The sequence below is a fragment of the Somniosus microcephalus genome, chromosome 16 (assembly GCF_052327205.1).
Source record: "Somniosus microcephalus isolate GS21.2 chromosome 16, FLI_Smic_1.0, whole genome shotgun sequence".
NCBI lineage: Eukaryota > Metazoa > Chordata > Chondrichthyes > Squaliformes > Somniosidae > Somniosus > Somniosus microcephalus.
This window is the reverse complement of record NC_141002.1, coordinates 51,339,430-51,483,608: the sequence shown is the minus strand read 5'-3', so window position 1 is coordinate 51,483,608 and position 144,179 is coordinate 51,339,430. Positions and strand designations below refer to the sequence as shown.

General features: G+C 44.8%; 3 protein-coding genes across 5 annotated transcripts in view; 2 read left to right on the top strand and 1 right to left on the bottom strand.

Annotated features, from left to right (window-relative positions):
• Nucleotides 1-26,555: 26,555 nt before the first annotated feature.
• washc1 (WASH complex subunit 1) lies at nucleotides 26,556-61,902 on the top strand. Of its 3 annotated transcripts, none has more exons than XM_086009020.1 (11): nucleotides 26,556-26,812; nucleotides 27,631-27,790; nucleotides 48,095-48,206; nucleotides 49,180-49,326; nucleotides 51,020-51,156; nucleotides 54,325-54,460; nucleotides 55,415-55,619; nucleotides 56,445-56,612; nucleotides 58,291-58,455; nucleotides 59,221-59,289; nucleotides 59,847-61,902. In XM_086009020.1, the coding sequence occupies exons 2-11, from the start codon at nucleotides 27,651-27,653 to the stop codon at nucleotides 60,011-60,013; spliced, it is 1,446 nt and encodes a 481-aa protein (XP_085865146.1). In that variant the 5' UTR covers nucleotides 26,556-26,812; nucleotides 27,631-27,650; the 3' UTR covers nucleotides 60,014-61,902. The 3 variants fall into 3 exon arrangements, with proteins under 3 accessions (XP_085865146.1, XP_085865147.1, XP_085865145.1); XM_086009021.1 differs by lacking the exon at nucleotides 26,556-26,812 and adding an exon at nucleotides 26,843-26,868; XM_086009019.1 differs by lacking the exon at nucleotides 26,556-26,812 and adding an exon at nucleotides 27,006-27,260.
• Nucleotides 61,903-69,711: 7,809 nt separating this feature from the next.
• On the bottom strand, nucleotides 69,712-103,273 carry rtcb (RNA 2',3'-cyclic phosphate and 5'-OH ligase). Its single transcript, XM_086009018.1, has 12 exons — nucleotides 103,070-103,273; nucleotides 91,860-91,938; nucleotides 83,715-83,782; nucleotides 82,466-82,565; nucleotides 79,876-80,032; nucleotides 79,434-79,590; nucleotides 78,784-78,943; nucleotides 77,386-77,561; nucleotides 76,307-76,495; nucleotides 72,333-72,443; nucleotides 71,316-71,435; nucleotides 69,712-70,122 (listed from the first exon to the last, which is right to left on the bottom strand). The coding sequence occupies exons 1-12, from the start codon at nucleotides 103,160-103,162 to the stop codon at nucleotides 70,015-70,017; spliced, it is 1,518 nt and encodes a 505-aa protein (XP_085865144.1). The 5' UTR covers nucleotides 103,163-103,273; the 3' UTR covers nucleotides 69,712-70,014.
• An 11,262-nt stretch (nucleotides 103,274-114,535) lies between these two features.
• Nucleotides 114,536-144,179, top strand: part of fbxo7 (F-box protein 7) — a 42,079-nt gene continuing 12,435 nt past the window's right edge. Inside the window, exons 1-5 of the mRNA XM_086009017.1 lie at nucleotides 114,536-114,724; nucleotides 126,559-126,742; nucleotides 138,667-139,165; nucleotides 141,813-141,954; nucleotides 144,076-144,159. Coding sequence (XP_085865143.1) covers nucleotides 126,621-126,742; nucleotides 138,667-139,165; nucleotides 141,813-141,954; nucleotides 144,076-144,159 — 847 coding nt within the window. The 5' untranslated portion in view covers nucleotides 114,536-114,724; nucleotides 126,559-126,620. The remainder of the gene's footprint in view (nucleotides 114,725-126,558; nucleotides 126,743-138,666; nucleotides 139,166-141,812; nucleotides 141,955-144,075; nucleotides 144,160-144,179) is intronic.

Below are 144,179 nucleotides of genomic sequence, written 5' to 3'. Positions count from 1 at the left end.
TTAGGAAACAGTACTGCTCTCAAGCAGAAACTTAAAGAGACAGCTAATTTCTCTCAGCCACTAGAACCGACTTTTAAACTGACAAGATATGTCAGTTTGAGAAGTTGTATCAGAAAGATTCATATTCTTCTTTCCTGGGCCATGCATATTCAAATCAGCAGAAAATATTTTTAAAATGTTGATACACACAGAGCAGTGGCCATGGAGTGACAAGATTGTTGCTGCCATGGGAGATACCTGAGGTACATTCTCACACTAGGTGAGGAAGAAGTGGCAAGCCAATCATTCTGGGCAACCTTCATACATCTGAGGGATAAACCACAAAGTAGCACCGATGGAACTCTGAAAGCAAGTGTCTAACCTCAGCACCTTGAAGGAATGAAAACAAATGTATTTCCAAATGAGAAAAATAACTGTACTTCCCTTACCCACAATTGCTATCATTACACATTTGTTTTCTGTGTCACTCCATGTTAGATGGAGGAGGGGGGAAATGAGGTGAACAAAAGGCCTCAGACACTGATATTTTAATGTTATTTCTTGTGCATTTAATTTTCTCCCTTTCCTTCAGTTCTCCACACAGTTTCCTTGATATCAGACTTCTATCAATGTTCATCTTGAGTGAGCCACTCATATGGGTGTGAAACTGACTCAGGTTGGTTCATACTCCAGTTTCCCCTCCTGCCTGTGAGTAGCACCAGACTTCTCTGCTTCCCGCTGCCCAACCCTACTGAGAGCGCGGACAATGTCAGCAACCTGTGCAGAATCACTGCTATCTTCGGAAGTTCTGCTTCTCTCCCCTCAATACAATCCAGCGCACTGTTGTACCATACAAGCATTTGCACTTTAAAAGAACAGGATAAGTTTCCCTAATGGCTTTCCTGGTAAATGCACTGGGAAGTGTGATATTGAACCACACTGACTAGGAAAGTCCCACACTTTGAGTTAGCTGATCTGGGCATGGTCAGCAGTAGAGGTGCTACACTTGTTTTCAGTGTCCCTGGTCGAGGTAGGGGGAAAAAATGATCCGCTAGATTTCCCATTCCTGTGGCTATCCCATGAGCCCTGCTGGGAAATATGTATGTTAGGATTGCATTTGATTGTGATGTGAAATCATTGAATAGTTGCCAAATCTCATTGAAGCATTGAAGCATTGGAGGGCAGCTGGCATCTTCAGGAGAGAAGAGAAAATAAATTCAAAAAGATAAGACGCAGGTGTACGTTTTCCTAACAATGAGACCACCAAGTGATAGAACAAAATGTAAATCAATTCAGAGGATAAACAGGACCATTGACAAATGCATTTACCCACAAATCCTTTCTGCACATTTAAAACTGTTGAAGGTAAAATGGAAAGTAATAATCCAACTTCAGCCCAGCTTCTGGGCCATCCTGAGCTGAGAGGATTTTGATGTTTTATAATAAAATGCAGCAAAGTTTAATTTGTACGGCTAAGGTCTGAGTTGAACCACAATTATCCCTGAAGTAGAAACAAACAGCTGATCCCAGACAGTCACAGCTTTTTACTGTTTCTCTCACATCCTTTCATTCTACATTGAGTCCTTCTACATTGAGCTCCACACACCCTCCCCCAGCTAACAGATCACGTCCCATCTGGTGTTGGATCTTGTTGATCCTTTCCCTTTTAATCAAACGACTGAGTACACTAACAACTCAACTAAATAAAACATTTAATGCAAAAACATATTAAGCTTTATCAGACATGGTAGTCCTGCAATGTGCTACCCCCATGGTACCGTATGGGTTACACCCTCAATTCATTTTCTTGGTCAGATCCTCATATTGGGTTATGCCATTGGGAAGTGGGGGTGAAGGGAGACATAGGGGGAAAAATTCGGTTGCTTTGCGAATTGGGTGCAAAGCAACTAGCACCCGGGCACGCCGATTTTTGCGTCGTTCGCGAAATTGACCAGACATTTTGCGGCGGTGCTATACACTACCGCCACGATCTCCTGCACCCGCAGATCGTGACGTCAATCGAGTGTGCAACGCCCCGGTAGCGCCCCAGACCGGATATTGGCCTAGAAATTCAGTATAGCCACTTTTGGGGCGGTAAAGTCGGGCGGGCGCTAAAGTTTGCGCCCGCCGGAAAGTGGAGGCCACTTCGCCGATATTCAGTAGCTTTGGCCAAGGAGTTTGCTCGAGCGCTAAAACTGGCGTTGCACCCCTATCTTTAGGCGCTAAGCCGGCGGTGCAGACTGATACCGCCGAGGCCGGGCGCAGCGCAGGTGCAGTCATGTTTTGATTGACAGCAGACACCCTGGCGCCGGCCAGCTCTTAAAGGGGGAAGGGTCGATTTGGTCTGCTGCCACGCCCTGGATACTGCAGCCCTCCAGCTAGGCCTAAACACTGCTGCTGGAGAGAAATAGCGCCAGCAACGATGCAGAGGGCCCGTGAGCGAGCGCAGCGCTTCTCTGCCCATGATTTGAAGGTGCTGCTTAGGGGTTTGGAGAAGAGAAGAGATATCTTGTGCCCGGACAGTGGCAAGAAGGCTCCCAAGAGGCTGTACAGGAGAGCCTGGAGGGAAATCGCCCAGAGGGTCACAGCCAACAGCGATGTCCCCAGGACTGGTGACCAATGCCGGAAAAAGTTTAACGACCTCACTCGGTTGGTCAGGGTGAGTACCCTTTCCATTGTCCTCCTCATCCTTGCATGTGCAGCTCACATTATGGGCAAAGGGACCTCAAAGGCCTAATGGCCAGCCCTCCTCCAGCAGCTATGGCACTGGTATGAACATCAATAGCACTTTCTGCACTTTACACACTGGCCAAGCTATTCTACCATGGGAGGCAGTGCACACAACAACAGGGCACCACACTGTAGTTAGAGGCCGTCCTTTCTCTTGCAGGCCAAGCTGGCCCAGAATCTGAAGAGCCGGACTGTCACCGGGGGAGGCCGTGCCCAGTTCCAGGAGCTCAGTGACCTGGAGGAGCGCGTGGGTCGACTCATGGGTGCCCGGGTGATTGGCCCCGTTGCAATTGGAGATGCCGACCCTGTGCTGGGCCCCAATGATAAGGACATGAGCGTTTGGACCTCTCTCGTTCCCCTTGCGCTTCAGATCTACATCCTTTGCCACTGTCCGACCAATGCGCATAATGCCACCACTCATGCCTCCCTCGCTGACGCCCTGTCCTCACTCTAAAGCTACTCTTGTGCCTTCCTGCTTTCAGCTGGTGAGGAGGAGGTCCCTGAGGCTGCGAGTGTCAGTCCCTCGGAAGAGGAGGACGACGAGGAGCAAGAGGAAGGCGGCACATCGGGGGATCCCTCATCCGCGCCAGGGGATGGCAATGGAGGGGACATGTCTTGCCTGGAGGAGAGCCAGGGGGAAGTGTTGCAGGGGGGTGTAGCTCCTGTGCCCAGTGGCGTCCAGCCACGCGGGAAGGGTCGGGCAGCACGGCTGCCTTCTCCCCAGAGGGGGGAAGTGTTGCAGGGGAGTGTAGCTCCTGTGCCCAGTGGCATCCTGCCACGCGGGAAGGGTCGGCCAGCTCGGCGGCCTTCTCCCCAGAGGGGGGAAGTGTTGCAGGGGAGTGCAGTTGCTGGGCCCAGTGGCGTCCAGCCACGCGGGAAGGGTCGGCCAGCTCGGCGGCCTTCTCCCCAGAGGGGGGAAGTGTTGCAGGGGAGTGCAGTTGCTGGGCCCAGTGGCATCCTGCCACGCGGGAAGGGTCGGCCAGCTCGGCGGCCTTCTCCCCAGAGGGGGGAAGTGTTGCAGGGGAGTGCAGTTGCTGGGCCCAGTGGCGTCCAGCCACGCGGGAAGGGTCGGGCAGCTCGGCGGCCTTCTCCCCAGAGGGAGAGTCCGGCCTCCAGTCCGGAGACGGTCCTTGCCCAGGAGGTGCGCCTCCTTGATCAAATGTCCGCGGACTCGGATCGTCGGCACACCGAGTTCATGGGGGTTGTGGGACGGTTGCCTGAGGCCATTGAGTCCCTGGCTCATAGTGTGGCCGATTTCGGGGCCTCACAGGCCAGGGGTTTAGAAGAACTCGCGGCAGCACAGGCCAGGGGTCACGAACAATTCGGGGCAGCACAGGCCAGGGGTCACGAAGAATTCAGGGCATCACAGGACGCGAGTCGGGCCGATTTCAGGGCAGCACAGGCAGCGAGTGCAGAGTTGATGAGTGGTGCTGTGCAGTCACTGGCTGGTCTGATGCGGGCACAGACCAGGGCAGTACGGGCACTCACTGCTGCCACACTCGCTGTGTCACGCACGCATCGCCAGGGCACCCGCCGCGCTGCTGCAGTACAGCGGTCTGGGCTTCACCAGATTGCTGCGCTTGCTGCAGTGCCAGCCCGGCCGACTGCCAGTGTCTCTGGTGACCAGCGAGCGCCTGGCATCAGCCAGCTTGCCCCCATTGCTGCAGCCGCCACTGCCACTCCCCCAGCAAAGCTGCGACGAGCTGCTGGAGAGACTGATGCTGCCCAGCCACAGCTGCAGCAGTCAGCAGCCGGCCCCTCCAGGGCCGGAGCTCGTCTAGGCCGACCCCCAAGGGCATCTGCCGTCACGCATTGTGCCCCTCAGGAGCCTTCCCCCAGCCTTGCAACACCCACAGGGCCCAGGTTGAGGCGGAGCAGCAGGTCGGCCAGGGGCCGGAAAAGCCTGGACAAGGACTCGCCCTCTCGGCACACAAAGTAGAGTGTGTTGCCAAATGTTTTTTTATATGGGGGTGTTTGTGTTCTATATGGGGGGGGTTTATTTTGGTAAGGCCGAAGATGAAGGCAAATGTTTTTTTATATGGGGGTGTTTGTGTTCTATATGGGGGGGTTTATTTTGGTAAGGCCGAAGATGAAGGCAAATGTTTTTTTATATGGGGGTGTTTGTGTTCTATATGGGGGGGGTTTATTTTGGTAAGGCCGAAGATGAAGGCAAATGTTTTTTTATATGGGGGTGTTTGTGTTCTGTATGGGGGGGTTTGTCTTGGTAAGGCCGAGGATGAAGGCCATTTGGATGGACAAGTTTTGTTATTCCTCCCCAGGTTGTGGGAGTGAGATATGTTTTTGACTGTTTTTTGGGGGTCTTGTCTGTTTTTGGGTTTCATGTGGGAAGGGCCCTGAGTTTGTTAAATAAAGCTTTTTATTTATTCAGCTTGTCCATGTGTGATATTTCAAGTGGTTGTTGCGTTAACCGGCTGAGGGCTTGCGGAGCGGCTGCATTCAGGTGCGTTCATTGCCACAAGCCATTCCCTGACAGGGGGCCTAGAAGTGTCGTTCAATAAGCCGCCGACGGACGGCCCTTGGACCTTGTGGCTCCCTCCTGGGCTGGTACTCCTCCTCCTCCTCCTCCTCCTCCTCATGGTCCTCCTGCTCGTCCTCCTGAGGTGGTGGTCCAACGTGAGGTGGCAGTGCCTGAGTCCTGCGGATAGCCAGGTTGTGCAGCATGCAGCAAACGACGACGAACTGGGAGACTCTATCCGGCGAATACTGTAGAGATCCGCCGGAACGATCCAGGCAGCGGAACCGTTGCTTGAGGACGCCAATCATTTGCTCTATGATGTTCCTTGTGGCTTGATGGCTTTCGTTGTATGCCTCCTCAGCAGGGGTCCTGGGCGCGCGGAGCGGGGTCATGAGCCATGTACACAAAGGATAGCCTTTGTCCCCGATAAGCCATCCTCTTGGGGGAGGCTGTGCCTGGAACATGTCAGCCACAGTAGTCTGGCACAGGATAAATGCATCGTGGCTGCTTCCTGGAAAGCGGGCATTGACAGCTAGGATGCGCTGCCTGTGGTCACACACCAGCTGTACATTGAGGGAATGGTAGCCCTTCCGGTTGCGGTAATCCTCGGCATTGTCGATAGGTGCCCGCATAGCCACATGCGTGCAGTCAATGGCGCCCTGCACCATGGGGAAGTCCGCGATCCTGGCAAATCCGACTGCACGCTGCTCCTGCCTCTCCAGGGTCATGGGGAAGGAGATGAATTGGTGTCTCCTTGCGAAAAGGGCATCGGTGACCTGCCGGATGCAGTGATGCACGGCGAACTGGGAGATGTTCGCTATGTCCCCAGCAGCGGCTTGGAAGGAGCCGCTTGCATAAAAGTTCAGAGCCACCGTGACCTTCACTTCCACCGACAGAGACGTCCTGCACATCAGCTGTGGACGCAGATCTCTGTGAAGCAGCTGGCAGATCTCTGCAACCACCTCCCTTCTGAAGCGCAGCCTCTTAACACAATGCGCGGCAGTCATGGTGAGATAGGACACCTGCTGGCGGTATTCCCCGAGTGGGTAAGGCCTACGTTGCCGACGCCTGATGGCCCCTCTGCGTCTAGGCATGGCTGCCCCTCTCACACAGCGTCTGCGAGCCCTTCGCACATAATGCTGGAACTGAGGGTTGGAACCCCATGCAGCCCCCATAATATACTTGCAAACAGTGAAATCACAATGAGACAAATTTGCAAGCTCTGGCCAGAAGCCAAAAATACCTCTCCTATGTTGGCCCAATTCAGTAAGGTCTCTTCCTTGGTCTCTGTCCAGAAATCCGTAGCACTAAAGTCATTGCAGCAAAATGGCTGCCCTTTATAGTTCAGTCTAAGTGCCCTTTAATTAGCGCTCCCCGAGGCCCACAGGGCCTCTGCTGCGTTCCACTTCACAGTTCTTAACAGCGCCACGCCCACATTGGGCGGGCGCCACTGAAGTTCCGGTTTGGGGCGCACAAACGGCGTTGCACGACGAAATGACGTCATAAGCTGCGCGCGCAGCTGAGCGCGCGCAAACACTTTGCGCCAGCGCTAAATGTCAACTGAAGTTGGGCGTAGGCGCAGATCGGCCTGCGCCCGGGCGCTAAGTGCCTAGCGCTCGAAATCTACCCCTCTTATGGCGCTAACGGCTGGCGAACGCAACTGAATTTCTAGGCCATTGAGTGGCGCCCCTTGCCTTTCCGCCTGCTGCTAGCAACGACAGGTTGAGGAGAGCGTTTTGCACTCGGGAAGGGACTGGGGGAGCGCTATTTAAAGGCGACCGCTTCCTGCCTTTATTGTCAGTGATATTTTTGCACCACGCATTCTGAGAGAGAGAGAGAGACTTCTGGAGAGATTCAATGCTGTGTGAAGGAGTTTTGGGTACTGAGCAGCACTTTGCAGGTTCATTTTGATTTGACCTTCCTTGCATCGATTTAGAAGAGACTATGGGGGCTGCACTCTGAGCTCTTTCCCTGGGCCTCTCCATTGTTCTTTCCAGCAGATTTGATATACAGGTCTCTCCAGGCCGAGATTCAAGGCTGCAATGAGCAGGGTGTGGATGGAGAGCAAGATTGACCCTCCCCTTTAAGAACTGGCCGGCGCCAGTGTGTGTTCCATTGTTGACTGACATAACATGAACTTCGCCAGCGCTCTGAGGTAGCGCCTTGCTCCTCGGCGTTAGCACCTTAAGAGAGGTGTGTAGCGCTTGATTTAGCGCTCCAATCACCTCCAGGGGTGATAGAAGCCAAGTTTGCAGTCGGAGGCGATAATTAGCGCCAGGCGCTAAACTTTGCACCTGGCCGATAATTGTGCCCCAAACAGGGCTGTAGTGTATGTACCTTTAAGGGGAGAACTACTTTTTACAGCTCCTGTATACTGTAGTGCCGGCAGTGACCACACCTGTATATAAACCCTGAGTAGGGATCTGTACTGTTAGTTTTAGAGTAACCCTCATCCAGTAAACACCTGTTGATTGTTCCTCTGCAGTCTCTGTCTATTTCTTGAAGGACACCATACATCAAGATTCACGGATTTAACATTGGCAACGAGGCGATTCGAACCTACCTGCAACTCTGCGTCGACCATCCGGCGGAGACTCCAGCGAGGCGGGCTGGCAACAGGTACGGCGCAGACCCTTCCCGCATAGCGGCGGCTAGAGCCGACCGACGGCACAGGAAAAGGCTGAGCAGCATCGACGGGAGCAGAGAGAGGGTAAAGCACACAGGGCGCAGCTGGGGTTCAGGACCGAGCGGCGTCAACGAAAGAGGCGCGCAGGAAAACGCGCAGAGCGCGGCCGGTGTTCAAGGGCTGAGCAGTGTCCGCGGGGGAAGAAAGGAAAGCGCGTGAGACGCCATTTTTAGCCACAGCGGAGAAGAAGGGAGAGCGCGGGAGACGCCATTTTTAGCCAGTCTAACCACACCCAGGGATGCGAAGAGTGGCAGTGTCACAGCGTTCGACAATGAAGTCGAAGATTGGGCGACATATGTAGAACGCATAGAAGTGTACTGCAAGGCGAATGAAGTGCCAGATGCCAGGAAAGCACTGGTATTGTTGAATTCCATGGGTGTAAAAACGTATGGCTTACTGCAAAACCTAGTAACCCCAGAGAAGCCAGTGGAAAAAGATTTTGAGGGCATGGTGGCAACCCTACAGGACCACTTAAACCCCACACCGCTGCTGATAGCAGAAAGGTTTAAGTTTCACAAAAGGAACCAGCATAAAGACGAAAGTAATGCTGAGTATTTAACGGAACACTGCCAGTTTGGAACGGGACTAGCAGATACTTTAAGGGACAAGTTTGTGTGTGGGCTTCAAAGTGAAGGAACCCAGAAACGGCTTCTATCAGAAGAGGATCTTACGCTGGACAAGTCTATCAGCATGGCAGTATCACACGAAGCAGCCGCACGGGGCGCTGCAGAGATACAACGGAGACCGCAAGAATATGGCACAAATGAAATGTCATATGGAGCAGTGAAGTGTTATCACTGCGGCAGAACAACACACGACCATAAGGATTGTTGGTTCAAGGACCAAGTGTGCAGACAGTGTGGAAAAGTAGGACACATAGCAAGAGCCTGCAGGTCGGGAAAGGAAACCACCAGCAAGAAATCTCCACAGGAGAAGTACAAAAAGGTACATAAGGTGACGGAGAGTAGTTCAGACGAACAGAAAAGTGATACAGACTCGGGAAGCAAGGAGCTGGGTTGTCTGAAACTACATAATGTAATCAAAATGGAGGATCACCAAACTATCTGGGTCATGCTCAAGATAGACGGAGTCCAAGTGAAAATGGAATTGGACACAGGATCAGCCCTAACAGTCATAAACCGAAGGGACTACAAGCGGCTATTCTCACATATACCCTTGAGAGATACAGAGATTGTCTTGAAGACGTACACGGGGCAAAAAGTCTACCCCAAAGGGAAAATAAGGGTGAATGTTATATATAACGGCAAGGAAACACCAAAAATGGACCTATATGTATTGCCAGATGGAGGACCACCACTACTAGGACGTGAATGGATCCGGAAGATACAGCTAGATTGGCATTCCATACAAGCACTGACTGTAGATGCCAAAAAGGATGACGACGTCACACCTGGACGACTGTCAAAAATGCTAACTGACGCACAAGAAGTGTTCCAGGAGGGACTCGGAACACTAAAAGGCATAACAGCGACGATCAAAATAGAGGAAAATGCAAGCCCAAAGTTTTTTAAGGCCAGACCGGTGCCTTATGCGATCCGCCCAGCCGTCGAAGCAGAGCTGGAAGGTTTGGAACGTTCTGGAGTACTGTCCAAAGTGGACTGGAGCGAGTGGGCTACACCCATCGTTCCTGTAATGAAGAGGTCATTGAGTAATACACCTGGGGAACCAAAGAAGGTTCGCATCTGTGGGGACTTTAAGGTGACAGTGAACCCAATCCTTCACATGGTACAATATCCGCTTCCGCGGATTGAAGATATTTTCGCCTCGCTATCTGGAGGAAAATGCTTCACTAAGATTGATCTGGCCCAGGCGTACCTACAAATGGAGGTAGAAGAAGCCTCGAAACAGTACCTCACGATCAACACTCATAAAGGTCTCTACCAATACAACCGGCTGGTGTTCGGGGTAGCATCAGCTCCGGCTATTTGGCAAAGGGCAATGGATCAAGTCCTGCAAGGGATTCCAGGGACCCAGTGTTATTTGGACGACATCCTGGTCACGGGCGAAAATGACAGTGATCACCTCGCCAACCTGGAGCAGGTGCTCACTAGATTGAAGGAATGTGGGCTCCGAGCTAATCGCCACAAATGCGAGTTTTTCCAGAAGCAGATCTCGTATTGTGGCCACGTTATTGATGAAGAGGGGTTACATAAGTCCCCTGAAAAGATTGAGGCAGTAGTCAAGGCTCCAGCACCAGAAAATGTGTCACAACTGAGGTCATTCCTCGGGCTGGTGAACTACTACCATAAGTTCTTGCCGAATTTGTCTGCAGTACTACACCCACTGAACACCCTACTGCAAACGGGGGTACCATGGAAGTGGAATGACGAATGTAAACGAGCTTTCCAGAAGTGCAAAGAATTGACCACATCAAAAGAGGTGTTGGCTCATTTCAACCCAGCACTACCAATTCGGTTGGCGTGTGATGCATCACCCTATGGCATTGGAGCGGTGCTGTCGCACAAATTCCTGGACAGCTCGGAGAGGCCAGTAGCCTTTGCGTCTCGGTCACTAACCTCAGCCAAGCGTAACTATGCCCAGATTGACAGGGAGGCCCTCAGCCTAGTGTGGGGAGTGAAAAAGTTCAACCACTATCTGCACGGGCAGAAGTTCACCTTGCTGACTGACCACCAACCACTTGTCTCCATCTTTAATCCAAAGAAGGGCGTTCTGGTGATGACTGCACAACGGCTACAAAGATGGTCCCTTTTTCTAGGGGCGAACCAATATGAAATCGAGTATAAGGGCACGAAACAGCATAGAAACGCTGATGGGCTTTCACGCCTGCCACTGCCTACGGCGGAGGAAGTACCAGCAGTGGACCCTGTTGAAATATTTTATTCGACTATAATTGAATGCTTGCCAGTAACTAACGCGGATATAGAGAAGGAGACCCGAAATGACCCGACACTGTCTCGGGTATATGACTTGACGGTGAAGGGATGGCCAACACATGGCGACTCACTGTTGCCAGCATTCTCATCCAGAAGAGAACAGCTGTCAGTATGCCAGGGGACCTTGATGTGTGGATCCCGAGTGGTAATTCCACCCAAGTTAAGGGAGAGAGTGCTCAATGAGCTTCACGAAGGCCATCTGGGAGGGGTGAAAATGAAAAGCCTTGCTAGGGCTTATGTGTGGTGGCCGGGGATCGATCAGCAAATCGAGGACCTGACAAAGAGCTGCTCAGGATGCCAGAAGGTCCAAAATGCACCACCACATGCCCCTCTACACCCATGGGAGTGGCCCTCCTCTCCATGGCAACGGGTGCATATTGATTTTGCTGGTCCATTCATGGACTCAATGTTTTTAATAGCCGTGGATGCGCACTCAAAATGGCCTGAGGTGATTAAAATGTCCTCCACCACCACGGAGAAAACGATTGCAGTCCTACGGACCATATTTGCCAGTAACGGCTTGCCAGAGCAGATTTGCTCTGATAACGGACCACAGTTTGTGTCCGAAGAGTTTCGGAAATTTATGAAAAGGAATGGGGTAAGGCATTACACATCCGCCCCATATCATCCAGCCACAAATGGATTGGCTGAGAGGTTCGTATAAACCTTTAAAAAGGCAGTAAGGGCCATGTGCGATGACGACATTCCACTGCAGCATAAGGTGGACAATTTCCTGTTAGCCTACAGAAATGCGACACATGCAGTCACCAACCAGACCCCGGCCATGATGTTCTTTAACCGAAGGTTGAGATCTCGTCTGGATTTGCTCAGACCAAATGTACGAAGAGATGTTGAGAATAAGCAATTCCAGCACATCAATGAGAAGCCGACAAGGAGCTTCAATGTAGGGCAACCAGTCTTGGCCCGCGACTACCGAACAAAGAAATGGCAACAAGGAACGATATGCACACGGCAGGGGCCACTAATGTACACAGTGGATGTTGGGGAGAACATTGTGAGACGCCATGTCGACCAGATCCTAGAGTCACAGGAACGAGTCAACCCCATGTCTCACGTACCTGGTGATGAACCCGATATACAGGTAGCATCTACCCCAGAAACAGTAGCATCGGAAGCTGATGAACCAACCGACGACAGGGGGCCAGAATCGCCTCCGCACCAAGAGCAAGACACTCAGGAAAGACGCTATCCAGAAAGGATCAGGAAGCCGCCCCAAAGACTGAATTTATAAATGGCCTATTTTCAGTTAATGATGCATGTTAAAAGTGTTAATTGTTAAATGAATGTTATGGTACTGTTAATCTAAAAGGGGAGGAATTGTAGTGTATGTATCTTTAAGGGGAGAACTACTTTTTACAGCTCCTGTATACTGTAGTACCGGCAGTGACCACACCTGTATATAAACCCTGAGTAGGGATCTGTACTGTTAGTTTTAGAGTAACCCTCATCCAGTAAACACCTGTTGATTGTTCCTCTGCAGTCTCTGTCTATTTCTTGAAGGACACCATACATCAAGATTCACGGATTTAACAAGGGCAATACCAATTTTCTCCCCCCTAGAGTGGGGGCTGATGTTTATAAAGAGAAAGAGGCAAATGGGAGGGCGCGCCATCCTCCAGCACTATGCACACTCAACATGCTCATAGCAGCGAGAGACCTAGGACCAGGTCACAGCCCATCATCTCAGCCAAGGAATGTAGACTCAAATGAGAAGAGAATTTTTTTTTTAAATGAGAGAAATGAGCAGATATGCATATGGAGTGCTTTTGACACATACAAACTCAACCTATGAAACTTTCTAACCTGTTTAGAGACCTTGGCTAATATTTCACAACTAATCTTTGCCACAAATATTTCTGCTCTCCTCTTTCTGAAATAGAATCTCTTTTTCTCATATGCTAAAAGTTGGGCACTACCTTTATGAGGAGCCTTGTGGAACACTGTCCTGTCATCTACAGATCTATGCTGGGAATACTTAACAGGCTTTACTTCTTTGATAATAAGTTAGTAAGAGAGCTGCAATGACGTGATGTATATTAAGTGTATCAGGCAGTCTCTCAGTGAGCGAGGGAGCTGCAACAATGTGTTACAGATATGTGTTATAAGGTTTCTCTGTTAGTGAGTGGACTGTAACAAAGCATATTATTCTCCAGGTATATTGAAAAAGGAGAAATGCCTTGAATTTATCTAGTGCCTTTCACATCCTCACAATGTCCCAAAACATTTCACAGCCAATAAATTACTTCGGAAGCAATTGTTGTTACATGGCAGCCAATTTGCACAAACCAAGGACCCACAATCAGTAAATGATTGGGGGTATTGGCTGAGGGATGAATATTGGTCAGGACATCAGCAGAACTCCCTGCTCTTTGAACAGTGCCATGGAATCGTTTACATCCACCTGAACAGGTAGACAGATCACAATTTAATGCCTGATCCAAAAGACGGCATATCCAACAATGCAGCACTCTCTCATCACTGCACTGAAGTGTCCGTACCAGAATGAATTGTGTATTGTGGATATACTGCAACTGAGGCTAATATTAATCACTCTAGTTAAAACTGGTCACTTGTCTTCCGTTGCAAAAAGCCTTTCTGTTAATTATTGCTTTCAGTTCTATTAGCCTTCAATCATTCCCCACATAAGTCGACTACAGTTGCTGGCAAACCATACAATCATTACTCTAATCTCTGTCTGCTTGCTGATTCAATTAATGTACACAAGATCTTTCAGTAAGCGACATGCAAACCAGTAAGGGCTTCCTGATGTAACTGTGTAATACTGATCTATGTACACATGATGATGATGGATGATATAAAGTTTACTGTAGTCAACCAAGGGGGCAGGATAATGGGGAGAGTTGCTGGCAAGTCTGAAGGTCAGATCATTAGATAATTTAATATACTAATACAGGCATAGAAAGTACAGTTTGTGCAGTTAAAAGGAATTGAGCACTGTGCAACATTTTCTAAGTTTCCTGAGGAGATACCTGGAACAGAAATATGTGGCAAGGTTCTATAGAAACAAATTACAGGTAGATCAATAAAGCAGAGCAATGACTGGATAGCCAGTCAGGAACCACAGTGGGCATTTGCAGAGAAGGAATTAAGACAAAAATGCTCCTTATTATGTGTTTTCTTTAGTTTTGGAAAAAAAAGTCATTTACTTTCTGAATGTAATGAGCTTTAAAAGATTTATTCTGTAAATTAAAAACAACTCTTCTTTTAATGAAGCAACATTTAAGGAATGCAATATGTGATATTACCAGCTGTGTGAACATGTGCTTAATATTCTTGTAGCCTCCTGGTATAAGTTTATAGAATCATAGAATCTTACAGCACAGAAGGAGACCATTTGGCCCATTGTGCCTGTGCTGACTCTGAAATAGCTGCCAATTAGGCTCACTCCACTGCTCTTTCCCCATAGCCCTGAATTGTTTTTCTTTTTAAGTATTTATCCAATTCCTTTTTGAAAGTTACGATTGAATCTGCTTCCACCGCCCTTTCAGGCAGCGCGTTCCAGATCACAGCTCGCTGTGTGAAAAAATGTTCCAGAAGAAGAGTAGAAGATTTCCAGAGGTGTAATGACTGAAAAATATCCCAGGATCACTCTGCCTTCTCTTTCTCCTTCCACATACATTTTCCCACGCAGTTCCACAGCATTGATTCAAATGCAAAATAAAAGACTCTAAGACAAAGACAATGTTTGTCATCTTGGACTCCAATACTATTCTTGTTTTTGGCCAATGGCCTAATTTCCATAACCGCAGCGCAGCAGCACATCATTTCTTTGGTAGGTGAATGATGCAGTCAGGTTGGCTTCTCCATCCCCCATTCTAGTCCAGGTCGCTCTTTGACAGTGGCAAAATCACAAATTGGCATAATGCAGTATTGCCAGCTTAGGTTGGCTTGTGTCAGTGTTCCCAGGTTCATGTTCACCTTCAGGTAGTGACACCATCACTCATGGGTGTGGTGACATCAAAAAATACATTAATTCCCCACCATTAGCTATTTTTGTGTGTGCTTTAGAAATGTTTTTGCATTCTGAAAGAAAGAGCATTTACATAGCACCTTTCACATCCTTAGGATATTCCAGAGCGTTTAACTGCCAATGAAGTACTTTTGAAGTGTAGTCACTGTTGTAATGTACAGGAATATGGCTGCCAACTTGCACACGGCATGGTCCCACAAACAGAAATTAGATAAATGACCAGGTAATCTGTTTTAGTGATGTTGGTTGCAGGATAAATGTAGATCAGTACACCAGGAGAATTCTCTGCTCTTCTTCTAGAAGTACCATGGGATCGTCTCTGAGAGGGCAGTCAAGGCCTAGATTTAAACTCTCATCTGAAAGACGGCACTTCCAATCATGCAGCAATTCCGCAGTACTGCAGTGAACTGTCAGCCTAAACTACATGCTCAAGTCTCTGGAGTGGGATTTGAGCCTACAATCTGCGACTCAGAGATGAGAGTGTTACCACTGAGCCAAAGCTAACAGACAAAAACAACTTACATTTATATAGTGCATTTAACGTAGCAAAACATCCCAAGGTGCTTAACAAGAGTAATATCAATAAAAAAATGTTTTTGACACCGAGCCACAGAAGGAGATATCAGACAGATGACCAAAAGCTTGGTCAAAGAGGTAGGTTTTAAGAAGCATCTTAAAGGAGGAGAGAGAGGTAGCGAGGTTTAGGGAGGGAGTTCCAGAGCTTAGAGCCAAGGCAGCTGAAAGCCTGGCCACCAATGGTGGAGTGATTAAAATTGGGGATGCTCAAGAAGCCAGAATTGGAAGGAGCGCAGAGCTCTGAAAGTCTTGTACGGCTGGAGGAGATTACAGAGATAGGGAGGGGTGAGGCTATGGAGGGATTTGAAAACAAGGTTGAGAATTTTTAAATCGAAGCGTTGTCGGACCGGGAGCCAGTGTAGGTCAGCAAGCACAGGGGTGATGGGTGAAAAAGACTTGGTGCGAGTTAGGTCACGGCAGCAGAGTTTTGGATGAGCACAAGTCTATGTAGGGTGGAAGATGGGAGGCCGGCCAGGAGAGCATTGGAATAGTCAAGTCTAGAGGTAACCAATGCTTGGATGAGGGTTTCAGCAGCGAATGAGCTGAGGCAGGGGTCGGAGTCGGGCGATGTTACAGAGGTGGAAGTAGGCAGTCTTGGTGATGGAGCGGATATGTGGGCGGAAGCTCATCTCGGGTCAAACACAGCAGCAAGGTTGTGAACGGTCTCGCTCAGCTTCAGAAAGTTGCCAGGGATGGAAACAGTGGTCAGGGAACGGAATTTGTGGCGGGGACCAAAGATAATGGCTTCAGAGTTCCCAATATTAGTTGGAGGAAATTTCTGATCATCCAATATTGGATGTCGAGCAAGCAGTGTGACAGATCAGAGACATTGAAGGGATCCAGAGAGGTGGCGGTGAGGTAGAGCTGAGTGTCATCAGTGTACATGTGCAACCTGATGTGGTGTTTTCGGATGCTATTGCCAAGGAGTAGCATGTAAATGGAAAATAGAAGGGGGCCAAGGATAGATCCTTGGGGAACTCCAGAGATAATGGTGTGGGAGTGGTAATTGATTGAGTGATTCAACAAGATTGCTGAGATTGTGGAATTCCCTTGTATTGCAGCTAGACATAAGATCAAGTATTGATTCTGCACTGATTGGGGGGCAGAGCATATGTGTCCTGTAATGTAGGCATTGTGATAAATGACCACTTTTGAATGGGTAACTTAGTGTAGTAAGCACACCTTAGTGGCACTGTGAGCCCTGTGTTTTGGGGGCATCATAATCTCACTCCGCTTACCTGTGCACTATTTTTGATCTAACTTGGTTTCACTATTTTCATGAGCCACAGGAATAGTGCCCTGCCAGCACCTCCTGTAAATATTTGCAAGGCTCTGCCAAACTGGTGATGCCAAACATGAATGAAGTCCCTGTCAGTGCCATCCTTTTCCCTGTTTTCCTTCCTGCTAGTTGGAACCTATTAAAAATGTAGGTATCAATTTAGGTATTTGTTGCAGAGTTAGCATCGCTACCTTTCCTTTCCTGAATATTAAATATTGAAGACCAGTGAACCCATTTGTAGGAGAATCTTTTTATTCTTTTTGTTGAGAGAAGCAACATTGCTCCTCAGGAGGAGGCAAAATGTGGGACTCTAGAGGCTTTGAATCATACAGTCCACTGCCTCTGTACTTAAATATGCCATTAGTTACATTATAAAGTGTGTGTGCTTTATTTTTAAGAGTAACTGCACTATAAAAGCAACTTTTCCAGGCTGGTGCTTATGTTTGCTTGAAACCAATGGGACTGTAAGTCATTACTGTATGCTTCCTGCATTTTATTAAACACCACAGTGCATTTATTACGAGCCATCACTTTACCCAATATCTATGATATACTTAATTTTACATGGTGTGGAGATGCCGGTGTTGGACTGGGGTGGACAAATGTAAGAAGTCACACAACACCAGGTTAATTTTACATGAAATAGTACTTATTGCATTTTTTCCTGCTCTCATAAAAGTGCTGACTCATAATGGGATATGGTTACTGGACACCAGCGGTCATCCTGTGACTAACTCAAAGGTCAGTCTTCACGTCAAGATAGTGGGGTTGGTTTTCGTCTTAACCACTGGGCGGGAAAGGGACAGTAGCGTGATGAAAATCATGGTACATCTCTTATTGTCCTATTCCTGCTGCTGCTCCAGCCATCGCCATTTTGGTGGGAGCATTGAAATGGATGGCCTAGGTACCCACAGGAAACAGGCACGTGCCTCATCATACCCTGAAAATTGTCACTAGGACCCTGATGCAATTTTTAAGTACCAAAGGGTGGATCGTACACCGTGCACACTCTGCTCATTGTATTTGACATGTAATAGCCTAACCTGTGGTCCTTAAAGGGACCACCAGAGGCTGCCCCCTAAAACTTCATGGATAAGTTTTTAAATGATTTTTGTGAGAGCATTAATGCTTCTCCTGGTCCCACAAAGATTGACACCCCCCTCATTCCTACGTGGCACTCCCAGAGATCACCTCCCTCCCGCTTTTATTTACCACAACTGACTTGGCTCCACAGAGGGGCGGTCAGATCTTCAGCCTATCACTGCGCCTTTACCGCTGGCAGCTCACCGATTATATTTCAAATGAAGCCCAACCATGTAAATGGTTCAGGCCTCCAAAAACTTTCATCAGGCAGGTGGCGTCCCGCCCAATGGAAGGGGTCATATATATAGTGCACGTTGGCCAGGTATCCCACCATGTGGCCATAAAAAAGGAAATACTACAAATGCTGGAAATCAGAAATAAAAACAGAAAATGCTGAAAATACATAGCAGGTCAGCCAGCATCTCTAAGGAGAAAGAAAACAGATGACTGTTTCAGGTGCAAAAGCATTCCCTGATTCTGAGCAATTTTGTTTTTTTCCTAACATGTGTGTATCAAAGCCAAGCACAAGCATGTCCCCACAGTGTTAAATTAAACTGGAATGATATGTTCCTGGGACATTGGAACCGGTTCTGGGGGAGGTGGGACCAGTTCAAACCGGACGGTCTGCACCTGGGCAGGGCTGGAACCAATGTCCTGGGGGAATGTTTGCTAGTGCTGTGGGGGAGGGTTTAAACTAAAATGGAAGGGGGTTGGGAACCTGAGCAGGGAGACAGAGGAAAGGGAAACAAGGATAAAAGCAAAAGATAGGAAGGAGAAAAACAAAAGTGGCAGTCAGAGAAATCAAGGGTTTAAATCAAACGTGGCCGCAGTAAATAATAATTCTAATAGGTCTAAGAGCGTTAAAAAAACAAGCCTGAAGGCTTTGTGTCTTAATGTGAGGAGCATTTGTAATAAGGTGGATGAATTGGCTGCGCAAATAGAGGTAAACGAATATGATTTGGTTGGGATTACGGAAACGTGGCTCAAGGATGGCCAAGACTGGGAACTCAACATCCAGAGGTATTCGATATTCAGGAAAGATAGGCAAAAAGGAAAGGGAGGTGGGGTAGCATTACTGGTTAAAGAAGGGATTAACACAATGGTAATGAAGGATATTAGCTCTGATGATGTGGAATCTGTATGGGTAGAATTGAGAAATACTAAGGGGAAAAAAACATTAGTGGGAGTGGTATATAGACCTCCAAACAGTAAGGTGGAGGTTGGGGATGGCATTAAAAGGGAAATTAAAGAAGCGTGCAATAAGGGCACAGCAGTCATCATGGGTGACTTTAATCTACATATAGATTGGGCTAACCAAATTAGTAACAATACTGTGGAGGAGGAATTCCTGGAGTGTTTACAGGATGGTTTCCTGGACCAATATGTCGAGGAACCAACCAGAGATCAGGCCATCTTAGACTGGGTATTATGTAACAAGAAAGGATTAATTAGCAATCTTGTTGTACGAGGCCCCTTGGGTCGGAGCGATCATAATATGGTCAAATTCTTCATTAAGATGGAGAATGAAGTAGTTGACTCAGAAACTAGGGTCCTCAATTTAAATACAGGAAACTATGATGGTCTGAGGAGCGAGTTGGGTAGGATTGATTGGGGAATGGCACTCAAAGGGTTGACGGTGGATAGGCAATGGCAAACATTCAAAGACCGAATGGATGAACTACAGAAGTTGTTCATCCCAGTTTGGCATAAAAATAAAGCAAAAAAGGTGACTCAACCGTGGCTAACAAGGGAAATTAGGGATAGCATAAGATCCAAGGAGAGGACATACAAATTGGCCAGAAAAAGCAATAATCCTGAGGATTGGGAGCAGTTCAGGATTCAACAAAGGAGGACAAAGGGATTAATTAAGAAAGGGAAAATAGAATATGAGAGTAAGCTTTCAGGGAACATAAAAACTGACTGTAAAAGCTTTTATAGGTATGTGAAGAGAAAAAGATTGGTGAAGTCAAGCGTAGGTCCCTTGCAGTCAGAATCGGGGGAATTTATAATGGGGAACAAAGAAATGGCAGACCAACTAAATGCATATTTTGGTTCTGTCTTCACAAAGGAGGACACAAATAACCTCCCAGAAATACCGGGGAACATAGGGTCTGATGAAAGGGTGGAACTGAAAGAAATCAGTATTTGTAGGGAAATGGTGTTAGGAAAATTGATGGGACTGAAGGCCGATAAATCCCCAGGGCCTGATAATCTACATCCTAGGGTACTTAAGGAAGTGGCCCTAGAAATAGTAGATGCATTGCTGGTCATCTTCCAGAACGCGATAGACTCTGGAACAGTACCCATGGATTGGAAGGTAGCTAATGTTACCCCACTATTCAAAAAAGGTGGCAGAGAAAAAGCAGGGAATTATAGACCGGTAAGCCTGACATCGGTAGTGGGGAAAATGCTAGAGTCCATTATAAAAGATGTAATAGCAGAGCACTTGGAAAGCAGTGACACGATCGGACAAAGTCAACATGGATTTACAAAAGGTAAATCATGCTTGACTAATGTACTGGAATTTTTTGAGGATGTAACTGGTAAAATAGATAAGGGAGAACCAGTGGATGTGGTGTATTTGGACTTTCAGAAGGCTTTCGATAAGGTCCCGCATAAGAGATTAGCGTGCAAAATTAAGGCACATGAGATTGGGGGCAAGGCATTGACTTGGATAGAGAACTGGTTGGCGGACAGAAAGCAAAGAGTTGGAATAAACGGTCGTTTTCCGAGTGGCAGGCAGTGACTAGTGGGGTACCGCAAGGATCGGTCCTAGGACCCCAGCTGTTCACAATATATATTAATGATCTGGATGAGGGAATTGGATGTAATATCTCCAAATTTGCAGATGACACAAAGCTGGGTGGGAGGGTATGCTGTGAGGAGGATGTCATGAAACTCCAGTACGATTTGGACAGGTTAGGTGATTGGGCAGAAACATGGGAAATGCACTATAATGTGGATAAATGTGAGGTTATCCACTTTGGTGGCAAAAACAGGAAGGCAGATTATTATTTGAATGGCAATAGATTGGGAGAAGGGGAAGTGCAAAGAGACCTGGGTGTTCTTGTGCACCAGTCGCTGAAGGTAAGCATGCAGGTGCAGCAGGCGGTTAAGAAAGCAAATGGTATGTTGGCCTTCGTAGCAAGAGGGTTCGAGTACAGGAACAAGGATGTCTTGCTACAGTTGTGCAGGGCCTTGGTGAGACCGCACCTTGAGTATTGTGTGCAGTTTTGGTCGCCTTATCTGAGGAAGGACGTTCTTGCCATGGAAGGAGTGCAGCGAAGATTCACCAGGCTGATACCTGGGATGGCAGGAATGACGTATGAGGAGAGATTGCGTCGATTGGGCTTATACTCACTGGAGTTTAGAAGATTGAGAGGGGATCTCATCGAAACCTATAAAATTCTGTCAGGCCTGGACAAACTAGATGCTAGAAGGATGTTCCCGATGGTCGGGGAGTCCAGAACCAGGGGTCATAGTCTAAGGATAAGGGGTAGGACATTTAGGACTGAAATGAGGAGGAATTTCTTCACCCAAAGAGTGGTGAACCTGTGGAATTCTCTGCCACAGAGGGCGGTGGAGGCCAGTTCATTACATATATTCAAGAGTTGGATATATTTCTTAATGCTAAAGAGATCAAGGGATATGGGGAGAAGGCAGGGACAGGGTACTGAATTTGAATGATCAGCCATGATCTCATTGAATGGCGGAGCAGGCTCGAAGGGCCGAATGGCCTACTCCTGCTCCTATCTTCTATGTTTCTATGTAGAAAATCAATTCAGAATTCACTCAGTATGTTCTGGTGACTTCTGGCAGAATTTTAGCGTGGGTGAGTGCGTAGGTTTGGGTGCGGGTGGGGGGGGTCTTAAAACCGGTAAAAATGCAACTGCGTCGGGAAGCTGCCTCCATCCCACCGATTTCTGCGTTTAACTCTTGCGCGAAACCCCTTTGGGAGAGGCGGGTTGCCTTTTAACATATGCTAATCACTCAATTGGAGTGATATTTCAACTGTCGTTTAAATTTAATGGCGCATCCATGGGTTTCCCAGGCTTCCTGAAACTCGCCAGTGAAAGCAAGGCGAGAACACAACGGCAATTGCGGGGGCTGAATCAAACTCATGGAAGTACTGCAATAAATACTCTGTACTCGCAGCTGCTTTCTTACCTGCTCGTGGGAAAGGGTTTGTTCACAGTACTTTTGCTGAGTGTTTACTTTCTACACTTTGGAGATTTTCTGAATCACAGCAGGATGGGTGGCGCTTTGGTTGCCTTAGATTGGATGAGGACCAATATGACCAGTACCAGCAGCAGCAGCAGCCTGCTCTTGAGAGGCCTGGACAGCAGAAAGGGCAGCAGCAGAGAGGGTCCAGCAGAGAGGCTACCAGCAGAGAGGGGACCAGCAGAGAGGGGTCCAACCGAGAGAGGACCAGCAGAGAGGGGTCCAGCAGAGAGGGGACCAGCAGAGAGGGGTCCAGCCGAGAGGGGAGCAGCAGAGAGGGGACCAGCAGGGAGGGGACCAGCAGAGAGGGGACCAGCAGAGAGGGGAGCAGCAGAGAGGGGTCCAGCAGAGAGGGGTCCAGCAGAGAGGGGTCCAGCAAAGAGGGGTCCAGCAGAGAGGGGTCCAGCAGAGAGGGGACCAGCAGAGAGGGGTCCAGCAGAGAGGGGTCCAGCAGAGAGGGGAGCAGCAGAGAGGGGACCAGCAGAGAGGGGAGCAGCAGAGAGGGGAGCAGCAGAGAGGGGTCCAGCAGAGAGGGGTCCAGCAGAGAGGGGTCCAGCAGAGAGGGGAGCAGCAGAGAGGGGAGCAGCAGAGAGGGGGCCAGCAGAGAGGGGACCAGCAGAGAGGTGCAGCTCACAGGAGGCACTACCAGTGAAACAGGGTGTACAGGCAGAGGCTGAGTTTCCTTGACATGTCCGAACAGCAGTGTTTCAGGAGGCTCAGGTTGTCACGTCAGGTGTTGGCAAAGCACCTGCAGCTTCCGAGAAGAAGACCTGCTGCCAGCTGGACCTGGTGGCCACACATTACCAGTAGCTGTCAAAGTGACCACCACTCTCAATATTTTTGCCTCCGGATCATTCCAGGGCTCTGCCGGAAACATTTCCAGGATCTCCCAGTCGGCGGCCCACAATTGCATAAGACAGGTGAATGATGGGTTGTTTGCCGGGTTGGCTATTATGTAAACTTCGCCTGAGATGACGCTGGTCAGAATGAGTGGGCACTCAGGTTTGCATCTCTGGCTGGCTTCTCACAGGTGCAGGGTGTCATTGACAGCACAAACGTGGCAATCCACTCACCCTCAGATCAACCTGGAGTATTCGTGAACCGCAAAGGCTTCCACTCCATCAATGTGCAGCTGATGTGGAACCACAAAAAGATATTTATGCAGGTGTGCACAAGATTCCCAGGAAGCTGCCATGATGCTTTCATCCTGCGGCAGTCCAAGCTCCCTGACATCTTTGGACCTGCAAGCACTCTTAAGGGGTGGCTGCTGCAGACAAGGGGTACCCACTTCAAACTTGGTTGATGACACCCATCAGAAGCCTAACCAATGAAGCCCAACAGTGCTCAATGAATGCCTTATGACCACCAGATATGTGATTGAACAAGCCATCGGCATGCTGAAGATGCGCTTCAGATGCCTAGACAAATCTGGAGGTGCCCTTCAGTATGCATCAGCCAGGGTGTCCAGAATGGTCGTGGCATGCTGCGCTCTGCACAACATTGTGCATCAGCAAGGTTTGGACCTGCAGGAGGAACATGGCGAAGAGCACAGATCCTCATCGGATGATTCCGAGAAGGAAGAGGAGGAGGAGGAGGAAGAAGAAGATGAGGAAGACAAGGAGGAGGAAGGTGATGAGGGCAATGCATCACCAGCTGCTCACATTGCTGCCCAGGATGCCAGGGATGCCCTTATTAATGCAAGGCTCACTAAGGTTGCACCAGTGGACCGATGGCAGAAGCTGATGCAATGGCCACTCTTCCCAACGCCTCCCCCCCGACCCCCCATGTCACTGACACAAAGCAGTCCTGCAAACAACCAACCACCCCATGCACATCCCCCCATTGGTCCCCATAAATTCACGCCTTCCCAATCATCATCAAACAAGTGAAAAGGCAACTTGCCACCCAGCAACCAAGAATGGGCAAGGCGGGAAAGTGGTGCAAAAGAATAAAATTTATGTAGTTTAACTAAACAACAGAAACTTAACAATCTTACATTTTATCATGGCCGTGATTAAGGCAGCATGGTATCATTTGATTGGAGCGTTTGATGTTCTATGGAGCTGGCCATTCTATTCATGGAAAAACACATCATCGCAATGCCCTGCGACATCAACCCACTCATGTTTGGGGCGACTCCTCCATTCTCTCTGCAATCAAGGTCAGTGTGCTTGGAAGGCCTGTCAGTGCATCACACAATCTCTGCTGCTGCTCAATGATTCTCCTTTTCATCGACGGCCCCAAGGGTACAGCATCTGTGTCCAACTGAGCAGAGTTGGAGAGGGCTGCACCCTCTGACGTGGACTCTCCACAGCTGTCCCTGCCACCACCATCTGCTCTTGCTCACTTGTGAAGTGTGAGTCACCAGGTGAAAACCCAACCATCCGTCTAACTGATCCCACCGAAGTGTGAGTATCTGAGCTGTTACGTGGTCTGCATGAGTCGTGTGATGGTGTACCCTCAGAGGGATTGAGCTCCTCTGAGGAATCATCGTCAGCGACCCCAGCGATTCCTGCCGCACGTGTGAAGGCCCTGTCAGAGATAAAGATATGAATTAGTACTGGCAAGGTAAGAATGTTGCAAGTTATCATTTGAAGATGGTCATATTTCACTCGCTGTTGAAATCAAGTCAACATGACTGAATGTTGTATGACACGTGGGTCACTGATATTTAATTATCTCACCAGGTAGCTTGGAAGGCCCCATCTCCAACGGCTGGGGACACGAAACTCCACTGATCTCCAGCGCCTTCTCCTCTGCACCTCTGTTTCTCTCTCTCTCCCTTGTGTTCTGTGCTCTCTTCTCCTGCAATAGGGGAAAGAACAGACCTAGGATTGATTGTAATGGCATGTGCTCACCCGATGGATGCAGTGCATTTGGAGAGGGTGACTATGAAGGAGAGGCATGAAAAATGCATAAGGGTGAGTGGGAGTGGTGGATGGATAGAAAGAGAAGGATGGGAGGGCGTGCAAGTTACATGGGTGTGAAGAATGATGTGATGGAGTAGGCTTGACAAGGCAAAGTGAGGCACTGGGGTGATGCACACAGCAGGATGTAGGTGAATGTGCAACTGTACTCACTTTTCCTGACCGGATTAGGTTATTAAAGCACTTCCTGCACTGAATCCAGGAGCGTGGCGCTATGCTCCTACTGCTCACCTCCTAGGCCACCTCCAGCTAAGTCTTTTTGGTGTTAGCAGCAGGTTTCTTCCTCTCATTGCTGGGGAAGAGTATCTCTCTGCGGCTGCTCACAGCCCCCTGCAGCACATCAAGGGTGATGTCATTGAAGCACAGCGCAATCTTTGCCCATTTGGAATCTATTTTTTAACTTCCTCTTCTGTTATTTCAAACTCCAACTCCTCCAAATTCCATCTTTGGATTGGCCCTTTAAATACCGGAGTTGAGATCGCGTCATGTGGATCCTCATCACGCCCGCTGCCGCGTATTGGATGGCAAACCCGGAAGTAAAATGGTAACGAGCTAGCTGAGTTAAAAAGCTGCTGACAGACGCACTGAACTTTCTTTTGGGTTTCCCACGTGATATCGGATTCCCCCGCCCCCAACACGTCTGAGTTAATATTATATGTGGTTATTTTTTTTCAAACATTATTTCTCTTCCCTTTCCTTTTCATAAGGTATTCCTCCTGATATTCTGCACAATTCATCTTGGCCCTTCATGTAGGTTTCTCAGTTATTTTCTGGGTGAAATCCTGTCTACGACTGGTAAACACAATGACAATAGGAAACAACACACAATGCTGGAAACGCAGCAACTCAATCAGTATCAGAATGGACGTGTAATTGCAAATGAACTCCAATATAGATAAGTGCGAGGTAATATATTTTGGTAGGAAGAATAAGGAGGCCACATACTCCTTGGAAAATAGCTGTCTAAATGGGGTAGGGGAACAAAGGGATCTGGGGGTACAGATACACAAATCACTAAAAGTAACAATGCCAGTTAATAAAGCTATAAGAAAGGCAAACCAAGCATCGGGGTTCGTTTCTAGAGGGATAGAATTGAAAAACAGGGAAGTTAAGTTAAACTTGTGTAGAACCTTGGTTAGATCACACTTGGAGTACTGTGAACAGTTCTGGTCTCCATATTATAAAGAGGCACTGCAGAAAGTACAAACAAAATGTACATGAATGATACCAGGGCTAGGTTATACCTATCAGGAAAGATTGAGCAGGTTGGGGCTCTTTTCTTTAGAAAAGAGAAAACTGAGGGGTGACCTGATAGAGGTCTTCAAGATTATGAAAGGATTTGATAGGGTAGACGTAAAGATGTTTCCACTTGAATAGATATACATACATAGGATATACAGCACAGAAACAGGCCATTCGGCTCTACCAGTCCATGCTGGGAAGATGTTTCCACTTGTGGGTGAGACCAGAACTAGGGGCCACAAATATGATAGTCACTAATAAATCCAATAGGGAATTCATGAGAAACTTTTTTGCCCATAGAGTGGTTAGAATGTGGAACTCGCTACCACAGGGAGTAATTGAGTCGAATAGCACACCTGCATTTAAGGGGAAGCTGGATAAATACCAGGGAGAAAGGCACAGGGTGAGCTGAAGGAGGCGGCGGCGGCTCGTGTGGAGCATAAACACCGGCAGGGACCTGTTAGGTCGAAAAGCAATTTCAGTGCTGCAAATACTTTCTCATACTTTGTGTCATCTGTGGACAGAGCAGTGCTTGCAGCTGGGCAACAGGAACGATTGGTCAACAGCCGTCCCGGGGCGTGGCTTGTTTTGGTGGGCGGGGCTTTCGGAAAGAGGGCCGGAGGCTGAAGAGATACGTACGCGCATAAGCTGTCAGGCGCTGCGCAGGCGCGGATTCATTTCCTGAGGTAAGACTGTGGCGGGCGGAGCTGGAAATAGCGGTTCATGAATGAAATGGCTGGCTGTGAGTGAGATTGGGCACCGGGGGGGGAATGGCGGTGGTACCAGAGTCAGAAGCAGGGGACGCCGCATCCGCCGCGAAGCGTACGGAGTACATCAGGTGCCGGCAGGCTGTGTGTGCGGCCCTGCACATGCGCAGAGCATAGGCAGCCATGTGCGCATGCCCAGCAACAAGCCTGCTGACTCGGAAGAGGCAACAGTTTGTTTCACAAGACTGGGGACAGAGAGAGGTGTGACGGCGCAATACTGGGGACCGGGCTCTGTGGACACTCTCACTCAGCACACCGGCACCGCAGCCTCACTCGTGCCCACACATTGCTGAACCCTGGTGTTAGTGGACGTTCAGACATGATTCTTCTTGACCAACAGACCTAATCCCTACGCTCTGCATCTGAGGTACAGTGTAAGCACTTCACGTTAGCCCACAAGGGTGAGCAGAAAGCGGTGATCAAAGCAGAGTAATTAGTCATGTTGGTCAGTGTGAGAGTTAAACGTGTTCTGTCTGAAAATAACATTGTCTGGAATCTAATTGAAGGATTCAGATGGTGTATATCATTGTGAATTGCAGGCTGTAGCCTAATTGAGGGGTTCAGATGGCCTTTTGAAACAGGAAATCAACACCCATTCAGGAACTCAGCACTTGTGTAAGGGTCACATGAACGTTAAAAATGAATGTTCTAGCAGAAAACTGCAGTTGATTTGAGAAAAGTGAACTTGATTAACCAGCCTTTACCTCTTTTTTGCCTTTGTTTTTTCTTGTTTCTAGTTTTCCAACATTGAATTAAAATGATGCAGAAGTACTTCACTGAAGGACAGGTGTACACTGTTCCAATTATCCAGCCAGACTTGCGGCGTGAGGAAGCTATTCACCAGATCAGTGATTCTCTTCAGTATCTCCAGAAAGTCTCCAATGACGTCTTTGCTAGGTATGGACCATAAAGGACATAGGCAGTGAGAGACTTGTGTAAACATTGGGCTTTGTGTGTTACTGAACAGGAGGATTACTCCACAGATTTATTTCTGTGTATTTTGTCTCTTGAGGTGCCAGATACTATGTTTGCCTCACTTGTGAGAACAAGTTAATAAGCTGCCTTTGAGGGAAGAATTCTACTGGCTTTATTTATTTATTGCTAGTTTGTGTAGGCTTTTTTATTTAATTTCCTAAGGAGTACAGAGAGTACTCTGAACTGGAGGTAGATTAATACTGTGTTCACATTTAATAACTTGCATTTATATCGTGCCTTTCATGCAATAAAATGTCTTGAGGCATGTCTTAGCGCAGGAATTAGTATCAGACAGTGAAAGAGGAAGTGACCAAAAAATGGGTTTGAGGAGGTTTTTTTAGAGACCAAGAAAGAAGAAGCAAGACTGATGGTTTTAGGGAAGGAGCTCTTGAGGATAGGGCTGAGGTGGCTGAGCGCTCTGCCACTGATGGAAAGGAAGGGTGTGATCCTCAAAGCTGGAAGCTGGAGGACTGAAGAATATGGCCTTTAATATAGAAGATGGAAGGTGAAAAGCTAATTTTAGATTTAACTATACAAAGGGTGCCTAATGTGAGAAGTGGACTGCCAAGGTAAGCAGTGCAGCCTGGTTATATTTTTAATTCATTCATGGGATATGGGTGTCGCCGGCAAGGCCAGCATTTATTGCCCATCCCGAATTGCTCTTGAGAAAGTGGTGGTGAGCCACTGCCTTGAATACTGAGTGGCTTGCTGGGCCATTTCCGAGGGCAGTTGAGAGTCAAGCACATTGCTGTGGGTCTGGAGTCACACATCGGCCAGACCGGGTAAGGATGGCAGATTTCCTTCCCTGAAGGACATTAGTGAACCAGATGGGTTTTTATGACAATCCAGTAGTTTCATGGTACCATTACTGATACTAGCTTTTTAAAATTCCAGATTTATTTAATTAACTGAATTTAAATTCCCCAGCTGCCGTGGTGGGATTTGAACTTGTGTCTCTGGATCATTAGTCCAGGCCTATGGATTTTTAGTCCAGTAACATGACCACTACTACTGTACCCCAAAACAAGAGATGGATAAGTAGCTGGAGAAAAAAATTATAGACCGGTGTAATGTATATTGTTGAGAGATATCTCCTAGGTACTGAGACTGCCCTGATGGATTGCAATGATCTTTGCTAATCCTCGACATTCCTACATTTCTAGGTTGCTGAGGTAGGTTGGGGTAAGGCCATGGAGAGATTCATTCATGAGAATGAAGATATTGAATTGGTTGTATTGGGGAACAAGGAACCAACTGAGGTCAGCAAGGAAGGCGTGTGGGCGGCAGAGTTTGGTCGGGTTGTAGGTTATGAAGGATGGAGTTCAGAAGGCCAGCAAGTGGATGTTGAAGAAATTAAATTTGAAGATAATGAAAGCACATGAGGGGTTCAGCGAGAGCAGTGGATCGGTGTGGGGTTGGTTTCCATATCCTTAAAGTACCAGAGTACACTAACGCTGTCCAATGTCTACCTGCACGATAGTGTAACTCGGGAGTGCAACAGTGATATCCCCCTTGGTGATCTGAGCTAGATATTTGTGTCTGTCGCATGTCGCCAAGTGCTTCGCCAATCTTTCTGAAGGGGGGCTGAGCAAACACCTGGTACGATGAGGCCAGACATGAATTGTTTCATTTTATTTCACTGCAAATGAACATACAGAGCAACAGTTACGATCAGATCCATGTCCGTGGGTGTTCAAAACAACTCCTAACAACCCTCCTGTATTCTCCTACTGGCGCTTGATTGATTTTGCAGCCTTTATTGGACTTGATTGCCTGTGTCTCTGGTTTTTATCTGAGTTCACAGCCAGAAGGGAGGCCTGCCAGGAAACCCCTGCCAAGTGTCCAGGACCAGAGTTTTCCCAGCACATTGAGTGTGAGACTTTTATTGATTTACTGAGACAGGCTAAAGAATTGCTTATTGTTTAGCATTTTAACTACCATCCATCCTTGTGTGATTTTTTTTTTTTTAATTGTGAAGAGGACATAAGGAGGCTACAAAGGGATATAGATAGGTTAAGTGAGTGGGCAAAGATCTGGCAAATGGAGTATAATGTGGGAAAATGTGAAGTCCATTTTGGCAGGAAGAATAAAAAAGAAGCATATTATCTAAGTGGTGAGAGATTGTACAGCTCTGAGATGCAGAGGGATCTGGGTGTCCTAGTGCATGAATCGCAAAAGGTTACTATGCAGGTACAGCAAGTAATTAGGAAAGCTAATAGAATGTTATTGTTTATTGCGAGGGGAATTGAATACAAAAGTAGGGAGGTTATGCTTCAGTTATACAGGGCATTGGTGAGACCACATCTGGAGTACTGTGTACAGTATTGGTCTCCTTATTTAAGGAAGATGTAAATGCGTTGGAAGCAGTTCAGAGAAGGTTTACTAGACTAATACCTGGAATGGGCGGGTTGTCTTATGAGGAAAGGTTGGACAGGCTAGGCTTGTATCCGCTGGAGTTTAGAACAGTAAGAGGTGACTTGATTGAAACATATAAGATCCTGAGGGGTCTGGACAGGGTGGATGTGGAGAGGATGTTTCCTCTTGTGGGAGAATCTAGAACTAGGGGTCACTGTTTAAAAATAAGGGGTCGCCCATTTAAGACAGAGATGAGGAGAAATTTTATCTGAGGGTCGTGGGTCTTTTGAACTCTCTTCCTCAGAGGGCGGTGGAAGCAGAGTCTTTGAATATTTTTAAGACAGAGGTAGATAAATTCTTGATAAGCAAGGGGGTGAAAAGTTATCGGGGGTAGGCGGGAATGTGGAGTAATCGAATCAGCCATGATCTTATTGAATGGCGGAGCAGGCTTGAAGGGCCGAGTGGCCTATTCTTACTCCTAATTCATATGTTCTATGAATACACTTTTTGCTTTTGAAAACCCAACATTTAAAAGTAACTGTCTGCAAACCCCTGAATGGGCCAAAAGTCCTGAAACATGATTCTGGGGGAGGAGGAGGCAGATAGTTTTTGATCTTTGTGACACAAGCCCACAAGCTTATTGGAGGTGAAAATGGAGCAAGCAATGAAAGCGGTCAGAGAAGAGGGTTGGTTATTGAGAAAAGGGTTTATGTGCCATTTGCATTCAAGTCTGCTTCCCTTGGGTTTGAGAGACTAGAGGTGAAAACTGCAGTTGGGGCTGAGACCTTGAGTGATTGTGTTGATGACATCATAAGGAGAACCAAGGAAGCTGTTGAGTATGTTGACCAAAGATGGAGGAAGGAAGGAGATGACGGGGGAAGCAGTGGGAGGTGGCAGGCAGCTAGGCAGGTGATATGCCACTTGGATGTTTATTGTATGTAATAATATTTGCACATTTTTGAGAATTAAGGAGACTATATTTTGATGTGTGTGGACTGGGTGCAGGATTGATTGGATAATTCTGGAAAAATGTGAATAGTGATGATGAGGGATCTAATGAGAAGGATAGTGCAGTGGGTTCACAAAATATCTTTTTTATTGAGATTTGAGTTCAAATCCAGCAAGAATGACTGGATGTAAAACTTGTCAATCTGCTGGCTAAAACCGATTTGGTTGACTTGCCTCAACACCATTCATAGTGGGGATTAGTCCATGCAGAAATGGAGACTTACCTGGTAATCATGGTTGGAGGGACCAAAAAATGCTTCTGAAAATAGGGTTAAGACTTGTTGGGGTGAGATAAAGGTAACTTTAATCTGCACCTAATCCGGTCTATGGCTTGGTATTTTTTAAAAATTCTAACCGAAGTATTGTCAATCCTCGCCCAAAATAAACATTCAAACTCAATTGCCCTGAATGTAGCATGTTTCCAGTTTCGAATGCGGCAAGTGGAGACTCTGTGCACGTCATCCCATAGTTTGGAGGGTAGGTAGGTAGGTTAATTAGTCCTAGGCCTTGTTGCTGATGCCACTGGATACAATCAGGTGCACAACAGCAGGCAAATATGGTTCTTTCCATTGCTGTGGGAAATTATCTAGCTTCTGGTTGTCATTCCTACTCGAGACAACACAGTAAAGATTGAAACCCTGCACTGTGATCAGCGGTGTAACAAGTCTGTGTGCCTTTCCATCAGTAGTCGTATTTTGGAGTGGTTATTTGCACGAACAAGTTTGAGTCGTTATGCGCATGCGTACCTGTATGGGGGCAGAGCTGAGCCCTCGGGGCTGAGCCTAAGCACCATCCCACCCCATCACCGGAGCCGCGCATGCACACCTAATCAAATCAACTTTTATTGTCCTTGTTAGTGCACAAGTGCAGTACAACGAAATGTAGGCTTGCGGCTCCCGAGAGTGTACAATTTGGATTAGGACACTTAAACATTTCAACATACATTTGTACATATATATTAGCATAAATATGACCATAATAAAGTGCATCGGCAGATGTGCAGGCTTTAGTGTTTATTTGTGGAGTTCAGTAGGATGACAGCCCTGGGAAAGAAGCTGTTCCTAAATCTGGTCGTATGGGTGCGAATGCATCTGTAGCGTCTTCCAGATGGTAGGAGGGCGAACAGACTGTGGCTGGGGTGGGTAGGGTCTTTGATGATGGACTGTGCCCTCCGTAGGCAGCGTTTCTGATATATATGTTCTATGGTCGGTAGCCGGGTGCCGGTGATGCGTTGGGCAGTTTTGACTACCCGCTGCAGGGCTTTCCGGTCATGGGAGCTACAGCTGCCGTACCATACCGTGATACAGTTTGTCAGGATGCTCTCTATAGTGCAGCGGTAGAAGTTAGAGAGGATCAGGGGTGACAGATTACATCCCTTCAGCCTCCAAGAAATATAGGCGCTGCTGGGCCTTCTTCACCAGAGAGGAGGTGTTGAGGGACCAGGAGAGGTCTTCCGTGATGTGGACTCCGAGGAACTTAAAGCTGTCCACCCTTTCCACCTCCGCCCCATTGATGTGGATGGGGGTGTGACTTCCGCCTTTGGACTTCCTGAAGTCCACGATTATTTCCTTTGTTTTCTAGATGTGGCCGTACGTGCCAAGCCAGAGCCTGTGGCCTGAATTATATTTCTTCCCTGTTGCCAGCCATTTTTTGCCAGGAGTAGGGCAGGGGATCGGAGGGAGGAGTAGGGCAGGAGCTTGGAGAGGGGGAAGAGGACAGGAGATTGGAGGGGGGGAGAAGGGCAGAGAACTTGAATTACTCTACAGGCAGGATCAAATTACACATTCCAGACAAACTGTTTGGTGTGCCTTGTCCTCTAAGGGGACCAATCGGAAATCTGGTCCAACCCACTTGTGTTGTTAATAAACAGAGCCATATTATTTAGCATCAATGTGCTAAGCTCCCTTGCCACCAAGGATGTTTTTTTCCCTTTTACTCTCCTCATCTGAGCGTGTTGAATTCTTGCTGGGGTAAAATTCTATTGGCATAGATTGCCCTCTGGCACTTCATCCTAATGATCATGCGTGTGCCCAGAGTGTGTCAGTGACCTATTTGACTGCACGGGCTGTCCTAGCTGACCCCAGTCTTGTACTAACTAATTAGCCCCTCTCTAACACCATTGTTGTGTCCCTAGTGCCACACTGGCTGAGATCATCTAACTTAGCACAACTGAGGATCAAACCTGGGACCTTCCTGGTATCAGACTTGGCTACTCTCTACCCTTTTAACTAGTTGAACTATTGGGGCAGCCATGTTATTTGCATTTAAGACACCCAATGAGTCCAAAGGGACTCATTTTATCATCAAGCTATGAGGAAGGTCCTTGCTGAAGTCCTAAGATTTGAGTAGAGTAAGTGGCGATGTTTTATGGAAGTAAGACGTATATGGCTGGAACTATTTAGGTTTTATTGCTGTGCTGAGTTACTTGAACTCATGCACGAGAGCAACAGGGCCGTTCACAATTGGTCTAATTGTCCCTGGGGCCGGAACGCCTGCTGCTAATGGCGATCAGGTGACACCCTCCTCCCGTGCTGGAAATGTGCCTGTGGAGATGTTGACATTTATTCCCTTTTGGAGATGTGAACAAAAAAATAGATGCAATAAGATGGGGCGAGAGAGAAACCTGATGAATTTTAAATCGAAAGCATTGTGGTGCTATTGGTCTAACTTTAGAGTCTGCAGGTTGTGACTTGGAGCAGCTGGGAATTTCTGTGGTTGGGGAAGATTGATGAGGTGTATACCACCTCTCTCTAGAATTGCTACTATTTTACCAGTTACTAAAATAAATTATTAACTGGCACGTAAATTAACTTTCGCCCCCCCCCTCCCCTGAAAGAACTAATGACACAATTTACTGTAGGTATTGGGCAGATAGGAGAATTGACAGCCGAATGAATCGCTGTTTTGTAATGATGTGAATATTACATTTTAAATTGCCTAGTTGAATCGCACAGTTACTATGTCTGAATTTCAGAACATGTTTTAAAATTCGATGAAAGCTCCGGTTGAAAGGGGCTCTAGCTTTTGTGATCAAGCCCCCATTTCTGCTTTCCAATGCAAATATTGTAAAAGTAGAAATAAAAAACAAAACCTGTTGAAAATACTCAGCAGGTCAGTCAGCATCTGTAAAGAGAAAAGTTTGGGTATGTAACTTTTCCTTAAAAGAGAATGTTGGTAAGGTTGGAAAAAAATAGCGGAGAAACAACAGATGCTGCAATCCACTCATCGATGGTCTACAAATCGCTTAATAGAAAACTGTTAAACTGATTATCTTTTATATCATCTATTATTTTTGTTTTCTGGCATTTGCAATTTTGTTTTACTATTGTAAAAGTATAAATTCAGTCCATCATTTGAAACCAGTTCCAATTAAATTGAATGGATCCTCAGCCCAGTGACTATTCCCGTCTGCTGGGTGATCACATAACCTATTGTTGACTGTTACCCAGATGTCACGTGAACTGGTTCATGTGGCTCTTCATGCCTGTATCTGCTTAATATAACCCCATCAGGGCTTTTGCCTAGCCACATTGCGTAGCTTTGATCCTCCAACCCTGCTTTCTGATTGGCTTGTGATGTGACTAGATTGTCCCACTCCAACCTCCCTTTCCTCTCAAGTCCTTGAACGTGTTGTCGCCTCCCAAATCTGTGCCTATCTTTCCCGCAATTCCATGTTTGAATCCCTCCAGTCAGGCTTCTGCCCTTGCCACAGTACCGAAAGGGCTCTCATCAAAGTCACAAATGACATCCTTTGTGACTGTGACAAAAGTAAACTATCACTCCTCGTCCTTCTTGACTTGTCTGCAGCCTTTGACACAGTTGACCACTCCATCCTTCTCCAACGCCTCTCCACCGTTGTCCAGCTGGGTGGGACCGCACTTGCCTGGTTCCATTCTTATCTATCTAATCGTAACCAGAGAATCACCTGCAACGGCTTCTCTTTCCACTCCCGCACCATTACCTCTGGTGTCCCCCCAAGGATCTATCCTTGGCCCCCTCCTATTTCTCATCTACATGTTGCCCCTTGGCGACATCATCCGAAAACACAGCATCAGTTTCCACATGTACGCTGATGACACCTAGCTCTACCTCTTCTCTCGATCCCTCCATGGTCTCTAAATTGTCAGACTGCTTGTCTGACACAGTTCTAGATGAGCAAAAATTTTCTCCAATTAAATATTGGGAAGACCGAAACCATTGTTTTCAGTCCCTGCCACAAACTCCGTTCCCTAGCCACTGACTCCATCCCTCTCCTTAACATCTGTCTGAGGTTGAACCAGACTGTTTGCAACCTTGGTGTCATATTTAACCCTGAAATGAGCTTCCGACCACATCTGCAGCATAACAAAGACCACCTACTTCCACCTTGTGGTAAACCACTGTTTGTATTCCTGTTTGTCCTGTTTGTATTCCACTGTGTACATGCCTGGACATGCCTCGGCTGACTCCTCCCACAGGTCCTAGTATAAAGGTGACTGCTCCCCAGCCCTTGGTATCCTGGACCGGTCGACCACTCGAGGCAGACCTCCATTCTGTTGTTAATAAAAGCCTTTAGTTACTCTTCTAACTCTCAGTCTTTTATGAGTAATTGATAGCGCATCAATTTTATTAACAACATTTTTATAATGGAGAAGATCCTCACACCAGCATGCCTGGACTTAGATCATCGGGAGGCGGACTCATCCACCAAGTTTACTCACTGGCTTAAGTGTTTCGAAAAATTCCTGACCGCCTCCGAAGCAATCAAATCGGACGAGGACAAACTGGATGTCCTGACCTCCAAAGTGAACCACCGAGTGTACTCGGTCATCCAAGACGCGACCTCGTACGCGGATGCTATCAAGCTCCTCAAGGACCAGTACACGCGCCCAGTGAACGAAGTGTACGCCAGGCACCTCCTGGGGAGTCGTAAACAACAACCTGGGGAATCGACCGTGGAATACCTTCAGGCACTGTCTGTGCTTGGCCGGGCCTGTGGTTGTAAGGATGTAAAGGCCGCCGTGTACACAGAGGAACTTATCCGGGACGCTTTTGTAGCGGGCCACAGATCCAATTACACACGACAGCGACTGTTGGAGCAGAGTAACCTCGACCTCAACAAGGCCTCTGAACTCGCACTATCGTTGGATGCAGCCTACCAGGGCATGGATGCCTACTCCTCTGCACCGTGGACGCCGCGGGGAATGACAGCCTGGGACACGGTAGGACCGCCTCATAGCGCCGTGCCACACCCCAACAATGGCCCAACTACCGCAGCAGTGTCCCAAGGCCAGACAGCAGTGCCCCAAGGCCAGAAATGCTACTTCTGTGGCCAGGCAAAACACCCCAGAGCGCGCTGCCCGGCGAAAAACGCGATCTGCTCGGGCTGCGGGAAGAAGGGACACTACGCTAGCGTCTGCAGGGCCAATGCCACCCCGAACCCCAGCAGCGCCGCGTGTGGGCCATGCGGGCCGCCATTTTGGACCTCCCCGGCCGTGTGCGAATCACCGGTACAGCAGCCATTTTGGACGCCTCCAGCCACATGGGGATCATGGACGACGCCATCTTGGACGACAGCCGGGACGCAGCAGGCCCCCGACACCGCCTCATCTGATACCCGCAGCGACACACCGACCCCTACGCTGGCATCCGTTACACTGGACCAAGCGAGACCGCACCAACTGGCCAGTTCCACAATGGACATTAAGGTAAATGGTCACGATACAATCTGCCTTTTTGACTCTGGGAGCACGGAGAGCTTCATCCACCCTGACACGGTGCGGCGTTGCTCTCTCCCAGTCCTGCCTGCGCAACAGCGGATTTCTATGGCCTCCGAGTCCCAGTCGGCGGACATCGGCAGCTACTGCGTGGTGACACTCGTAGTAGACGGGACCGTGTACGATCATTTTAAACTTCTGGTCCTGCCTGACCTCTGCGCTGCCGTCCTGCTGGGGTTAGATTTTCAGTGCCACCTTAAAAGTGTTACGATGGCGTACGGTGGACCCCTACCCCCACTCACAGTCCGCAGCCAGCAGCTTCCAAATTGCCCGCCGCGCACCAGGTGCAACCTCTCCACACTCAGAGTCACCCCCCCACCACTGTTTGCTAACCTCACCCCCGACTGTAAGCCCATCGCCACAAAGAGCAGGCGATACAGTGCCGGGGACAGGGTTTTCATTAAAACCGAAGTGGAGCGGCTCCTGAAAGAAGGGATTATTGAGGGCAGCACCAGCCCCTGGCGAGCCCAGGTTGTGGTCGTTAAGACCAGCGAGAAGCAGCGCCTGGTCATCGACTACAGCCAGACAATAAATCGCTACACCCTGCTGGACGCCTACCCACTCCCCCGTATAGCTGATATGGTCAACCAGATCGCGCAGTACCGCGTCTTCTCGACCATTGACCTGAAATCAGCGTACCACCAGCTCCCCATCCGCCCTGAGGACCGCCAGTACACTGCCTTTGAGGCAAACGGCCGCCTCTATCACTTCCTTAGGGTTCCCTTTGGCGCCACCAACGGGGTCTCCATCTTCCAAAGGGAGATGGACCGGATGGTAGATCAAAATGCATTGCAGGCCACTTTCCCATATCTGGACAATGTGACCATCTGCGGCCGTGACTTGCAGGACCATGACGCAAACCTCGAAAAATTCCTCCGCACCGCCCAACTCCTAAACCTGACATATAACAAGGAGAAGTGCATATTCCGCACAAACCGCCTCGCCATCCTTGGCTGTGTTGTGGAACACGGAGTCATCGGCCTCGACCCCGACCGGATGCGTCCCCTTATGGAACTTCCACTGCCTCAAGGCCCTGAAGAGGTGCCTAGGGTTTTTCTCCTATTACGCCCAGTGGGTCCCCTACTATGCGGACAAGGCCCGTCCGCTGATCAAGTCCACCTCTTTTCCCTTGACGGCAGAGGCCCGCTTAGCCTTCCACCGTATCAAGGAGGACATTGCCAAAGCCACCATGCACGCAGTGGACGAATCCATCCCCTTCCAGGTGGAAAGCGACGCGTCCGACTTTGCCCTGGCCGCTACCCTCAATCAGGCGGGGAGACCCGTGGCCTTCTTTTCACGAACCCTCCAAGGCCCGGAGACCAGACACTCCGCTGTTGAGAAGGAGGCCCAGGCGATTGTGGAGGCTGTGCGTCATTGGAGGCACTACCTGGCCGGAAAACGATTTACCCTGCTCACTGACCAGCGTTCAGTTGCTTTTATGTTTAACAACAAGCAGAGGGGCAAAATCAAAAATGACAAGATCTTGAGGTGGAGAATCGAACTTTCCACCTACAACTACGAGATCTTGTACCGGCCCGGGAAGCTAAATGAACCCCCGGATGCGCTATCGCGTGGCACCTGCGCCAGCGCGCAGATCGATAGACTACGGGTCCTCCACAATGACCTCTGCCACCCGGGGGTCACCAGGTTCTTCCACCTCATCAAGGCCCGCAACCTGCCTTACTCTATTGAGGAGGTCAGGACCATGACCAGGAACTGCCAAGTCTGCGCTGAGTGCAAACCACACTTTTATAGACCAGACAGGGCCCACCTGATAAAAGCCACTCGCCCCTTCGAGCGCCTGAGCGTTGATTTTAAAGGGCCTCTCCCCTCCTCCGACCGCAATGTGTACTTCCTCAATATTATTGATGAGTACTCCCGTTTCCCGTTCGCCTTCCCCTGCCCGGACATGACCAGTGCCACGGTCATTAAATGTCTGAACAACCTCTTCACCCTGTTCGGCTTCCCCAGCTATATCCATAGCGACCGGGGCTCATCGTTTATGAGCGACGAACTCCGTCAGTACCTGCTAACTAGGGGTATTGCCACAAGCAGGACCACCAGTTACAACCCCCGGGGGAACGGACAGGTGGAAAGAGAAAATGCGACAGTTTGGAAGGCCGTCCTGCTAGCCTTAAAGTCTAGGGGCCTTCCAACCTCCCGCTGGCAGGATGTGCTCCCCGATGCGCTCCACTCTATTCGGTCTCTGCACTGCCACTAACGCCACCCCTCATGAGAAAATGTTTGTCTTCCCAAGGAAGTCCACATCAGGGACATCGCTACCGCCATGGCTGACGTCCCCAGGGCCGGTCCTACTGAGAAGACACGTGAGGACCCATAAAACGGACCCCCTGGTCGAGAGGGTCGACCTCCTCCATGCCAACCCCCAGTATGCTTACATCGCATACCCGGATGGGCGGGAGGACACAGTCTCCATAAGAGACCTTGCACCCTCGGGGACCACAGTAACCCACTACCCACTACCACCCCCCCCCCCCCCCCCCCCACGATCCGATATCCAGCCCCAGCAGACGGCAGGCCTGGGCCCCGCGACCCGCTCGACATCTACGAGGACGACACGCCTGTGCCACAGCCTACGCTGGACTCGACGCCGGAAGCTTCACTACCCCTGCCGTCGCCACGCCGATCACAGCGGCAGACAAGACCTCCGGAGAGACTCCAATACACTAACTTTTAATACACTTCACCCCGCCGGACTCAATTTTAAACAAGGGGTGAATGTGGTAAACCACTGTTTGTATTCCTGTTTGTATTCCACTGTGTACATGCCTCGGCTGACTCCTCCCACAGGTCCTAGTATAAAGGTGACTGCTCCCCAGCCCTTGGTATCCTGGACCGGTCGACCACTCGAGGCAGACCTCCATTCTGTTGTTAATAAAAGCCTTTAGTTACTCTTCTAACTCTCAGTCTTTTATGAGTAATTGATAGCGCATCACACCTCCATAACATCGCCTGTCTCCGCCCTTGCCTCAGCTCATCCGCTGCTGAAACCCTCATCCATGCCTTTGTTACCTCTAGACTTGACTATTCCAACGCATTCCTGGCTGGCCTCCCACATTCCACCCTACATAAGCTTGAGGTCATCCAAAACTCGGCTGCCTGTGTCCTAACTCGCACCAAGTCCTGTTCGCCCATCTCCCCTGTGCTTGCTGACCTACATTGGATCCTGGTTAAGCAGTGCCTCGATTTCAAAATTCTCATCCTTGTTTTCAAATCCCTCCATGGCCTCGCCCCTCCCTATCTCTGTAATCTCCTTCAGCCCCACAACCCCCCCCCCCCCCCCCCCGAGATATCTGCGCTCGTCAAATTCTGCCCACTTGAGCATCCCTGATTATAATTGCTCAACCATTGGTGGCCGTGCCTTCTGTTGCCTAGGCCCTAAGCTCTGGAATTCCCTGCCTAAACCTCTCCGCCTCGCTACCTCTCTTTCCTCCTTTAAGACGCTCCTTAAAACCTACCTCTGACCAAGCTTTTGGTCACCTGCCCTAATTTATCCTTATGTGGATCGGTGTCAAATTTTTTGTCTTGACATACTCCCGTGCAGCGCCTTGGGACGTTTTACTACGTTAAAGGTGCTATATAAATACAAGTTGTTGTTCATAGTATAAAGAGTGAAGGATATTTGCTGTAATCAGCAGTCCTGGCTGATCTAGAGAATTGCACATGCCAATGGCAAATTCTGCTGAACACCAGAAAATCACAATGAGAGTGCTACTCAAGCACAAGAACAGGATGTGAGAACTGAGATGCTGTCAAAACTTATCAAGACCAGCAAAGAGCAGAAGTTCCTGGGTATAACTTTCTGGAGGATTATTGCTTGGACACAGCACAATAATGATATTGTAGGAATGTCTAGTTCCTATCCAAAAGACTGAGGTCCACTCAGGCGATCAAATAAACGAGGTTTAATGAAAACTAACAGAGTTTAACGGACAACTACAGGAGAACATCGAATATAGGTCGAGTCAGTTCGGAGGCTCCACGAGGACTGCTTGGGCGGTCCCATGGCTGACGTCATGACGTCATCTCGTTTTTCCCACCAGTGGGGGATCACGTGATGAACGGCGTGACGTCATCGCGTTTACCCGCGCTATTAAAGTGATCGCGCTCTGTACATGTAAACAGTGAAAACAAAGATACAGACTCAGGCTGTAGCTAACATTATTAAAGGGAATTATATACAATTGATCGGAGTCCCTTAGCGGCTCCGCCACAATATCACCATTCTCCCTTCTGTGTAATATGTCCCCATGTTGTCTTTTCCCTCTGTGTAGTCTTAACCCTTTCACCACATCTAGATGAGTATACTTGTCCTGGTGTGCTTAGGCTTTCCTGATGAGTTCAAACTAACTATGAAATGACTGCTCTGAGTGTGTCTATAATCCTTGTTGCTAAACTTGAGGTTGATATTTTTATTCTGCATTAACTGCACATTACTTGAGCTTCATTTTTTAAAATTTGTTCATGGGATGGGGATGTGGGTGTCGCTGGCAAGGCCAGCATTTATTGCCCATCCCTAATTGCCTTTGAGGTGGTGAGCCGCCATCTTGAACCGCTGCAGTCTTGAGGTGAAGGTATTCCCATAGTGCTGTTAGGTAGGGAGTTCCATGATTTTGACCCAGTGACAATGAAGGGATGGCGATATACTTCCAAGTCAGGATGGTGTGTGACTTGGAGGGGAACTTGCAGGTGATGGTGTTCCCATGTGCCTGCTGCCCTTGTCCTTCTAGGTGGAAGAGGTCATGGGATTGGGAGGTGCTGCTGAAGAAGCCTTGGCGAGTTGCTGCAGTGCATCTTGTAGATGGTACACACTGCAGCCACAGTATGCTGATGGTGGAGTGAGTGAAAGTTTAAGGTGGTGGATGGGGTGCCAATCAAGCGGGCTGCTTTGTTGAGCTTCTTGAGTGTTGTTGGAGATGCACTCATCCAGGCAAGTGGAGAGTATTCCATCACACTCCTGACTTGTGCCTTGTAGATGGTGGAAAGGCTTTGGGGAGTCAGAAGGTGAGATACTCACCACAGAATACCTTGCCTCTGACCTGCTCTTGTAGCCACAGTATTTAAATGGCTGGTCCAGTTAAGTTTCTGGTCAATGGTGACCCCCAGGATGTTGTTGGTGGGGGATGCAGCGATAGTAATGCCGTTGAATGTTAAGAGTTGGTGGTTAGACTCTCTCGTTGAAGATGGTCATTGCCTGACACTTGTGTGGCGCGAATGTTACTTGCCACTTTTCAGCCCACGCCTGCATGTCATCCAGGTCTTGCTGCATGCGGGTATAGACTGCTTCATTATCTGAGGAGCTGCGAATGGAACTGAACACTGCAATCATCAGCAAACATTCCCACTTCTGACCTTATGAAGGAGAGGTGGTCATTGATGAAGCAGCTGAAGATGGTTGGGCCTAGAACACTGCCCTGAGGAACTCCTGCAGCGATGTCCTGGGGCTGAGATGAATGGCCTCTGACAACCACCACCATCTTCCTTGTGCTGTCATTGTGCTGTGCTGAGAAGATTGCAGTGTGGGGGTGGAATGTGGGACCTTCCTCTTTCTATCTGTTTTAAATGATGATGGAAAAGGGTTTGAAAAGCTTTTGCACTAAATTATACCATGGCTATTGGTGTTCTGGAGATATAGCTCCATTGTATAGTGTATTTTAATACAACTGAACGTGTAATTCAATTAACTCTCTACTTATTGGTGGATTCCATCCTTGCAAAGGGAGAAAAGTTGCTCGGAATGAGACCTCTATTATGGGTCCTTTATAACCTGTTAACTTCTGTGTAATGCACCACAGTGTAACTTTTGTGGTCTTCTAGTGCTGTGCTTGTATCACAGTAGGTCTGTAACGTCAGAGTCCTGTATCTATGGAATTCACTCGACCTGTTAAAGAGCAAAGAAGTGTTATGGAGGTGCTAGCGAAAACCATCAATAGTACAGTTGGGAGCGTAGCGAAGCCTGGTCTCCCATTACAGAACTCAACGCTTTTTTTGCTTAAAGAGTGAACAGGAATGTTTGGTGAAGGGTACTGGGTTAGATACTGGCCTTTCACTTCTGGGACCTGGGTTGGAATCCAACCCAGAATGATCAGATGAAAGTCTGTTTACTCTGACTGCAAGGATTTGATGCTTTAATTCAGTTCCTATGGCACTTCTCATGGGCACGAGAAGGATAGCCTTTGTTTTGAATCCAACACGCTCTCTATATTCTCATTTTTAAGACTCTGGAGATTTGATGCAGTAAATGTAACACTTTGGAGCATGATTTCAAAGTAGATGTACTTAAGCTGTCTGAGTTAGGGATTTCTCGCAGCACTGAAAATGTTATAATGTATTGTTATCACTAATAGCATTTAAAATGAAAGGCATACTCTTGAATATTTAAAATTCTGCCCTCAATGCTCCTCCTGTCACAATCTACCTTCATGGTGAGGACTATGGGACCTTCATGGTGAGGACTATGGGACCTTCATGGTGAGGACTATGGGACCTGCATTATCTGGTTTTAGAACCAATTCTGCATCTGAAGGGTCCAATCTTAATCACAAGACAGTTCAAATATCTTGCCTACATTTAAGATGCTGTATTCTGCTGATCTGTTTTTTTTTGTTCTTGGTGTGTTTTTGGCTGGGTTTTATCTGTGCAAGTTCAATAAGAACTTGTATTTATATAACGTCTTTAAGAACATAAGAAATAAAAGCAGGAGTAGGCCATACGGCCCCTCGAGCCTGCTCCACCATTCAATAAGATCATGGCTGATCTTCGACCTCAACTCCACTTTCCTGCCTGATCTCCATATCCCTTTATTCCTCAAGAGTCCAAAAATCTATGTATCTCAGCCTTGAATATATTCAAAGACTTAGCATTCACAGCCCTCTGGGGCAGAGAATTTCAAAGATTCACAACCCTCAGTGAAGAAATTCCTCCTCATCTCAGTCTTAAATAGCCTACCCCTTATCCTGAGACTATGCCCCCTAGTTTTAGATACTGCAGCCAGGGGAAACAACCTCTCAGCATCTACCCTGTCAATCCCCTTCAGAATCTTATATGTTTCAATGAGATCACCTCTCATTCTTCTAAACTCCAGAGAGTATAGGCCCATTCTACACAATCTCTCCTCATAGGACAGCCCACTCATCCCAGGAATCAACCTAGTGAACCTTCGTTGCACTGCCTCCAAGGCAAGTATATCCTTCCTTTAGATAAGGAGACCAAAACTATGCACAGTACTCCAGGTGTGGTCTCACCAAGGCCCTGTACAATTGTAGCAAGACTTCCTTACTCTTATACTCCAACCCCCTTGCAATAAAGGCCAACATGCCATTTGCCTTCCTTATTGCTTGCTGTACCTGCACGCTAGCTTTCTGTGTTTCTTGCACGAGGACACCCAAATCTCTGACCACCAACATTTGAAAGTTTCTCGCCATTTAAAAAATATTCTGTTTTTCTATTCTTCCTACCAAAGTGACTAACCTCACCTTTCCCTACATTATACTCCATCTGCCACCTTACTGCCCACTCACTTAGTCTGTCTATATCCCTTTGCAGACTCTGTTCTCCTCATAGCTTACTATCCCACCTAGCTTTGTATCCTCAGCAAACTTGGATACATTACACTCGGTCCCTTCATCTAGGTCATTAATATAGATTGTAAATAGCTGAGGCCCCAACATTGATCCTTGCAGCACCCCACTAGTTACAGCCTGCCGACCTGAAAAAGATCCGTTTATCCCTACTCTCTGTTTTCTGTCTGTTAACCAATCCTCAATCCATGCTACTATATTACCCCCAACCCCATGAGCCCTAATCTTGTGTAATAACCTTTTATGTGGCACCTTATCGAATGCCCTTTGGAAATCCAAATATACTACATCCACTGGTTCCCCTTTATCTACCCTGCTAGTTACATCCTCAAAAAACTCTAATAAATTTGTCAAACACGATTTCCCTTTCATAAAACCTTGTTGACTGCCTAATCATGTAATGATTTTCTAAGTGCCCTGATACCACTTCCTTAACAACGGATTCCAGCATTTTCCCGACAACTGATGTCAGGCTAACTGGCCTGTAGTTCCCTGTTTTTTCTCTCCCTCCTTTCTTGAATAGCGGTGTTACATTTGCGACCTTCCAATCTGCTGGGACCGTTCTAGAATCTAGGGAATTTTGGAAGATCAAAACCAATGCATCCACTATCTCTTCAGCCACTTCTTAGAACCCTAGGATGTAGGCCGTCGGGTCCAGGGGATTTTTCGGCTTTTAATCCCATTAGTTTCTCTAGTATTTTTTCTCGACTTATATTAATGACGTTAAGTTCCTCACCCTCATTAGACCCTTGGTTCCCCACCATTTTTGGTATACTTTTTGAGTCTTTTACTGTGAAGACAGATGCAAAATATTTGTTTAACGTTTCTGCCATTTCCTTATTCCCCATAATAATTTCTCCTGTCTCAGCATCTAAGGGACCAATGTTTACTTTTGTTACTCTTTTTTCCTTTTTACATACTTGTAGAAACTCTTACAATCTGCTTTTATATTTCTTGCTAGTTTTCTCTCATTCTATTTTTTTCCCCTTTTTATCAATTTTTTGGTCAACCTTTGCTGGTTTCTGAAACTCTCCCAATCCTCAGGCTTACTGTTATTCTTTGCAACATTATAAGCTTCTTCTTTCAATCTAATGCTATCCTTAACTTCTTTAGTTAGCCATGTTAGTCACTTTTCCCGTGGAGTTTGTTTCTCAGTGGAATGTATTTTTGTTGCGAATAATGAAATATTTCTTTAAATGCTAGCCACTGCTTATCTACCGCCATACCTTTTAATCTATTTTTCCAATCTATCTTACCAACTTGCCCCTCATACCTATGTAATTGGCTTTATTTAAGTTTAAGACTCTAGTTTCGGACTTGGGCAAGTCACACTCAATTAATGTGAAATTCTATCATATGATCACTTTGCCCCAGAGGATCCTTTACTATGAGATTGCGAATTGCTAACCCTGTCTCATTACACAATACAAGATCTAAAATAGCCTGTTCCCTGGTTGGTTCCATGACATATTGTTCTAGGAAACTGTCCCGAATGCATTCCATGAACTCGTCGTCCAGTCGACCTTTGCCACTTTGATTTTTCCAATCTATATGAAGATTAAAGTCCCCCAAGATTATTGCATTACCTTTGTTGCAAGCTCCTACTATTTCTTGATTAATATTCTGTCCAACGGTATAGATACTGTTAGGGGGCCCTATATACTACTCCTACCAGTGTTTTCTGCCCCTTGTTATTCCTTATCTCCACCCATACTGATTCTACTTCCTGATCTTCCGAGCCGAGATCCTTTCTCGCTCCTGTCCTTATGTCATCCTTTATTATCAGGGCTACTCCCCCTGTAGTAAAATGTCCCAAGGCGCTTCACAGGAGTATTAAAAGACAAAAAAAAATTGACACCGAGCCACATAAGGAGAAATTAGGACAGGTGACCAAAAGCTTGGTCAAAGAGTTGGGTTTTAAGGAGCGTCTTAAAGGAGGAAAAAAAGTTAGAGGTTTAGGTAGGGAATTCCAGAGCTTAGGGCCTAGGCAACAGAAGGCATGGCCACCAATGGTTGAGCAATTATAATCAGCGATGCTCAGGAGGGCAGAATTAGAGGAGCGCAGATATCTCGGGGTGGGTTTTTTGAGGAGGCCAGGCAGCATCCTTGTAAATCTGTTGTACCTTCTCTAAAATCTCAATCTACTTCCTATAATGTGGAGCCCAATACTGCACACAGTCCTCTAGTTGCGGTCTTAATGGGCCAGAAATTCAGGTCCCCATGGGTGAGTATGCGCTGGGTACTCGCGCGTAGGCCCAACGAAAGTGCCGGTTTCGTGCATGCACTGCACATGCGCAGGAAACCGGAACTTCCGTTCCCTTAAAGGAAGGGGTTCACAGGTCGAACGCTTGCGCCGGAGAGGCAGCACGTACGCCTGGAACTTCCATTTTTTTTCTAGATTTCTCCAGGAGGGTAAGTCTCCAGGAGCTACGCTTTTTAAAAAGCCGTCGCAAGGCCTGCTTTTAACAAGGTAAGTGGTGAATTAAGTAAAATTAAAACATTTTTTCCACAGGTTTATTATTTTTAAATACTTTAAAGAAAGGTAAGTTTATTTTTAGCCCCGCTAAAAACTGTAATTAATTTTTTCAAAAATTTAAATTGTTTAAAATAGTTATTTTATGTAATTTATAGTTATTTTAAAAATGTGATTTAAAAAAAAATTTATTTGAAGTTTTAGTTATGTTTTGGGGCTGAACTCTAATCATAGATTTGACAGGTTTTCCTGTCAAATCTATGAATAGAGATTCCCTGCTACCATTGGCTCTCCATGGCCCACGTGATCCTAGGGGACGCTTCAAACTAACTGCGCCCCTGGGATACGCAAGCACTGCGCGCCGGCAGTTGGCGCAGGCCCAGGATCGGAATCCCATGCGGGCCCACAGCACAACGGCCGGCGCGCTAGGTAAGTGCAGGTCGGAGGCTTACACCGGCGGGAAGCCTCCGACCCGAATTTCTGGGCCATTAAGGTTTTGTATTGGCTCATCATTACCTCTTCGCTTTTATATTCTATACCTTGAGATAAAACCTAGAATTCCATTAGCTTTAACAGCCTTATCACCAGTGGTGCTGCCTTGTAATGTTCGGTGAACTTGTACCCCAAATCCCTGTGCTCTACCACTGCAACAAGCCTGCCTCCATTCAGAGTATAATTTTTTTTTACCAAAATGCATCAGCCCACATGCAGTGACACTGTATTTCATTTTTTTTTTTTAGCCCATTCTCCCTTTACAACTTCCTTTGGTCTTCTAAAGAATTAACTATACTACCTATTTTGTACCATCTACAGATTCCAACACCGCTCCCTCTAGGCCTATATTCAAATCATTGATCTAGTGTGGCCCCAGAACTGAACCCTGTGGGGAACTGCTATCCACTTCCAACTACTCTGAGAAACTGCTCTTAACCCTTACTGTCTGTTTTTCCCTTCTTGAGTAGTGGCAAATATATTTTCATAATGGTATTTCACCATTTTGAACAACTCTTAACAGCAGGATGTCTTGTTGCAGGGTTTCCCAAAATGTGGAGAGCAACCAAACTCGCTTACAGTCCATCAATGACCGGATCAATTTGGCTCAAGTGAAGATCAAAAAAATCAAAGGCAGCAAGAAAGCCACTAAAGTAAGTGTTAATTTTCCAGTGTTTTCTGGGTGCGTGTGAGAGATTCTGGACTGTGTTTCTACATGGAAATAGGGATTTGTGAATTCAGAAAAGTATTCCTTCAGTGCGTCACTGACCCTCTTTGTTGCATGATTTGAATTTAGATGACCTGACTCTCTCAATGTAAAATGCTAAATAACAGCACTTCAACTCCAGTCTCCTTTTGAGGCATTTTCTGCACTTCCAGTCAGGAAACCATTTGTACACTAAATTTCCTCTACAGTTTGCAGAGCCAGTAACAATATAAATTTAATCTAAATAGATCTCCCAATTAATCATAATTTGAGTCAGTTGTTCAGTTTGACTTCCTTCGTTACTTACGGAGGTGCCATTGTAAACTGTGTTTGAATCTGAAATGATTGTTTGCTGTCACAGCATCTGACATATTAAACAGAGAAGCCACAATTAAATCCTGCATTCTCCAATGGGGTACCACAGAATGGGGATGGGATCAATTGAGTTTGTCCATTTCATACCTTAATGAAGCTTGGATAGTGCTCCCTTCAAATATTACAGAACTATAAGAACCATCAAATCTATTGTAAATTAAACTGTATGCATGTGTACATGAGTTTCTTGTGTAATATATCTTCCTCTGCAACACTTTGTTTTTATTCAGTGGAATAAAGGGATTGCAAAATGGCAGCAGTGTACAGTAAACAATGGTTAGAAGTGAAATCTCAATTCAAGCTTCAGCACACTATACCATGAAGTGATAGGGTGTGGTTTACATTTTGCGTTCCTTCATGTATCTAGTTCCAGGTCACAGTTTTGGTGAGACAGTGAAGCGTGCTTCCTCAAAGGAGGGGGGGGGGGGGCGGGTCTGCAGATTCATCTTGGGCTGTGTGGAGCTGAGGCTGTGTGCTGTCACTTTGCTAATACCAACTTAATATTGGGTTTCATGTGCTTTTTTGTTCTATTGTGTTCTGTGCAGGTCTTTTCCAGTGCAAAGTACCCTGCACCTGACAGGCTTCAGGATTATGTTTCCATTTTCACTGGGGTAGACGACATTGCTTTGCAGAAGCGTCCGCGCTACAAGATTCACAGCAAGCTGAAGCCACTGGATGAAAAGGCAGTGCAGGTATGGGGCAACCATAGTTTCCTCAATTGTGAAAGAAATTCAGGATTAATCATTTATCCATTTTAGGATCCTTGCATGTACTTGTGTCTTCTCTTTCAACCAGGAGTACTTTCGGTATAAAGCTGGCTGTAAAATCGTGTTCTGTTTTGTTTAAATTTGGGCAATCTCTTGCTCTGGGTGCACAATTTTCTCCAGAGTGAAAATTTAATTCTCAAAACCAATCCAGTTTCTACAGTTAGGTGGTGTTTACATGATTACATTGGTTTCAATTTTAAATGGGGAGTGTATTTTATACTAAAAGGTTCTCAAAGTACTTTGTCCACCCTATCCTTGTCAAAATACTAATCTGTAGTTACCCCTCACATGAATGATTTGTGCACCTGAGCCCTGAAGTACCCTGGGTTATTAGGAACTACTGACCACAGCATCTTCCTTGTAAATTATGTGGAGTTTAATTTATTTTTAATTAAAATATAAGCAGCCAATTTACTCCTCCAGTTCTCTGATGTTTGTTTTTTTTTGCCATCCTGATGATCCTTTATGCAAGCTGTATAAATATTAAAAGCTGCGCAAATGGGGCTGAAGTATTTTGCATATTAAAAATTGATGTGAATGAAATAAAATACTCATGTCACTTCAAAATACTGTGCAATGCCTTTCTGGTTAAAACACTACAAATATTAATCTATTTAGGCAGTGTATTATTTATTTACAATGCAAAGTGAATCAGACCAGAAAACGAATAGAACAGTGCATAGTACATTCTTCAATCTTTCTAGCTCCTATGTTTTGTCTTTAGTGCCCTCCAAAGCAGTTTATACACTGGATTTTCAATCCCTTTCCCTAACCAAGTATAGCAGCAATACACAACCTGTATGCCTTGCTTCAACATTACATCTCAAATGCAATCTTGTGGGAAAAACGAGTGTTTTACATACACTTCTTCAACAGAAAAGATAGCAGGTGATCCACACAGTATGCCATCTGGTGTATAAAGGTAGTGTGAACAACATGACGAATGCATTCCACCACTTTCTGCTCCTGTAGGGGCTTTGTATTTTAAATTGGAAATACAATAAATGCATACATAGAATTAGTACACAGGAACTGGTTGCTCAGTTTTTCCTCTACATAAGCAATAGTCCTAATCCCATGTGCCCACCTGTTCCTATATTCCCCTTTCCTTCAACCACCTATCTAACCTATTCTTGCTTGTTGACATGGTCTCTGCATCAATCACTAACTCCAGTAGTATATTATTGAGATGGTTGATTCAATACTATCATACTGCCCTATTATTTCCAACCTATATCTAATCTCTGCTGAGGTGACAGTGAGGCCTTGCTGTGTCTGAGCTAGGGGAGAGAAAAATCAGCTGGAATTCCTGATCCTGATCACTGTCCAGTGGACCCCTCCAGGTTGAAAGGACACGAGATGAATGTCTGGTGCATGGAGCAAGGGCTCTGCTGTGATTGCCCTCCCACAGCCAGTCTGCGGAGATTAACTGCCAGGACTCGCCATGAAGAGTGGGCAAGTTGCTCATGTGATTCTTCCTCTGACATTAGGGATCAGTCTCGTCACTCTAGTAAAGTAAACATCTAAAAGCCAATCTAGTTAGAGCAGGAAATGTTTCCAGTGTAGGCAGAGACTTGCAGACTGAACTAATTGAGATATTTTTCTTCCTTTCCTTCAGGAGAAGGCAAAGCATTATCCGGTGTGTTTGAACACGAGGTCGCGGGAGGAGAATGAGATGGAGGAAGGGTTGGGAAGCCTTCCTCGAAACATCAGCTCCATTAGTTCTTTGCTACTTTTCAACACCACTGAGAACCCGTAGGTGTCACTAACCCTGTTGAGAAAGAGAATAGTTTTGTTTTTATTGGTATGTTTATTCTGTGTGTGAGTTGTACATGCACATACCAACTGTCAGTATAGTCTGTGGTTCATGCCATTGATGCAAGACAACATTCTCGGGAGACGATTAACTATTGGCGTCACGACGACACTTTTGCAGAACAGCAACCTGCAGCTTATTGCAGGTTCTGTGTATGAATTATAAATAATGAATATCACACAGGTCTGAGTGTAATATCACATTTAAACAAACAGAACCATCACATAAATGTGTAATCATAGATGTGTTGTTTGTCCTGGCCAGTTCATGCCACGATCAAAATAGGTAATTAAATTTAATTCAAAAAGAAACTGAAACTTGCTTTATATTGATGCCCAACATCATGGAAAGAATAAAGTAGTTGTACTCTAATTTTGGTCAGTATAAAAGCAGTTGGGGGCTGGGTTTTCATGATGTGTGAACTTTTGAGTTCACTTTTTTGAGGAAAATATTGTAATGCTGTTTTAAAAAATAATTTTTAAGATTTTAGGAGATCCTTCTTTTTCCTGAGTGTCTTCAAAGCATTTTAAGCTATTTTAAGTTCATGCAAGGGAGCTGTGTGTTTCCCAATTTGAATTTCTGTCCATTATTTCTAAAAAATATATAAATATGCATCCTGGAAGAGAATGAAAATAGGGTGAAACATGGTTCAGCCCACAGCTAAAGTAACAACAGAAAACGCTGGAAAAACTCAGCAGGCCAGGCAGCATCCGTGGAGAGAGAAACCGAGTTAACGTTTCAGGTCTGGGACCCTTCATCAGAACTGGAAAAAGCTGGAGATGTAACATATTAAGCAGGTGCAGAGACAGGCAGGGGAGGAAGGAACTGAAGGAATATACTGTGCTTTTGTAAGAGGCAGGAAAGAAATCCTGAGAGAAGTATTGCTGCAATGCCTGGAGGTGCTACCAATTATTTAGAGCTTATTTCAGCCTCAACAGGTTGTCAAAGAAAGTGGATGTTCTGGATATATTTTTAATTGAACATAAACTACCCTTAAGATTCTGCAGTAACTGTAACTAGTTTGTATGTTTCACTGTGAGATGCCCCATGAAATGGTAATGCTGGACTGGTTCCAATGGGCCAGAAATTCGGGTCGGAGGCTTCCCGTGGGTGCAAGCCCCCGACCTGCACTTACCTAGCGCGCCTGCCGTTGTGTTGTGGGCCCGCGTGGGATTCCGATCCTGGACATCCTCCAGCTGCCAGCGCGCAGTGCTTGCGTATCCCAGGGGCGCAGTTAGTTCGAAGCATCCCCTGGGATCACGTGGGCCATGGGGAGCCAATCGTAGCAGGGAATCTCCAGAGATCGGCCCCAAAACCTAACTAAAACTTCAAATAAATTTTTTTTTAAATAACTAAATTACATAAAATAACTATTTTAAACAATAATTTAAATTTTTGAAAAAATTAATTAGTTTTTAAGGAGGCTAAAAATAAACTTACCTTTTAAAGTATTTAAAAATAATAAACCTATGGAAAAAATGTTTTCATTTTACTTAATTCACCACTTACCTTGTTAAAAGCAGGCCTTGCAACTGCTTTTTAAACACACAACTGCTAGAGACTTACCCTCCCGGAGAAACTGGTTTAAAAAAAAAAAGTTCCAGGCGCACGTGTTTGACCTATGAACCCCTTCCTTCAAGGGAACGGAAGTTCCAGTTTCCAGCGCATGTGCAGTGCATGCACAAAACCGGCACTTTCGTTGGGCCTACGTGTGAGTACCCAGCGCGTACTCACCCGTGGGGACCCGAATTTCTGGCCCAATATTATACTTTCAACTTTTACAGTTAATAGCTGAAGTATATGTTTGGGAGTTGCAAAAATTACTTTTATAGTATATTTAGCAAGAATGTAACTACAGTAAACTCTTTCGTATCTGGCACCTACGGGACCAGGATGGTGCCGGTTGATTAAAAATTCCGGCTAACGGAGAGGTATAGCTACCGAGGCAATTTATATATCGGCTGACCTCAGACCAGAAGAAGGGACATGGAGTGACAGTGGGCCAAGGTACGAGAACCCCGATCTCAGCCCCGGGTGCTGGAGCCCCGGTCACGCGGCCCCGGGTGCTGGAGCCCCGGTCACGCGGCCCCGAATATACAGTATATGGAAGCCTCAAAACCTATTCCTGAATTTTGCCGGTTATTAGAGAATTCTGGATAATTAGGTGCCGTTTAAACGAGAGTTTATTGTAGTTTGTATGTTTCACTGTGAGATGCCCCTGGAAATGGAAATGCTGGACTGTTTCCAATATACTTTCAACTTTTCCGGTTAATGGTTGAAGTATATGTTTGGGAGTTGCAAAAATTACTTTTATAGTATACTAGCAGGGGGGGCCCGGCGTTGCCAAGGCAGTTTAGAGGGCCGCGCGGTTGACGGCCAGCCGCTGCCGCTCCCCCGCTCTGTGTCTCGGGCCGAGCGGTTGTGAGGCCCGGCCCGAGTGACCCAACTCACCTCCCGCTCTGGCGGGCCGACGCAGTCTCGGGCCGCGCAGTTGACGGCCGGCCGCTGTCGCTCCCCCGCTTTGTGTGTCGGGCCGCGGGGTTGACGGCCGGCCGCTGCCAGTCCCCCGCTGTGTGTCTCGGGCCGAGCGGTTGTGAGGCCTGGCCCGAGTGACCCCAACTCACCTGCCGCTCCGGTGGGCCGACACAGCTGCCCCGCTCGCTGTGGAGGAAAAGCAGGGGGAAAAATGGCGGCGAAGTTTCGGGAGGCTGCAGGATTAGGTGCCGCCTGTGACGCACCGATTGGTCAACCATCAGGTCACTGAACTGTCGGATTGGTCAACCATCACGTCACTCAACGAGCGGTAGGATTGGTCAACCGCTAATGAGCGGATTTTTGAACGTTTTTTGTATACTGTCGGAACAATTTTTGTCTGACCAAAAAGTAAATACGCCTATAACACTCCCCTGATCATCAGCTTTCTTTTGATATTATAATAGATAGATATAGCAAGAATATCCAGAAGGAAGTATTGTGTGTTAGACATGTAGCTTGGTTTTATAAGTATTCAGTTCTACTCTTTGCTCGCTAGAATGGAGGCCTAAGATACTGAACCAGATCTGCTTGGCCTGTGACGTTTGATGGTGTTCGACTCTTTCTCCCTACAGCTACAAGAAGTATGTTCTATTGGACCCATTAGCCGGAGCTGTGACAAAAACTCACACTGCATTGGAGACCGAGAAAGAAGAGAAACCATTCGATGCTCCACTCTCTATCACCAAGAGGGAGCAACTTGAAAGACGGGTAATTGTGGAGGATCGCATCACTGAGATTGGGGGGAGTCCATGCCCTGTCCACTCTGCTACATAACACGCTGTGCCATGATCATACTTTTTATTATTACTTTTAAATAATGGATATGCAAAATACCAATTTGGCAGTGTGCTGGGCACAGCTTTATATTATGCACAGAATATAGATTGTACATTTACCTGTCACCAGTCATCCTCTGCAGATTGTCCCATTGGGCATGGGAGAAGGAGAGATGTCCATGCTTGTTAATCCATAATTAATGAAAGCTATGTAGTGCTTCATTTGCTGAACAAAAGGGAATGAGAGTAACCTGGTTAATTTCTGCATAGTCTGTGTGATAGGAAATCGTTGGTAACAAAGTTACTTAACAACTGTGCGTTCAGACCATAATTAAGTTTTCACTAGTAGATGTTAATTGCTGCAAGTATGTTTGCATTATCAGTACATCCAGTTTCTTATCTTTGCGCTGAAAGGTTTGCCTTAGCTCTGTCGGCTTGGCATTGGCCGTCTGACTACGGGATTTATTTCCTTGCACTTATAATTTAGATAAAGGTTTAACCATATTCAAGTGGGACCACAGTCACTTCGTGTTAATGGGGAAAACTCTGAACTCTAACCTTTGGTAAATTTTGGAACTTGAGCTAAGCTAGTTAGGCTCCCCTCTCCAATTTCATGAGCCCAACATGGGATTCAGCAGATCTCAAGGGAAATGCAATTGGTGCAGTAATGTCCTGCCCCTAAATGCCCCTCTGGTTTATAAATGTGATCTGATATAAAAATTACTGCGGACCAGGTGGTGCACTTTGTTAGCACACTATAGCTCCAAGCTGGCTGAAACTGAACATGCAGAACATTCTTCCAATATCTACTTCTCAATATTGCTACAAAGGTTTTTTGAGCTGTTTTGCATGAGCTTCTGAACATTGCATTCTTTTGTTATTTCAGACAACTGAGAATTATTTCTACGTACCAGACCTGGGACAGGTCCCAGAGATTGATGTCCCATCCTACCTGCCAGATCTGCCTGGCATTGCAGATGACCTCATGTACAGTGCTGATCTGGGTCCGGGCATTGCACCCTCTGTGCCAGGAAGCAATATGCCTGAACTGCCCAGTTTCAATACAGAACCACTTTACACAAACGGGCCAGGTACTGCAAGATGGTCTGCATTTACTGCTTTGTAGAACTATTGATAATGTAATGTATTCACCCGCTAGAAAGAGCTGAGCGAAGTTACACATATGCACTTGGTGGTGATGGTTATTTTTGTCTTTTTTAGGGCTTTTATGACATTTTAACAACCTCCTAGTAGATGCATGACAAGTACACCAGGGTGATTAGCCCTCCCCATTTATTTCTATTAAGATGCATGGGGACTCATTCATCTCCCCCCCCCCTCCTTTTTTTCTTGTGTGTTCCACACCTCCTTTGGTCAAGAGAGTGAGGCACAAGACTGTTCCTTGGCCACTGCCAATCTCTCTCTTGGCTGGTCACCAGAAGGCACATTAAAACTGCGCCCCAGAGTAAGGAGAGAAAATTGAGAAGAGAAAAAATAAAATGCTTTCAAAATTTATCTCTCAAAATGAAGTCACTATATAAAACATTCAGTATATAGGAGGGAGCACCGCTTTAAAATCTGAGAGATACAACCACTATAAAGCATATGATTTGTGGGGTGAGGGGGAAGAGGAGGAACCGAGAGTGTGCAGTATTGTGTGACATCTTTGTCTGGACACGCACATTTTGCGCAGCCCTGTCAGTTTTAATAGCAAACCAATTGTTACCAAACATTATGAAATAACTTAAAATCATAACATATCTTCCTCATTAGGGCAATAATCTTCAATTTCTAGGAAAATGCAGGAATTATATATTTGTAAAGCAACAATCAGAGCTCAATCTAACATTTTTCATTTCAGAGATTGTGGAGTGGCAGCTATTCAAAGTCTATAATTTTTATGTTCTGCATTTCAGATCAACAGAATACTAGTCTCCCACTGCCACCTGTAGGACTTCCTCCTCCTGAACTGCTGATGCCAGTGAGTGCTCCTCCTCCTCCGCCACCACCTCCTCCGATTCCTCCACCTCCACTTCCAGTTCAGTCATCTCTGCAAACGAATGTTGGCAACAGTCAACCGCCAGGTCTGTTTGTAAATGTGTCTCTTCTCAATCCGGTCTAAATTATGTTTCAATCAAGGCAGGGCAGTTGCATAAAAATATGATTCATGGTTCTCTCCTGTGCCATCAGGATTAGGGATGCTAAAGAATGAATGGACGTTTGTCCCCATTAACCTTCTGCTCATGGTGCCACCTTATAGATCAGCACTGCCATCAGCAGGAATGTAGTGGGACTGCAGGTCATTACTGGCTGGGACATTCACTGCACCAAATACAAGGGGGTTTATGCAACTCTAGCTACATTCTATGCTTCTGTGATTTTTAAATGTCTTCAGTCTCATGAACTTAAAGGAATACCAGGCTTTCTAAAACTCTCTTGCCCTAAAGTACCTGCTTTTTTTTTTAAAGAAATAAAAAATCCAACTAATCCAAGAGATGCTGAACTTGATTCTGACTGCCCTCAAATGTTTCCAGTGCAGGCTTGGTATTGGCAAGAGGATGGCACTTTGAAACAGAAGTTAAAATGAGCATCACAGGTTATTCTGCATAAGGAGCATCTTAACTTTGCCTGATCATCTCCACAAATTACATTTCTAGCAGAAGTCACAAGATAGGAGTCGGTGAACCCCAGCTGTATTTTTTTTTTTAGTTATTCTCTTCCCTAACCCAGGAATTTGGAGGCCAGATGTAATGCCCCTCCGATCACAGACATGGATCAAATTTAGGGACCTTGCCTATCTGTGGTTCAAACTACAGCACGTGGTGTATTATCCACCAGTCATGTATCACCGTTCCTTCATCTTCGCTGGCTTAACATCCTGGAACTCTGTACTTAACAGCATTGTGGAAGCACCTTCATCACATGGACTGCAAGGGTTCAATAAGAAGGCCCACTACCACCTTCTCCAGGGCAACTAGGGGTGGGTAATAAATGCCTTTCTTACCAGCAACACCCCCATCCTGAGAATGGGGGAAAAAAACTATGAAGGGAACTTGAATTCATATTTTTGAGGATGAGGTTGTATGGCATCCTGCAATATTCCTTCAATTAACTTTTTTTTTTTTTTTTACAGATCATGCCTCATGTTTACACCTAGCCCTTGCCTGTGAGACTATCCTTTTGCATTTAGGCACAAATCTATGTGGATAAAATGCAGTTCCTTCAGTATTCCTCCCTGCGCACACCTCCTCCGTGATTGTAAAAGAGTGGCAGCAGTCTCGCCTCGGAGGTTGTGTGTTTAAAGCCCACTCCAGGATTTGAGCACATAATGTGGCTGACACTTCAATGCAGTACTGAGGAATTACTGCAGTGTTGGAGGTGTGGCCTTTCTGTTGAAACATTAAAACAAGATCTTGTTTGCCTGTTAAAGACCCCAATATTCTTGAATTAACTAACGCCACCAAAAACAGAAATGGCAAATGAGGCAAAAGACCAGTTAGTGGGATCCTGCTGTGTGAAACGGCTGCCATGTTTATTGGATGTGAAGTGTTTTGTGATGCCTAAGAGACATGGGGCGTAAAATGGGCAGTGACAGATCGGCCGTCTATTATCCATCCCGCCCGATTTGCCTTTCCATTGAAGACTTTTTGTACCCCTGCCAAAGTTCAATTTTACCTCCATAAAATTTCTCACCCAAATCAATAGGACCCTAATTGTGAAAGGTGTTTTAATTGACTTCTACTTTCTCTAATTGTCCTTCAGAAGGTGGCATTGTTCGGGGAGCACCTCAGGAGGTTGTGAAACCCTCCAATGGAAGAGCCAATCTGCTGGAATCTATCCGGCAGGCCGGAGGAATCGGGAAAGCCAAACTGCGCAATGCAAAGACTATTAAGATGGAAAAGAAGAAGCAGAAAGAACAGGAACAAGGTATGTTTCTATAACTTTTTTTTATTTCAGCTAATTGACCAGAACTAGATGTGAAGTTTCAGAAGGTATATAAAACATTTTTTTACATTAAAAACCCAGTATTAAAGGTTTTTGGAGGTGTTGACTGGTGACATTGATTTTCACACTTTTTTTTCCCAGATGCTGGACTACAAAGGAATCCTGTGTGTAATCTTTAGTTAAATAGTAACCCTGCGAGAGAGGCAGCAGACATTTCCCCCATTTCCCTCCCAAATTCAGGAACACTAAGCTGGTGCCAACTCCCACTGTCAATTTGGGAAATGGTTTTATCCAAGTGAAAGTAAAATATCTTGCCAGCTGTGCATGTGTGGAGCTTTTTGTACCACAGATGCCGATGGTTGCAAAAGCAGCTCAAATCCATGTATCATTTGCTGAGAATCTGAATAGCGGAGTTACTATTTAATTAAGTTGAATTATTATTATTAAAGATTACACAAAGGATTCCTTTGTAGTCCAGCATCTGGGGAAAAAAGTATGAAAATCAATGTCACCAGTCAACACCTCCAAAAACCTTTTAATACTGGGTTTTTAATGTAACATGATGTGTTTTTTCTTTTCCTCATTTGTCCTGAGTTTGTTCATGGGGGTATGTGTGGAAATTTAGATTAGAAACCTGTATAATGTGGTCTCTTTTTCTTGGGGCAACTACACTAATGGAGCCAGCTTGGAGTGTGGGCAGGGGAGGAAGTCGAGGCCTTACTGACCTTGACCTGTTGTGCGTTCTAGGTGGAACAATGGAAGGAGGTGGGAATCTGATGTCTGACCTCTTCAACAAGCTTGCGATGAGGAGAAAAGGTACAAAACCTGGTGCTGACCTAGCTTTACAAATAAACCGTGCTTTACAAATAAACCGTGATTGTAGGGTCAGTTGATATCAAATCATAAGTGGCATTATCTAATAGACTGAACAGATTACATCCTTACTCACATGTTATTTATACTTTTTACACTTTGATTATGGCATTGATTTTAATGCAGGGTAAAATTTCCTCTGCTTTGCCCTAATAATGTGCCTTGGCCCTGACTACACTAGTGACATTTCCACAGCAGCCATTCTTCTGGCCTTTCTCATGAGGCCAACAACATTTAATACCAACCTGTGGGCAGGTTTATGCTGCGAACTCCGCCACCTGAACTGGGTTGAGAATTACCCCAAACTTGTTTCACAGGTCCTTTACAGCCAACAGAAATGGAAACTTTATTCTGCATTTCATCTTGCTGGAGCGGACAGGAGTGCTCTGATGACCCTATGTACAGTAGCTTGAACTACTTAGCACAAAATATATAATAGCATATATTGGTGTGATACCTGTTATAATTCAGTATAATTAACTAGAATGTCTGATTTACAGGTATTTCAGGTAAAGGTCCTCAACAGGGTGACGGTGGCAGTGGTGGAGGAGCTGCTAGCGATGTTCCTGTACCAGGTGGTGCTTTTGCCCGAATGTCTGATTCCATTCCACCCCTCCCACCTCCACAGCAGCAAACCGCTGAAGACGAGGACGACTGGGATGCATGAGATTTGGTGAAGATGTCTGCATTAAGTCTCTGGTTCCTGTGAAACCTTGAACTTTTCATTTCTGTTGTGTTGAGCCTGTCCGTCAATTCCAGCTCAAGCTTAAAACTCTCTAAACAAAAAGGAAGGGGGAAAATTTGCTTGTGCGATGCTGCCTTTTTGTACCCAATTTGTGTATGAGATGGGAATAGAATGGTCCAGTCCATGTGGATGCAATCACAGGGCTTTCCACCTTCCTGGCACTCCAGTGTTAGCTACATGGATAAGTACATAGCTAGCCAAAGACCAGAACAATTAAGGAGCAGAATATCCATAACATTATTTCAAATAATTCCTTAAATGGCCTCATCAGCAACACGAACACTGATGTCCATTAGGCTAGAGTGTATGTGTGCTGTGGGCAGAAGGGAAATCCAAACTACACCTAATAAAAACAATGTTAGTGGCTATTGTTTTGAGCAAAATTTGCTCTAATATTTAATCCTTTTATAATCTAGTTTTTAGGTTTGCAAACAACCATTGCAGATAGCATTAACCTCACTGTTTAAAAGGATGTGAAAGTTACAGCTGTTGCATAGCCATGTACCTCCTGCTGGATGGCTAACCTATTTCCAGGCCTGTCCCAATGCTACTTCCCCCATTGTCAGAAAGCAGGTGACAATGGCCCTAGTTTCCTACCCACAGCAACATTGCTGAGTTGAGGAAAAACCAGGATGTTCCACTGTTCTGGTGTTGCAGTGTACTGCACTGCTTGAGGAGGGGCTGTTGAATATGCTTAACCCAGAATTCAACAAGGATTGGAGTTTAGCAAAATGATAGCGTATAATTCAAATTTGCAGTAACCCAAGCTTAGCATTGTCTACAGAGCTTTTGCATCATTCTAAAGTGTAGTCTGCTTATTGAATAGAAAATGTAAAACATAAATGGCTGCTACCAATAGTCTGGAAATAGTTTGATTTCTACACAACGACTTACTTGAAACTTGTACAAGCATAACGGAGGGTGTGACGCTCATGAAGTGTCCTTGTCACCAGTTGAATTGGAATGAGGAGCATATTAATACTGTCCAAATGGATTGTAAAATGTCATGGAAGGTGCATAATCCAATTTGTGTGGGCAGGGTGTTTTGCTTAAGTGTTGCATATATGTTTTTGTATAAATAAGATATTTTTGAATTCAGTCTCTAGGTACAGTGAAAGTTGGTTTGCTCTAGGTTGGCAAAGTGTGTACAGTGAGAAAATCTGTTCCTGCATAGCTATTCTGCTTTCTTTCAAACTTTCCTGTGAACAGATTAACTATTATCTATTTTAGAGAATGATTTCAGTTTGTCTCTAGGCTTGTGCCATTTTGCATCAAATTCCTGTTCAGCAATTTATTTGAAATTATTCAATAACCTACATCAACCCAAAAGCAAAATGCCTCTAACTGTTGGATTTTGGGGGAGACCGCTCTGAAGAGGAAATCTGTGATAATGCTTTTAGATGCATTACTGGCAGTTTCTTACCTAGCTCATCAGATTGGGATGTCCACAACCTACCTTTTTATTAAAGGATGGTCTGCAATTCTAAATTGTCCTTTAAGCTTTTGCTATCTTAAGCACACCTTGATCATATTTCTGCTATGTTCCAAGTGCAAAAATGCTGTCCCTACATCATCACCACAGCCACCATTTTATCTGCCAGAGCCAGAAAAGCCATGGTATCACTTTAGACATTTACCCAATCTACATTGCAATCCCCTTCATTGAACCATTTGTAAGATCAGTTGCACTTTACCACTTTAAACAGGAAGTTCAGCGCAAAGAGTAACCATGGAGAACAGTTAGTATCTTGCCATGGACTATGTAGAAATGTAAATCTAAATATAAAAATAAATAAGAACTTTTACTACTATCCTGTGTTGAGGATTTTTTGACCTCAGTAGTAACTCTTAATAGTGGGGTCACTGATGCATTTGATTATGGGATATATCAAGTTTTGGACTGTTATGGAGCAGAGGAGCAAGGGGAAGCATTGTTCAGCTCCAGAGACCTTCAAACCAGAGTTCATATATGAAATACCTTACCCCTATTGCCATGTTAAAGTGCCACCATAATCCACACTTGTCTTGCTTACTAAATTGCCAAAGCCTAATTATTCCTGGTTTGTTTGACCATGTTTCATGCATGGTGGTAAAAGCTGTGTGTTTTTTCTCCGACAGGGGGAATTGTTAAAATCTGATCTTCACAGGTAGCTTTGCCTGTCTTCTCTCTCCACTGGCTTCATTTAGCATCTGTTGGCTTAGAATGTGAGCAAGGAGCCTCCCCTCAGGTTTCTGCCACTATTAAGGTGACCAAGTACATGGATCTGACTTCTAAAGTAAGACTGGTTGTAGGAACAGGAGTATGCCATTCAACACCTTGAACCTATTCCACATTCAGTCAAATCATGGCGGATCGGTACCTCGATTCCATTTACCCATCTTTGATCCACATCTTGATTGTATTTGCCGAACAAAAATCTAGTGATATCAGTCTTAAAAATTTCAAGTATCCCTGCCTTTTGGGGGAGAGATTTCCAGATTTCTACTACCCTGTATGGGGGAAAAAATGCTTCATTACATTCCTAAATGTCCTAGCTCTAATTTTAAGATTTTGCCCCCTTGTTCTGGATTCCCAACAGCAAAAATAATTCCTTTATCATTGTATACCCTTCAATTAGATTAGCCCTCAACTGACTAAACTCAAGGGAATACAAGCCAAATTATTGCAAACAGGATTCATAATTTAACCCTATAAGCCCTGGTACACCAGATGGGGTCTGACAAAGGCACTGTACAACTGAAGCATCACTTTGTCTCATTTGCCTATTTGCCAGTTTTGCCCTCACTATCTATCTATCCCTTTGCAACTTCCTGCTCCCATCTACACAATTTATTGTGCCTCCTAACTTGATGTAATTTGAAAACTTGGATATAAAACTCTTCCTTCATCCAAGTCATAGAATGATACAGCACAGGAGGCATTTGGCCCATCATGCCTGTACCTGCTCTTTTGGTAGAGCTATCCAATTAATCCCACTCTCCTGCTTTTTCCATTGCCCTGCAAATTCTTCCCCTTCAAGTATTTATCCAATTCCCTTTTGAAAGTTATTGAATCTGCTTCCACCACCCTTTCAGGCAGTGTGTTCCAGATCACATCTTGCTGCGTAACATAGTTCCCTCGTGTCACTTCTGGTTCTTTTGCCAATTACCTTCAATGCGTGACCTCTGGTTACTGACCCTTCTGCTGCTGGAAACAGTTTCTCCCTATTTACTTGCATCAAAACCCTTTGATTTTGAACACCTCTATCAAATCTTCCCTCAGCGTTCTCTGCTCTGGAGACCAACCCCAGTTTCTCTAGTCTCTCCACGTAACTGAAGTCCCTTATCCCTGGTACCATTCTAGTAAATCTCTAAGGCCATGACATCCTTCCTAAAGTTTGGTGCCCAGAATTAGCCCCAATACTCTAGCTGGGGCCAAACCAGTGTTACATAAGAATTAGGAACAGGAGTAGACCATACGGCCCCTTGGGCCTGCGCTGCCATTCAATAAGATCATGGCTGATCTGCGACCTCCACTCCCTATCCCCATATCTCTTGATTCCCCTGGAGTCCAAAAATATCTCTCTCAACCTTGAATATACTCAACAACTGAGCATCCACAGCCCTTTGGGACAGTGAATTCCAAAGATTCATAACCCTTTGAAGAAATTCTTCCTCATCTCAGTCTTAAAAGGCTGAACCCTTTATCCTGAGACTATACCCCCTTGTTCTAGACTCTCCAGCCAGGGGAAGCATCCTGAGCACCTACCCTGTCGAGCCCTCTAAAGAATTTTATACATTTCAATAAGATCACCTCTCATTCTTCTAAACTCCAGAGTATAGGCTCAATCTCTCCTCATAGGACAACCCTCTCATCCCAAGAATCAATCTAGTGAACTTTTATTGCACTGCCTCTAAGGCAAGTATATCTTTCCTTAGATAAGACCAAAACTGTGCACCGTACTCTGGTGTCGCCAAGGCCCTGTACAATTGTAGCAAGACTTGCTTACTCTTGTACTCCAACCCCCTTGCATTAAAGGCCAACATGCCATTTGCCTTCCTAATTGCTTGCTGTACCTGCATGTTTTATAAAGGGTTAACATAACTTCCTTGCTTTTGTGCTCTATGCCTCTATTTTATAAAGCCAAGGATCCTGTATGCTTTAACAGCCTTCTCAACTTGTCCTGACACCGTCAAAGACTTGTGTACATACACCCCCAGGTCTCTCTGCACCCCCTTTAAAACTGTACCATTTAATTTATTTTGCCCCTCTTCATTCTTCCTACCAAAATAAATCACTTCACACTTGTTAAATTTTGGCTGCCTATTTCACCAGTCTGTCTAGGTCCTCTTGAAGTCTGTTACTAACCTCCTCCACATTTACTACATTTCCAAGTTTTGTGTCATCTGCAAACTTTGAAATTATGCCCTGTATACCCAAGTCCTGGTCTTTAATATATAATGGCCCAGAAATTCGGGTCGGGGGCTTCCCGTGGGTGCAAGCCCCCAACCTGCACTTACCTAGCGCGCTGGCTGTTGAGCTGTGGGATTCCGATCCTGGGCCTCCTCCAACTGCCGGCGCACAGTGCTTGCGTATCCTAGGGGTGCAGTTAGTTCGATGCGTCCCCTGGGATCACGTGGGCCATGGAGAGCCAATGGTAGCAGGGAATGCTTCATTCATAAGTTTGACAGGAAGAGCTGTCAAACCTATAAATACTATAAGCCCCAAAACATTTAAAAAAAAAGTATTTGAAGTTTTAGTAATCACTTTTTAAAATAACAATTACATGAAATAACAATTTTAAACAATTTAAATTTGAAAAAAAATTACATTTTCTAACGGGGCTAAAAATAAACTTACTTTTCTTTAAAGTATTTAAAAATAATAAACCTGTGGAAAAAATGTTTTAATTTTAATTAATTCACCACTTACCTTGTTTAAAAAGCAGGCCTTGCAACTGCTGGAGACTTACCCTCCCAGAAAAACCTACAAAAAAAAAGTTCGATGCGCACGCGCTGCCTCTCCGGCGCACGCGTTCCACCGGTCAATCCCTTCTTTCAGGGGAACGGAAGTGCCGGTTTCCCGCGCATGCGCAGTGCATGCACGAAACCGGCACTTTCGTTGGGCCTACGAGTGTGTACCCCGTGCGTACTCACGCGTTGGGCCCTGAATTTCTGGGCCATTTTTTAAAAAAAAGAGCAGTGGTCCCAACACTGACCCTAGGGGGACACCACTGCACACTTCCCTCCAGTCTGGAAAAACAACCGTTCACTACTATTCTCTGCTTTCTGTCCAAGCCAATTTTGTATCCACAGAGCCATTGCCCCTTTAATCCCATAGGCTTTAATTTTGCTAACAAGTCTATTATGTGGTACTTTATCAAATGCCTTTTGAAAGTCCATATACACATCAACCACACAACCCTCTCCATTACTTTATCAAACAAGTTAGTCGACCACGATTTGCCTTTAACAAATCTATGCTGGTTTTCATTTTTTAACCCATATTTATCCAAGTGCCAATTAATTTTGTACCAGAGTAAAGTTTCCCCACCACTGCTGTTAGGCTGACTGGACTGTATTTGTCATCTCCTCCCTTTTTGAACAGGGGTTTAACATTTGAAATCCTCCAGTCCTCTGGCATCACTCCCATATCTAAGGAGGATTCGAAGATTGTGGCCAGAGCCTTTGCAATTTCCTCCCATCCGGACCGGGTAACTTCTATTTTGAGCACTGCCAACCTTTTAAGTACTCTATCTATTTTTATCCTATCCAATTTCTCTACTACATCTGGCACTGGAGAAGGTAGTTGTTGATATGTGATGAAAAACTGAGGCCCCAATACTGATCCCTGCGGAACACCACTGGTTACATCCTGCCAGAGTACATTTCCTTTATCCCTACTGTCTCTTACCTCCCAACCAATTACCAATCCATTTCACCAGGTATTTTTTTCCAATGAGTAAATAAGTACAAAACATTCTCTTTGCCACTGAGTTGAAGAAGGGATATAGATGTGCTGTCAAATTTTATGGGAACTATTCACTCTCCATTTTATATATGCTTCTACATTTCCGGTGGCATAGTGGTTAGCACTGTTGCCTCACAGCGCCAGGGACCCGGGTTCGAATCCGGCCTCGGGTGACTGTGTGGAGTTTGCACATTCTCCCCATGCTTGCGTGGGTTTCCTCCGGGTGCTCCGGTTTCCTCCCACAGTCCAAAGATGTGCAGGTTAGGTTGATTGGTGATGATAAATTGACCATTAGTGTTAGGGGGATTAAAATATGTGGGGATAGGGTGGGATATGTGTCGGTGCAGGCTCGATGGGCCGAAAATGGCCTCTATCTGCACTGTGGGGTTTCTGTGATTCTGTGATTTCACAGCCAGGTTTTGAAAATGTGTAGAACCTCAGATTAGCACGGTTTATAAAAAAATAAAACCCAGCTCTGTAGAAATAATGTAGTGTACATACACAACTATGCTAATAGTCAATTGAAAAAAATATGCTCCTGCAGACTCTGCATTGGAAATTTATGACGTGAGCCCTTCTGTAATAATTACTGATTTCAATAACTTGGGATTTCCAGTGAAGTTACCTGATGGGTTAGTCTGATTTGTTGCACCTAATATTTCACACCAAAGTTTGCAATCTTACCCTTAACTAGGAAATGTTTTACTCTAATCCTCTCCCCCCCCCCCCCCCCCCCTACTCCCATTAATAAAGCAAGAAAGTTAATCCACCACCCATAACACTACAAGTAGTGAGGAAGGAATAAACATCAATATGCAATTTTGAGATGGACTGTTCACCAGCCCAAGAACAAAATTAAGATTGTTTAAGTAGTTCCCAAACCTTTTTGTCTTCAAGGGGCACTTAAGAGTATACTATAGACTATTGCTCTTCACTCTCTATTAATGATCTGGCTGAAGGTGTTGGGGGAACTGTCTGTAATTTTGTGGAAGACGCAAATGTTAGAATCTTGGGGGCAATTTTAACTTTTGGTGATATTGCAAAATGGAAGCTATTGAATCAGCCATCCATTATACATCTCTTGCATTGAAGTCAATGGAAAGGAAAGTCAGGTGGTGTATAATGGGCAGCTAACTAGACATCATCCATTTTACACTATCGGCAAAAGCTAGTATTACCCCACTTGGATGAGAAGAGATTACAATCTGATCTAGATGCGATGGTGAATGGGACCACATCTGGCAAATGACATTTCATGTAAATAAATAGTGTTATGCATGTGGTAGGGCTACTGCCCAGTGTATATACCATGCAGGGCTCCAAAGTAAAGTCTGTTGAGGGGAAAAAAGACCTAGGCATTACAGTGCCTAAGTCTCTCAAGATTGATGACCAGTGTGATGAAGCTATATTGCTAGAATACATGATGTATTGCTACAATGACCCAATATCAAACTAAGGCACTATAATGTCCTTGTACAAGTATTTAAAATAAAAAAAATAAATGAAGGGACTAACTCTGTCCACATGAATAGATTAGGTAGAATGAGGGGATATACATAAGCAAGCATAGAACTAGTTTAGATGTCAGGAGTTTTTTCTTTTCAGAGGATCATCGATCTATGGAACAAATTGCCAGCTTATGCAGTGATTGCGGATTCACCAAGCGTTCAAAATGGAGCTGGACAAGTTCCTGGCTACGGTTGTTATCAATTGTGTATCAGTCACAAATGACATACTTTGTGACTGTGACAAAGGTAAAGTATCCCTCCTCGCCCTTCTTGACTTGTCTGCAGCCTTTTGACACGGTTGATCACTCCATCCTTCTCCAACACAGTTGTCAGACTCCAGCTCATCAACACGGAGCTGGAGATCCTGTAGCAGCAGACACTTGTCACAGATGTAATCACAGTTAGCCTCAATGGGGTCTACCGGCTCCCACATCTCGCAACAGTAACACATCACCTGCTCCATTCTATGTAATTAATTTTATTGTTAGTTATGGACACCCTCTGCCTGATTATAGATGCTAGTATCCTCTTTAATTAATTGGATTTAAATTAGATCAATCCCTCTAATTACACCAGTTAAATGGTTTACCAACTGTCTCCACTACACCAGAGACCCTAGAAAAAAAAAACCGCAGAATTTAAGCTTGTAATGAAAAGAATACTCACCAACCAATCACTTACCTGCTTCCTGGTGACGTCACTCTTGGATTATTTTGTACGCCTCTCCTCACTGCTCACTCCCAGGTCCGATGCTGTAGTCGGGCCTCGGGTCGCTGCCGGTTATAAGCTCCGCCTCGCCTCACTGCTCACTTCCAGGTCCAATGCTGTAGTCAGGCCTCGGGTCGCTGTTACATTGTATGCCTTGGCTAATGAAGGCAAGTATCCCATATGCCTTTTTAACCACCTGGCCCAGGGTTTTTGTTTAAATCAGTTCCACCCCACCCACCAACCAGATTGCATGGTTGCTGGTGAGTGAAGAGCATTGGGGGTTTATGGTGCTTAGTTGTAACATGACTGTATGGGGTACGCTCAATAGATCAATTGGTCTTCTACGGTCCATCAGCTTTGTATGTTAGTATAAAGCTTCAAAGACCACATATTAAAGGCTAGTCAAGCATTGGGGTAGGTGGGGACAGAGATCAAGGATATCCACATTTAGTCTGCTCTTGTTCTGATCCAAATTCCATGGGTCACTGAGGAGGGATCAGGTGTGGGAACTATGATTTATTCCTCCCTAACCTCAGGTGCTTAGGCCAATTCTAGCACATCCACTGCTACCACAGATGAGACTGCTGTTTGCTTCATCTGGATTTAAGAAACAGCGGCCTGTATTTTCCGGTCAGATGCTTCCTGCGTGCGGAGGCCTGCGATCTGGAAAAAAAGTCTACGCCTTTACCAGAGGTCCGGCCATTTCCGCTCCTGGGCCTCTGCTCTACGAAATGCGCAGGGCCCAGGTATCCCAGAGGTGCACGCGGTTCGCAAGTGTCCCTGGGATCACGTGGGCCATAGGGAACCAATGAAAGAAGGGAATCTACCTTCATACTTTTGACAGCTTACAGGTCAAAAGTATTAATGGGAGATCACTCCAAAAACACAGCAAAACATTAAATATTTTTTTTTTTTTTAAATCACATTAAATTAAATATTTTAAACAAATTTAATTTTGAAAAAAAATTAAAGTTTTTTTTACAGGACTAAAAACACTTTTTTTTAAAAAAGTATTTAAATTATAAATGACTTTTAAAATTAAACTTATGCTGGTAAAAGTAGGCCTACCAGGTGTAAGATTTTTTAAGGGATTTCAGCAGGCAGAGGTTCTGCAGAAAGTGGAACTCTCCAGGGCAGGCGTGCGATCTGTCAAGAGGATTCTTGACAGATCAGAAGTGCCGGTTTAAGCACATACCCGAAACCAGCACTTGCGAGGTCCCTATGGGTGTGTACACACCTGTATGGATCGGAAAATACAGGCCAATGTTTCTTTTCCATTGCCAACTTGCAATGCATCACAAATGCCTGCGATGTATATGGTAGTAGAGTGTTTGAGATTACAAAAGGTACTTAATGTATAATTTTTTTGGTGGGTTTCTCACTGAAGTTAAGAGATTGTTCTTCCCTTGCCTTAAGACGATCTATCTTAAGTTTACAAAAAAAAATGCACAAGATTTGACTCTCCACCATTTTATTGTACATCTATCGATTCCACAATTCCAGTTTTATCAAAATAAAATTGTAAAACTGCAGGGAGAGATGAACAAGTAAAGTGCCACAATTCATTGTGATAAACAAATAATCAGTAATGATGAATTTCAGTTTTTCTGAAATGATAGTGAAACAAAAAATTGTGGCAGAGTAAGCCTGAAAAAAAGGATTTTTCACAAAAAAAGTACATGAATTTTAATGAAAAGGTAGTCAGTTTATCCAAAGGATTTCTCCTAATTTAGCCTATCAGCATCAAGAAGCCTCCATCAGCCTTTTATAACTGCAATAGGTCGCAATTTAATGGCTTTTTTGCTGATCCCTGCCTCATGGCAAGTATTCACAACATCGGTTACATTCTTGTAGGATTCAGGAGCCTAGAAGGAAAAAAAAAAGTACTCTTAACAGTTGACAAGTTTCACGAGTATTTTTGTAATACAACTTGAATAGGAGTCTGAACCTGGGTCCTAATTCTTTTGGAAGACCTTGTATAATAATAATAGTATACTTCTGTTCAACTAAATCTATCTCAATCCCAACAATGGTTCAAGAAACAAAACACACACAGACCCACACAACATTTTAAGTGTCAGCGAGGGTACTTGTTTCATGCACAAAATATTAAACATTAACAAACTAATTTCTAAATAACATTTATCTTACCCCATTACACAGATCAGTCAACAATAGCCAGCTTTAGTATAGCCCTATAGAAAGGGAGGGAGCTGATAGCATAGTCTTGCCAAGCACAGTCAACTCTGAATCCTTAATAGGACGGTTACTATATACAAAATTGTTTTCTATAATGGTGACTTTTAAGAAACAGTGCATTAAAGCTAACACATTGTGTCAGAGTAATAGAATGCAGATTTGCAACTGTGAGTTCCTAATTACTGTCAGATGCCTGGAAGCAGGTACTTTCCCAGAAACAGCCTTTGAGTAAATCGCCAACAGAAACCTTGACTTGAAAATATGCATATAGTATCGGAGGAGGAAAAATACAGTTCTTCAAACCTTTGGTGAGTTAGTTGATCTCAGCGGATACGGTAGTAGGAATGCTACAATTGACCTTGGCACCTGGGATTAGGGATAGGAAAATTGGCTCATGATTGATAATCGGAAATGCACATGCATTTCCAGCATGAGGACTCAATTGTGATGCATCTCCTTCAAATAGCCTGTCAATACTAACTGTATAGGCTCAAACACAAACAACAGGCATTTGGGAAGGTCATGGAGGACTATAAACACCTTTTCAAACATAGTAATTAAGAGGGAAAATGTTTTTCCACTTCATGTCAAGGTTAAAAAAAAGTTATTTCTAGTGTGGCCTGGGTTTTGTCTGTCACATTTATCAATCAAGTTTGGGCAGACTACAAGTTGTAAATTAATATCTACCAAGTCAGGATTTTCTATATTCAGAAATCTAATTAAGATTTACACATCTCTACATTTTTCTCACCAATGTCACCTAACATTCATAGGAAAAAGGTCAAGCAAGTAACCGGCTCCCACAACATTTAATCAACTTCAACAGAAATCCAAAACAAAAACAAAGTGCTGCTCTTACTTCTTCCATTACTAGTTTGGGTGAAGCAACACGAATAGCAATCCCCTTATCTGCTAGTTTGTCCAACACCTCCTGGAAATCAAGGTTACGTCGGGATTTTGCACGTGACAAAGCTCGCCCCTGGAAAGAAAGTGCTAAAATTACATTCCAACTCTACATAGGTGAAATTTAATCATGTTAAAAGGTTGCAAGTGACAGTTCTAATATCATTAAGCCAATAGAGTCAAACAGGGCTCTTTCATGTTCCACTTTTACACCCATGAAAAAAATGCTTTAAATAAGAATTTACTAATGAGACTACGACTGTAACAGAGATTGAGATTGATATATTATGCACTGGATTTGTCCAATCCTTTGAATGTTTAGGAATAGCAGGCAAATTCTAATACAAAAGGTTATCCACCACATTAGAATGGAGGTGGTGAAATGTTACTGTACTAGTTCGTGCTACATTCAATAAGCCCATTTGAACAGGCAAGATCCACTGATTTCCAAGTCTGCAGCGCCACTCAGATCAGCAATATAGAGACTGCCAACAAGATAACTAGAGGTAAGCATATGCTGCTTTTAGTGCTTATCTCCTTAGCTGGGGACCATGGTAGGGCACTTTAAAGACAGTTGTTGAGGTTCAGGGTGGTGGGGGTGGGGGAGAAAGAAAGCAAGCTTTGAGCCAGTGAAAAAACTGTAGATCAATTGTTCCAGTATTAGCGAATCTTACCACCAGGAGGAGAACAATGGAGGCCCGAGAAGAGAAAAAGACAGGATCAGGACAGCCTGGATAATTGAGGTTGTACACTTCATTTATACAGTGTATGCAACAGACTATGCCTGAAAAATTATTATAACTAAACACTCAGGCAAGTCTATCAACATAACTTTGAATCAGAAGATGACAATCAGGCAAGGTCAGACATTTATTGGACTGTGAAGGTCTACACTGATGCATGTAATTCTAGGAAGGGGAATCCTTGGAAATTTAACACTTCCAGCTACATGCTCTACTTCAGAATTCCTTACCGCTCCATGGCAGGTGGTTCCAAATGTTTCTGTCATGCCTTGTTCAGTGCCAGTAAGGACATAGCTGCAGGTTCCCATTGTTCCACCAATCAAAACAGGCTGTCCAGTCAACTAAAGACATTAAAAACAAAGATAAATCAACAGAGAACACACACACAATGGCTGGAATTTGATTTTTTTTGGACAGTGGGCCGCCGCAACGTGCCTTTCCCACAGGCGCATGTGCGATCTCAGATCCGACCCACGGAGGTGGGCGACCCAATTAAACCAATTATTGGGTTGTTGTCAGACCCTTTAGTGCTTCTAACCTTACCTTTTAACTTTAACTGTTCGCCCATGGGGTCCACGTCTGAACCCAAGACGGGAGTTGAATGGCCATTGCTCCAGCTGATTACTTGACAGCTTCAAATGTACAGTAAAAGCTCCCACCTGACAGATCATCACTTTCCTCAGCCAGAAGCAATTTCTCAGTCCATTTCCAGCACAGATTCTGCAGGCTTTCCACTCTTACCTCATTGGGAAAACATGCTCACCACTGACAGAATGCTTCTGTCATCTCTACTTCACCTGCCATCTATTCCATCAACATGGGTGCCCTTTATACTGTCTCACCTTGGTCCTCAGAATCCAACCACCGTCAGCCCCAACAACACCAACCTTCTCTGCAATCACCTGATGCTGCACAGGACAGGGGGCATCAGCACCCGAGCACATTGCTGCCTGGGAGGCCAGGCATGGCCTCACCATGGCCAGATTTATTTCACTTGACGCTGTACACCCTGGCTGCCACATGATGCACCAGGTTGGCACCACCCCACACCATAAAACATCCCTACAAAGGCCAAGCCATTCCTTTCACACTCACCACCATTGTGGGAGATACCATTGTGTCTCACCATTCACTGCAACTCACTAAGCCACTTTCGAAAGGTGCACACACATCTGTCCAAGACTGGAAAGTGTTGAAAATAAAGATTTTTATGTTTGACAGCCCATTAACAGAAACTTTACATGAACATTGGATAAAACACCCAAGTGGCTACCCTTACGTGTGGTTGGTAGGTATGATTGAGGGAAAGTGTGAGGGGTGGCTAGTGAGATGGAGATGTGATAATGTAGATAGAGAGGGATGGGTGGAGGTGCAAGGTACAGAAAACTCTTATCTGGCACCGACAGGACCGGCGTGGTGTCGGTTGATCAAAAAGTCCGGCTTACAGAGAGGTATACTTACTAAGGTACGAGAGCCCGTTACACGGCCACAGATCCAGGCGTCCCTGTTGCATGGCAACAGGTGCAGGAACCCCGGTTACACGGCCACTAATATGAAGTAAAACTTACCTGAACCTACTCCTGAATTTTGCCACTTGAGATATTTCCGGTTATTTAGGTGCCAGTAAAAAGAGAGTTTCCTGTATGTTGGTGTGAGTAAGGACGTGCAGGAGTAGGGTAGGGAAGGCAGAGTGATGGGGATGTGATGAGAGGCACAGCAGGATGGGGTTGAGTGTGGCTTTGTACTAATGTTGTGATCTAATGAGATCATTGAAAGGTTTGCACCACTGCACCCAGGTCCTCCTGACCACATCCCTGCTTGTACCCTCCTGTGCAATCAGGCTGTTTGTTCTCCTGCGGGGAGCCAGGGGAGGGAGAAATAGAGAGTCTCTTCTGCCCATGGGAAGAGAAAGACTACCTCCATGCGTGTTCCAACACCCTCCATAAGCATATGGAGTCATGGGAGAATTTTGGTGCAGCCCTGCACCTCTGCAGTGCTCAGTGTTTGCAGCACTTCAATGCTGTACAGCACTGACAACACAAATGTTAAAAGAAAGTTAGCCGTGGTCCCCAAGGAAACTGGCTGATGATACGTCATGAATGATGTCACTAGACCCGCTTCTTCTAATTGGGCTGGGAAATGCGCTGGCCAATCTACACAAGTTCATTTTCCAGAGTGGGATGGAACCAGCAGCAGGGCCGCAACCCACCACGGTAATGAAAATCCTGGCCCATGTGTCAGTTGTACTTGCATGAAAATTCTTCACCAGAATATCTGCTGAATGGTAATCCATATAATTTTTTTTTTTTTTTTATAAATTGAGTTCATCTGTTTGTCGCCATTTTGCCATGTGGGAAATCACATGGCCACTAAATCGGAGCTGATTGGTCATGGGTACCTTCTTCCAATTGGGCCTTACTAAGCATATGCTTGGCAATATGTCCAAGATACATACATTATCTTTTGGCCACTCCTATATAGCCCAACACTCTGCTCCCAGCACTTTCCCTCCCAGGTCTAGCCTCCCATTTTGTCCTTCCTTCACAAGCCTCAATATGAACCAGCTGCATTACTCCAGAGATATATGCAAATAAATTAAATGCTTTATAAAGTTGGGGGTGGAAGCCAAATTTGGACAATATCTGTAAAGTGGTGATAAAAAGCAAAAGCAGTAAGTGAAAAAGTGTTGAAATATGTTTAAGTCACAAAAGTGGGAGTTAAATTCCTTAAGTTGTTTATATTGTTATATATATATTACTTCAACAGCATCCAAATTTCTAACCCCAACTATTTAATAATCCTAATACAATACTGCAGATGCTGGAAATCAAAACAGAAAATGCTGGAAACACTCAGGTCAGGTCGTATCTGGAGAGAGAGAAACAGAGTTAACGTTTCAGGTCGATGACCCTTTGTCAGAACAGAAGGGTCATCACCCTGAAATGTTCACTGTTTCTCTCTCTCTACAGATGCTGCCTGACCTGACTATTTCCAGCATTTTCTGTTTTTATTTAATATTCTTTGCCAGGTTTAAATGCCATTACCAAACTTGATGAGCTTCTGTAGATCTACAGATATATAAATAAAATGTTACAACGCACACAGCCACTTTCCAATAGGTTTATTTGGGAGTATAAGTATAGTTTGCATAACAGGAGTGGTAAATTATATTAAATGTAGTCTGTACAATAAATTCATGGGTCCACTACAGAAGCAGTCCACTTCCTGGCTAGTCTCGCATTGGTGTTTAAAGGAATATATTTAATGGTTTAATATTGTATGGTATGTATGCAAGTTAAAGATTTTGCAGTAATAAAGAACAAAAGAAATAGGAGCAGAAGTAGGCCATTTGGCCCCTCGAGCCTGCTCTGCCATTTAATGAGATTATGGCTGATTGGATCTTGGGCTCCACTCCATTTCCCTGCCCGCTCCCCATAACTGAACAATTTTATGAAGCAAGACATTCTAACTTTTCTGCATTAGCCAGTAATTAGCCAGCCAGTGAAGAAAACCTTGTCGATCAGAATATCCATTTATATAGCTGTTCAGTGGACGCACATATATAAAAAAGGTACAAGATTATAATCTCCAAAAAATATACAAAATCTGCATTAGCAGAATTTCAGACCTCCCATTTTCTAAAAAAAAGCCAACAACTTGTATCACAGCACAGTACCATTTTAAACAAAAGTTTCAAATGGAATCACTTCTAAAATGAAAGCTTAACTGAGCATTCCTGCCAAGTTTCCAGAGCACACCAAACCCAAAAACACATGTACAAGTGGTCTTCAACTAAATGACCCAAGGATTAATAGTCAGCTTCTCCATTTGAGCAGCTTAAGTGAATAGGCCGCTAGGCTTCTGATGTGAAGATTCAATTCAGACTCCCATGTTCAAATTTCATGAGTCAAGGTGAAATTTAAGCTATTGTAGCAATTTTGTTTCAATTCTCTTTTACATGCCTTGCATATATGGCACGATTTAATATTTACTCAATGTACTTCTTTTATATAGTGACAGATCAATACTATAGTTTTTATTACTAAACATCCAATTTAGGCTAAAAAGTCTTTTCTATGGCATGCATCCAAGTTGAGTTTCAACAATCTCAGACACCATGCAAGTTTCTACAGCCCAGCAAAGCTTTCCAGATAACTACAAAACTTCAGAGAGCCCGTATGTTCCATCTCAGTAGTTCCCATACCTGATAATCGACTGGTATAAGAGGGTGGTGTGGCGGGAAGGCCCTGGTAGAACCCTTCCTATGGATCAGCAATGTCTTCTGTTTCCCATCCACCACATGCTCCTCCACTTTGGCTATGTTGTGAGACACGTCATAAATCACATGCATATCCAGATCATCTGGTGTAGTATTGAAGACTTTGGCAAATGCCTAAAAAAAGTAGAGAGAGGAGATTACGAAAGAGAGAAAAACCAAGAGCAAGAAAGCAACAAAGTTGGAGAAAGCGATTTGGGAAAAGAGACAGAAATAGGGAAAAAGGGAGAGGCACAAAAAATAAATGGAAGCGCATGAAATATGGGCGAGAGATATGGGAGAGAATGCACGCAATATATAGGAGTGACCACGAGATGTGAAGAGACCGTGCACAATATAGGGAGGGAAGAGTGAACAAATGTGAGAAGCAGGAAAGAGATGGAAGAGAGACAGATAGATGGGAGAGAGAGAGAGAGAGAGAGAGAGAGAGGGAGGAGAGCGAGAGCGAGAGCAAGCGCAATATTTGGATATGAGAAACAGGAAAGAAAAAAAAAACAGCACAAAATACCAGCTATATGTTCAAATTCCACCTTTTCACAAGATCATATCTTTAAACCCTCACAGTTTGGCACACTAGGGAATTACATTCCAAGTTTTTAAAAATAGACAATTTCCTAATTTTCCATTCTAAATGTGTTAGCCTTCCCTTTGAAAAGATGAGCCTAACAATAAGTCCCACTTGTGCAGGGTGCAAACTCAGGTAGACAGGAGAGATTATTTAATCTGCAGCTGCTTGTAAGAACCAAAGATAAGGAGAGTTGCCTCCATTCTGCACCTCCCCATAATGGCCTGGATGAGATAGGGTGCTCCCCGTCAGGAAACCATGCCCTACTAATCCAAGACGTGTGTTGACACCAACCCATTAGTGTCTCTACCAGTGTAGTAAAAAAATGTACTTAAAGCAAAAATAAACAAGCATCTTGGAGACTAAGCAAATCGAGAGGTAGTTAGCGACAAAGTTTGACACTCTAGCTGAATGGAACAATTCAACACAACACAATCGCTACCTGTCGTGTCAGGAAGGTCATAGAGGCGCGATTCACCCAGGCGTAGTTTCCAGCTGCTGCCATACCTTGGAGATAGTCCTGACCTTCTTGGGAATTGATCCTGGCACATGCCAGCTGCCTGTCATTGACAATAATATTATCTCTCTTCATGGCTTTCTCCATAGCCACTAGGGCATCTAGAAAACAAAGCAATGCTCTGCCTCAGCTAGCAAGAAGTATAGTGGATGTATTCCAAGTCATTGCAATGAAGTAAAAGCTAGATTTGTTAAATCTAACCAAGGAGACTTATCTTAAAACATGCATGAATTGGTCATATTTATAAAAATAATTTGCACTGCTAGGATGTCAACACATATCTGCAGTACTAAAAAGGGCAGTTAATAATCATCTTGTAATGGAATAGGAGAATAGAAATAATTCCTTTATTGTGGAGTCCTCATAGCATTGATATTTTGCCTTTTTAATTCCATTAAATTGGCTTCAAAAGCCACTTCACGCTATGTTCTCAACAGCCAAGACATGCTATGTCACTACTAATCAGTGCTTGCTGTGCGAGGACAAGTTTATGTGCTGAAACCTCAAGGTTTGTTTTTTCCCGCCTACTGAAATGCTCACTCAAAAATGACTAGTCATCACCAAGTAAAATAATTTAGATCAATTTTTAAGAGGAAAAAATGTATTTAGAATTAAGAATACTTGAGGATAAAGCCATTGTTGTGCCTTATCCTAGAGTATTCCTTAACTTTTAGTCAAAATCTTGTTGTATAGGAGCCACAAGGGAAGATAGAGACAACAATCACTGCATAATAATACATCATGGGGTTTGGCACTTTCAAAACCTGTAAAGAGGGAAGTGCTACAATAAAAAAAAGTTGAGACATTCAGACACAAATACAACAATGTACCATTATCACACAGATTGGATGTGAGGCTTTGCACTGAACACAAGAGATGTGCTATATTGTAGGTATTCGGGTTCACCAATCGTAGGTGTTGGACGAATGCCTATCAAATAATCGAGTTCGACTCCAGGAGAACAATCAAATAGGTTTTTAATGCAGGAACAGAGGAATTCTAACAGGTTGCTGAGCTCGTTACAGGAGAGCCATAAAATAGGTCTTCACCAGACGGAGACGCCACGAGGACTGAGTAGGCAGTCCCGTGGATTGCGTGATGACGTCATCGCGTTCTTCCCACGCTTGGGACGGTCATGTGATGTGCGACGTGACGTCATCACGTTCGCCCGCGCTCCCAAAGGGGGAACGCCCCGCACAGGCAAACCGCATATATACATCGTTACGTTAAAGGGAATTATGTACGGTAAGTAAGGGACACTTGGTGGTACTGCTACAATATCACACTTAGTCTAGTCTAAGTAGAAAAGGGAAAGTGTCTCACCTGTTGCAACCTGGTGTCCAAAACCTCTGCTCCCACTGTGAATCATGACACACACCTGGCCCTTATGGTCAATTCCCATTTTACGTGCTGCATAATCATTGTAGATTTCATCCACCACCTGAATCTCAGCATAGTGGTTTCCAGCACCCAAAGTTCCCAGCTAAAAAAAAAAAAAAAAATGCATACACATTAGAATGCAACTGCTGGCATCAATTCAGTTCCAAACACTTCCTAAGCACTCACGTTTTAAACACAATGTTCAACTTTTAAAAAGTAATTTCCAAAGTTAACTTTCCAAAACTGAGAATTAGACCCCACCGCACATCAAAAAAAAACAGAAAATGCTTGTACATCATTATTCCTATTACAATGAATGTAGGAAGTGCAAGATGCCCAACTTTCCTGGATCATTGTCCATGCAAAGTAAAGAGAGATCACAACAGGATTTGCACTAAGAACCGCAAACAGCAATAAGACTGCACACAGTAGTGTTGATGCCCGTGAATCTCCACAAGTTAATCTCAGATAAAACTGACATGGAGGTGATGCATCAGTTACTGCAGATGGTTCTTGGCACCTCTACAGCACAGCCACAGAGCAGGTCTCATGGTCACTTTCAGTCAGGGAAGATGCCTGGTACAAAGAATTACCTGAGGCAAGCCTCTCTTCTTGGCTTTTGCAGAGACCTTGGAAGGATCAGCTTGCAGCATTCTGCCATATTCTTCACAGTGCTCCTTATCCTCAGCCCAGGCGTAGCCTTCCCTCAGGGACCAATCCACTCCCATCTCCAAAGCTTCTTCTAAATCTCTGCAAGTAAATGTCAACAGTCAGCAAGATAGCACATGGGTCAACTAAAAAAAATTCTAAAATGAAACAGTCTTCAGTCATTTGGAGGATTGGTACAAGCGTAGCAAAGGTCAATTACAAATAGCATTTTTTACTATCACAGCAAGCACCTCCAATGATGTTAACAAAATAATTAATTCAAAGCTGTCCTTCAGTGATAAATGCAACAAAACCTACTCTCTGGTTCTCCCCACATAAAAATATATATTTTATATTAGTCTCCAAGTCCTTATGCAGCATTCTTACTTGGCACCCATAGGAATGACTCCCTTGGATCCGACTCCTACAGGAATGTGATCAAACATGGCCTGAGCCAGCTGTTCCTTCACTGGTTGCACATCCCCTTCATCCAGGTTGGTACGCAGCAAACGCACCCCGCAGTTGATATCAAAACCCACACCACCTGAAAAAAAAAACATATTTTTATAAAGTTCACTTATTACGTTTTATTTTATCTCCATTTCCCACCCCCCCCCCCCAAAACTTCAGGCATCTGAATAGAAACATGTACTGCTCAACCCCCATGGAGTCCTTCACAAATACAAGAGGATTCCCTGTGCCAAAATGGATGTGACAGAATATGAACATCAATAGAAACTGGAATTCAAGCTCAGCTTTCCTAGTGCTGGAATGTCCAAATGTCTGGAGCTGGGAGCCAAATACACACATCAAAAACAGTAAGTGGGCCACATATGACCAGTAATCTGAGCCCCCATAAACAAAAGGAGACCCCTATGCACAAAAAAGACCCCACCCCCAAATCCATAAGTAGCAAGACATCTCCAAGCACAAACCATGATAAGCCCCCTCATCCTCCCAGTCACCAAAGCACAGAACCTTGAACTCTTTAAAATTCCAGGGTTTAAGAGGAGCTGTCTGACTGGTCAATCGGGGGGGCACTCTCTTCATGTCCTGGGAACTGTAAAAAGCTAGAATCCAAAGCTTCAAAATGGAAGCAACAGGAGCTTTGTGGGTCTGATCAAAGGAACTCTTGGGCTGAATTTGGACATTCACACCCTCATCCAATGCTCTGGCACTGCCACAATTACACCATTCTTGAAAAGAAATAACAGTTTTAAGATACATAGAAACATAGAAGATAGGAGTAGGCCATTCGGCCCCTCAAGCCTGCTCCGCCATTCAATGCGATCATGGCTGATCATCCAAATTCAGTACCCGGTCCCTGCTTTCTCCCTTGATCCCTTTAGAAATATATCCAACTCCTTCTTGAATATATTTAATGAATTGGCCTCTACTGCCTTCTGTGGTAGAGAATTCCACAGGTTCACCACTCTCTGGGTGAAGAAATTTCTCCTCATTTCTGTCCTAAATGGCCTACCCCTTATCCTTAGACTGTGACCCCTGGTTCTGGACTCCCCGACCATCAGGAACATCCTTCCTGCAACTAGTCTGGCCAATCCTGTCAGAATTTTATAAGTTTCAATGAGATCCCCTCTCATTCTTCTAAACTCCAGTGAGTACAAGCCCAATCGCCCCAATCTCTCCTCATACGTCATTCCTGCCATCCCAGGTATCAGCCTGGTGAATCTTCACTGAACTCCTTCCATGGCAAGAACATCATTCCTCAGATAAGGCGACCAAAACTGCACACAATACCAAAGATGTGGTCTCATCAAGGCCCTGTACAACTGCAGCAAGACATCCTTGTTCCTGTACTCAAATCCTCTCGCTACGAAGGCCAACATACCATTTGCCTTCTTAACCGCCTGCTGCACCTGCATGCTTACCTTCAGCAACTGGTGCACAAGGACACCCAGGTCTCGTTGCACTTCCCCTTCTCCCAATCTATTGCCATTCAGATAACAATCTGCCTTCCTGTTTTTGGCACCAAATGTGAGGATAACCTCACATTTATCCACGTTATATTGCATCTGCCATGCTTCTGCCCAATCACCCAACATGTCCAAATCATCCTGGGAGTTTCTCTGCATCCTCCTCACAGCAGACACCCACCCAGCTTTGTGTCGTCTGCAAATTTGGAGAGATTACATCTAGTTCCCTTGTCTAGATCAAGAATATATATTGTGAATAGCTGGGGTCCAAGGACCGATCCCTGCGGTACCCCACTAGTCACTGCCTGCCACTCGGAAAAAGACCCGTTTATTCCAACACTTTGCTTCTGTCTGCCAACCAGTTCTCTATCCAAGAGAACACCTTGCCCCCAATCCCATATGCCTTAACTTTACACGCTAATCTCTTATGCGGGACCTTATCGAAAGCCTTTTGAAAGTCCAAATACACCACATCCACTGGTTCTCCCTTATCTATTTTACCAGTTACATCCTCAAAAAATTCCAGTAGATTAGTCAAGCACGATTTACCTTTTGTAAATCCATGTTGACTTTGTCCGATCCTGTCACTGTTTTCCAAGTGCTCTGCTATTACATCTTTTATAATGGACTCTAGCATTTTCCTCACTACTGATGTCAGGCTTACCGGTCTGTAATTCCCCATTTTCTCTCTACCACCTTTTTTGAATAGGGAGGTAACATTAGCTACCCTCCAATCCATGGGTACTGTTCACTGGATCAGCAATGCACCTACTATTTCTAGGGCCACTTCCTTAAGTACCCTAGGATGTAGCTTATAAGGCCCTGGGGATTTATCGGCCTTCAATCCAGTCAATTTCCCTAACACCATTTCCCTACAAATAAGATAAAATAAGGATGGTTATATTTTTGTCGCTTTTCTAATCTAATGTAACAGAATGTATGCAGATCACTCAGAAAAAGCTCCAGATCTTCAACTGGTCAAGTGCTCCACAACTAAATGTTAGTACCACCCCAATCTAACCAGTGGAAAAAATAAATTTTACCTGGAGATACCACGGACTGGGGATCACTCACATCAAAGGCAGCCATGTTTCCAATTGCAAACCCATAACCTGAATGGACATCAGGAAGTCCAATGGATTTCTTTAAAAAGAAAAGAAGAGACTTAATAAAAACAATGTTTCAATAACCAGAAATGAAGTCTGATACATCCACACCAGAATGTACACACACAAAGCAATCTGCTAATCGTGAAAAGTTTTAACCAATGTGGTTAAAACTCACTACCTGCAATATTTTAAAATGTAACATTAGGTTTTAAAGTGTGCTCTATCTGCCTACAACATATATTTCCAAGCATTTCATCTTGAAGAGTTTATTTTAAGTTTCAACAAGTGAGCTCACTTTAAAGCATCTTCATTATACAGATATTCTGTAGTTGCACATATCTAAAAGTATCGTCAAGTTTCAGGCCAGGAGACAACTTTGATATAACATGCTTCACGAGTCAGGAAACCACAATGCTTCAAAGTATTTAGAGCAGCACCATTCATATTACCAGCAATATCAAAGGAACCTTTAAAAAAGGTAGTAATTCATTTATATCCTCGTTTACTCTTCCAGAATTCCCATCATAAAAGACACCTTTTATTTTATTTACAGCTACATTTCATGTATTGATGGCCATGAGGTATCAAATAACCAGCTCCCAAGAATCTCAATTATCACCCCACACCATCTGCAAGCTGTGTGAAGATGACGGCTTTCCCGAACACAAAACTCTAGCTCAGAGCCACGCTGGGATATAATGATTTATATTGGACAAGCACCCTTATTTGAACCACTCCAAAGCACAACGCCAAAAATCTACTCCAGATATTAAATCCCCTTTAATTCTGCCATTATTATAACATATAAAAGGAGCGCCATTTCCCTCTACCATGTGGTGTAATTCACAGAAGCCTAGCATCCAGTACCTACTGCTACAACAGCAACTGGAGAACAGAATAAAACAGCCCACATGTATCTTTATAAACTCCAGTTTTTAAAAAAGGTTGTTACATTTGGGTTATGGGGTGTTTGTTATATTACTGAAGCTTTACTCTCTTTACAATGTTATCTGTACTTCAATAGTTTACACTTTGAAACATACTTCAGGCCATTTTCTTATGTATATGTAATAAACAACAATGCAGTCAGGTTTCATTTTCTTATGCAATACTACATTCAGATGCTTTTTAAAAAGCAAGTTCCACAGAGCAGTGAATCTTAGTTAAGTGATCAGTAACTCACGTGAACAATCCCAGGCAATGCTGCCACGTTTCCAATCTGCTTCATGGCTGGCAGGAAGCCACCCACACCTAGAACGAGACAAGGATTAACCTTTTTAGCTTTCCTATAATTGTAAGCAGCAAGATGCAATCTGACTAACCGAGAGAAGATGTGTGTACCCACATGCACAGGGATAGTCCATCAATACACACAATACTAAGATGCTCTAGACCATCCCTTTCTGTGCGGACCCAAACCTTACCGAATTTGCAATCGCCGTCACAAAAGGTGAAAAGAACAGAAAAGGCTATGCAGCCATACAAATCATTAATATCTTGGTTCAAGATTGAACCATTTAATTTCCCTCCTATATCTGGGGAACGATCTGCAAGTGGGCTGATGATACCAAGCTATGTGTGAATGCAAAAAGATCCTAGATGAGAGAAGTCATGCAAGCAAATCTGGATATGACAGGGGAATGGGCCAGTATCGAGATGTCTTAAGATAAATATAATAGAATATAAATAAATGCAGAGTGATGCATCTGGGTAAGGCAACTCCAAGCACATATACATCAGCGTTGTGCACGTGAGGCAGCAGAGCATAAGGATCGGAGGGTTATAGATCACAAGTCATTGAAGGTCCATGACCAGTGTTGCGAGGCTGTTACAAAGGTGAATCTAGTTTAGGATGCACAGCTAGGTCATTAAATGTAAGGCTAAGTACGATCTCTTACCTTATTTCAAGGCCCTGGCCTAGCTGCATCTAGGATACGATGCACAATTTTGGTCACCTTGCATGACAGGGAATACTGAAGCTCTGAAATAGTCCAGAGGAGGGCCACTCGCTTGATATCCAGTAGAAGGATCATTAGTCATCAGGAAAAGCTTAGATTTGGGACTTTTTGCCTTGAAAATACATAAACTGCAAGGGGATATAATTGTGGTTATTAATACTATGAAGAGAATAGATTCTGTCCAGGTGGATAGGTTACTCAACTTAGATAAGCAAAGGAGAACAAGGGGGCATCAGTAATAGCTACAGAAGCAGAAAGTTAGGAAGTTCTTTTCACAAAGTCGTCTACCTCTGGAACAAGTTGCTGGCGTATGCAGCGAGTGTGGATTTGCTGCAAGCTTTCAAAAAGGAGCTGGACATGTTCCTACGAATGGAAGACATCTCCAGTTAGAGGAAAGGCGAGTTGACGAGGTAGTGCTATCAGTCACTGATCTCCTGGAGCTTGCTTGATTGCCTGCAGGGGCCAGAAGAACTTCCCAGTTTTCCACCCCCCACCTCTATGTTGGCCGAAGATTTTTTCCTTTGTTTTTTTACCTCTCCCAGATATTGTGTGGCTGCAAGGGGAGGAAGAGGGCTCGATATTGGAAGGGGAAGGCCCAATGGACCAGCTGGTCTTTAACTGACTTTTTTTGTATGTTCGTATCTGTCCTCCTATCCCCTGTTGTCCATGTCAACTCAAGTGAGTATTCACTATAGGTGACTGTTTCACAAGTTAACCACCAGTGTTTGAGTTATTCTTTTAAATTACAGTTAGCTTCTGACATCCTCAGTCTATGATCAGGTTTTTCCAGTTACCCTTTCACATCATTAGCTCCATTAGAACAGTCAAAAATCAGGTAATATAAAAGGCAACACAGTAGTTCAGGTGATGCCCTGTGCAGTGAGACACAGGAATCGGTTCAAGCGCCAAGACCTCAATCAGAGCCAAGCTACCATAAGCTGCCAGGAAACAAAGGCCAGGTACTTCCACATGACGAGAAAAGTAGACACACCCTGAACACACTGCACTTTAGTACAGGAAACTGTGTTATCCGGAGGCGAACTGTCTGGCAAGCTCTAGCCACCGGCAAAATCTCGCTCTGAAAACTGCACCTCAGTAACCGGCAAGGTTGCCGGGTCCGAGTCTCCAACGGTTGCCGAGTTCGTCAGGGGGTAGTTCTCCAAACTGCCACTACTCGGCCTCTTGGCGCTATCGGAAGTCGGAACACCTCAGAAACCCTGCATCAGGAGTCTCACTCTCCCATGCTGCTGGTAGCCTCTTCTGATCTGCCATTTTTCAGGGTTCCAGTACTGTGCGTCTCCAACGCTGTTGCAACTCATTGGATTGCATTATGGAAATCCCAAAAGTTCATCCAACCAAAAAGGAGAGTGGTGTTAACTTTAAAACAGAAAATCGAAATATGCCAACGACTGGAAAGGGGAGCGAAGTGTATGAACATTATGAATGAATTCAAAATCGGTTCGTCAACAATGTACGACATCAAAGCGCAGAAGGATAAGCTGCTCAAGTTTTATGCAAGCTCGGAGACATCCAAGAGTGTAGAGAAACGGCGCACGCTTCATAAGCCTAAGCTTGAAGAGCTGGATACCATGCTTTATGAGTGGTTTTCTCTGAAGCGTTCAGAGGGTGTTCCGATTTCCGGACCCATGCTAATCGAAAAAGGGAAGGATTTCTATGCAAAGATGGAGCTCACTGACAAGTGTGCTTTCTCTGATGGATGGCTATCGTGCTTCAAGGCACAGCATGGGATACGACGACTCGATGTTTCCGGGGAGAAGAAATCAGCTGATCACGACGCCGCAGAATAATACTGCGATTATTTCAATCAGATTGTGCAGCAACATAATTTGTCGCCAGCACAGATATACAATGCCGATGAAACTGGCTTATTTTGGAGGTTTTTGCCAGAATCAACACTTGCTGGGGCTAGTGAGGCTAATGCTGCAGGTTACAAGAAAAATAAAGATCGTGTAACCGTGCTAACATGTGCGAACGCTGCTGGATCACACCGGGTTAAACTTCTCGTCATTGGGAAGTATAAAAATCCCCGTGCATTTAAGAATGTGAAGCACTTACCTGTTGAGTACAAAGCTCAAACAAATGCTTGGATGGATAAGGAAATCTTTTCAAATAGGTTCCAACATACTTTTGTGCCATCTGTGAGGGGACATTTCCATAGAATAGGGAAACCTGAAGATAGCAAATGCATTTTATGGCTTGATAATTGTAGAGCCCATCCGCTTGAATCCAAGTTGGTTTCGGGAAATATTTTCACCATTTATTTGCCACCAAATGTAACTTCTCTCATACAACCCATGGATCAGGGCGTTATCCAAAATCTCAAGTGTCATTACAAGAAAGACTTCCTACGTAAACTGATAAGCCAAGATGACAATACAGGTATTCAGGCATTTCAGAAGGAATACAATCTTAAAAGATGCCATCTTTAATGTTGCATGTTCCTGGAAATTGGTGAAAGGTCACACTTTGAGACAAGCCTGGTGCAAATTGTGGCCTTCTATAATGTTTGCTGAAGGTTCTTAAGAGGAGGAATTTCATGGGTTCAATCTTCGTCCGCAGAAGACTGCAGTAATGGAAATGGCTGGCATGCTGAAAGATCTAGGCCCAGCAAACCCTCTACGTCACCTCAGTGAATGTGATATTCCGCAGTGGGTTGATGCAGATAGAGAAGTTGCTGTTGTGCATTTGCTAAGTGATGATGAAATAATGGAGAATGTTTTGAATCCAAAGGAAAAAAGTGTGATGGAAGCTGAAGAGGATGAGATTTAGGAAGTGAAAAAGGTTTCTTGGGCTAAAGCTGCAGAAGATTTTGTTTCATTACTTAAATTTGCTGAAAGCCAATCTTGCTATTCTGCCCAAGAAGTTATGCAGCTCCATATTCTGCATTCCACCTTTCCACAAAGAAGGCATGAGTCCACTAAGCAAGCAGACATCCGGGACATGTTTAAGAAAGCTTCCAAAAGAGTTGGAGCAGTGCAAGTGCCTGAAGAATCTGTTGAAGTGCATGATCCTGATGACCCAGCTGGCATGGATATTCTTGATGAACCAGTTGGCTTGGAATAAGTGTACAGTACTTTATACTGTACTGTATAGTCATGTATAAGTTTTGGTGTACTGTACACAGTCGTTTATAAGTTTTGTTTTACAGTACTGTTAACCGTAAAACAAAACTTATAAACGACTTAAGTAATTAAAGAGTTATGAATTACCATCAACTGGCAGTACTGTACTTAATCAAGCATCTTTCACCATCCATTTAACACAACATTCTGTAGGTGAGTACCCAATTACTGTATATTGCACATTTCTTGATTTTTAAATTTTTCTTTGTTAAAAATAGCCTGGGTAGATAACCCGCTCAGGCCTCTGGAACTTTTAAAAAGCAACACGGCGGTCCCGTCGGTGCCGGATAGCACAAAGTTTCCTGTAAATGGATCAAATCTGGTTGCCCTGCACGTCAACTGCAGGAATGATGTGCATCATAGGGTGACCTAAAGAGGGGGGGGAAAAATAAAGATACCAACAAAAGGCCAATTACTTACAACTGTAGCCACCAAAGAAAAGCTTTATAATCCAATTAACCAATCCAATTTCAGCACTGATCAATTTAATGCAATGTGATAAGCTACCAAAAATCAGTTACCCATGGATTAAGGTTCTGGGACTTCTGATTTTTTGGGGGGATTGGGGGGTGGAGGAAAGAGATCAAGCTACTAGATGCATAACTTAACCACATCACAAGATAAAGACAATTGAGCTCTTCTTCTCTCACCCTTCCAGTAACACCCTAAAATTCCCCATGACATTTATTATTTCTTAAAATGATTTCAAGGTCACTTCCACAATCCCAGTCCGCATGATCAGTCTGTGTAAATAAGAACTTCCTGATACCAGTCTTAAATTTGCACTTACATGTTTGAACCCGTGTCCCCTTGTCCTACTCCCTCTGTTTAGTTTGAAGTAATTTTCTTTATCTCCCTTATCTATACTGTTTACTATTTTATATACCTCTAGGTCACCTTTCATTTACCTGATGCTAGTGATCAGCTTTGTGGCTCTTCTCTCAACTGCCTCCAGGGGCCAAATGTCACCCTTATGTCTTGGTGACCAGAATTCAAGGTGCGGTCTGACCACAGCACTGCACAGTTTACAGCAAAACTCCCACTGACTAGCACTCTACTTTTTGGCTATGTTGTTTAATATTCCATTTGCTTTGTTAAATGCAGCTCCAGTGGTTGGTATAGTCTGTGCATTAGAGGAAAACACAAGGAGTGTCTACAATTTAGATAGACATATGACAATTACATTAAACCAAGCCCATCTCAGGAACTGCATTTCCTGGCAGTTGCAACTCTGTTGGACGGAGTATCAATCAGGAAATAGTTGAGGCTTGTAATAAGGGAACATCTATAATTATGGGGGATTTTAACTATCATGTTAATTGGACAAATCAAATTGGGCAGGGCTGCCTTGAGGATGAGTTCATTGAGTGTATTAGGGATGGGTTTCTTGAGCAGTATGTAACTGAACCGGCCAGGGGGCAAGCAACCTTAGATCTGGTCCTGTGTAACGAGACAGGATTAATTAAAAATGTCCTAGTAAAGGATCCCCTTGGAATGAGTGACCATAACATGGTTGAATTCCATATTCAATTAGAGGGTGAGAAGGTTGGATCTCAAACAAGCGTGCTAAGCTTGAATAAAGGAGACTATGAAGGTATGAGAGCGGAATTGAGTAGAGTGGATTGGGAAAACAGATTATAAAAGGGTAAAACGATACATGATCAGTGGTGTACATTTAAGGAGTTATTTTACAACTTCCAAAAAATATATATTCCACTGAAAAGAAAAGGGTGTAAAAGAAAAGACAGCCATCCGTGGCTAAGTAAAGAAATTAAGGATAGTATGCGACTAAAAACAAGGGTATATAAGGTAGCCAAATCTAGTGGGAGGATAGAGGATTGGGAAAACTTTAAAAGACAGCAAAAAATAACAAAGATTAAGAAAGGGAAGATAGATTATGAAAGTAAATTAGCAAAAAATATAAAAACAGATAGTAAGAGTTTCTATAGTTATATAAAAAGAAAAAGGGTGGCTAAAGTAAATGTTGGTCCCTTAGAGGATGAGACCGGGAAATTAATGGTGGGAAATATGGAGATGGCAAAAACACTGAATATTTTATATCAGTCTTTACAGTAGAAGACACTAAGAATATCCCAACACTGGACAAACCAGGGGGCTATTGGGGGAAGGGGGGAGCTAAACACGATCAAAATCACTAAGGAAGTGGTACACGGTAAAATAATGGGACTCAAGGCGAATAAATCACCTGGACCTGATGGCTTACATCCTAGGGTCTTGAGGGAAGTGGCGGTAGGGATTATGGATGCATTAGTAATAATTTTCCAAAACTCCCTGGACTCAGCAAAGGTCCCGGCAGACTGGAAAACTGCTAATGTAACACCCTTATTTAAAAAGGGCAGTAGACAGAAGGCTGGAAACTATAGACCGGTTAGCCTAACATCTGTGGTAGGTAAAATTTTGGAGTCCATTATTAAGGAGACAGTAACAAGACATTTGGATAATCATAATTTAATAGGACAAAGTCAGCATGGTTTTATGAAGGGGAAGTCATGTTTGACAAATTTGCTGGAGTTCTTTGAGGAAGTAACATATAGGGTGGATAAAGGGGAACCAGTGGACGTAGTGTATTTAGACTTCCAAAAGGCATTTGACAAGGTGCCACACAAAAGATTATTGCTCAAGATAAAAAAAATCACGGGATTGGGGGTAATATTCTGGCATGGATAGAGGATTGGCTATCTAACAGAAGGCAGAGAGTTGGGATAAATGGTTCATTCTCAGACTGCCAATCAGTAACTAGTGGTGTTCCGCAGGGGTCAGTGCTGGGTCCCCAACTCTTTACAATCTAGATTAACGATTTGGAGGAGGGGACCGAGTGTAACATATCAAAATTTGCAGATGATACGAAGATGGGAGGGAAAGTAGTGAGTGAGGAGGACATAAAAAACCTGCAAGGGGACATAGACAGGCTAAGTAAGTGGGCAGAGATTTGGCAGATGGAATACAATACTGGAAAGTGTGAGGTTATGCACTTTGGCAGGAAAAATCGTAGAGCAAGTTATTATCTTAATGGCAAGAAACTGGAAAGTACTGAAGTACAAAGGGATCTGGGGGTCCTGGTGCACGAAACTCAAAAGGTTAGTATGCAAGTGCAGCAAGTGATTAAGAAGGCCAATGGAATGTTGGCTTTCATTGCTAGGGGGATAGAATATAAAAATAGGGAGGTATTGCTTCAGTTGTACAAGGTACTGGTAAGACCGCACCTGGAATACTGCATACAGTTTTGGTGTCCATACTTAAGAAGACATACTTGCTCTCGAGTCAGTACAAAGAAGGTTCACTCGGTTAATCCCGGGGATGAGCATATGAGGAGAGGTTGAGTAGATTGGGACTCTACTCATTGGAGTTCAGAAGAATGAGAGGCGATCTTATTGAAACATAAGATTGTGAAGGGGTTGGATCGGGTGGATGCGGGGAGGATGTTCCCGATGATGGGTGAAACTAGAACTAGGGGGGCATAGTCTTAGAATAAGGGGCTGCTCTTTCAAAACTGAGATGAGGAGGAACTACTTCACTCAGAGGGTGGTAGGTCCATGGAATATGTTGCCCCAAAAAGCTGTAGAAGCTACATCATTACATAAATTTAAAACAGAAATAGACAGTTTCCTAGAAGTAAAAGGGAATTAAGGGTTACGGGGAGCGGGCAGGAATTTGGACACGAGTCTAGGTTCGGATTGGACATGGCCCTGTGGGTAGCGGAGCGGGCCCAGGGGCCGTGTAGCCTGATCCTGCTCCTATTTCGTGTGTCTAATTCTGTTAGATTCAGGAGATGGTTCTGTGATAGTAGATTGGCGATTAGGATCAGATCAGCCATGATCTTATTGAATGGCGGAGCAGGCGCGAGGGGCCGATTGGCCTACTCCTGCTCCTATTTCTTATGTTCTTATGCTTTCCCTCTGTTGCTACATCCCACTCCTTCTGCCAGTTTTGTTTTGCCACTGACCAAAGATCTCACATTTAAAGCTTCCTAATGTGTATGGATTTAAAAAGCCACCATTGACCTGCACAGATACATTAACAAGACTACACCTCTCCTTTCTGTACAAATGTGATTCCCAATACCAAATTATGACATCAGATCATACCATAAACAAATGCTATTTTGAGCTTCTGCATGCAGCAAGTGCTTTGATCACATGTGCATACTTAAAATCAAGCTCCTCTGCTCAACACCTTTATCACAAACGTCTTGCAATTTGTTCTTACCTCCCCCACGGCATGAATTTCGCAGCTCCTCGAACATCAATTTCTCCAGGGCATCATTGGCATAAAACACCCCTTCCACCTAGAATACAGGAATGCCAGTTCAGTCTTTAAGAAATTAGATCCAACATACTACTACAGGAGTCAACTTTTGCCTAATTTCTAATCGGCAGTAATCTGATATAATCTCACTAATTACAGCTGTGAGATGGGAATTCCTACCAAGACCAAACCTGTAACATTCAGGCTGAGATGCCTCCTTGCATCCAATTCACTAACTACAGCTGGTTAGTCTTGTGCCCAAGACCAAACTACCTCAAATGAATGATAACCAGCTATTTTTCAGCTAAAGTAAGTGCCAGTTTGGCTCATTTATAACACTCTGACCGCAAAGTCAAGAAGTTGTGGGTTCCAACTACACTACAGGCCTTCAGCACGTAATCTTGTCTGGTGCCTTAGTGCAGTACTGAGTGCGCAATATTTTTGAAAGTACGGTCATTAAGATGAGACGTTAAACCAAAGCTGTAAAAGATCCCATAACATTATTCAAAGAAGAGTGTAGAGTTCTTCTGATGTCCTGGCAAACATTCATCCTTCAACCAATACTACTAAACAAACTAACTGGTCATTTATCCAATTTGCTGTTTGTAGGACTTACTATGTGCATATTGGCTGCCATGTGTCACTACAAAAAAAAGTGACAACATTTCAAAAGTAATTATCAGACTGTAAAGCACTTGAGGACATCCTGAAGATGTGAATGGCAAAATTCATTTACAAGTTGTTTCTTTCTCAAGGGTTGGAACAAATTTGCAACACCAGGATTTAAAAATTATAGTAGTCCACTAGACTGAGACCAGTACATCTTGCCACAGAGAGGCAACTTTGAGGGGGGCTAGTGTGATAGACCAACAAATGTATTTTAATACCCAAGCACGCCTGCACACGCCTTTGATCAATACAAACGGGAACTTGTATAGTGCGTTTTTTTTTTGTTTTTTTTTTAAATAAAGCAAACTCTCCAATACCAGCGTGCAAATATTGATACATGGTTAGTTTCTATTACATGATCACTTTTTAAGCTGCAGACCAATTACTGTCTGTTTCTAGACCTAGCAGTTCTAGGATTTTCATTTCAAGCCTTGCTTTTTCTTGTACAGGTTGAGCATCCCGAATCTGGCAACCTCGGGACCGAGGCCGAGCCGGTTTTCCGGACGTGTTTCTGATGTCCGAAGTCCGGAAACGCCAGAGCCCAGGTTGCGATATTTCCGGACTTCGGACATCAGAAACACGTGCAGAGTCTGGAAATGCCTGGGCCCAGTTTGCGCTATTTCCGGTTTTTGGCAAGCCTCCCTCAGGGTGTCCAGATTCCAGACCCCTGCCACCAATCGTCCCGGAACTCCAGATTTGGGACGCTCAACCTGTAACATAGAAAAATAGGAGTAGACCATTCAGCCCTTCGAGCCTGACTCCACCATTCAATATGATCATGGCTGATCCTCTATTTCAATACCATATTCCCACTCTCTCCCCATACCCCTTGATGCCTTGTGTGTCTAGAAATCTATATCGCCTCAAATATATATGGCCTCCACAGCCTTCTGTGGTAGAGAATGCCACAGGTCCACCACCCTCCGAGTGAAGAAATTTCTCCTCATCTCAGTCCTAAATGTCCTACCCTGTATCCTGGAAACTGACACCTCGTTCTAGCCAGCCCCCCCCCCCCCACCCGGGGAACATCTTCCCTGCACCCAGTCTGTCCAGCCCGGTCAGAATTTTATACGTTTCAATGAGATCCCCGCTCATTCTTCTAAACTCTAGTGAATAGAGGCCTAGTCGACCCAATCTCTCCTCATAAGACAGTCCTGCCATCCCAGGAATCAGTATGGTGAACCTTTGCTGCACTCCCTCTATGGCAATACCAGTAACCAGCTGTTTGATGGAAGCAATCTGTTAAGTATGTACTAAAAGCTGTGTCTATGAGCACATTGCAGTGAGAAGAGCAGTTGTTGCAAAGGATTTACCACTGAAAACGGTATAGGTATCACTCTTAATTCAACCCATCGTGTTTAAACTCTTAAGACCTGCCCACCAAGTTTTTGTCCCACTTTATCTTACAAACACTCACTCGCGGCACAGTACCTTGTACCTCCCCCTAATGTACATTCTTACATGATAATGGGTATGTACTTGAATTGGAAGGAAGTGACTAGTGGTGTCCCACAACGATCTGTGCTGGGGCCTCAACTATTCACTATATGTATTAATGACTTAGAGAACACAATAGAGATCCATATATCCAAGTTTGTCAATGATACGATTAGTGGTATAGTAAGTAATGTAGACATGGAATATACAGCACAGAAACAGGCCATTCAGCCCAACCAGTCTATGCTGGAATTCATGCTCCACTCAAGCCTGCTCCCATCCTTCCTCGTCTGTCAGCAGAACCCTCTATTCCCTTCTCCCTTGTATGCTTATCTAGCTTCCCCTTAAATGCATCTATACTGTACTATTTGCCTCAACTACTCCTTGGGATAGCAAGTTCCACATTCTCACCACTCTCTGGGTAAAGAAGTTTCTTCCGAATTCCCGATTTGATTTCTTTTGATGGCCTCTAGTTTTGCTCTTCCCCACAAGTGGAAACACTCTCTCTGTCCACTCTATCAAAGTCTTTCATCATTGTGAAGGCCTCTATTAGGTCACCCCTCAGCCTTCTCTTTCCAAGAGAAAAGAGACCCAGCCTGTTCATCCTTTCCTAAATTGATATAATCTCAGTTCTGGTATCATCCTTGTAAATTTTTTTGTACCCTCTCTAGTGCCTCTATATTCCTTTTATAATATGGTGACCAGAACTGTACATAGTACTCCAAGTGTAATCTAACCAAGGTTTGATACAAGTTCAGCATAACTTCTCTACTTTTCAATTCAATCCCTCTAAAAATAAACCCTCGTGCTTGGCAAGCTTTTTTTTTTTTTTATAAAATGGCCTTCTTAACCAGCACTGCTACTTTTAGTAATTTGTGTATTTGTACTCCCAGATCCCTTTGCTCCTCTACCCCATTTAGATTCTTATAGATGGGAGCACAAATTTACAAAGAGACATCGATAGATTAAATGAGTGGGTGAAACTGTGGCAGATGGATTTCAACGCAGGTAAATGTGAGGTCATCCATTTTGAAGCAAAAAAGGATAGTTCAGAGAATTATTTAAATGGTGAAAAACTAGGAACACAGTAGGTCCAAAGATTTAGGAGTCCATGTCCACAGATCACTAAAACGTAGTGGTCAGTAGGGTTGCAAAGGGGTGGAAAGTTTCCGGTAAATTTCCGGAAATTTTCCACGGGAAGTTTAGCTTGGGAATTTTGCCCAAAAAAGCACATGCTAGCATAGTATTGTTTTTTTTGTATTTCTTTCTTTTCTCCCCCCCCCCCCCCCCCCCACAGGTCCTCTCTTAAAATTACTAACAGAGATGGAATCTTAATTATTAAGGAATTTCTTAATAATTATGTTTATCTTCTTACTTGGCTTGTTTTAATAATTACAAGTTTTGTGTGTGACTGTGAACAAATGTGTCCTGATTGGTTGGATGACTGGATGAGCGATTAGCTCCCTCTATTTGTAATATTTGCATATCAAATTGTGATTGGACTGCAGGCATCTAAGACTGCTATAGTTTTTTTAAGATCCAGGTTAGGGGTCCTGAGGGAAGTCATTTTGTTTTCTGCTGATGTTGTGATGATGCAGTAAGTAAATCAGACTTTATACCAAATAAACCAGTTACTTGTTGAACTCTGTTGTCCTTCAATTTAAAATATACAAAATAATACACCATTGGTGATGTAGCGTCGTGTGTGTACAGGTCATGCTTCCATCACATGGAGCATCAGCAAAAATGTACTCACCCTGTTGCAATCGTGCTGATCGACCGCAGTTCGACACAGAGATGAATGCCCTTTATTTCTCTGCATAGAACAATGCCACGTTTACCGTCGGATGTGTGGAAGGATTTTACCCCAGGCATTAAAGATGGAAAGACTGTGTACATGTGCAAACACTGTAGAAAGCCATATGTAAAGAATGCCACAAAGATGCAGCAGCATTTATCCAAATGCAACAACTTCACTCAAAGCTCACAGCAGTCAGCCCAGAGTTCCTCTGCTTCCATTCAAGATGATGGTTCTCATTCAGCATCAGGCTCCTTATCATCAGCAACTCCTGGCCCACTTGGAAGGTTCTTTGATACAATGGATAACCATAGCCAGAAGAATGCAGATGAGTGCCTTGCTCGAGCTGTATATGCAACAGGCTCACCCCTCATGCTCACAGCCAATGTGTACTGGAAGAGATTTTTCAATGTTATTCGCCCTGCATACTGTCCTCCCACCAGACATGCTTTGTCTACTTATTTGCTGGAGGCTGAGTATAACAGAGTCCAAGGAAAGCTCAAAGAAACGATAGCAATGGCAGATTGTGTTGCAGTTATCTCAGATGGGTGGTCAAATGTACGAGGGGAGGGCATCATAAACTACATCGTCTCCACTCCTCTCCTCAGCGTTCTTCAAGAGCACAGACACGAAGGACAACAGACACACAGGCACATACATTGCTGATGAGCTGAAAGCGGTCATCAACGATCTTGGATCACAAAAGGTCTTTGCAGTAGTTACTGACAATGCTGCGAATATGAAGGCTGCTTGGGCTCAAGTGGAGGAGGCCTACCCTCATATTACATCTATTGGGTGCGCAGCTCATGGGCTTAAGCTGCTCCTCAAGGACATCATGGGTTTGAGAACCATGGAAGCACTGTACAAGAGAGCCAAACAAGTTGTTAAGTATGTCAGGGGAAAACATGAAGGTAAGCATGCAGGTGCAGCAGGCGGTTAAGAAGGCAAATGGTATGTTGGCCTTCGTAGCAAGAGGGTTCGAGTACAGGAACAAGGATGTCTTGCTACAGTTGTACAGGGCCTTGGTGAGACCGCACCTTGAGTATTGTGTGCAGTTTTGGTCACCTTACCCGAGGAAGGACGTTCTTGCCATGGAGGGAGTGCAGCGAAGATTCACCAGGCTGATACCTGGGATGGCAGGAATGACGTATGAGGAGAGATTGTGTCGATTGGGCTTATACTCACTGGAGTCTAAAAGATTGAGAGGGGATCTCATTGAAACCTATAAAATTCTGTCAGGTCTGGACAGACTAGATGCAGGAAGGATGTTTCTGATGGCTGGGGAGTCCAGAACCAGGGGTCATAGTCTAAGGATAAGGGGTAAGCCATTTAGGACTGAAATGAGGAGGAATTTCTTCACCCAGAGAGTGGTGAACCTGTGGAATTCTCTGCCACAGAGGGCGGTGGAGGCTAGTTCACTAAATATATTCAAGAAAGAGTTGGATAAATTTCTTGAGGCTAAAGGGATCAAGGGATATGGGGAAAAGGCAGGGACAGGGTACTGAATTTGGATGATCAGCCATGATCACATTGAATGGCGGAGCAGGCTTGAAGGGCCGAATGGCCTACTCCTGCTCCTATCTTCTATGTTTCTATAACAGGTAGTTGCAGCAACCTACAACTCCAAGCAAATGACAAAGAACAAGAACACCACACCGAAGCTGCCCAACAACACTAGATGGGGTGGTGTTGTCATAATGTACAACAGCCTTCTGGAGAGTAAGGAGTCGCTGCAAGAAATGGCAATATCCCAGTCTGGGGATATGGAAACCACCATCAAGAAAATACTGCTGGATGATGTGTTTTAGGAGAGAGTGGTTAGCAGCCTTAAACTACTCTCACCAGTAGCATCTGCAATTGCTCAGATTGAAGGAGATGACGCTGTCTTGTCAGATGTTCTCAGGCTTTTTACTGATTTAAAGAACAAATCAGCATTGCCCTACCCACATCCCTGCTGCTCAAAGCAGAGGAGAAGGCAATTGTTCAATTCATACAGACGCGTCAAGAATTTTGTGTCAAGCCGATTCATGCTGCAGCATACATGCTGGACCCAAAGCATGTTGGGAGACCAATACTTTCTGGAGAACAGATCAACAGCGCTTAGTGTGATTTCTACCCTCTCACCGTGGGCGGCGCGGACACGATGGGCCGAAGGGCCTCTTTCTGTGCTGTAAAACTCTATGACCATCTCAATCTGGATGTGGGCAAAGTTCTGGGAAGTCTGGCAAAGTTCTCTACCAAGCAAGGTCTTTGGAATGGGGATGGGATATGGGAATCATGCAAGCATATCAGTGCACATACCTGGTGGAAGGGACTTTGTGCATCTGAGGCCCTGTCACCTATTGCATCGGTGATACTCCAAATTCCACCTTCATCAGCGGCCTCTGAACGAAACTGGTCACTTTTTGGGAATACACATACAAAGGTGCGCAACAGGCTGACTAACAAGAGAGAGTGGAGAAACTGGTGGCTATCTGGGCGAACCTACAACTTATTGAGCCAGATACAGAAGTGTCCACCACACAGCTAGACACTGACACAGAGGAGGAAATGGACACGTCAGAGTATCAGGAGGAGCAATGAGGAGTAGAAGACTCAAAAGGGACAAAATAAGGACAAATTACAGGCTAAATAAGCTGACGCTCTTTTTATTTTATTTTATATGGGTCTTTTTTGTGGGGGTTCAATAAAGTTCAAAATTATAACCTAAATAAAGTTTTGAAAGCCTGTTTTTATTTGTATGGAACAGTATGTCTATTTTGACGACAAAGATAATATAAGGGTCAGCGACAAAAACCATCAGTGTGCAAAAAAACTAAATTCCCAAAAATTCCCATGGAAAGTTTCCTCTTTTAAAAATTCCCAGAATTTTGCAACCCTAGTGGTCAGGTACAAAAGAATAATCAAAAAGGCTAATGGAATGTTAGTCTTTATAACTAGAGGGCTAAAATATAGGAACATAGGCCATTCAGCCCCTCGAGCCTGCTCCGCCATTCAATGAGATCATGGCTGATCTGTGACCTAACTCCATATACCCGCCTTTGGCCCATATCCCTCAATACCTTTGGTTAATAGAAAGCTATCAATCTCAGATTTAAAATTAACAAGTGATCTAGCATCAACTGCCATTTGCGGAAGAGAGTTACAAACTTCTACCGCCCTGTGTGTAAAAGTATTTCCTAATTTCACTTCTGAAAGGTCTGGCTCTAATTTTTAGACTATGCCCCCTAGTCCTAGAATCCCCAACCAGCAGAAATAGTTTCTATCGACCCTATCTGTTCTCTTTAATATCTTGAAAACTTCGATCAGATCACCACTTAACCTTCTAAATTCTAGGGAATACAACCCTAATTTGTAACTTAATCCTTGAAGTCCAGGCCAATATATTCTTCCCGAGGCGTGGTGCCCAGGAACTGCTCTCAGTACTGTAGGTGTGGTCGAATCAGGGTTTTGTATAACTGCAGCATAACTTGTATTCTAGCCTTCTAGATATAAAGGCCAGCATCCCATTAGCCCCTGATTATTTTCTGTACCTGTTCAAGTCATTCTAATGATCTATGTACCTGGACCCCCAAGTCTCTTTGGACCTCCACTGTTTTTAGCCTTTCACCATTTAGAAAGTACCCTGTTCTATCCTTTTTAGGTCCAAAGTGGATGACCTCACATTTGCCTACAATGAAATCCATTTGCCACAGTTTTACCCATTCACTTAATCTGTCGATGTCCCTCTGTAATTTTATGCTTCCATCTACACTGCCTACAATTCCACCTATCTTTGTGTCATCGGCAAATTTGGATATATGACTTTCTATAAAAAGGGGAGGATGTCTTGCTACAGCTATACAAAGCCCTAGCTAAACCACATCTGCAGTTCTCGGCACCACACCTTCGAAAAGGATACATTGGTCTTGGAAGGAGTGCAACACAGATTCACCAGAATGTTACCAAGGCTCCAAGGATTCGATTATAAAGAGAGATTACATAAACTAGGCTTGTATTTCTCGTAATATGGAAGGTTAAGAGGTGATTTGATTGCAGTTTTAGGATTTTGAAAGAAATTAATAGGATAGAGAGAAACTTTTTTCCCCCCAGTGGTGGGGGAGCCTAGGACAAGTGGACATAACCTTAAAATCAGAGCCAGGCCATTCAGGAGAAAAGTTAGGAAACACTTCTTCACATGGTAGAAATGTGGAAAACGCTCCCACAAAAATGGTATGTTGGCCTTTATTACAAGAGGATTTGAGTATAAGAGTAAAGATGTCTTACTGCAATTATATAGGGCCCTGGTGAGACCACACCTGGAGTATTGTGTACAGTTTTGGTCTCCTTCCCTAAGGAAGGATATACTTGCCATAGAGGGAGTGCAACGAAGGTTCACCAGACTGGTTCCTGGGATGGGGGGATTATCCCATGAGGAGAGATTGAGTAGACTAGGCCTATATTCTCCTAGAGTTTAGATGAGAGGTAATCGCATTGAAACATAAAATTCTTACAGGTTTTGACGGGGTAGATACAGGGAGGATGTTTCCCCTGGCTGGGGAGTCTAGAACCAGGGGTCAGTCACAGAATAAGAGGTCAGCCATTTAGGACTGAGATGAGGAGAAATTTCTTCACTCAGAGGGTGGTGAATCTTTGGAATTCTCTATCCCAGAGGGCTGTGGAGGCTCAGTCCTTGAGTATATTCAAGACACAGATGGATAGATTATGGAATATTAAGGGAATCAAGGGATATGGGGATAGTGCAGGAAAGTGGAGTTGAGGTAGAAGATCAGCCATGATCTTATTGAATGGCGGAGCAGGCTCGAGGGGCCGAATGGCCTACTGCTGCTCCTATTTATGTTCTTATGCAAACAGCAGTAGAGACTAGCTCAATTAATAATTTTATATGGGAGATTGATAGATTATTGGGCTTGGCTGTCGTGCAAAAATCTAAGTATGCACCTTCCAACAGCAGTGACCGGATAGCAATCAGGATGAATCATTTTCTCCTCCCTGATCCGGGGCGCGGAGGACAAATGCACTGGCAATGGGGACTGCGTCAGTGCCACGCCTGGGGTGGTGTTTAATCTGAATGGGGCACAAGGGGAGCTTCCTTGGCACCTTCTCATTGGTGTGTCTGCCTGCCCGCGTTCTGTCCACTGAAGTACTCAAAGCAGTGAGGCGCAATGGATGGCGGCAACAGCAGCCTGGGAGACTGTCGCAGCAAGGGAAATCACTGCCCTCAGATTGAGCCTATACTCATTGGAGTTTAGAAGAATAAGAGGTGAAACACAAGATTCTGAGGGGCTTGATAGGGTAGATGCAGTGAGGATGTTTCCCCCCGTGGGGGAAAGAGAGTCATACAGCACAGAAAGAGGCCCTTTGGCCCATCGTGTCCATGCCGGCTATCAAGCCCTGGTCTATTTTAATCCCATTTTCCAGCACTTGGTCCATAGCCTTGTATGCTATGGCGTTTCAAGTGCTCATCTAAATGCTTCTTTAATGTGGTGAGGGTTCCTGCCTCTACCACCCTTTCAGGCAGCAAGTTCCAGATTCCAACCACCCTCTGGGTGAAAAAGGTTTTCCTCAAATCCCCTCACCTTGAAACAATGCCCCCTGGTTACTGACTTCTCTACGAATGGGGAAAGTTCCTTTCTATCTACCCTATCTATGCCCCTCATAAATTTTGTACACCTCAATCAGGTCCCCCCTCAGCCTTCTCTGCTCCAAGGAAAACCAACCCCAGCCTGTCCAGTCTCTCCATTGCTGAAGCACTCCAGCCCAGGTAACATCCTGGTAAATCTCCTCTGCACCCTCTCCAATGCAATCATAGCCTTCCTATAGTGTGGCGACTAGAACTGCACACAATATTCCAGCTGTGGCCTAACCAACGTTTTGTACAGCTCCATCATAACCTCCCTGCTCTTATATTCTATGCCTCAGTTAATGAAGGAAAGTATCCCATATGCCTTTTTAACCCACCTTATCTACCTGTCCTGCTGCCTTCAGGGATTATGTACATGCACACCAAGGTCCTCCTGATCCTCTGTTCTTCCTAGGGTCCTACCATTCATTGTGTATTTCCTTGCCTTGTTAGTCCTCCCAAAATGCATCATCTCACACTTTTCAGGGTTAAAATTCCATTTGCCACTGTTCTGCCCATCTAACTAACCTGTCAATATCATCCTGTAGCCTGAGGCTTCCCTCCTCGCTATTTACCACTCCACCAATTTTTGTGTCATCAACAAACTTACTGATCATACCTCCTACATTCATATCTAATTCATTAATGTACACTACAAAGGACCCAGCACCGATCCCTGCGCTACACCACTGGACACAGCCTTCCAGTCACAAACACAACCTTCGACCATCACCCTCTGCCTCCTGCCACTAAGTCAATTTTGGATCCAATGTGCCAAATTGCCCTGGATCCCATGGACTCTTACCTTCTGGACCAGTCTCCCATGTGGGACTTTGTCAAAAGCCTTACTGAAGTCCATGTAGACTACATCAACTACACTACCCTCATCCACACACCTAGTCACCCCCTCGAAAAATTCAATCAAATTGGTTAGACATGATCTCCCCTTGACAAAGCTATGCTGACTATCCTTGATTAATCCTTGCCTCTCCAAGTGGAGACCAATTCTGTCCCGCAGAATTTTTTCCAATAATTTCCTTACCACTGATGTTGGGCTCACTGGCCTGTAATTCCCTGGTTTATCCCTACTACCCTTCTTGAATAATTAGCTGTCCTCCAGTCCTCTGGCACCTCCCCTGTGGCCAGAGAGGTTCTGAAAAATTTGTGTCAGAGCCCCTGCAATCTCCTCCCTTGCCTCACACAGCAGCCTGGGATACATCTCATCTGGGCCTGGGGATTTATCCACTTTTAAGTCCGCTAAAACTGTGTAATCTAGAACTAGGGGGCATAGTTTGAAAATAAAAGGGTCACCCATTTAAAACAGAGATAAGGAGGAATTTCTTCTCAGAATCTTTGGAATTCTCTACCCCAGGAGAGCTGTGGAGGTGGACATATTTAAGGAGGAGATAGACAGATTTTTGAACTAGAAGGGAGTCAAGGGTTATGGGGAGCGAGCGGGAAAATGGAGTTGAGCCCAAGATCAGGTCAGCCATGATCTTACTGAATGGCAGAGCAGGCTCGAGGGACCAAATGGCCTACTCCTGCTGCTGGTTCTTATGCCGGCAATGGCCCCGAACAGAGGGAGCAGGGGGGGATGGGGCAGAGTTACCGCGCCGAGGCTGTCTGTCGAGCCGCGCGGACTACCTGCATGTTGGGCACGAAGCCTTTCTTGATCCTCCAGCAGTTCTTGTGGATTTTCTCCAGGTAACCGAGCTCGTCATTGTAGTTGCGACTCATTGTTGAAGCTGCTCTCGCCGCGCCAACAACCACCGTCCCCCAGGCTCCAGCCGCACGCCACCGCCACTACAGCTACCGCGACAGCTCAAAACGGGCGGCCGCTCACGAACGCGTTCCTGAGGCTTTTATTTTTCGAAACATTAATCAGGAGGCGCAACAGACTCATCTGATTTAAAGCGGCCCGCTTTTAAACAAAGGACACGCCTCGCTGCAAAAATTACAAACTCCTCGGAGTAACATTTCAGATCAAAATGATTTTAAATAAATTCATTTCAGCACATGGGACATTTTTTTAAAAGCAAGATGCTTACAATAGGTTATATTTATATATCAAAATGAGTCAGATATGGCAGGTTTTCTTTAAAAAGGTCATGGGCAAACCTTGTTTTGTAGTTGAATATCTCTTAATCGCTCCTGCTTTCTATCCTATCACTGACCTTCCCTTTTGTTCTTTCATCCCCTCCCCCTTTTCCCAGCCCTAAACTTGCTTTCCATTTCCTGCTTTTCTCCAGTTCTGACGAAAGGTCTTCGACCTGAAACATTAACTGTTTCTCTCTCCACGGATGCTGCCTGGCCTGCTGAGTTTTTCCAGTGTTTTCTGTTGTTATTTCTTGCTTTGTAGTAGTCGATCTCTTGTGGTGTTTCACATAGGGAGTGAAGACCAAACCAGATATACTCGTCAGATGAATGAGCTTAGAGTGTGGGAGATAATTGGACCAGGGTGAACAGAGATAGTTCAGCCTCAATTTTAGTCAAATACTCAGTTCTTATTTTTACATAATTGTTTGAAAAAACTTACAGCCATTTGGAAAGTTGAGCTGCTTGCAGCTTAAGAGTTTCTTTCCAGTTCAGAGTGAGGAGTTGGGAAACGCTGTGCAATTACAACCTCCACCACATGACCTCCTCTTTGAATTATACAACCCCAATTTTTCAAGTCTTCATATTTGTATTTTCTCATACCAGGCAGCATCTTAATGATTCTGCACTGTACCAATGTATTGCCTCAGCAGCCTTCCTATACTGTGGAGCCTAAAACTACACAGCACTCCAACTGTGGTCTTACTAAGATTTTACATATCATTAAATCTCGACTTTTATATTCTATACCTTTTACCATAAACATAGTGTCCCATTAACTTTTTTATGACTTTATTCATTTGAGGTGTCTTGGAAACCAGAATCCTCAAATTCCTCTGCTCTTCCACATCACCTAACCTCCCCCATTCACCAGTTTTACCAAAATGCACCATCTTACTTACTGACATCTGCCAATTTTTTGTACATTTCACCATGTTGTCAAATCCGCTTGCAGATATCTTTGGTCCTCAGAATGATTTACTCTACCTCCTACTTTAGTATTGCCTGCACATTTCAACTGCACTCCGTTTGGCTCTATATTCAAATCATTAATGTACAGTGAACAGAAGCAGTCTCAGAACAGAATCCTGTGGAACACTGCTACCCACTTCCAACCACTCTGAGAAACTGTCCTTAACACCTACGCTCTGTTTCCTCCCTTCTAACCAGTTTGTAATCCAATTTGTTATGCTTCCTCTAATTCCATACTCCTTAATCTTCTCCAATAGTCTGCTGTGTGGTACATTGTCAAAGGCTTTATGAACGTCCATGTACACCACTTCCACTGCATTTTCCCCATCCACCACATCTGTCACCTCCTTGTATTGTATATACCTTTAAGGGGGGAACTATGTTTTACAGCTCATGTATACTGCAGTACCGGCAGTGACCACACCTGTATATAGCACTGAGTAGTAATCTGTACAGATCAGTTGCAGTGTGAGCCACGTTGAGTAAACACCTGTTGTACCGTTCTCCGCAGTCTGTGTCTTATTATACACGGATGCAACATTGGCGACGAGGCAGGTTCGAACCTACCTGCAACTCTGCATCACCTCCCGGGGATTCGTTCCTGGAGATCAGTGGATTGGAGGTCAAGGCCAGAGACTCGGGCGTCGACCACGGGCAACTGCCCAGTCATCCAGCAGAGACTCGAGAATTGCGGGGGAGGCTGTCGAGAGCCAGGCTTGGCTTTCCAGTCGAGGTGGTCCAGCAAAATGAGCTGGCAACAGGTAGTGCGCAGACCCTTCCCGGACAGCGGCGGGCTAGAGCCCGACCGAGCAGCACAGCAAAGGGCCGAGCAGCATCGACGGGGGAGAGAGAGAGAGGGGGCAGAGCGCACAGGGCGCAGCCGGTGTTCAGGGGCTGAGCAGAGTCGGAGAGAGGGAGAAAGAGACGCGCAGAAACCCGCAAGGTGCTGCCATTGCCACGAGGACCGCTGAGAGCGGCGTTGGCAGCAGTGCAGGAGAAGCGCGCGAAACCTACAGGGCGCCGCCATTGCCACGTGAACCGCCGGGAGTGGCGTTGGCAGCAGCGGGGGAGGAAGGAAAGCGTGGGAGACGCCATTTTAAGCCATTGGGAGACGCCATTTTAAACCACACCCAAAATGCCGAAGAGTGGCAGTATCACCGCATTTGACAATGAAGTCGAAGATTGGACTACATATGTCGAACGAATAGAGGTGTACTGCAAGGCAAATGAGTTGTCAGATGACAAGAAAGCATCGGTATTGTTAAATTTAATGGGTGCAAAGACGTATGGTTTATTACGAAATCTAGTAACCCCAACGAAGCCAATGGAAAAGAGTTTTGAAGACGTAGTAACGATACTAAAGGAACATTTAAACCCCACACCGCTGCTGATTCAAGTTTCACAAACGGAACCAGCATAAGGATGAAAGCAATGCTGATTATTTAACAGAACTGCGCAAACTATCGAAACACTGCCAGTTTGGAGCGGGACTGGCAGATACCTTAAGGGACAAGTTTGTGTGTGGGCTTCAAAGTGAAGGAACCCAGAAACGGCTTTTATCTGAAAAGGACCTTCTGCTGGAAAAGGCTTTCAGCATTGTGGTATCATATGAAGCAGCAGCACGGGGTGCTGCAGAGATACAACAGAGACTGCAAGGATATGGCACAAACGAAATGTCATATAGAACAGAGAAGTGCTATAGCTGCGGCAGAACAACACAAGACCAGAATGATTGCTGGTTCAAAGATAAAGTGTGCAGACAGTGTGGAAAAGTAGGACACATAGCACGAGTCTGCAGGTCGGGAAAGAAAACCAGCAATAAGAAACCTACCAAAGGAAAGTACAAGAAGGTACATAAGATGACGGAGAATAGTTCAGACGAACAAAAGAGTGATAACGACGCCGAAAGCAGGGAACTGAGTTGTCTGAAACTACATAATGTGATCACAACGGAGGATCACCGAACCATTTGGGTCACTCTCAAGTTAGCAGGAGTCCAGGTAAAGATGGAATTGGACACAGGATCAGCCCTAACAGTCATAAACCGACGGGACTACGAGCGGCTATTCTCACACATACCCTTGAGAGACACAAAAATTATTTTGAAGACGTACACGGGGTAAAAAGTCTACCCCAAAGGAAAAATAAGGGTGACCATTATATATAATGGTAAGGAAACACCAAAACTAGATCTGTATGTATTGCAAGATGGAGGACCACCATTACTGGGACATGAATGGATCCAGAAAATACAACTGGATTGGCATTCCATACAGGCACTGACTGTGGCTGACAAAAAGGATGACGACGTCACACCTGGGTGACTGTCAAAGATCCTAACTGACACGAAAGAAGTGTTCCAGCAAGGACTCGGAACACTAAAAGGCATGACAGCGACGATTAAAATTGAAGAAAACGCAAGCCCAAAATTTTTTAAGGCCAGACCGGTACCTTATGCGATCCGCCCAGCCGTCGAAGCAGAGCTGGAGAGTCTGGAACGTTCAGGTGTACTGTCCAAGGTAGACTGGAGCGAGTGGGCTACACCCATCGTCCCTGTGATGAAAAAGTCATTGAGCAGCACGCCTGGGGAACCAAGGAAGGTTCGCATCTGTGGGGACTTTAAGGTAACAGTGAACCCGGTCCTTCACACCGTACAATATCCACTTCCGCGGATTGAAGATATTTTCGCCTCGCTATCTGGAGGGAAACGCTTCACTAAGATTGATCTGGCCCAGGCGTATCTGCAAATGGAGGTAGAAGAAGCATCAAAAAAAACCTCACAATCAACACCCATAAAGGTCTCTACCAATACAACCAGCTGGTATTCAGGGTAGCATCAGCTCCGGCTATTTGGCAGAGGACAATGGAACAAGTCCTGCAAGGGATCCCAGGGATCCAGTGTTATTTGGACGACATCCTGGTCACGGGCAAAAATGACAGTGATCACCTTGCCAACCTGGAGCAGGTGCTCACTAGATTGCAGGAATATGGGCTCCGAGCTAACCACCCCAAATGCGAGTTTTTTAGAAAACAGATCTCGTATTGTGGCCACGTTATCGATAAAGAGGGGTTACATAAGTCCCCAGAGAAGATTGAGGCAGTAGTCAAGGCTCCAGCACCGGAAAATGTGTCACAACTGAGGTCGTTCCTTGGGCTGGTAAACTACTACCATAAGTTCTTGCCAAATTTGTCTACAATACTACACCCACTGAACACCCTACTGCAAACTGGGGTGCCATGGAAGTGGAGTGACGAATGTAGACGAGCTTTCCAGAAGAGCAAAACACTAATCACATCGAAAGAGGTATTGGCCCATTACAACCCGGCATTACCAATTCGGTTGGCATGTGATGTGTCACCCTACGGCATTGGAGCGATGCTGTCGCACAAATTCTCGGACGGCTCAGAGAGGCCAGTAGCCTTTGCGGCACGATCACTAACCTCAGCCGAGCGTAACTACGCCCAGATTGACAGGGAGGCCCTCAGCCTAGTGTGGGGGAGTGAAAAAGTTCAATCACTATCTGCACAGGCAGAAATTCACCTTGCTGACTGATCACCAGCCTCTTGTCTCCATTTTTAATCCGAAGAAGGGCGTTCCAGTGATGACTGCGCAACGACTACAAAGATGGTCACTTTTTCTAGGGGCGCACCACTATGAGATTGAATATAAGGGCACGAAACAGCATGGAAATGCTGATGGGCTATCACGCCTGCCACTGCCTACTGCGGAGGAAGCACCAGCAGTGGATCCTGTCGAAATATTCCATTCGACTATAGTTGAATACCTACCGGTAACTAACGCTTGTATCGAAAAGGAAACCCGAAATGACCCGACACTGTCTCAGGTATATGATTTGACGGTGAAGGGATGGCCAGCACATGGCGACTCACTGTTGCCAGCATTCTCGACAAGGAGAGAACAGCTGTCAGTGTGCCGGGGGACCTTGATGTGTGGATCCCGAGTGGTAATTCCACCCAAGTTAAGGGATAGAGTGCTCAATGAGCTTCATGAGGGTCATCTGGGAGGGGTAAAAATGAAAAGCCTAGCCAGGGCTTATGTGTGGTGGCCGAGAATCGATAAACAAATCGAGGACCTGACCAAGAGCTGCTCAGGATGCCAGAAAGTCCAAAATGCACCACCACAGGCCCCTCTACACCCATGGGAGTGGCCCTCATCTCCATGGCAACGGGTGCATATTGATTTTGCTGGTCCATTCATGGACTCAATGTTTTTAATAGCCGTGGATGTGCACTCGAAATGGCCTGAGGTCATCAAAATGTCCTCCACCACCACGGAGAAAACTATTGCAGTCCTACGGACCATTTTTGCCAGGAATGGCTTGCCAGAACAGATTTGCTCTGACAACGGACCACAGTTTGTGTCCGAAGAGTTCCTGAGGTTCTTGAAAAAGAATGGGGTAAGGCATTACACATCTGCCCTGTATCATCCAGCCACAAATGGATTGGCTGAGAGGTTCGTACAAACCTTTAAGAAGGCAATAAAGGCTATGTACAATGACAACATTCCGCTGCAGCACAAGGTGGACAATTTTCTGTTCGCCTACCGGAATGCGACACATGCAGTCACCAACCAGGCCCCAGCCATGATGTTCTTTAACCGAAGGTTAAGATCTCGCCTGGATTTGCTCAGACCAAACGTACGAAGAGATGTTGAGAGTAAGCAATTCCAGCACATCCATGAGAAGCCAACAAGGAGCTTCAATGTAGGACAATCAGCCTTGGCCCGCGACTACCGAACAGAAAAATGGCAGCCAGGAACGGTATGCACACGGCAGGGCCCACTAATGTACACAGTGGACGTTGGGGAGAGCATCGTGAGACGCCATGCTGACCAGATCCTAGAGTCACAGGAACAAGTCAACCCCATGCCTCGCCCATACATACCTGGTGATGAACCCAACGTACAGGTCGCATCTACCCCAGAAACAGTAGCATCGGAAGCTGATGAACCAACCGACGACAGGGGGCCAGAATCGCCTCCACACCAAGAGCGAGACACTCGGGAAAGGCGCTATCCAGAAAGGATCAGGAAGCCTCCCCAAAGACTGAATATATAAAGAGACTATTTTCAGCTAATGTTGCATGTTAAAAGTGTTAATTGTAATTAGTTTGATATTTAATTGTTAAATGAGTGTTATGGTACTGTTAATCTAAAAGGGGAGGAATTGTAATGTACATACCTTTAAGGGGGGAACTATGTTTTACAGCTCATGTATACTGCAGTACCGGCAGTGACCACACCTGTATATAGCACTGAGTAGTAATCTGTACAGATCAGTTGCAGTGTGAGCCACGTTGAGTAAACACCTGTTGTACCGTTCTCCACAGTCTATGTCTTATTATACACGGACGCAACACTCCTCAAAGAACTCTATCAGATTTGACAAACATGAACATCCTTTCTGAAATCTGTGTTGGCTGCTTCTAAATATTTACATAGAAGTTACAGGCGATTTGGCCCAACCAGTCCATGTCAGTTTTTACCTTCCACACAAGCAAATAGCCCTATTCACATTTATCCACCCTGTTCCCATATCACTTTATCCCTTTTCCCATCATCCATCTATCCAAACTAATCTTGAACAGTGACGTAGTTTCTGCCTCATAGTCAAAGTCAGCTGTGGCTCAGTTGCTAGTACCCTTGTCTCTGATTCATAAGAACATAAGAAATAGGAGCAGGAGTAGGCCAATCGGCCCCTCGAGCCTGCTCCGCCATTCAATAAGATCATGGCTGATCTGATCCTAACCGCCAATCCACTATCACAGAACCATCTCCTGAATCTAGCAGAATTAGCCACACGAAATAGGAGCAGGATCAGGCTACACGGCCCCTGGGCCCGCTCCGCTACCCACAGGGCCATGACCGATCCGAACCTAGACTCATGTCCAAATTCCTGCCCGCTCCCCGTAACCCTTAATTCCCTTTACTTCTAGGAAACTGTCTATTTCTGTTTTAAATTTATGTAATGATGTAGCTTCTACAGCTTTTTGGGGCAGCATATTCCATGGACCTACCACCCTCTGAGTGAAGTAGTTCCTCCTCATCTCAGTTTTGAAAGAGCAGCCCCTTATTCTAAGACTATGCCCCCTAGTTCTAGTTTCACCCATCATCAAGAATATCCTCCCCGCATCCACCCGATCCAACCCCTTCACAATCTTATATGTTTCAATAAGATCGCCTCTCATTCTTCTGAACTCCAATGAGTAGAGTCCCAATCTACTCAACATCTCCTCATATGTCCATCCCTTCATCCCCGGGATTAACCGAGTGAACCTTCTTTGTACTGACTCGAGAGCAAGTATGTCCTTTCTTAAGTATGGACACCAAAACTGTATGCAGTATTCCAGGTGCGGTCTCACCAATACCTTGTACAGAGGAGTTATCCATAGTTTCCAATATTTATCCCTCAATCAACATCCCTAAAACAGATTAGCTGGTCATTTGTTTGTAGGAGCCTGCTGTGTGTAAATTGGCTGCCACATTTCCTATATTGCAACAGTGAATACACTTCAAAAAAGTACTTAATTGGCTGTAAAACACTTTGAGACGTCCAGTGGTCATGAAAGGTGCTATATAAATGCAAGTCTTTCTTTTAGCCATTCACTCTGGAAGTGAATTGCACAGCCTCACAACTTTGTGTAAATAAGTTTCTCTTGCCCTCTATTCTAAATCTCTTACATTTAATTTTGTATATCTGGCTCCTCGTTCTAGACCCCCCCACCCCACAACTATTGAAAATAGTCAGCTTCTATCTACCCTGTGTCATCCTTTTATAATTTTAAATATTTATGTCATATCACCCCATAGTTTGCATTGTTAAAACAAAAAAAAGCCTTAATTCTTCCAAGTCTTTTTCAAATTTGCATTTCTTCACACCAGACACAATTTCTCTTCATCTAGATATTTAGTAATTTCATCTTCAATTAAGTATTCCGTAATTTCCTTACCAACAAATGTTAAACTAACTGGCCTGTAACTACATAGGTTGGCTCTGTCTCCTTTTTTGAAAATGGGTATTATATTGACCACTCTCGAATGCTCCACCATTAGAACACACTCAATAGAACCCTGAAATATTATATCTAGAGTTTTCACTATTTCTTCCCCCATCTCCCTCAGGATCCTTGAATATATCCTGCCATATCCCAGTATTTTGTCATCCTTTAGCTTAACTAACTTACCTAACTTACCTTACCCCAGTTATTCACAATATATATTAATGTTCTAGACGAGGGAACTAGATGTAATATCTCCAAGTTTGCAGATGACACAAAGCTGGGTGGGCGTGTGTGCAGTGAGGAGGATGCAGAGAAACTTCAGTACGATTTGGACAGGTTGGGCGATTGGGCAGATGCATGGCAGATGCAGTATAATGTGGATAAATGCGAGGTTATCCACTTTGGTGGCAAAAACAGGAAGGCAGATTATTATCTGAACGGCAATAGATTGGGAAAAGGGGAAGTGCAACGAGACCTGGGTGTTCTTGTGCACCAGTCGCTGAAGGTAAGCATGCAGGTGCAGCAGGCGGTTAAGAAGGCAAATGGTATGCTGGCCTTCATAGCGAGAGGATTCGAGTACAGGAACAAGGATGTCTTGCTGCAGTTGTACAGGGCCTTGGTGAGACCACACCTTCAGTATTGTGTGCAGTTTTGGTCACCTTATCTGAGGAAGGATGTTCTTGCCATGGAGGGAGTGCAGCGAAGATTCACCGGACTGATACCTGGGATGGCAGGAATGACGTATGAAGAGAGATTGGGTCGACTGGGCTTATATTCGCTAGAGTTTAGAAGAATGAGAGGGGATCTCATTGAAACTTATAAAATTCTAACAGGACTAGAGAGACTAGATGCAGGAAGGCTGTTCCCGATGGCGGGGGAGTCCAGAACCAGGGGTCAGTCTAAGGATAAGGAGTAAGCCATTTAGGACTGAGATGAGGAGGAATTCCTTCACCCAGAGAGTGGTGAACCTGTGGAATTCTCTACCACAGAAGACAGTTGAGGCCAATTCATTAAATATATTCAAGAAGGAGTTAGATATATTTCTTGAGGCTAAGGGGATCAAGGGATATGGGGAGAAAACAGGAACAGGGTACTGAATTTGGATGGTCAGCCATGATCGCATTGAATGGCGGAGCAGGCTCGAGGGGCCGAATGGCCTACTCCTGCTTCTATCTTCTATGTTTCTATGTTTCTCTAATACTGTACTTTCCTTTTATTTATTATCAGTCATATTGCTTTTAACCAATTCAGGATTACATCCTCCTCAATATCCTTTTGTTTTGTAAACACTGATGCGAAGCGCTTGCTAACTATCCCTGTCAGCTTCTGTTTATTACCTCCTAACTCACTATCCTCTCCTCCCAGGGGTCCAATCTCACATTTAATGTTTAGTTTTACTGATATATTTGTAGAATACTTTACTGTTGTTTCAAAATATTTTTTGAGATTCTTCCCCCATACTCCATCCTTACATTCCTTATCCCTCTCTTAACTTGTTATTTTCTTGTATTGATATATATATATATTGTGTATCATACCTGGCTATAGGCCACATATACCCTATTATTCAATTTTATTTTTTTCTAACCTTTTTAGATCATGTAAGTCTGGACAGACACAAGGAAATCCCAGGGACCTATGAAGTCATCAGATTTCTGTTAATCTGCTATTAGGTTTATGTATGTTGGCTTAATAGCTTGTTATTTCAGATGTATACTAATATTGTTGCAGGATTGTTATGTTTGGGTAGCTGGATTTAGGACGGGGCGGGGAGTCATTATTTGCAGGGGTTCTGCTCACTGAAAATTTCAATAAATACTGATTAGGAGCTGGTAGCATTCGCAAAGTGGTGTACTCTTTTGGTAGGTGCATAAACAAATTGACTGTAATTTAACAAAACTTTAAATAAACCTTAACAAATCAAATTAAAATTTGGTTGTCCGAATTGATAATGCACTCCAGTCCCCGCGGCGCCCACCGGTCACGGAAGTACTCAAGCGTGCCGGCGGACACCGCGTGATCCATCTCCAGGGCCACCCGGGCGCGAACATGGCCGCGGAAGAGAGGCAGGCAATCGGGCTGAACGACCCCCTCGCAAAGTGGTGTACTCTTCTGATTGGACCAAAAACAAATTGTCTGTAAATTAATCAAATTTTAAATGAACCTTAACAAATCAAATTAAAATTGTGTTCCTCTTTTGCGAGACAAATAAGTTAAACAAATAAACTGTAAACAAAACTCTAATAACCCTTTAAATAAACCTTAACAAATCAAATTAAAATTTGGTTGTTTGAACTAATTATGCACTCCAGTCCCCGCGGCGCCCACCGGTCACGAAATTGCTCGAGCGCGCCGGCGGACACCGCGTGATCCATCTCCAGGGCCACCCGGGCGCGAACATGGCCGCGGAAGAGAGGCAGGCAATCGGGCTGAACGACCCCCTCGCAAAGTGGTGTACTCTTCTGATTGGACCAAAAACAAATTGTCTGTAAATTAATCAAATTTTAAATGAACCTTAACAAATCAAATTAAAATTGTGTTATCCGAATCAATGACGCACTCCAGTCCCCGTGGCGCCCACCGGTCGCGGAAGTACTCAAGCGCGCCGGCGGACACCGCGTGCTCCATCTCCAGGGCCACCCGGGCGCGAACATGGCCGCGGAAGAGAGGCAGGCAATCGGGCTGAACGACCCCCTCGCAAAGTGGTGTAGCTGGCATATTCAGCAAGAATAAGAGCTGGGAAACATGAGAAAGTGTGTTGTTTATTTTTAAAAGTGACATTAATCAAAATAGATTACATGTTAAACCAGAAATAAGTGACTGTCGTCCCAAATAATGAGTGATACACTTGGAAAAGTCTGAGTGGCGAAAAACCTTGAGAGATGGGACAGTGTACCGGCACACTGAGTGATGCCTTTACCCTGAATGGCGGCTCCGCCTTCAAATCATCACAGCGGCGGGTCAGTGCGCGCGCCGAGGGTGCCGGGCAACACAGGATTGGCCGGCGCAGGCGCAGTCGATGGAGCTGCTTGCTGGTCTCAGGGGGGCGGGGCTTAGGTTGCAGTCACTTTGCGGGGCCGCCACGGCGAGACTAATAACTGGGAGTAATAATCACCATAGTGACCGCGGGCAGCTCGTGTCAGATTAACGCCAGCGGAGCGGTGGAAGGAAAAGGGGCAAGACCAGGCCTGAGTGGGGCGATTCCCGAAAGCTGTAAGTACTGGGAGTTTGGGCAGAGCCAGTGGGGTTAGGCCCAGGAGGAGACGGGCATCGAACGGCCTGTCTCCAGCCGGATCATAAATATTTCGCCCTCACGCCACCTCTACCCGGCCAGGAGCCGCAGTTATGGGTGATTAAAGCCATGGGTAATGGGTAATGCAGCGTAACCCCCCCCCCCAATCAGAGTGCGAGAAATGTACTCTGTGAAACGGGTGAATGCAGAGAGGGTGTGTGTGTAGGGAGAGGCAGTGTGTTTATATATACACTTAATAACTTCAGAACCGAAAGTGAATCCGTTATCAAGGGTTCCAGTAAGTCAGGTGGTTACTGCCGGCTTTCACATGCCCTTTTGTTGTACAATGTCATTTAATGCGTTTCCTACATGTACAGTTTTTGGATCTTGACCATGTAACCTGCGTTTTCTTAGCAAATATTATTTTTTCCTCAGGGCATTTTCACTTGATTTTTCATCGTTGCTTTAATATTTCATCAATCTCTATTAAACCAGTTTTTTTACATTTTATTTTAATCTGGATTTCAATTGCAAACGGTATTTCTGCTTTTGCCGAAGAAACACTAATTTCTCTCTCTGCCCAGCCTGCCGAATCCTGCCGCAGCCGCCGAAGTACAGTGCCTTTGCAAGTCCCAGAGGGTGCTGGGAAGAAAGCAGAAGACTGCCATTGTTGTACATGATAAAGAACAAAGAATGTTATTTCTTCTTTTTAAAAAAAACACCCTTGAAGGGGGGAGGGGCTGGGAAATTTTGGTTTTCCTCCAAGTTTTCTGCAGAGCAGTGAACACTTTGCCAACAAGGAGTATGCTAAGTTGAAGGCCAAACAACCAAAAGTAAGGAATTCCAGGATGTTGGTGAAAGAGCTGTGATCTATGACTAAGTCAGGATAGTGTAGTTCTTGGAGGGGAACTTGGTGGTGGTGGCAATGTTCCAATGATCTTGCTGCTCTTGTCCTTCTTGGTGGTAGAGTCATAGGGCTGGGAAGGTGTTGTTGGAGGAAGCTTGATGAGTTTCTGCAATGTTCAGCAGACAGTACGTGTTGCTGCCCCTAAGTGCCAAAAGTGGAGGAAGGGATATTGAGTTTAGTGGCAAGCAGACTGCTCTGTCAAGTTACATAAGAACATAAGAAATAGGAGCAGGAGTAGGCCAATCGGCCCCTCGAGCCTGCTCCGCCATTCAATAAGATCATGGCTGATCTGATCCTAACCGCCAATCTACTATCACAGAACCATCTCCTGAATCTAACAGAATTAGACACACGAAATAGGAGCAGGATCAGGCTACACGGCCCCTGGGCCCGCTCCGCTACCCACAGGGCCATGTCCGATCCGAACCTAGACTCATGTCCAAATTCCTGCCCGCTCCCCGTAACCCTTAATTCCCTTTACTTCTAGGAAACTGTCTATTTCTGTTTTAAATTTATGTAATGATGTAGCTTCTACAGCTTTTTGGGGCAGCATATTCCATGGACCTACCACCCTCTGAGTGAAGTAGTTCCTCCTCATCTCAGTTTTGAAAGAGCAGCCCCTTATTCTAAGATTATGCCCCCTAGTTCTAGTTTCACCCATCATCGGGAACATCCTCCCCGCATCCACCCGATCCAACCCCTTCACAATCTTATATGTTTCAATAAGATCGCCTCTCATTCTTCTGAACTCCAATGAGTAGAGTCCCAATCTACTCAACCTCCCCTCATATGTCCATCCCCTCATCCCCGGGATTAACCGAGTGAACCTTCTTTGTACTGACTCGAGAGCAAGTACAGGTAGAATACCCTTTATCCGAACTTCTGAAAACCGAAACCCTCTAAAAACCGAAGGTTTTTTCGGTCAGCGTAAGTCGTGCGCAAGACATGACCAGAGTGGCGCACGACTTACACTGAGCAGAGGGTCAGCGTAAGTCGTGCGCACGACCCCCCGCGGACCCCCCTGCCGACCCCGACCCCCGCCGACTTACGCTGAGCAGAGGATCAGCGTAAGTCGTGCGCACGACCCCCCGCCGACCCCCCCGCGGAACCACCTGACTCTCTTCCAAAGGCTCGAAAGCAACGAGAGCTCTGAGCCCGCGGCGGTGCCGGCCCCTGTTCCGACCGAGCACGACGACCTGTTGGTGGAAATGCGGAACTTCATTGCATTCCAGGCTAGCAGCGACGGACAAGCCACGACTGCGGACCCCCCCGCGGACGCCCGACCTCCGCGGGGACCCCCGCCGACCCACCTTCCGAAATCCGAAATTTTCCGAAAACCGAAACACGGCTGGTCCCGAGGTTTTCGGATAAAGGATAGTCTACCTGTATGTCTTTTCTTAAGTATGCAGTATTCCAGGTGCGGTCTCACCAATACCTTGTACAACTGAAGCAATAACTCCCTATTTTTATATTCTATCCCCCTAGCAATGAAAGCCAACATTCCATTGGCCTTCTTAATCACTTGCTGCACCTGCATACTAACCTTTTGCGTTTCGTGCACCAGGACACCCAGATCCCTTTGTACTTCAGTACTTTCCAGTTTCTTGCCATTAAGATAATAACTTGCTCTACGATTTTTCCTGCCAAAGTGCATAACCTCACACTTTCCAGTATTGTATTCCACCTGCCAAATCTCTGCCCACTTACTTAGCCTGTCTATGTCCCCTTGCAGGTTTTTTATGTCCTCCTCACTCACTACTTTCCCTCCCATCTTCGTATCATCTGCAAACTTTGATATGTTACACTCGGTCCCCTCCTCCAAATCGTTAATATAGATTGTAAAGAGTTGGGGACCCAGCACTGACCCCTGCGGAACACCACTAGTTACTAATTGTCAGTCTGAGAATGAACCATTTATCCCAACTCTCTGCCTTCTGTTAGATAGCCAATCCTCTATCCATGCCAGAATATTACCCCCAATCCCGTGATTTTTTATCTTAAGCAATAATCTTTTGTGTGGCACCTTGTCAAATGCCTTTTGGAAGTCTAAATACACTACGTCCACTGGTTCCCCTTTATCCACCCTATATGTTACTTCCTCAAAGAACTCCAGCAAATTTGTCAAACATGACTTCCCCTTCATAAAACCATGCTGACTTTGTCCTATTAAATTATGATTATCCAAATGTCCTGTTACTGTCTCCTTAATAATGGACTCCAAAATTTTACCTACCACAGATGTTAGGCTAACCGGTCTATAGTTTCCAGCCTTCTGTCTACTGCCCTTTTTAAATAAGGATGTTACATTAGCAGTTTTCCAGTCTGCCGGGACCTTTGCTGAGTCCAGGGAGTTTTGGAAAATTATTACTAATGCATCCACAATCCCTACCGCCACTTCCCTCAAGACTCTAGGATGTACGCCATCAGGTCCAGGTGATTGATCCGCCTTGAGTCCCATTATTTTACCGAGTACCACTTCCTTAGTGATTTTGATCGTGTTTAGCTCCTCCCCCCCCCCCCCCCCCCCCATAGCCCCCTGTTTGTCCAGTGTTGGGATATTCTTCGTGTCCTCTACTGTAAAGACTAATACAAAATATTCATTCAGTGTTTTTGCCATCTCCATATTTCCCACCATTAATTTCCCGGTCTCATCCTCTAAGGGACCAACATTTACTTTAGCCACCCTTTTTCTTTTTATATAACTATAAAAACTCTTACTATCTGTTTTTATATTTTTTGCTAATTTACTTTCATAATCTATCTTCCCTTTCTTAATCAATCTTTTTGTTATTTTTTGCTGTCTTTTAAAGTTTTCCCAATCCTCTATCCTCCCACTAGATTTGGCTACCTTATATGCCCTTGTTTTTAGTCGAATACTATCCTTAATTTCTTTACTTAGCCACGGATGGCTGTCTTTTACACCCTTTTCTTCTCAGTGGAATATATATTTTTTGGAAGTTGTAAAATAACTCCTTAAATGTACACCACTGATCATGTATCGTCTTACCCTTTAATCTATTTTCCCAATCCACTCTACTCAATTCCACTCTCATACCTTCATAGTCTCCTTTATTCAAGCTTAGCATGCTTGTTTGAGATCCAACCTTCTCACCCTCTAATTGAATATGGAATTCAACCATGTTATGGTCACTCATTCCAAGGGGATCCTTTACTAGGACATTTTTAATTAATTCTGTCTCGTTACACAGGACCAGATCCAAGGTTGCTTGCCCCCTGGTCGGTTCAGTTACATACTGCTCAAGAAACCAATCCCTAATACACTCAATGAACTCATCCTCAAGGCAGCCCTGCCCAATTTGATTTGTCCAATTAATATGATAGTTAAAATCCCCCATAATTATAGATGCTCCCTTATTACAAGCCTCAACTATTTCCTGATTGATACTCCGTCCAACAGAGTTGCGACTGTTCGGAGGCCTATAGACTACGCCCACTAGTGGTTTTTCCCCTTATTATTCCTTACCTCCACCCAAACTGTTTCATTATCCTGATCTTTTGACCCAATATCATTTCTCTGTATTACAGTGATTCCTTCCTTTATTAACATAGCCACCCCACCTCCCTTTCCTTCCTGCCTGTCCTTCTTGATCGTTAAATAACCTGGTATGTTTAATTCCCAGGCATTGTCACCCTGCAGCCATGTTTCTGTAATGGCCACAAGATCATACCCATATGTAGTTATTTGTGCCATTAACTCGTCTATTTTGTTACGAATGTTACGTGCATTCAGATAGAGAACTTTCAAATATGTTATGTGACACTTAGTTCCTGCTTTTGCCCTTTTTATTACTTTACCTTTTACTCCATACCTTCTGCCCCTTCCTGACACGCTCTGGTTTTTAATTTCCCCACTGCTACCTAAGTCTATGACCTTCTCTGTTGTCATTTGTATTATTTGCTCTCTAGGAACCTCCCCCCCCCCCCCCCCACTAGTTAGTTTAAAGCCCTCTCTACAGCCCTAGTTATATGATCCGCCAGGACTCTAGTCCCAGCACTGGCCAAGTGAAGCCCGTCCCAACGGAACAGCTCCCTCCTGCCCCAGTACTGGTGCCAGTGTCCCAGGAAGCATTTCTCCCACACCAGTCTTTGAGCCACGCATTTAACTCTCTGATTTTATTTGTCCTAGCCAAATTTGCTCGTGGCTCAGGTAATAATCCAGAGATTATTACCCTTGAGGTTCTGTTTCTTAATTTGACCCCTAGCTGCTCATACTCCTTTAACAGAACCGGCTTCCTAGTCCTATCTACATCGTTTGTACCAACATGGACCACGACAACTGGATCCACCCCCTCCCACTGCAAGTTTCTTTCCAGCCCAGAGGAGATGTCCTTAACCCTGGCACCAGGTAGGCAACACAGCCTTCGGGACTCTCGCTCTCGCCTGCAGAGAACTCTATCCCCCTAATAATACTATCCCCTACCACTACAACATTTCTATTTACTCCCCCCTCTTGAATGGCCCCCCATTCCAAGGTGCTGTGGCCAGGTTCCTCATCCTCCCTGCAGTCCCTGCTCCTGTCCCCACAGGGAGTAAGAACCTCGAACCTGTTGGACAAGAGCAAGGGCTGCGGCTCCTCCAGCTCTACCTCCTGGATCCCCGTACCTGCCTCACTCGTAGTCACACCGTCCTGCCCCTGACCATGGGCTACATCTGAATTAATTAACTTCATAGGTGTGACCACCTCCTGATACACAGAGTCCAGGTACTTCTCCGCCTCCCTGATGTGTCGCAGTGTCTGAAGCTCAGACTCCAGCTCATCAACACGGAGCTGGAGTTCCTGTAGTAGCAGACACTTGTCACAGACGTAATCACTGTGAACCTCAATGGGGTTCACTGGCTCCCACATCTCGCAACAGTAACACATCACCTGCTCCATTCTATGTAATTAATTAAATTTTTTATTGTTAGCTATGGACACCCTCTGCCCGATTTTAGATGCTAGTATCCCCTTTAATTAATTGGATTTAAATTAAATGGATTTAAATTAAATCAATCCCTCTAGTTACACCAGTTAAATGGTTTACCAACAGTCACTCTGCACCAGAAAGGCCTTATTAACTACAACCCACAGAGTTTCTTGAGTGTTGTTGCAGTTGCACCCATCTTAGTGAGTGGTGAGCATTTCATCACGCTGCTAATTTGAACCTTATAGATGGTGAAGAGGCTTTGAGAAGTAATACCATGTGCCACTCATCGCAATGTACTCAGCCATTGCCCTTCTATTGTGGGCATGTTGTTGATATGGCTGGTTCACTTAATTTTCTGGTCAGTGGTGATCCCCGAGGATGCTGATGACCGGGGACTCAGCACTAGTTGGTGCCATTGAAGGTCAGAGGAAGTGGTTGCACTTTGTAGGAGATGGCCATTGCCTGTCACTTCTGGACTGTTTCATTATATGAGGAACTATGAATGGATCTGAATGTTAAAGAATCATTGATAAACAACCCCATTTCTGATCTTAAGGAATTAATGTTATTGAAGCAGCTGAAGATGCTTGGGCTGAGGACGTTGCTCTGAGAAACTCCTGCAGTGATGTCCTGGGGTATTAATTGGCTTACAACAACTGCGACCATCTTTATTTGTGTCAAATATGATCCCAGACATTGGAGGATTTTCTCCATGACCTCCAATGACTTGGAAGCGATTGGAAATGCAAAGAATTTGTCTGTTTCCCCACCTGGCAGCCAAAAGTTTTTTCTGAGCTAATTCCAAAGCACAGTCATTCTTCTTATCGTGTCCACGGACAATCTATACATAGCCCAGCCAGAACTGGACACATTTTTGCACCTTGTTGTTGAATTCGGCAAGATCTGCAACAGTGCAGGGTTCCTCTAACGATGGGCATTGCAGGAGATGTTGCATAGTCTGTGCCTCAGTTCCACATTCACAAGTTGTCGGGCTGGTTGAATATCCCCAGTTGCTTAGTGACGCCATTGAGCAACCTACACCGGTCCTAAGTCTGTTAAGGCACTTCCAGGTTGCCCAGTTGCAATTAGCTCCTGGGGGAAGGCTTTCATCAGGTAAAATTTCCATCGCTGGGGGTTGTTCAAGACTGGCGAGCCGGTCTGTCCACAAGGCGATGCGGGCTTCAGATGAGGTTGATTGTAATGGAACAACACTGTTCATGAAGCTCTTCTTTGACTTTAGGCGGCTGGGTGTAGGTGTGTGACAATGCAGAGGGTGCCTCTCATCTGATGTTTGATGGAGTCGCTCTTTCTTGCTGGCTACCGTTCTTATATCAGGGGGAGCGATACCCGCCAGGATATATAGGCTGTTGGTGTTTGTTGGTTTTAAGCAACCTGTGATAAATCGGCAGCTTGCATTCAGAACGGCATCCATCTTCTTGGCATGAGTAGACCTTTCCCATGCAGGGCAGGCGTATTCGGCAGTGGAATAGCAAAGAGCAAGTGCACTGGTTCGCAATGTTTTCGGGCTTGCTCCCCATCTTGTGTTAGTGAGCTTATTCAGGATGTTGTTTCGTGCGCTCACTTTTGCCTTTGTCTTCTCGATGTGGTTCTTGAAGGTGAGGCATCGGTCAAGGGTGACTAAGTAGATAGGGTGCTCGTAATGCGTCAGTGTTGCTCCACACCAGGTTACTTTCAGCTGGCGTTTGGCTTCACGGTTTCTGAGGTGGAATGCACAAACTTGCGTCTTTGATGGGTTTGCGCAAAGGTGGTTTTCTTCATAGTAGGATTTTAGTCTCTCCAAGGCCTCAGAAAGCGTTTTCTCCACGGTCATGAAAATAGCTTTAAAAATCCAAATATACATTGATCTTCTGCTTGAGAAGACCACAGATAGTTTAGAGGTTCCTAGAACACCTTGGATGACAAATAGGAGGCTGTTATTGCTCAAAACAAAAAAATCGTGACTCTTTTTATGTGGATAACTCTTGGAATATTATGAATATTCATTTCCTTTTGCAGCAAGAACTTTACTGCTGACTACTGATGATACCAATGTAAGAAGTCACACAACACCAGGTTATAGTCCAACAGCTTTATTTGAAATCACAAGCTTTCGGAGCGCTGCTCCTTCATCAGGTGAAGTGGAGAGACGCATATAGACACAGCATATATAGTCAGAGAATAATGTCAGATGTTTACAGGTAATCTTTCTAACTGCCATTTATCACACCTCGGCAGAGAGATAATCACAGCAATCAAAGGTGTAAATGGTGTCCAAACAGGTCAGTCAGGAAAACATTACATCAAAGAACAATGAGGTGGGGTCACAAGGGGTCAAATGTTGCAGATGCTGGGGTCTGTATGAAAAACAAAAAAAAGACAAAAAACTTTTTTTTTGCTGGAAATCACAGCAGCTCCAGCTGCATCTGTGTGGAGAGAACAAGCCAACGACGACTCGAGTCTGGATGACCCTACGTCAGGTGGGGTTACATGTAGCGTGACATGAACCCAAGATCTCGGTTGAGGCCATCCTCATAGGTGCGGAACTTGGCTATCAGTTTCTGCTCGACGATTTTGCGTTGTCGTGTGTCTCGAAGGCCGCCTTGGAGAATGCTTACCCGAAGATCGGAAGCTGAATGTCCTTGACTGCTGAAGTGTTCCCCGACTGGAAGGGAACACTCCTGCCTGGCGATTGTTGCGCGGTGTCCGTTCATCCGTTGTCGCAGTGTGTGCATGGTCTCGCCGATGTACCATGCTCCGGGGCATCCTTTCCTGCAACGTATGAGGTAGACAACGTTGGCCGAGTCACATGAGTATGTACCATGTACCTGGTGGGTGGTGTCCTCACGTGTGATGATGGTATCTGTGTTGATGATCTGGCATGTTTTGCAGAGGTTGCTGTGGCAGGGTTGTGTGGTGTCGTGGTCGCTGTTCTCCTGAAAGCTGGGTAATTTGCTGCGAATGATGGTCTGAGGTTAGGCGGCTGTTTGAAGGCGAGTAGTGGAGGCATGGGGATGGCCTTAGCGAGGTGTTCATCGTCCTCGATGACATGTTGAAGGCTGCGAAGAACATGGCGTAGTTTCTCCGCTCCGGGGAAGTACTGGACGACGAAGGGTACTCTGTTGGTTGTGTGCCGTGTTTGTCTTCTGAGGAGGTCTATGCGATTTTTTGCTGTGGCCCGTTGGAACTGTCGATCGACGAGTCGAGCATCCTATCCCGTTCTTACGAGGGCGTCTTTCAGCGTCTGTAGGTGTCCATCGCGTTCCTCCTCGTCTGAGCAGAGCCCCGGAGCATGGTACATCGGCGAGACCATGCAGACACTGCGACAACGGATGAACGGACACCGCGCAACAATAGCCAGGCAGGAGTGTTCCCTCCCAGTTGGGGAACACTTCAGCAGTCAAGGACATTCAGCCTCCGATCTTCGGGTAAGCATTTTCCAAGGTGGCCTTCGAGACACACGACAACGCAAAATCGTCGAGCAGAAACTGATGGCCAAGTTCCGCACCCATGAGGACGGCCTCAACCGAGATCTTGGGTTCATGTCACGCTACATGTAACCCCACCTGACGTAGGGTCATCCAGACTCGAGTCGTTGTTGGCTTGTTCTCTCCGCACAGATGCGGCCGGACCTGCTGTGATTTCCAGCAAAAAAAATGTTTTTTGTCTTTTTTTGTTTGTCATACAAACCCCAGCATCTGCAACATTTGACCCCTTTTGACCCCACCTCATTGTTCTTTGATGTAATGTTTTCCTGACTGACCTGTTTGGACACCATTTACACCTTTGATTGCTGTGATTATCTCTCTGCCGAGGTGTGATAAATGGCAGTTAGAAAGATTACCTGTAAACATCTGACATTATTCTGATTATATAAGCTGTGTTTTTATGCATCTCTCCACTTCACCTGACGAAGGAGCAGCGCTCCGAAAGCTTGTGATTTCAAATAAAGCTGTTGGACTATAACCTGGTGTTGTGTGATTTCTTACATTTGTCCACCCCAGTCCAACACCGCCATCTCCACACGATGATACCAATGAGTGGTGTCCTGACCAATGTGCTGCCTTTTAGATGAGATGTTAAACTGAGTGCCTCTATAACTGCTCGGATGGCTATAAAAGAACCCAAGGCACTAGTCGAAGAAGAGCAGGGAGTTCTGATGTCTTGGCCAACTTGTACCTCAAATGTCACCACTAAAACAGATTGACTGGTTATTTATCTCATTGCTGTTTGTGGGACCTTGCTGTGCAATTTCACTTCAGAAGAGAATTGGAATATCTTTAGGATGTGAAAGGTGCAATATAAATATAGGTCTTTTACCATAAGATACTGGAATGAAAGAAGAAAAATAGGGTTTCAGACACCATGAAATTCTTCCAAATTATTGGAGAATGCCATTTTTCTGTGTTATGTCACTGGATGCTCAAACAGAAATTGTTCACACTTTCCAGTGACTCAGCTCCTAATTAATCTATGATTTAAGAGTTTTATATTCTCCTGCGTGGCATGTTCCAACCTCAATACTCTGTGCCACAGAATGGTGGTATGTAAGTATTTGCCTGCAGCTTCCTGCAAACCTGCTGAGTTCCTGATCTCAATTGTGCTGTACTGTAGGGTGATCATATTTTCTAAAGCAAATCCGGGGACACAGAGGGTGGAAGCACAGCAAAGTAGCCAGGACACGTTTCAAGAAAACCGATGTGACAACTTTGTTGCTTCTGCTAGTGGAATACACGTAGAGACAACATCATTTTCACTTTACACCAAATCTCGAATCTTGCGTGTATTCTGGCAATAGTGCTGTACCATCTATACTTGTCCCTGAATACCCAAACTTTTAATTTCTCAGTTTTAAATCTGTTCCAAACAGACTGAGATTTTCCATATAAGGTGTGAAATACGCTCTGTCTCAGAAGATTTCAGAAAGCTTTTCCCGGTGGGAGAATTTAGAGCTTGCCTTATTCATTTAAAAAAAAAAACACGATGCACCATACTGATCTCTGAAGTAAAGTAAATCCACTCACCCACCAGTTCTCACCGCACCCTTGGCTTCTCCCATGCATTTTAAAGGTTCCGCCCTCTGGCTAGTCACTGTTGGCCGAAACACGGGATCAGGTGACTCAATTCCCCAGAGTGCAGTGCGGCCCAAGCTATCGATTGGGCCTTTTCTTTGCCACACTACATTGTGGGAAGGCAGGGATGCCATCGTCTCCTCCATTCAATTGGTTCCTGAAATCAGTTCCTGGCTCCTGGAATCCGTTCCTGGGCGCGAACGGGATGAGAAGCTCCCTCGGAGCTTTCTGTACATTTTGTGTTTTTAAAACAAAAAACAAAGATTGAATTTTTCCAATTTATATAAAAATAAAGTTAAAATGAAACTCATGCGGACCAATGAATATGGCTCTATTCGGGGACGAGTTTCCTGAACCGAGGATGTTGTTTGCCCGGGGACACAGTGCCTAATCCGGAACTGTCCCCGGAAAATGGGGATGTATGGTTAGCCTAGTCACAAATGTCCTCATGGGTGAGGGAGTAGTTATCCTTGGGTAACATTTGAAACAGTCCGAGTGGCACAGGTAGAAACCTTGGAGCTGGTCCGCTTCTGTTCTACAAGCTAGCCATGAATATAGAAAACAAGAAAGTATCTTTTTAAAAAAAAAGGGAATCACTGTCATTAAAAAGTTATTTTCTGCCTCCATTTTTTATTGCTGAAAGGAAACCGGCTGCTTAGTCTTCTTTGTAATTGAGACAGTTTTTTTTCTCCATTCACTCTGGGAGTTTCCTGATCTTCCATTTGGTGCCTTTCCACAATAACCTAGCTAATATGAGGGAACCCGTTGTGTGGGAATTGAGTGTGTCCCAGTTCTTAGTCAAGGTGTCTCAACATGTATGCCACAAAGTTTATTAACCTGCCCTTCAGTTAAATTTGATTCTTTTTTGAGAATGATACTGTAATTTTAATCTTTTTCTTCTCTCTATCTAGCTCCTCCTTGCACCTGCAGAAATACCAACAGCAGTTGACAACTTCATGTTGAATCAGCTGCAATGAAACTGCGTGTGCGAGTTCAAAGACAGAGGGGCTGGGTAGAGCTGGAGGAGGATGAGCCTACTCTCGCTGACCTGCGCAGTAAGATTATAAACTCTTTTCTGCCATCCTTAGGATACAAGTAAGTGAAGCAACTTCAAGCCACTGCTTCAATGGTTGATTAGTTTGAGTGTCTGTGCTGCTAATATAGTTTGAAATGAGAAATATCTTTATTTTCATGTTATCAAATGGACTATATTACCTACTAAAGAGCTTTTTGATCAACTAGCGATTTATTGACATTCTTGATAATTTTATAGCATAGAGACACTTTTTAGACCTGTCACACAACTTTCACTCTGTAGGCGGTGTTCCAGAATAACTCTACAATAAGTTAACTAGAATGGAATGTCACACATCAATGCTGTCAAATTATGGTTTGAACACAATAATAGAATACCGATACCGTACAGTGTTATACATTGTTCTTAAACACTGGAATTTGGTTTTGGTGTAGTGCAAATCATAAATTTATACCTGGTAATTTTTATTGGAAATTGTACATGTGCACAGAAAGCCTAAGGGAAAGTTTAGGCTGTTGCTGAGGCAGGGATATTCAGATGTGTATTATGCTATGCCAAATTTGTTAGTACCTTGTCAAACTTTTCCCAAGTCTTCAATATGTTGCCTCTGGGGTGTCAAGATTGCAAGCTATATTATTGACGGAAACTACCACCTTGCTAATTCTGTTTATCTCTTAATGTTGCTTCATTCTAAGTTGTGGCCTCAAAGCCTTACAGTGAGTGAGCATGGTGTGAATTCATAGAAATACAAAGATGTTACAACATGGAAACAGGCCATTTACTAAAAAATATAATAAATAGTCGGCATGGATTTCTAAAAGGAAGGTCACGTTTAACCAACCTTATTGAATTGTTTGAAGAAATAACAGGAAGATTAGACAAGAGTAAAACAGTGTATGTGGTATACGTGGACTTTAGAAGGTAGGTCTTTCATAAGGTGCCACATAAGAGACCCGTCAAAAGGTCAGGGCACCTGGAGTGTTTCTCCTACTGCAGAAAGTGAGCAGTATTGTTCCATAGTGATGTGTGCTGGGACCACTGTTTTTTGCTGTATGCATAAATGATTTGGACCCAAGGAATTGGAGGTATGGTTTTGAAATTTGGACATTATACAAAATTGGGGGGCGGGTATAGAATCATAGAAATTTATGGCACAGAAGGAGGCCATTCGGCTCATCGTGTCTGTGCTGGCTGAAAAAGAGCGATCCAGCCTAATCCCACTTTCCAGCTCTTGGTCTGTAGCCTTGTAGGTTGTAGCAGTTCAAGTGCATAGCCAAGTACTTCTTAAATGTGATGAGTGTTTCTGTCTCTACTGCCCTTTCAGGCAGAGAGTTCCAGACCCCCACCACCCTCTGGGTGAAAAAAGTTCTCCTCAACTCCCCTCTAATCCTTCTGCCAATTACTTTAAATCTATACCCCCTGGTTAGTGACCTCTCTGCTAAGGGAAATAGGTCCTTCCTATCCACTCTATCTAGGCCCCTCATAATTTTATACACACCTAGCTAGATTATCTTATGAGGGGTCAGAAGTATAATGCTCACCGGTCAGATGTTGAAAGAAAAGCCTTGCCCCTTTGCCCTGTTGCCTGCCGATGTCACGTGGTCCCGCTGTTGCACAGACTTCACCGTCCAGGTAGAGATACCCCAGTAATTAAAAGGTCTCTGACAGGGTATCCTACCTCTCTGGATGGGCTCTCCTTCGATGGTCTTCTTCCTTGGTTGATGGCGAGGCAGGGCGCAGGAGGCGAGGCGAGAGAGAGCGAATGGCTTCTTGAGAGGCTAGTTATACCCCCCTCGGTAGCCCTTATCTCTCTACGCTCAATCAGCTTATTCTTTTGTCTGATTTGAGCGGGCTGGAATTAAACAAAAGGTATCGATCTTGGCCCATCGACTTGGATGGCCGGTAACCGGTTCCTGCCGGTTCTGCAACTGCTCTCCTTTGTCCAACAGGTTCTTTGATGGGGGCCAGCCCCGTCTCGATGGCCCCGCTGATTATTTTGATTGTTTGAGCAAACACCTTGATGGCCTTTATGCGTAGGTCTGATTGGAATTGGGTTTGTCCCCAATGCATATGCAAAAGTCTTGTCTGGTTTCGTGATCTCCTTGCTGCAGACATTGAAATGCACAAGCTGTTAGCTTGCCAGGGTCCGATTGAAACTGACAGGCTTTCGGTCACGAGGTCTGACCACAGCCATTTTGTTGTGCCCTGGGTTTTAAAACTCAGTCTGACCAGGGTTTCTTTTAAAAACCAAATAAATCTTCGGGGGGGGGGGGAAAGAGATGTATGAAATTTTCGAATCCTTCAACACCTCAATCAAGTCTCCCCTCAGCCTCCTCTGTTCCAAAGAAAACAATCCCAGCCTATCCAATCTTTCCTCATAGTTAAAATTCTCCAGTCCTGGCAACATCCTCGTAAATCTCCTCTCCCCTCTCTAATGCAATCACATCGTTCCTGTAATGTGGTGACCAGAACTGTACGCAGTACTCTAGCTGTGGCCTAACTAGTGTTTTATACAGTTCAAGCATAACCTCTCTGCTCTTACTTTCCTTTGTTAGCCAAGGCATAGAAACATAGAAGATAGGAGTAGGAGTAGGCCATTCGGCCCCTCGAGCCTGCTCCGCCATTCAATGCGATCATGGCTGATCATCCAAATTCAGTACCCTGTCCCTGCCTTCTCCCCATATCCCTAGAATATATAGAATATATCCCGTATGCCTTCTTTGCCACCTTATCTACCTGTCCTGCCACCTTCAGGGATCTGTGGACATGCACTTCAAGGTCCCTCTGTTCCTCTACACTTGTCAGTATCCTACCATTTATTGTGTATTCCCTTGCCTTGTTAGCTCTCCCCAAATGCATTACCTATAGTTAATAGTGTGAAAGACTGCATCAAAATACAGGAAGACATAAACCAGCTTCTTCCTTAAGATCCTCCTTCAAACCAAGCCTTTGGTTGCCCCCCCCCCCCCCCCCCATGCCCTTCTTGATTTCTCCTCCTCTGTCAATATCCAGTTTTTTTCCTTGCACCTCCTAATAACACCTTGGGATTGTTTTCTACAGTAAAGGCACTGTGTAAATGAAAGCTGTAGTATTGGAACGCTCAGATTTCACTGCAACTGAACAAGGGTTTTAAATTGGCAACATAAATTCTTTTAAATCTACAAGTAGTGCATTAAAATAGTTTGAAATTTAATGTTTAATGGCATCTTTATCAGCAGATAGCTACTTGTAAGATGTTTGGAAAATTCTTCATTTGCATTTGCTAAATAGCATTAAAGCCCAGAAAAGCCATGTTGTAATTTTTAATGATTGTGGCCACAATAAACATCAAAATTGTACTCTAGGTCCTAGACTCTACTTGAGTAATATCAATGGAAATCTGCTAGTGTTTAAGGAAATTTACCAAAATTATTCTGTTTTGTTCTGGTGGAGATTGCATTGTATGATGCAGCTCAAGTGCATTTTGCTAAATCCCAGGTCTCTGAAGTTACTTTTAATTGCGATTCATTAATGGGGGGGGAGGGGAAGGTCTTCTGTTGTATACAAGAAAAGGGCTGTTGGGAGGCTTATGAGCAGAGTACTTTTAAACACACTTGACTTTTTTTGCTTCTGCCTCTAAAGCTTCTTGGGAGGTTTTCTACTTTAAAGGCACTTTAAAGTCAAGTTGTTGATTTGATTTAAAATTTTCTTCAAATTGCTGGAGCATACTTCTCACCCAGATGTTCTCACCTCTCTACGGATCAGCTGGAGTGACATTTGATGGCAAGCCAGTCATATCCGCCAGTAAACTGTGAAATAGGGTCAGAGAACACTCCGCTCAAACCTGCTTACATTAAGAATGGCAGTGCTGCTCCTGTCCAGGGTTGATGGCAGCAGTCTTTGAATTCGCTGTGTGCAAATTGGATGCCGCTTTTCCCTAATTTTTAATGTTTGATGTAATCCTTCATCAGAACTGGGAAAAAATTTGAAGATGAACAGCATTTAAACAGGGGCAGCGCAAAGGAAAGGGGGAAGAAAACAAAAAAACTGGCATATGAGAGAAGTATGCGTAGAATGACCTGTAAAGTGCATAAAAGGAAAATGGAAGCTGGCAAAATAGTTGGTGATGTTAACATGAACTAATAGGAAGTAGCATAATGAAATAAATTAAAGACACTTAAGAGACTCAGGACATGTGAATAGCTGAGGTGGTGGCAATTGAGGTGAGGCAGGTCTGAAACGGAAACAGGAAAAGTTGGCAAAGTGGAACAGGTTGCCTGAGGGGAAAAAAGCAGACTGACACCAAGTGTGCAAACTGCCCCACCAGCACAGTGTTCCCATGGAGTACCCTTCCCCAAGGCAGGTTGGCAACCTGCCTTTCCCCAAACATCCAGGAATGCTGAGACATCTGTCCTACATTGCCAGCATCTCCTGCTGTAAAGAAATAGGAGCTACAGTGAAGATTAAAGTGATTAAAGGTTAAGGCCAGAGGACTGCAAAGTGACTATTTGAAATTTAAGGCGCTGTTCCTCGGGTTTGCGTTGAGCCTTAAATAGCCTCAGTAGGAGGCTAAAGACAGAGAGGTCAAAGTGGGAGTGGAATGGGAAATGGAAGGGACGAACAACGGAGTTTGTCATATTTGACAGAATGGAGATGTTCGGAAATGTGTTCACTTAAAGGCAAGGATTTGCATTTATATATCGCCTTTCACGGCCTCCGGACATCCAAAAGCACTTTTCGACGAAATAATCACTCTTGTAATATAGAGAAATGCGGCAGCCAATTTGCGCTCAGCAAGGTCCCACAAACAGCAATGAGGTAAGTGACCAGATAACCTGTTTTAGTGGCGTTGGTTGAAAGATAAATATTGGCCAAGACATTGGGATAGCTCCCCATCTCTTCTTCAAATAGTGCCATGGGATCTTTTACGTCCACCTGAGAGGACAGATGGGGCCCTGGTTTAATGCCTCATCCGAAAGACGGTACCTCTGACAGTGCAGTATTCCGTCAGTACGGTTTATGTATCTTGGAGGGAGGAGGTGGAAGTGGGCTGTGCAGGATTGAAGACTGAGATTGGAGGCAGTGTGGGGAAGATCTAGAGAGGACATGAGGTCAGCATTGGCCTGGAAAATTATAGCTTGGTGTTCAGTAATGCGGTCATGGTCAAGGGGAAGATAGGAGTTATCAGAGTTGGCATTCACCCTCAGCAAGGTATAGGTCCTCCTGCCATACAGGTTGTGGGGGAAGCTACCTGGGCAAAAACGTAGGTGTAGAGGTCAAAGTGGCGGAAGAAGAGCTCGACATTGTGCCAATTTCAGAATCTGTTAAGTTGGGGGCGTAGGAGGATGAAGCTGAGGTGCTTGCTCCAATCTTTTTGGAGTCAGAGAGGGAGACCAGAGGGAATAGTGAAAATTCCTTTTTCCTTTTTAAACACTTTACAAGTCATTTTCCTTTTTAAATCTAGTTCATCTTTAATTTTTCCCAGTTCTGATGAAGACTGTATACCTGAAATGTTCACATGTCTGTTCTCTCTACGGATGCTGACAGACCTGTTAAGTGTTTCCAACGTTTCTCTTTTTTATTTTGAAGTTGTGTTTGATGAAATGTTATGGGTTAGCTGAACATTGCCTGTGAGACTCGATTTCAATGTTTGTGAGAGAAAAATCAGAATAAGTAGTAATATTTATATTTCGACACTGGAAAATATATTTCGACACTGGAAAATATAGCAAAATGCTTATTTAAGATTATGTATTTTGTTAAATATGTAGCCACAGTGGTCTTCTGAGAAAGGTTTGAAAATCATGTAATGAGTTCCCAATGTCTACATGTAAATGTTTAATGAGGCATGGTACTGAGCTACTCAGACCAGGAAGATTCCATGCTTCGTCCCTGGTCTGTACAGAATCAAACAATCTGTGACTGTACACATGATCGCATAATGGCAGTAGAAAAATGGGGCATAACCAACATTAAGATAGAAACTGAATGCATATGGATTGCGACAAAGGATAAGAAGGGATCGATCGCGTTAAAAGGGGTAATCTATAGATCACCTAATAGTGGAAGGGAAGTGAAGGAAGAAATATGTAGAAAAATCTATGAAATGAGTAAAATAATAATCATGGGAGATTTCAACTACCCCAAATAAACTGGCAAGAGGTAGGGAAAGGGAAAAAGGGAATGAAGCTTTTACAGCATGTTCAGGACTCCTTTCTTACCCAGTACGTAAGAAGCCCAACAAGGGAGGAATCATTACTGGATCATAACATCATAAGATTTAAAATAATGATTATGGGGATGAGAATGAAACTAGGGAAGGTAAACTGGAAAAAAATGTTGAGATAGAACAGCAGTGGGAAATATTTAAAATGGCGATCAATAGAGTTCAGGAGAAATATAAAAAATAAGAACAAACTGGTCAATAATGAAACACCATGGATGAATAAAGAGATAAGGGTAAATTTGAAACTAAAGAAAAAGGCATACACTACATACATAGACAGTAAAGGAGAGGATGACAAAAGAAAATACGAAGAGGTTAGGAAAGAAGTAAAAAGAACAATTAGGAAGGCAAACTGTGAAATTAAATTATCGAGGAATATAAAAAGAAATAGTAAAGTATTCTACAGACACACAAATAACAAAATGATAAATCAGGATAGGAATAGGGCCACTAAAAGATACACAAGATAAACTCTCAGGCAATGGCAGAAATATTGAATACTTCGCCTCAGTAGTTACCAGGGAAACTAACAATGTGGGCATGATATTAGAAGAAGAAATCAAAAACGATATAAAGACATTTAAGATCGAGAGGGGGAGATAATTGATAAACTAATCAATCTTCGAGAGGATCAAACCCCATGTCCGGGTGGATTGCACCTGTGCATATTAAGAGTTACGGAAGGGATAGCCGAGGCACTATTACATATATGTGCATTAGAAAAGGGAGTAGTGCCAGAAGACTGGCAGACAGCTAATGTTATTCTTTATATTTAAAAAGGGAGATAGAGCAAGTCCAGGGAGCTATAGACCAGTTAGCTTAACGTCAGTAGTAGGAAAGATAATGAAATGTTTGCTAAAAACTGCAATAGAAAAACATCTAGAAACCAAAAATATAATAGTAGTCAGCACAGATTTCAAAAGGGAAAAGGTCATGCTTGGCCATTTAATTAACAAAGTGTATTCATGGGTAATGCAGTAGATGTTATGCAATTACAGTATGCAGACAACGCTTGCGTCTGTGCTCACTCGGAGGTCGCACTCCAAACCATCGTCAACACCTTCACCGAAGCATACGAGAGCATGGGCCTTACACTAAACATCCGTAAGACAAAGGTCCTCTACCAACCTGCCCCCGCCACACAGTACTGCCCCCCCGATTATCAAAATCCACAACAAGGCCTTGGACAACGTGGACTATTTTCCATACCTCGGGAGCCTACTGTCAACAAGGGCAGACATCGACGACGAAGTCCAACACCGCCTTCAGTGTGCCAGTGCAGCCTTTGGTCGCCTGAGGAAGAGAGTGTTTGAAGACCAGGACCTCAAACCCGGCACTAAGCTCATGGTCTACAGAGCAGTAGTGATACCCGCCCTGCTGTATGACTCAGAGACATGGACCATATACAGCAGGCACCTCAAAGCACTGGAGAGGTACCACCAACGCTGCCTCCGCAAGATCCTGCAAATCCATTGGCAGGATAGGCCCACCGATGTCAGTGTTCTTGCTCAGGCCAACATCCCCAACATCAAAGCTTTGACCACGCTCGATCAGCTCCGATGGATGGGTCACATTGTCCACATGCCCAATACGAGACTCCCAAAACAAGCGCTCTACTCGGAGCTCCGGCTCGGCATGAGAGCCCCAGGTGGGCAGAGGAAACGCTTCAAGGACACCCTCAAAGCCTCCTTGAAAAAGTGCAACATCCCCACCGACACTTGGGAATTCCTGGCCCAAGACTACACAAAGTGGAGGAGAAGCATCAGGGAAGGTGCCGAACACCTCGAGTCTCTTCGCCGGGAGCAAGCGGAAGCCAAGCGCAAGGAGCGCACGTCAAACCAAGCACCCCACCCACCTGCCCCTTCAACCACCGTCTGCCCCACCTGTGACAGAGACTGTAGGTCCCGCATTGGACTCATCAGTCACCTGAGAACTCATTTTTAGTGTGGAAGCAAGTCATCCTCGCTTCCGAGGGACTGCCTAAGAGAAGAGTAGATGTAATATATTTGGACTTTCAAAAGACCTTCGATAAGTTACCGCATTGTAGACTCATTACTAAGGTCAGAGCATGTGGAGTCAGGGGGCAGAACCGATAGCAGGCTGGCTATAAAACAGAAAAAAAAGAGTGATGGGGTTAAGGGCAGCTACTCAGACTGGCAAAAGGTGGGAAGTGGTTGTCCACAGCCATCGGTGCTGGGACCACTGCTGTTCACAATTTACATGAATGATTTTTTTACTCGGGGAATTGGAAGTACAATTTAAAAATTTGCGAATGACACCAAATTGGGAGGTGTAATTAATACAGAGGAACAATACGACAAAAGAAAGGAAGCCATTAATAAACTTGCAGAATGGGCGTGTAATTGACAAATGAATTTCAACACAAATAAGTATGAGGTGATGCATTTTGGTAGGAAGAATAAGGAGGCCACATACTGCTTGGATAATAAAAGTCTGAGTGGGGTAGAGGAGCAAAGGGATCTAGAGGTACAGATACACAAATCACTAAAAGTAGCGCGCCGGTTAATAAGGCCATTTAAAAAAAAACGCAAACCAAGCACTAGGGTTTATTTCAAGAGAGATAGAATTGAAGAGCAGAGAAGTTACATTAAACTTGTATCAAAGCTTGGTTAGACCACACTTGGATTACTATCCACATTATAAAAAGAACATAAGAACATAAGAAATAGGAGTAGGAATAGGCCACTTGGCCCCTCGAGCCTGCTCTGCCATTCAATAAGATCAAGGCTTTGGAGAAGGTACAAAAAAGATACACTGGGATGATGCCAAAACTGAGAGGATATACTTATCGGAAAGGCTGAACCGGCAGAGGCTCTTCTCTCTAGAAAAGAAAAGGTCGAGGGGGCGACCTGATAGTGGTCTTTAAGATAATGAAAGGGTTTGATAGGGTAGACTTAGAGACAATGTTTCCACTTGGAGAGTCCAAAACTAGAGGTCATAAATATAAAATAGCAACTAATAAATCCAATAGTGAATTCAGGAGAAACTTCTTTACCCAAAGAGTGGTTAGAATGTGGAACTCACTACCACAAGGAGTAGTTGAGGCGAATAGCATGGATACATTTAAAGGGAAGCTAGATAAGCACATGAAGGAGAAAGGAATATAAGGGTATTCTCATAGAGTTATACAGCACAGAAAGAGGCCCATCGCGTCCGCGCCGGCCATCAAGCCCTGTCTAATCTAATCCCATTTTCCAGCATTTGGCCCATAGCCTTGTATGCTATGGCATTTCAAGTGCTCATCCAAATGCTTCTTGAATGTTGTGAGGGTTCCTGCCTCTACCACCCTTTCAGGCAGTGAGTTCCAGATTCCCACCACCGTCTGGGTGAAAAAGTTTTTCCTCAAATCCCCTCTAAACCTCCTGCCCCTTACCTTGAATCTATGCCCCCTTGTTATTGACCCCTCTACTAAGGGGAAAAGTTCCTTTCTATCTACCCCCCTCATAATTTTGTATACCTCAATCAGGTCCCCCCTCAGCCTTCTCCGTACCAAGGAAAACAACCCCAGCCTGTCCAGTCTTTCTTCATAGCTGAAGCTCTCCACCCCAGGTAACATCCTGGTAAATCTCCTCTGCACCCTCTCCAAAGCAATCACATCCTTCCTATAGTGTGGCGACCAGAACTGCACACAGTACTCCAGCTGTGGCCTTAGCAGCGTTTTGTACAGCTCCATCATAACCTCCCTGCTCTTGCCTTCATTAGCTGAGGCATAGAATATAAGTATCCCATATGCCTTTTTATCCACCTGTTCTGCTGCCTTCAGGGATCTATGTACATGCACACCAAGGTCCCTCTGATCCTCTGTCTTTCCTAGGGTCTTACCATTCATTGTGTATTCCCTTGCCTTGTTAGTCCCTCCAAAATGCATCACCTCACACTTTTCAGGGTTAAATTCCATTTGCCACTGTTCTGCCCATCTGACCAACCCATCTATATCGTCCTGTAGCCTGAGGCTTCCCTCCTCGCTATTTACCACCCCACCAATTTTCGTGTCATCTGCGAACTTACTGATCATACCTTTTACATTCACATCCAAATCATTAATGTAGACCACAAACAGCAAGGGACCCAGCACTGATCCCTGCGGTACCCCACTGGACACAGGCTTCCAGTCACAAAAACAACCTTTGACCATCACCCTCTGCCTTCTGCCACTAAGCCAGTTTTGGATCCAATGTGCCAAGGCACCCTGGATCCCATGGGCTCTTACCTTCCTGACCAGTCTCCTATGCGGGACTTTATCAAAAGCCTTACTGAAATCCATGTAAACCACATCCACTGCACTACCCTCATCCACACACCTAGTCACCCCCTCTCAAAATTCAATCAAATTGGTCAGACATGATCTTCCCTTGACAAAGCCATGCTGGCTATCCCTAATTAATCCTTGCCTCTCCAAGTGGAGACTAATTCTGTCCCGCAGAATTTTTTCCAATAATTTCCTTACCACTGATGTTAGGCTCACTGGCCTGTAATTCCCTGGTTTATCCCTACTACCCTTCTTGAATAATGGTACTATGTTAGCTGTTCTCCAGTCCTCTGGCACATCCCCTGTGGCCAGAGAGGTTCTGAAAATTTGTGTCAGAGCCCCTGCAATCTCCTCCTTTGCCTCACATAGCAGCCTGGGATACATCTCGTCCGGGCCTGGGGATTTATCCACTTTTAAGCCTGCTAAAACCACTAGTACCTCCTCCCTCTCGATGCTAATATGTTCAAGTATATCACAGTCCCCCTGCCCGATTTCTATGTCCACATCGTCCTCCTCCATAGTGAACACAGATGCAAAAAATTCATTTAAAACCCCACCTACACCTTCTGGCTCTACACACAGCTTGCCACTTTGGTCCCTAATGGGCCCTACTCTTTCCCTAGTTATCCTCTTGCCCTTAATATACTTATAAAACACCTTAGGATTTTCCTTTTATTTTGCTCGCCAGTGTTATTTCATGGCCCCTCCTCGCTCTCCTAATTTCTTTTTTAAGTATCCCCCTGCACTTTTTATACTCCTCTAGGGCTTCCTCTGTCTTTAGTCCTTTGTATCTGCCAAAAGCCCAGGTGGGGGGGAGTATTCTGATGGGGTTAGATGACGTAGGGTGGGAGGAGGCATCGACTAGTTGGGCCGAATGGCCTGTTTCTGTGCTGTACACTCGATGTAATATTGTCCAGACTGATGTAAGCGAGGTCTGCTGTCGCATTTATGAGGCGGGAGAAAATTGAAAGGAGAGAAAAATTGAGAAATTATTACGTCGGTTTCTTTTCTATGTCTCTTATGCATCTTGTTTTTGGCGTTATTAATGGAATATTAGCAGATTAATAGCTGGTTGATACTCAATTACAAGCAGCAATTAAGTCTATCATTTCTAATAACTGAAACTTGGACAGTTTACAAATGGCAACTAAACAGAAATTTACTAACCTCCTTTAACTTCCTGCCCAAGAATAATTCTTTCTAGGTTATGTATTCTTTGTATTCTGTAGCTTTTATTAAGTAACTCCTTTTTAGTTTTCATAAATTGTGAGATGATGTGACTACAGTATTACGATAGTGAGGTCGGATCTGTGGAAGTATTGTGTACTGTGCCAGGTTCTGCAGTATTAGCTTTTTTTGGTGGGGGGTACAGGAAATATACGTTTACTAATTTGAAATAAAAAATTCAGTGAAATTCTGTATGTATCTTTTATATTTATGCAGCAAGTTAGAATTTTGCAGTTCTCTGATTTTAAATTTTGAAACTGTTCTCCACTTTTGCTTTACAGTTCTGCTACCCAGTTCAGCATCAGTTTAAATGGGAAAGATGTTCTGACTGATGACCAGCAAACCGTGAAGTCCATAGGAATAGTCGCTGGGGATTTGATCTGCTTAATACTGCCCGATTCCTCTTCTGCCTCTGGATCTGGCTCTGGCTCGGTGTCGGACTTGAATGTTAAGGAGCAGCCATCATGCTCCAATACTGCTCAGAATCAGCTCCTTGTGAATGGTGGGATTAGACTTGAGTCCAGTCATGAGATTGACTCTCGTGCATATCAGCAGCCCGAAGCAAGCCTCCAGAGTTCATCGTCTGACGAGCTGTCTCTGACATTTGAAGAAACCACAGCAAAATATCCATATGAGCCAATGCTGTGCAGTGAAGCAGTTGATGGGAAGGTGCCGCATTCATTAGAAACACTGTATCACTCTGCTGAGTGCACCAACCCAAAGGATGCTCTGATTGTAGTGCTTCACCTCCTCATGCTGGAGGCAGGATACATTCCACAGGTAAAGAATCTGAGAGCGACATGAAATTTCTTATAGAATCGCAGAAATTTATGACACAGAAGGAGGCCATTCGGCCCATCGTGCTTGCAGTGGCCGAAAAAGAGCTATCCAGCCTAATCTCACTTTCCAGCTCTTGGTCCGAAGCCTTATAGGTTAAAACATTTTAAGTGCATATCCCAGTACCTTTTCAATGTGGTGAGAGTTTCTGCCTCTACCACCCTTTCAAGCAGTGAGCTCCAGACCCCCACCGTCCTCTGGATGAAAAAAATTCTCCTCAACTCCCCTCTAATCATTCTACCAATTACTTTAAATCTATGCTCCCTGGTTATTGACCTCTCTGCTAAGGGAAATAGGTCCTTCCTATCCACTCTATCTAGGCCCCTCATAATTTTATACCCCTCAATTAAATCTCCCCATGGCCTTTCAATGTGTGATCTGGTTATGTACAGTACCGAATCACGCCTTACAGAATTGGTGTACAAACTTCTGGAGCAGTTGACCAATTAGAATAAATATGCTTTCTAATCAACAGAATCATGATTAAGCCCCATGTCCATCTCCCAATCTATTCTGAACATCTTGCTGTTGTAATTTTCACCTTTTATCTACCTATCTCTATCTCTCCCCGTCCCTTTTTTTCTCTGGATTTTTTTTGTTTTTTCTCTATTTTAAAATGAATCCCTGCCTTTTGAGTGGACAGAGATAACCTGTACCTGTGCTGTTTTCTAGCAGTGTATTCATTCCACAAGACATTGAAAACTGTTCTTCCATTTTCCTTTGTTTTAAACAATTGTAGAAGCTACATCTTTGTAGTACCCTTGTAAAAGATCCCAAACCACGAGTCAAAGAGTAAAAGGGTTCTCCCAGTGTCTTGGCTAACATTTATCCCCAGATCAGAACTTCAAAAAAGAGATGAATTGGTCAGTTTTTTACTGTTGGTGGGATCTTGCTATGTGCAAATTGGCTGCCACATTTGGCTGCAAAATAACACTTCAAAAGCCATTACTTGGCTGTAAAGTGCTTTAGGATGTCCTGAGGATGTGGCAGGCAGTATATAAATGCAAGTTTTTGTTCTTTACCTTTTCATGTCAAAATGTCTTTACTTTAAAGAATGACTTGCCTGAGAAGTGCAGTGACTGTTGACAAAACACTGCAGCTTTTTTGTACCAACAATGTACCACAAAGAACAGTGAGATGAATGCCCGATTAGCGGGTTTTTTTGGTGATATTATTCGATGGAAGAATGTTGGCCAGGACACTAAGATAGCTCCCTGCTCCTCTTTAAATTGTGCCACGGGGTGTTTAACATGCAGCTGAAGCACTGGGAGGGGTAGATGGGGCCACACTGATATCCTATTCGCAGGACAACTCCTCCCAACAATGCAGCATTCCTTCCACTGCACCGGATGGTTACTCCAAATTATCAGCTCAAGTTCACAAACTTCCCACCCAGTTGAACAGAGAGCCCTGAGGGTGTTTGTACACAAATCTTTGAAGGTGGCAGGACAAGTTGAGAAGGCTGGTAAAAAAGCCCATGGGATTCTTGGCTGTATTAATAGAGGCCTAGAGTACAAAAGCAAGGAAGTTATGCTGAACCTTTATGAAACACTGGTTAGGCCTCAGCTGGAGTATTGTGTTCAATTCTGGACACCATGCTTTAGGCAGGAGGGTCGGTAACCAGAGGACACAGATTTAAGGAGATTGGCAAAAAACTAGAGGTAACGTGAGGGAACATTTTTATACACAGCGACTTGTGGTGATCTGGAATGCACTGCTTGAAAGGGTGGTGGAAGCAGATTCAATAGTAACATTCAAGAGGGAATTGGATAAATACTTGAAAGGAAAACAATTGCAGGGTGATGGGGAAAGAGCGGGGGGGGGGGGCGGTGGGACTAATTGGATAGCTCTACCAAAGAGACTGCACAGGCACGATGGGCCGAATGACGACCTCCTGTGCTGTATGATTCTACAATCTGACAAAAATATTTTCACCCGCTTCCATTCGATTTGGATGGAAATCATTGGTCTCTGGTTCAATGTTCCCTCTAATTTTTTTTTTTCCACACGCGGTCCCTTTAAATTTGCTGCGCAGCATCTTTGCCAGCGGCAGCAGCTGGTGAGCGGTCTGCGCGGGACCTCCCGATCGATGCGTGGCCACGTCCGCACACTTTAGGAGGAAAGTTGCTCTAGTTATTACAGGGATCTTTTGTGTGTTAAGTGAACATGACCACTACTCTACAGGAATGCATAGCAGATGCTGTGGATAGTTCCCACCTCATTTCCACCCTTAAATTGTTGGTTGGTTCGAGGTTGATGGGAAAATTTGAGTGGAGAGTAACTTACCCTGTGTCAAACATACAGGATTTTGAAGCTGCCACAGCAGTGCTGCTGGCTGTATCATGGAATATGCTGCATCGACTGTTCTACACATGGCAAGTCCCTAGCCTGAAGTATATAATATGAAGGGAGGTGTCAAGTAGAGGCCAAGCTCTTTCCTAAGGAAGAGTTACCCAGGTCACACTCTCTCACCTTTCGCCTATACTGGTTGAGGCCTGGGCACAGGTCACCACCTTAGCTGGAACTTTTGCTGGGAACTCAGAGAAGGGGATGAAAATAATTTGCAAAAAAAATCTTTGTGTTTTCCTAGGGTACCGGACTGAAGGCTGCCAATATGCCTGAGGAATGGAAGAACGGAGGTGTCTATAGACTGCAGTACAATCACTCCCTGTGTGAAGATGGGTCTGCTACACTCACCTGTGTCCCGATGGGAAATCTGGTTGTAGTCAATGGTAATGCATGCTAGCTCTTTGGAAAGAGTATATGTTGCTCATTTGCCAGCTGTCATGTATTGTTTTATCTCGCATGACCTTTAGACTGGGGTAGACATGCATACTTGTTCTAAAACCAGAAGTACCATTAAACAAGAGAATCTAACCACCTTCCCTTGACATTCAGTAACATTACCATTGTCGAATCCCCCATCATCAACATCCTGGAGGGTCACCATTGGCCAGAAACTTAACTGGACCAGCCACATAAATACTACAAGAGCAGGTCAGAGGCTGGGTATTCTGCAGAGACTGACTCCCCAACGCCTTTCCACCATGTACAAGGCACAAGTCAGGAGTGTGATGGAATACTCTCCACTTGCCTGGATGAGTGCAGCTCCAACAACACTCAAGAAGCTCAACACCATCCAGGACAAAGCAACCCGCCTGATTGGCACCCCATCCACCACCTTAAACATTCACTCCCTCCACCACCCGTGCACCATGGCTGCAGTGTGTACCATCTACAAGATGCACTGCAGCAATTCACCAAGGCTTCTTCGGCAGCACCTCCTAAACCCGCAATCTCTACCACCTAGAAGGACAAGGGCAGCAGGCGCATGGGAACACCACCACCTCCAAGTTGCCCTCCAAGTCACACACCATCCTGACTTGGAAGTATATCGCCGTTCCTTCTTTGTCGCTGGGTCAAAATCCTGGAACTCCCTCCCTAACAGCACTGTGGGAGTACCTTCACCGCACAGACTGCAGTGGTTCAAAAAGGCAGCTCAGCACCACCTTCTCGAGGGCAGTTAGGGATGTGCAATAAATGCTGGTCTTGCTAGCAATGGCCACATCCAGTGAATGAATTTTAAAAAACCTTGTGTTTCTAATTTTGGCGCTCAAGCCTTTGATTGGTCCAAAAAAAAGTCTGATTCTCCTTCGTTACAAATTAGCCTCCCTTCTGCTCCCATGCTGTATCTGCTTGCTATGAAGCATTTCAGCTTCCTACCTGATTCTGCTCTTATAATACAAGAGTTGTGGAATGTATGTTTCAAAAAAATGTCTAGTCCCCAGAGTGAGATCCATCTCGGATACTGAGGAAACTGGGATAGCCTCTCTTCTCCTCCTCCAACCCCCCCCCCCCCCCCCCACCCCAAACAGTAGAATTTCTCTCCACGGATGTTGCCTGACCTGCTGAGTTTTTCCAGCATTTTCTGTTGTTATATAGTAGAATTCTGTGATGGGTTTGAAGTGAGAGGGTACCGTGACATTTTATATCAATCAAAGATTAAGGGGTTTCTGGAAAGATCTTGGTATTTATATAGTGCCTTTCATATCCTCACGATGTCCCAACGCACTTTACAAGTGAATTTGTGCACAGCGAGCCTACAGATAGCAAGGAGATCAGTGACCAGTTTATCTGTTTTGGCACTGCTGTCTGAGGGATAAATGTTAGCCAAAACTCTGGGAGAACTGCATGTTTTACTTTGAATAGTGCAATGAGATCTTTTAAGTCCACCTGAACAGGCAGATAGAGTTTTCGTTTAATGTCTTATCTGAAGACAGCATCTCCAACAATGTAGCACTCCCTCATTGCTGCACTGAAGTGCCAACCAAGTTGAAGTGTTTAAGCTGTAATACTTGCAAGAGGGAAACAGTCTTTTTAATTTTTAAAAGGCGATAGTAAATGACCAAAAAATAGTTTATAAATGAGTATTTATAGCTATTTACGAGCCTCGTGCCTTAATCTTTAAAGCTTTAAAGTAATGAGATTAGTGAGGTTTGAGCATTGCCCATTTTACTACCTGGATTGTGCACCAATTTTGAGTAGACAGTTGCTCCCAAGGCCATGCTGAACATCCTTCCCTGTAGATAAGCATCTGGCAAACTCTCCATGATATGCAACTAAAATTGTGAACTTGCTAGTTTTGGGGGTGTAGGGAGAGAGAAAGTGGGCTTGCATCCCAACACTCAGTGACATATTAATACTCCAACATGCTGCCATCAAGCCCTTTAAGATTCTTGCGCAGGGTTTCTCAATCACAGTTGGAGTAGTGTAAGAGCGCTGTAACATACTTCGGTTTGATTGTGAATGCATTAACGTATGCTGATTGCATTGAATGTTTTCCCTCTTAATAGCCACACTGAAGATCAACGAGAGTGTCAAAAGTGTAAAGAAAGTGCAGTTGTCTCCTACGTACTATGTTTATTTAAATAGACTGGGTAAGTTCTGTTTGTAATTT

Bases quoted from the DNA above. Each gene is read 5' to 3' on its own strand.
- rtcb (XM_086009018.1), bottom strand. From the start codon at position 103,162: ATGAGTCGCAACTACAATGACGAGCTCGGTTACCTGGAGAAAATCCAC. The intron at 79,591-79,875 runs GTAAGAATGCTG...ATTTACTTGCAG, and splicing joins GTCATTCCTATGGGTGCCAA to AGATTTAGAAGAAGCTTTGG. The intron at 71,436-72,332 runs GTAAGGAATTCT...CTTTCTTTCCAG, and splicing joins GAACCACCTGCCATGGAGCG to GGGCGAGCTTTGTCACGTGC.
- washc1 (XM_086009020.1), top strand. From the start codon at position 27,651: ATGATGCAGAAGTACTTCACTGAAGGACAGGTGTACACTGTTCCAATT. The intron at 27,791-48,094 runs GTATGGACCATA...GTCTTGTTGCAG, and splicing joins TCCAATGACGTCTTTGCTAG to GGTTTCCCAAAATGTGGAGA. The intron at 56,613-58,290 runs GTCTGTTTGTAA...ATTGTCCTTCAG, and splicing joins TGGCAACAGTCAACCGCCAG to AAGGTGGCATTGTTCGGGGA.